Below are 138,729 nucleotides of genomic sequence, written 5' to 3'. Positions count from 1 at the left end.
CAATTAATACCACGGGCTTGGTGTGTATGGTGTACTGTGGGTTTGTGTTTGGTTGTTGGTGGTGGTGTGGGTGTGTGATGTGTGTGTGTGTGTGTGTGTGGTATTCCTGTCCCAGTTACATGGGGCTGTCTGGGGAAATAGATGGCTGTGTGGGAGCTATAATTAAAGCATTTCCTTGCTGTTGACTTTTTCTTATTTTAGCTGATGGATGGAGTACATCCTTATATTTATCTTTCACCAGCAGGGGGAGACGTACTTCCTCTCCATAATACTGGTGGGGATTCAGGGGGAAAGATGTTCGATTAGCAAATAATGTCACATGTCACTTGTTTGACTTGACTTCGCTCTGTGTCTGAGGCCTGGCTTTAGAAAAGATGTCAACACACAGCTCAGTGTTATGAGAAGTTTACGAGGTGGATGATTTACACTCAGGTTGTTGATAGTCTATCACTTCCTCTCTCTTTCTGAAGTGTTCTCAAACCCAGGTTAATGAGTCTCCAGGAGTATCAACTATCCAACTATCCCCCCTCTCTCTCTCTCTCTCATCTCTCGGCTCTTCTCTCTTTCTCTCTTTCTCTCTCTCTTTCTCTCTTTCTCTTTCTCCCTTTCTCTCTCTCCCTCTTCCTTCTCCCTTTCTCCTCTCTCTCTCCCCTTTCTCTCTCTCCCTCTTCTCCCTTCTCTCTCATCCCTTCTCTCTTTATGTCTCCTTTCTCTCCCCTTTCCCTCTCTACAGTATACCACTGAGCTGCTCGAGCACCACAACAAGTCGGAAGCTTCTTTCAATCCTGACCTGAGGCGGCCGTTACCGTGTGTGAGCCGCCGGCTGTGCCATGTGTGTTGTGGCGTGTTAACGCGTGTGATCTGTCTATCTGCCAGTCAGTACGTGGAGCATGCGGGCGTGTGTGTGTCCATCCTGTTTGTGTTCTGTGATCCTCCGCAGTGCTATTTCACCAGCCACCTACAGAAAGTGACACCTAACGTAAGTGTTTGAAAATAGAAAATATGGCGTGTATCATAAAACTTCTTCGGCCCGCAAACCAGACTTCTCTTCCTCCACCACCTACCTACTCTACTCAACCTGTCCTCTCTCCCTACATCCATATATCTTACACCTTGGTTTGCGTTCTCCCCTCCCCCTCTCACTTCCCTGATCCCTTACCAGACTCTCGGGTCTCAAATAGGACTCTGGACCACAACTTATGGTTTGGATGTTCTCTGTTGCACGTACCAGTTGGCTAATTCCTTCTGGCCACCTCTCTCTGCTTTCGATTTGACCAAATCAGTTTGCCGTTTGCCACTCTGGATCCCTTGGTCTTTGACTATGCGACCGCACTGCGCACCATGAGAAGCGCTGGATCTTGATTCGATAAATGTAGGAAGCAAGCATCCTCCTCCAGATTGGTAATAGACATCTGGGAGTAATAGGAGTTGAGGGAGGTAAGGGAGTAGTATGACAGAAGTATAGGAAACTTCCTGCTTCCCTTCTTCATGTAACTGTTTGAATTGAATGGCTCCTGAAGACATGGTGTGCGAACACAGTGACTATACCAGAAAGGAGAATCGATAACTATGTGATTCATCAAATCTCCTGCCTCGAGCCTCTTGCAATAAACTCCTTCATATCAAGAGTACCCCATTCGGACATGGTGCCTCATGAACAGGCCTATGATAATTTCTAAAGCTGCATTATCTGTAGGAATGCACAGATGGGTATCAATGGGACTCCCAGACTCAGCACTGCAAAGGTAGAGGATCTCGCTTATCCTCATGTCCCCATGTCCGTGTCCTGAGTGAGAGCATTACAACTTGAAACCACTCCTGTCTTTCAGTCCTTTTCCTTCAGCCTCTCGCTGTCTCTCCCTCTCTCCCGTCAGACATAAATGAGTGTGAGACCATTCCGGAGGCCTGTAAGGGTGAGATGAAGTGCTTCAACCACTACGGGGGCTACCTGTGCCTCCCCCGCTCTGCCTCAGTCATCCCAGCCCAGGACCCCCCCAGCCAGCCTGGGACCAACCTGGAGAGCACTGCCAGAGAGCCCTTCAACCCCTGTCCTCTGGGCTACGAACCCCAGGGAGACAGCTGTGTGGGTGAGTACCGGCTGGAGGGTGAGACAGGGGAGGGATAATGTGCGTGTGTGTGTACGTGGATAGCTGGTACTGGAATGTGGAGATTTCACGAGGACAGCTGCTCTTAGTTTTATGGGACGGAGAGTGGTGAAAGAGCTGCTTTTCCTGTTGTCCTTGGGGTCGGGGTGGTAGGTGTTGTTGTTGATGGGGAATGCATGAGACAGGAATAACGATTCAGCAATGTGGGGAATTCTCAGCTGTTGGTGCATCAAATGTATTAACTTACCATGTTACTTAAAACAGTGTGTTTCATTGCCATATCACACACACACAGACGTGAATGAGTGTGAGAGAGATGAACACGACTGCCAGCCCAGCCAGCAGTGCATCAACACACCTGGAGCCTTTACCTGCCAGTGTCCTGATGGTTACCGCAAGGTTGGCACCGAGTGCATTGGTAAGTCACACTATACTCTTAAAAAGGGTTCTAAAAGGGTTTTTCGGCTGTCCCCGTAGGAACTCTTTTGGGTTCCGTGTAGAACTCTCTGAGGAAATGGTTCTACCTGGAACCAGAAAGGGTTCTTCAAAGGGTTCTCCTATGGGGACAGCCGAATAACCCTTTTAGGTTCTAGATAGCACCATTCTTTCTAAGAATGTATAGTACTCTCCATAGGACTCTCTCTAACCAGCCTACCCCCTGGCCTGAGTCACACCCAACTCACTGTTTGTGGTCTCACTGCATTGTTGTGGTTCAGCTTAGTCATTGTAGCATGTTATTTGACCTCTATTTAACCAGGCAAGTCCTTGGATCAAATTCTCCTTTAACATAACAACCTGGTTGGTCAAAGCAATCTCCTCTTTCTCTCTGGAACTGTTTCTGAATGCTCTCCTTCCATCTGTGTTGTTAGATATTGATGAGTGCAGGTACAGGTACTGTCAGCATCGCTGTGTCAACGTCCCCGGCTCCTTCTCCTGTCAGTGTGAACCAGGCTTCCAGCTGGCCGGCAACAACCGCTCCTGTATTGGAAGCATGGGTCAGACACACACACGCAATACCGCATACTGTATACACACAGTCATGGCAAAACTAATAGCCACAACCAGCCAAAGTACACACAGGGTCCCACGCTATCCCGACTGATGTTAGAACATATATATACTGATAGACTTCTCCCTTTCCTCCTCCTTCCAGATGTGAAGTGAGTGTGACATGGGCGCCCCTGTCAGCAGAGGTGTTATAACACCTACGGTACCTTCCTCTGCCGCTGTGACCAGGGCTACGAGTTGGGGCCTGACGGCTTCGCCTGCAATGGTGAGCGGATCTGTCTGTCTGTCTGTCTCTATAGTGCCATTAAAATCGCAGTGCTACGATCTGAAAATAAAAACCATCTCTTTCTTTCTTGCATTATTTAAAAGCTCTCTGTCTGTTTTCTTGGTTAAAACAGCTGCGCTATGATCTGAAACGCTGTTCCCCTCTCTCTCCCTCCTTGGTTTCTGCAGACATAGACGAGTGCAGCTACTCCAGTTACCTGTGTCAGTTCCAATGTGTCAATGAACCCGGGAAGTTCTCCTGTCAGTGCCCGAAAGGCTACCAGCTGCTGGGCACCCGACTTGCCAGGGTAAGCACTCTCTCCACCTGTTCTCCTTTTGCCCGTCTTTCACTTCAACGTCAGCTAATTGTACCTGTGTTCTTTCGTTGTCCTCGTTAGTGGACAACTTCCTTCTATTTCTATTCATTTCGATTCTGTCCTATTGTATTCGAATTTTCCCTTTCCCCAACCTTTTCTCTATCCCTCTCCTCCCCAGATATAAATGAGTGTGAGACCGGAGAGCACCAGTGTACTAAAGAACAGACCTTGTGTGAATATCCACGGTGCCTATCAGTGTGTGGACACCAACCTCTGTCAGGACCCTTACATCCAAATAACTGACAAGTGAGTGAACATTTATTAAAACACACGCCCACACACACTCTCACACACACACACCACACACACACACACACCACACACACACACACACCACACACCACACTCACACTCACACTCACACTCACACTCACACACACACACTCAAACAAACATCTTTTCCCCCATGATCAACCTCTGTCCATATCATCAGCCTCACTCTGTATGGAGCACAGCTCACATTATTTCTAAGATTGCTCCAATTACTTTTTCCATATTTCTGTCCAATTCTGTTCCCTTTTCAGTTGAACGTGTTCCAGTACAATTAGAACGCTGTTAGAAGAGGGAAACAAGTGTTAAATTGATAACAGGTGTGGACAGTGGTTTATTTCCCTCAACTTGTTTTGGCTGTATGAAAAGGTTTCAGAAAATTACTTGGGGAAATGGCCACTGTTCAAATACAGTTGTATGTAATCCGTCTTGGTTTGAGGATAGTTCGCCAGTGCTCCTTTGTATTGCAATATACCCCTCTATTGGTTGAGTTATGAACTACTCTTTTGAACATTTTATCTAGAGGCATGAGCATTTCAGAGGACATATTCATCACTAAATATACAATATTGATGAACAAATATTCTGTTTTAGTTTAAATGAAACAGAATCAAAAGTGAATCATTAAGCCATCTAGTTCATGAGGTCAAATTTCAGGAAGTGACTTCCACTACGACACAACTCATATACAGTCTCTCTCCAGAGGACTAAAACCTACTTTTCTCTCCTGTGTGTCTAGTCGTTGTGTTTGTCCTGTGACCAAGCCAGCCTGTCGAGACCTACCCTTCTCTATCGTCCACCGCTACATGAGCATCACGTCGGAACGCTCCGTCCCCTCAGACATCTTTCAGATCCAGGCTACCAGCGTCTACCCCGGGGCCTACAACACCTTCCGTATCCGCTCTGGAGACGACAACGGAGACTTCTACATCAGAGTGAGCACAGCTATAGTGTAACAACCCTTGTATAGCACCAGCCTGAGTCACCCTCCCATCCACTTTGTGAATATATGATGATAGACTAGTGAGTTTATGACGACAGTGGAGGTCTAGAAACGTATTGTATTGCAGTTTTGAGACCTTGCATCGTAACAACACTTAGATAAGTTTCTTGACTTCTTAGACGAGGAGAAATTAGTCAAACAAACCCCCACTTTTTCTGCCTAATGTGACTGACTCTTACTAACCTCACTATCATCTCTGTGTCTCCCTCAGCAAATAAACAACATCAGCGCCATGTTGGTTTTAGCCCGGGCCGTGACGGGACCCCTGGAGTACACACTGGACCTGGAGATGGTGTCAGTCAACCCCCTCCTGAGCTACCAGACCAGTTCGGCCCTGCGACTGTCCATCTACGTAGGGCCTTATGCCTTCTAGAGGGAGGAGAGAGAGACAGAAGGGGGGGGGGAGACACACAGTATAGACACGAGAGGAAAAATAGGAAACACAGAACAATCTAGAATTGAAAGGGGTCAGAAACAGAACAGTCAGATAATGTAACATGATGTCAAAGGTGACACACAACTCTGTCAAATCCCAATCATTTGGGAAAGCTAAGATAGAGTGAGATAAAAATACATTTATAAAAAAGGAATACTGCATCAATAACGTATGACTGATAAATATGAATACCTCGAAGTAGTATTGATATACTGTACATGTTTGCTCCCAGCCTCCTAGAGTATCATTCTCAACCGCTCCGCGTTGCCCATTACCCTAGTAGCCTTTGGTACCAACCAAACACCCTCCAATTGAAGATCTAGAGAGAACCAAAGAACGTATTACGTTATCATTGTATCATAATCATTCTCATCCCGACTCTGTCGTTCCCTTGCTTTGAACAGACTCATTCTCACTCCTATGTTTTCGTGCTATTCCCATTCCTTTATGACAGTTTTCCTTATCATCCATGGACACGACTCAATAACCGCTCAGATCAAACCTCTTCATCCGCCCTGTCGCTCCCGCATCCACCCCTCTCCTGAATCATACCTGGTCCTGGTGCTGAAGCTCTGACTCACTCGCACACCGTTTGTAGTTTTGTAACATTACAGAAAGGTGTATCAGAAAGCTGATACAAAATAAAACGATATACATTTAAATCACGTGTTAACCATAGCTTTTTGTGCATATTATTTCACCATGTCACCCTTCTTAATATAGTCCCATTTCTCTCCTACTTCTTCAACTCCTGTTTCTCCTTTTCCTTCAACCGGTATGTCCTAATTTCCCCCACAGTGTGCTATGGTCGTAGCCAGTTGACCTTTCTGAATGTATCCCCCCAGGTCCACTGTGCTCCAGTGCCAGTGGCACTCTGTCTTTCCACAGCTGCAGAACATGCCTGGGCTTCTTGTGTGACAACCACTGAGAGAATGGAAAAGATCTCTTGAACAATGAGAGAAGGCAGAAGGTCTCGCTAGAGAAATCAGCTGTAGTATATGGGTCAATATTCACTTAAGACTCATTAGCCTTAATATGTGGGGCATAACAAGGCGACCTGCTCTGCAGTGGCATACTTATGGAACAGCCACACCCTCTCCCCTGGGTGACTAAAGCCTTATTGCTTGGGTAGTGATTCTTCTCCAGTCCACAAAAAAAAACAGGGGAAAGCCCTAATGCCATCGTCCATCGCCTCCGCTGCTGCTCACTCTGCCCAGCCAGCCTCCACCTTGACACACACACACACACACACACACACACACACACACACACACACACACACACACACACACACACACACACACACACCCCTACACCCCTACCCCTCCCCTCTATCCTCGCTCAATGGTTATGACTCATACGCCACGCAGTCTTACGCAATCAGGCCCAGAGTGAAGTCTGTAGCCAGTACAGCCACAAGGAGCCGAGGGTGAAGTATGTAGCCAGTACAGCCACAAGGGGGCAGTGTGACACACAGCTCTCTCTCCCAGGCTGAGACAGGAATAGTAACAACCCGAGGTGATGGAATCTGCTGGTTTTGTAACCTGACTACTGAACCTGCCTTCCCTCTCCCTATCAGTGAACTCCTATGCTTGAGAGATTCAGAGGCACTATGGATACACACACTAACATGTACAACAAATAATAACCACGTGTAGTGTACACAAGTATGTGGACACCCCTTCAAATGAGCCGATTCAGATTTTTCAGCCACACCCGTTGCTGACAGGTGTATAAAATCGAGCACACCGCCATGCAATCTCCATAGACAAACATTGGCAGTAGAATTGCCCGTGCTGAAGAGCTCAGTGATGTAGGATGCCACCTTTCCAACAAGTCAGTTTGTCAAATTTCTGCCCTGCTAGAGCTGCCCTGGTCAACTGTAAGTGCTGTTATTGTGAAGTGGAAACGTCTAGGAGCAACAACGGCTCAGCCGCAAAGTGGTATGCCACATAAGCTCACAGAACAGGACTGCCGAGTGCTGAAGCGCGAAGCCCATAAAAATTGTCTGTCCTCGGTTGCAACACTCACTACAGAGTTCCAAACTGCCTCTGGAAGCAACATCAGCACAAGAACTGTTCATCGGGAGCTTCATGAAATGGGTTTCCATGGCCGAGCAGCTGCTCACAAGCCTAAGATCACCATGCGTAATGCCAAGCGTCGGCTGGAGTGGTGTAAAGCTCGCCGCCATTGGACTCTGGACCAGTGGAAACGTGTTCTCTGGAGTGATGAATCATGCTTCACCATCTGGCAGTCCAACAGATGAATCTGGGTTTAGTAGATGCCAGGGGAACGCTACCTACCCCAATGCATAGTGCCAACTGTAAAGTTTGGTGGAGTAGGTATAACGGTCTGGGACTGGGAGCCAGGCCTAATCGCCCAACGTCAGTACCCGACCTCACTAATATTCTTGTGTCTGAATGGAAGCAAGTCCCCGCAGCAATGTTCCATCATCTAGTGGAAAGCCTTCCCAGAAGAGTGGAGGCTGTTATAGCAGCAAAGGGAAGACCAACTCCATATTAATGCCCATGATTTTGGAATGAGATGTTCGACGAGCCGGTGTCCACATACTTTTGTGGACACCGTGTACATTAACACACACCAAACATATGGCATCAGTATGTTAGCCTTAGCTGAGGGCTTAGTGGTTAGATCAGAGTTAACAACGTGATGGTGTTGCGGGATATGGAGGAGGGGGGAGTGGTGTATGTGGGAGGAGTGTGTGGGTTACAGGGGAGGAACAGAGTGGTACAAGTCCCATGGCATTTCCTGTTGGCACTGAGACACAGAAATGACCTGAGTGAAATGGGATCAGACTGTACTGTGCCCGCACAGTGGGCACGGGGAAGGATGGCACTATGTTGTGTGTTGGTGGGCGTGTACGGACATTTGTATGTGTGAGGGTGTTTGTTTGTGTATGAGTAATAAGACTGTGAGTGTGTGTGTGTGAGTGTGTATGCAGACGTGGGGAGGTGTGTTTTGGGTGACAGTAGGGAGCGGAACAGTGGGCCTCTCTTTGCCACTTCCACCCAGGTATGAGCTTATTTCCCTGGGCAAGCCTTCCACCGTGGGCGGGCCGGGTGTGGGGGTGGGAGTCAATGGGACGGTAATGGGTTGTTCCACGGAATGTGTCCCTTTCACGTCCCTTTTAAATTCTAAGTAGAAACTGTGCACCAATATTGGTATTTTGTTGCTTTGACAAAGTCATTTCTGAAGATGTGACTAAAGACACTATGGACACACACAAATATGTACAAAGATTTTATTAAGGTCAACCCTGTTACGTGAACTGAACTCTCATTTTAATAGGATGAAACTATTCCTTTTTAAATAATTTTTCTAAACAAACATTGAACATCTAATAGTCAAATCATAGTGTAAAAGCAGGTGAGCTGGTTCTACTCTTTTAGGCCATTTTCTGGGTGTTTTGTGGTGGAAAACTGAACGTGTCGAGGATAACACGTCAACCGTGTTAACCATAGATAGACAGGCTATACATGTTTTCACTATTTAAATGTTTTTGTGAATCTTGCATTCAACTGCCCCTCTCTGTTGCACACAACAAGCTTCCATCCCCCCTCTCATGAGGGGATTCAATTGTCACCCCTGTTATGGTCAATTCTGTTACTGTTTTTGGCACTATAGTCATTTTCTTTAACCTCTTGAAATAGGTAAACTTGTTTTTTATTAAGTTGAACATGGGCTCTTTATTAAAATTAGGTGAAATAAATGTTCATTTAAAAAAAAATCTTAGTTCATTTTGTGAAATAACCGTTATACAACCACTAGCGCAGAGAAAACATCTAATGGAAGATATAGGGCACTCAATCTAAGGTCATCTCCAACATGACCTGCTTCTCCTAGAACTCACATAACCTGCTCTGTACCCAGGCTAAAGACAGAACCTGCTCTGTACCCAGGCTAAAGASAGAACCTGCTCTGTACCCAGGCTAAAGACATAACCTGCTCTGTACCCAGGCTAAAGACATAACCTGCTCTGTACCCAGGCTAAAGACATAACCCTGCTCTGTACCCAGGCTAAAGACATAACCTGCTCTGTACCCAGGCTAAAGACATAACCTGCTCTGTACCCAGGCTAAAGACATAAACTCCAACTAAGCATAATTGATAAGATACCGTCTTCTGTGCACAAACCCTCAAAAGCAAAATAGAACAAAGCCTTTCAGTTTCATTGGATAACGCAACTTATTTCACTCTCTTACTCTCTTTAACCACTATGGTTGTGGATATTTTTATCAATAGGCGAGGAAGGGAAGGTAATGTCATTGCCCTCAGCCCCCGCCCTGTCGTCGAAATGAGTCCATTAATAAAAATCAGGAGAGTGCTATGGAATCTGCGAGTGTCATCAATAATAGTTGCTACATATGACAACACAAACAAACAACTCTGAATGAGTAGGGGAGTGGGACAGGAAAGGATCATTCTATTTTGGGGTCTCTATGGCCTTGTATATATAGAGAGAGTACTCCTATATAGAGATACCCAAAATGATAACAATGCACAAATAGCCAACAACAATCACGAACAGTTATCTAAAAATAGTAACCAGGTAAGTAAATGTTACCAAATCAAAAGATGCTTAATGAATTTGAATCCGGATTAATTGAATGGTCATCAACTTCTTAAGTAGACGTGCCTTCATCTGTAGCCAAACCTCATTAAGGCAGGCAGCCATGAATGGATCTGTGAGGTCAAATAGAGAAACCTGCTCTAAGATAGACCGGTCGGTGAGAGGTAATTGCACTATTCGTTCGTAGAGAATTGAATTGACCTCTAGATACCACATAGCCTAGGGCTTACAAATGACATTAACAACAAGTCATCTCCCTAATTTGTAACCCATTAGCTCATCACCTTTATCCAATTAGTGATTTAATTGCTGTATATGTTAATTACACAAGGTCAGTGTAATATCCTGAACACATGTTGAATATCTCAATGAAGTTAATGGATCAATGCATTAAGAGGTCATGTGCACAGCTGTCCAGTGTAAGGGATTGGAACCAGCTCGATGGAGTAAAATACCATGGAATTACATACAGAATCTCTAAAGTTCTACAGTACACCAGTGAATTTGAGATTCATACAGTTATGTAACTAGGGACCTGTGAGTGGATGTCAGGATTTATTCCTGCACCTTTCTGCATCTCTCATGTTTTCTCGCTGGTTTGAGAAAAGTTTTTCAGAACTTTTCTCCCTTTCCCTCACAAGGTCAGACATTACATGTTGCAAATACTTCCAACCTTCATAGTGGTCTCTGAATAATAACCCATTCCATATCTACCCCACCTTCCATTTCTTTACTCCGTGCGTAAACGTGGTTACTAAGATACGACAACGTGTTGCTATGGACACGTGGGCGTATGGAGGCAAAAGGGCTCGAGCTGAAAGAATATCCCGCTATACAGGAATACATAACAGAAAACAAAAACGGTTATGAAAGCTATGTAATTGAAAGGAAGCTAAAGTGTATTTTGACGGAGTGCAAACGTACAGTTGATACCTTAACAAATCGCTGGCTTGGATATCCATATAGTCCCCCTGGCTATTTCACCATGGATTTGGAGACCCTGTTAAAAATGTCACTTAAAGGAGAATGCAGCTTTTTTTTGTCATTTGCACTTTGCCTACACAAATCAGTAGTCTATCAATAGGGATGAGAGGCGCACCTCTCCAGAATGAACGAATGCCAGTCTCCCACGCACCAGCTGGACACCCCTTAGTTCTGCCAAACCATTCTGATACCCTTTGACAGTGTTGTAAATGTCCATATTGGCTGTTGTACAAACACAACACAAACATCCTTACCGTGATCAATGGGCAATTTAGTATCCACCTCTAAAGTGGTTCTTTCTCAGGTTTTATCACTTCCACCATAATATCAGTTTTAAACATAATGGCAATGATAAGCAGGTTATAGAGCGAGAAGGGTGCTGGTGGATAGAATGAGTTAAAGGGTAAGTCATCATTATAAGATGCCTATATGCAACGTTAAGCTTATAGGAGAGTATGTGGGCACTGTGTTTTTGTCAACAGGGAGGAGAGCGGGGGTGAAGAGGAGGGGGATGACAAGTAATTGACTCAGTCCATTCATGCATCTGGTCAGGGCAACTTCAATGAACCAGGGAGAAAGAGAAAGAGAGAGAGAGAGGGGAATAAGCGTCAACCTGCTAAAAATACAGAATGTTATGTGTGAATGAATAAGTGTCTGATTGAACTGGACAAATAGAAAGGTGGTAATCACTGCACCTCAAGTAAAATTATGACAAATTCAAAAAGAATCTGGTCAATGAACCAAAAGGAGGAGATGTGCTTGGAGAGAGGCTCAGTGGAAGAAATCGAACCTAAATAAATAAAGGTATAGATGGGATCTTCATTCTAAAGCCAAAATGAAGGGCACTTTAGTATCTCTCTTCCTTCCTCACTCTCTCTTTCCCCCTGTCTGTACTGTGCCTCTCTGACTACACACTCTCACTCTTCCATTAACAATTCTGCAACATTTCGACAACACCAACACCATTTTCGCTGATTCTCATTGTTGATTATATGTCTTTGCCTGGCTTGTTTATATTTACAGGAAATGGAAGACAAAACATTCAGGAATTGTTCATTGGTTTCCCCTTTTTGTCCCTCTCCTCCCAACTCTCTCACTATTTAGTGAACATCAGATTTCTTGTCAATAAGCAAATACACAATCATCTCTGGTCCACTGCATGTCTGCCCATTCCTAACCTTTTGTCCAAAATAAGTGCAAGATAGAGAGAAAGACTGACAGAGGGTGAATGAAAAAAACAACTGCTGCTAGGAGGTCTCTGATGATGTCACACATCTACATCACATCACCATAGCAACCCAGCATCAGCACCAACTTACTAAAAAAGGAGAGACAGAGAGGATGAGAATGTCTGTGGCATAGAAATATAATTATTTTATTTCTATGGACTTTGGTGGTATGTAACAGTGTGATGGTTTTACATAATATATACACTTCATATTACATATTATAATACAATGTGGATTGCACAAATTCAATTAAATCACAACGCAGGTGAACATTTTCGCTCATTTATGTCAGTGCTCATCCCAATGCTAACAATCATATTGATGGTCTTTATAGAATATAATAATGTTGACGAATCATTCTGATACCCATTTTTACCATGAAATGTATCCAGAAAGTCTTATTTATAAGACACTTTGTGATGGTGGAAGAAGAAAGAATGGAAAATAACTCTCTATCTTTTCATTCAAACTATATCATCGGAACTATTGTCCTCATTATTCCCTGTGGGTTCAGATAGCTTAAAGACCATGAGGGGAGGGTGTAGAGAGAATGAGCTTGACACCCCCAGCACTAGGAGACTGCTCCCGCTCTTCTGAGACCAAACTTCTAAAAATAAACTGAGTACTAGAAAAAATAAAAAAGTACAAGGCTACAGGCTCTGGAAGCATCATCATCAACAGAGGAAGAGAGGGGGGCTGAGGGAGGATGGGGGATTGGAAGCAGAGAGTGGGTGTGCGTGGGCGTTTGTTCGCTTCATTTCTACTGGTTGGTACTGTTTATGGCTGCATTTACACCAGACAAACATGCAGAAGTTGTGTGAAACAACTATACATGCATGCTATACATGTGAAAGCATGCACTGCACTATAAAAGCTTATGGTGTCACACATCCTATTAACCACACCACACACACTCTGGCTACCATGCATGTCTCAGACTGTCCAGCCATCTCGCTGTCTTCTGTCCTATTAGACTACGTCAATATTCCAACTCATCATACCTGATTTTAACTGCTGTAGCACTAAACCTCTCTGTACGTCCCACAGTCTCTTTAATCCACACTCCTTCCTTCCCTCTCTCCCTGTCTTCTCTCGCTCGCGCTTCGACGCAGGAGTGGGAGGTGTTGCTAGGCGACAGATTAGCTCCTTTCTTTCAAGAAGCGGAGCGCAGAACTTGATTCTCTGGGTGTAAAAATAAACACCAGTGAAAAGAAAGAGTCTTAAGGAAAAGGACAAGTAGCCTTCACCTCTGCTATTAGAGGCGCACATTGTCTTTCCCCATACAGTTATTTGCTGTGATCCTCTGGAGCTCAGTTGGTAGAGCATGGCTATTGAAATGCCAGAGTAGTGGGTTCGCATCCCGGGACAACTCATACGTAAAATGTGTACACGCATGACTGTAAGTGGCCTTGGATATAAGCGTCTGGTAAATTACTTTCCTCAAAACTCACCTTTCCCAGAGAAGGTGAGACATAATGCACTTACAGTCATGGAATAAAAATAACTCTCTATAGATATCGCAATTTCAGTAACAATAATCTATGCCAGTAAGAGTAATTTGTTATCTAACAGTTCTTACCAAAACACAACATTTCTCATTCATGGTAAGATTTTTTGTTTTTAAATACTTGGTTAAACAATAATTCTGAGAAGACAGGTGAACTACAAATGATTTCCTTAGGTCAGATGACCAGAGAGATTGTAGTACATAAGGTTTGCTTTCTATCCCATAATCAACACATTCTCCCTATTATATTTACACTGTGGAAACTGCATGGGTGATGGGTGATGCCGAACCATTTGGCCCTTTATGGACATTAAACATGTCAGTGTATGACTGCAGTTCATGTAACCAACATGTAGGCTACAACTTGTTCTTTATCTACAAGTTATGTGTTTGTTATGCAGCTGTGCATTATGTATGTGTTAGTTTATCAATGTGGAGGCATCACTGTCTATCATTGAGCCATGATACGGCCGAATGGAAGTAATCTCAAAGAGACAGGCCAGTCATCCCTGTGACCCTCTTTCCCTCTCACAACCGCCTGGCCACAGCCATGTTCCCATCAAAAATGGTAAAGATGTCCCACTCAGGCTGTTTACCAATGAAAAAAATTGTCATAGTTCCGGTCTGCTTAAGGGGTGGCTCTCCCATGGGCACCAATGCGTTAGCAGCTGGGTCTGGTCTGCGTAGTTGATTGACTGTTTGAACCAGAAGAAAGAAGCAAGTGAGATGTCTCGCTTCCTCTTCCATCTCTGGTTCACGTCTCCCACCCACCAGTGATACCTACACAGGCCCATCTCATAATGGKTTCCATTATCATGACAAGAACAGTAATGGAAATGATGGCCATTTGTCTGGGCCACTGCTGAGCTAACACAGTGTGTGGGACACTTTAAGTGCTTCTGAGACTGCCTGGCAGAAAAAACAACTTTGAGTGTAGACCTATGTGTAATTTTACACTGAGAGTACATGCATAGAGATGCCTACTATTTTGGGTGAAATATGGGATAGAAATAGCTATTAAATGTATTTTGAATAATTGTGATTCAAAAAGGACTTCCTAAGATCTAACATTGGAGTAAAAATCCATAGAAACCTACCAACAACCAACAGACCAGAGCATAGATTCCTCAAACATTTCTGGATGCGAGCCACCTACCAGCCTAGTAACTTACATGGGAGAAAAATACCTTTTCACTCTACCCAGTGCTGAACGTAGTGGTTGTAGTTATCTTCATTCAGAGAACTGTCTGTGATTTTATCCACAATACAACATCACAGGTCAACAGTCTGATAGGGGAAAGCAAGGTATGAATAGAGAGGAAGGTATGAATAAAGAGGACCAATAATGTAATGCAGATCCATTGGATCGTACATATGCCTTGCAGAAAGCAACATCTGATGAACTTCATCGCTCTATCTGAACATTGCTGTTTAGGAATACATAAATGATCGTGTTTTTATGTTTAGGCACAATAAACGCTCATAGAGAGCGGTGAATCTCTACGGAGGGCTGAAAAAGCTATGTCGCTGTCCATGGTGCTGAAATCTATTGCGGTCGCTCTAAAGTATTTGCAGGGAGAGGTAAGGATGTAATGGCATATTTTAGCCACAGACAAACGTATATATGTCAATCCAATTGTGGGAAGCTGTTTATACTATTTTGTCACAACATGTTATGCATTGTTACTGCACCTTTCCAAATGGACCACATTAATGGTCCGTGAAATCGTGAAAGTTTGTGGACATGCAACATGTTAGACGCGTGACACCTATGACTCGTAAATATATGTCTATTTTGAGCCTCAAACAAAAACATCTGTCTAAAAATAGGGAGAAATGTTATAAAAATAGGGACGATTGGAGATGTAAGCGGGGGTGCGCCACTGGGTGCATATGTCAGTCACCGGTGAGAGCTATTTATAGAAACGACGAGATTCATCTCTGCACTCAAGCACTGTTTGCAACAGGTGTGCTTGTGTATGTGTGTGTGTGCGTATGTGCGTGTCTACTCTTCGAGCATCCTATAAAATATATTTAAGACTACAAAACAGATTGTATGCTTCAAGTGTTACATAGACTATTTGCTCAACTTTAACACGTGGTAAGAACACCATGGCAAAAAAATTTACAACATACCTTCATACAGTTCCTTTCAAATAATTTCAGAAAACATCACATTTCATCTCAAATTGAGATTTCACAATTTACTGGATCTGACTGTCGTCTGTCACAGATTTTTACACGTAGATAAGAATACCTGCTGCACATCCCCAAGCCTTCCAAGACTATGATTTAGGCGACGTTTTGTATGATAGTTTCATTGCAGAGGATGTATTTTGGGCAATATCAAACTCTGGTCTTATCTGTTCAAACTAAAATGCCCATAGAGAACGGGTTAGGTTCTGATCACCTTGTTGCGATATGCATCTTATCAAAGCCAATAAACTCTGCAAAATACAAAACATGGTACTTATAAATAAGATAAAACTGTAACCTGTGAAAATGTTTATTTCACAAATAAATCCCCGCTTGGATGCAATTCACCCATAGCCTAAGGTTTTCAACAAGAAGACCCACAACCAGACATGTTTCGATGCATAGACTAGACATAGCTCAGCATCACCCTTAGCTACACATTCCGCTCAAATTGCCTTATAAGGAAGGATGTTGCAGTTTATGTAAGATATAGACTATACAGCGCGATTCGCCTATGTCTCTCCTACAGTATGCTCTTTAGGATTACCGCCCCTCCTCTGTCTTTGCGCGTTAGCCCTGGAGGCACTGCGCTGCCTGACAACTGAATTACAGTCAGAATGGTGGATTCCATTCATAAAAAGCGATTGAATTTGGTGCTGTAACTCTGCCCCGCATTTCTCCCTCAAGCAGACTTCCACCCATGCCAGACTATCTTTTCGCTGGAGCATATTTAATGGATAACGTTGGCATGCATCTGTGTTACCCTAGAGATCGACGGTGGAAGGTTTTACGAAATGCATCGCATCTTTCATAATCTCATAATTACATAAACATATTATGAGCAAGTTTGGCTAGGCACAGATGCATTTGCATCATGTAGGCTACTGATAACCAAACCTACACTATATTAGGAATTATTAATTTTCAGAGAGGATAAATTGTTCCTCGGGTGCCAGACATAGAAACACACAGTCTCTTTCGTATGCATCTCGGTTTCACCCCCCTCCCCCTCCAGTACACGGTGGTCCGGTGACTCCGTCTACGATTTACGCTTGTCTCCGCCCATCCCTCGGTTTTGTCCAAATCGGGCTTTTTGCGTCGCCGGAGCTCCCGAAATCAAACCAACGTCATCACTTGGTAGAGGGAAGGGCTGACGTCAGAAAATAGTTACCAAAAGGAGAGGGCATGAGCGGGAGGGGGAGCGGCAGAAGTAGAGAATTTCACCATTGCTAACATTGAATCCCCCTCGTCCACCCTTCCCTCTAGCCCCCCTTCTCCCTACTACGTCGGTGTTGGCGCGTTGGGAGCCCCCCTTCATCACCGGAATCCCGGCCTATATAACTTACTCGAGAGCAGAGTCCCTCCACCAGATTTACGGGATCCGGACATCTGGGCGAGAGACGGCTACTACAGCCGCCGAATCACTCACACTCTGAACGGGGGGAGATACATTCAACGGCTAGCCAGCAACCTTGCTGGACGCTGTGGCGGAACCGAAGAGGAAAAAATAGCTGATAGGAGAAGGTCTGAAGCCTTACTCTGGAACGAGCTGAGATGAAAGTCCAATAGTACTACGACAAGTTTATTACTACTAGCCTATCTCTGACACCTCATCTTGAGGGAAAGATACCCAGACCTCATCTGACGCCACGGTCAATACTATTCCGTTGAATTACAATTTCAACTGCAGGGAACTTAGACAATCACTATAACAGGCTACAATGTATCGATCAACGAAAGGAGCGTCAAAGGCTCGGAGGGACCAAATCAACGCGGAGATTCGGAACCTGAAGGACTTGCTTCCTATCTCCGATGCGGACAAGGCACGACTCTCATACCTACATATCATGTCCCTTGCCAGCATGTACACCAGGAAATCGGTCTTCTTCTCTCAAGGTAAGCCCCGATTTAGTTTATAATCGACAAGTTCAAACTCAGTGTATAATCCATAGCCTACCTATACATAGCAACAAACATTTGTGAATGAAACATCTACTGACAGACTGTTGCTTCAATCTGTCTGAGCTAGTGGCATGCTACCGTGAGCTTTATGTGTTGAATCAACAGGTGCCATATGTCTTGTCGAAAGAAACAGTTGATGAACTTTATGTCTACATGTGAATTATGTTATTTAGGAATATATATAATGGAACATTATTGTGTTTGGTTTGAAGTTCTGGGGTGAAAAACGCTTTTGGAGTCGTGTGTCTCTATCCAGTTCTGAAACGCTTCTATCGCTATCCATGGTACTGAAATCTAATGCGGTTGTTCTATAGCTATTGCAGGGAGCAGAACCGTTGCACTGGTGCTATGATGACACCCATTAGCTAGACAGAAACACTAATACATTTTTTTTTTTTATAATCTTTTGTTTTTAGAATCGGGATCTGCTGGCAGTCTCGAGGAAAGCGCGAGGTTCATGTCTTTCGACGAGCTGTCAGAGCTGGTGCAGGAGCTACCTGGGTTTCTGCTCCTGTTGACTGGGGAAGGCAAGCTGCTCTACCTGTCAGACAGCGTCTCCGAGCACCTCGGCCACTCCATGGTGGGTCCACGGGAGACCATATCATGTCTAAATATTAAGCTCATAAGTTAATAAAAATGTAATGACAATATGCTTAATATGAACTCCTTTTCCAGGTGGATTTGGTTGCCCAGGGTGACAGTGTGTATGATATCATTGACCCTACTGACCACTTCATCATGAGGACCAACCTGGCCCCTCCTACGTCACCTGACACAGGTAAGACACGCCTCCATATTTCCAGTGGTGCAGAACAGCGTTACCAATGGCTTGCATTTATTTCCCTCAGATCATTGTCGATATTCACAATCCCTCCTTGCCTCTTCTTTCCCTCAGATCGTCTATTCCGTTGTCGTTTCAACACTTCCAAGTCGGTGCGCAGGCAGAGTGCTGGGAACAAGCTGGTTCTGATCCGGGCGCGCTGCCTGTCCCCTCCCTCCTCCTCTACCACCCCTAGCTCCTACTGGACATCCAACACCGTCTGGATGTGCTTCTGTTCCCCTCTGGAGGCCGTCCCCACCCGCTCTGGCCCTGGGGGGGACCAAGTTCCTGCTCTTATCCCTCCTGCTGCTGAGAACAACTTCTTCCTAGCCTCGTTCCAGTCTCAACACAGCCGAGACATGAGGCTCCAGAATGCACAGGACAGGTGAGGTCACACCCACTAACAAGGCAGCGCCAACTGTTCCATTAGATATTCTGAGTAATAATATAGTTCTGAAATAGCATCAACTTACCATGTCTTCTCTCCATCTTCCCTGCAGTGTCAGTGTTTACCTAGGCCTTGATGTGTCAGCCCTGAGGTCTCGCTCCTGGTACAGCCTCCTCCACCCACAGGACCTGTCACACGCCTCTGCTCAGCACTGCAGCCTGTGTAAGTACCAATTCAGTGATACCACACAACCACCACACAATTACACTGTATCCACTTACACCCGATGTCTGATGTTGTTGTTCCCTCTTTGTTCCCCCACAGTGAGAGAAGGAGGAGAAGGTAGATCTGAGATGGTGGTACGGGTGGAGTCTGCAGACCAGTCCTGGGTCTGGCTTTACATGGTACTGCAGCTGGAGGCAGGAGACAGCCCCATCAGCAGCAACAACTACATACTTAGGTACTAGCTCTACCCTATGACAGATCATCATAACACATCGCCAACAGATATAAAGGAGATGACTGATTGCAATAAGAAGAGAATCTTACTAACCATTTCCGTCTCTCACTTTCTGTTTCTCTCTCAGTGAGGCGGAGGCGTGGTCAGTGAGACAGCAGCTGAGCACAGAGCAGACCCAGCTGACCCTGGTACTGAGTACCAGTACCTCCCGCCAGGACAGCTTGAGCCTGTCCAGCCCAGACCAAGTCTTCACCCCCAGCAGCAGTGGCCTCTCAGCCCAGTCCTTTGACTTCAGCATGACTGTGTCGAGTGTGGGCTCCTCCGATGAGACAGGGGGCGCCACCACTGAACCCATGCAAGTGGAGGGCGACCCTCGCTCCAGTATTTCCTCTATTGAGGAGGAGAGCTTCTTCCAGCAGCAGCAGATGCCTGCCCCTGTCCAAAGCCCATCCGCTGCCTCCTCCCCCACCCCGGTTACCGTTGCCACGGTAGCAGACCTGGACTTCCTCACTCAGAACATTCTCCTGCCCCCCTCCTTCCAGCTCGAACCTCCACTGCCTGCCCTTCCCCTGCCCCTCCCCCCAACGCCCACCTCCCAGGAGCAGCAGACCAAAGAGTTTGTGTGCACGCCCCCCTACACACCCCAGCTGGGTGGTGGTAGCTTCCTGTTCGGCGAGCCCCTCTTTAGCTTCGACCCCACAGGCACCACCACACCCCCTCCCTCCACCACCACAGCTACAGCCACCACCTCCATCGCTCCCTCGCTCTCCCCCTCCGCCCCACCCACCACAGCCTCCAGCCCTGCTCCCCCCTCCTCCCTGTGCCTCACTGGCCCCTCCACCGACCTGTTCTTCCCTGCCGATCCCTGCAGTGGCTCTATTTATGAGAAGCTACCCCCCACCCCTGACAGCCCTCGGGATGGGGACTGCACAGTGATGACCTTGCCTGAGGTTCGGGGACCCCTGTATGTAGATGTCCCTTTAGGGCCCCTTCACTACCCCCTTGAGGGCCTCCTCACCCCAGAGGCATCCCCCGGTAAACAGCCCTGTCTCTCTTTCTTCTCCCTGGAGAGAGAGAGGGAGAAGGAGAGAGCAGAGATCTCCCTCTTAGCTCAGCATATCAGCTCCTTAGCAGAGGGTTTCTACCTGGATCCTCTCTTATCTAAGCTATCCCCTCCTTCCATGTCCCCCTCCTCCTCCCCTCCCTCCCCCTCCCTCTCCCCATCCCTAGACACCGCTGGTGTTGACTCTAGCCACATGCTGGGAGAGTTTTACCCTGTTAAAGCGTGGAGAGGCCTGGACTTCCCCATATTCCATGATGATGAATCTCTGTTTGAAGAGAGCATCTTAGAAGCCCTTCTCCAGGACTTCTCCACCCCTCCCCCACTCTCCCCATCCCTTCCCCCGCCCTCTCCCCCCAACCCAGTGTGCTGGCACTCACCCTCCCACTTTGAGGGGGTCAGCCACTTCTGTAGCGTCCAATCGGCGCACTGTAACCCCACGGCCGGGTCCGGGGCGACGTTGGCCGGCGAGTCCGGGGCGATGGCAGAAGTGGAGGGGCTGGCGGAGGAGCCTATGGAGATTGAGGTGGCGTCATCACCTCTGTCCTCCTGCTCCTCCATCCCAGCATCCCCTCCCCTGCGACTCACTGCCTCCCCCACCTCCGCCCCCTTCACGCCCGTCGACCCCTCTACACCCGCCGTGCCTTGCGCTCAGTCCCTCCTGGAGGAGCTGGCCGCCCTGGAACCCATGTTTGGGGCAGGTGCCTCGATCGCCCCCGGCTTGGGTCAACAACCTGAGTTGTATCAACTCCAGTGTCACCAGCCGCCACAGTGCTTCCACAAAGGTGAGAATCATCCAGTTCACTTGTTCTACCGTCTTTCTCTGTTTGAGAAATGAATTAAGATGTTTTAAACCTGAACATACCAGACTAATGTCCCCTTCCTCTTTGTCTCTTGTGTTTTTCAGATGGGAGTGGAAGTGTTCCCCCGTTCTAAATAAGTCTGTGACTTACTTCATTAAGTATGGCATATTGTCATATTTCGTGGAGCTATTTTACTTGAAAAGTAAAAATGATTTAAGTGTATAAATATATACATAATGTATACTACTAAAGGACTTGAACTCCTACATGTCTACTAAGAACAAAGATTGACTTCATATTTTTGTTCATTTATTCATTCCTGTATTTCTATTTCAACAAATGGTGCAACATTTACATAATGGTGCAACATTTACATAATGGTGCAATACATACATAATGGTGCAACATTTACCAACCGAATGGACCCACAACTGACTGAGTTTTGGGTCCATTTGGTGCCTCTCAGCTTTTCTGTAACATGAGCTTCAGATTTGATCAGACAGAGACGTAAACAAAACCTCTGACCTTGTAAAGCGCCGTTTAACTTCCAGACGCGCATTTGTATTCACTCGTAGTGAAAAACCTGTTGTGAACAAAAAAAAGAACACATTCCTTGACATTTCAATAGGGAAATGACTTAACAGCATTATTGCTTGTAATGCAGCAACGCAAACCCAAATCACAAATGTGGTGGAAGTCTGTTTACAAAATCTCTACTGACCTGGTATAACCGCTGACAGTAGCTGACAAAAGGGGATCCGATTTCCTCTCTCACATCTTCAATATTTCGTTTCCACAGAGAGACACATAGTTCTACTCTGACCTTCTGGTACTCCTCTCTTGTCATAGCCTCGAAGGCCATGTCAAAATGTACAAATACCGTAGTCAAACTAAGCTAATACTTCTGGCACTTTGAGCTTTGAGTTTGCGGCTGCACATTTTAAAACATTTGACTTCATGTTATTTCTCCATTACAAACTTGTGTATCAATGTGATGTGCAAAGAAAATACAATACAAAACATATGAAGATCTTGGAATGTCCACAAGCAGGAACGCATGACGAAGGTTTCCGGTATTTACTAGGTGTTGCCAAATGGAAATCGTCTGGAAGTTACTCAACAACTGTGTGTGGTTCTGTTGTGTACAGGACCAGCACATTATACAATAGACTCTGAATGTGGGTTCTTTAGGTCACCGTTCTCTTGGGCTTGAAGGGTAGCTATGCTGGATTTCCTTGCGGCATTAATATGTGCAATGCTGGCAGTTTATAGCGGCTCCTGTGTGCCTGGCACGGCCATGGCCTGCTGAACTCTGAACTCTTAACGGAACTCCTTCTTCATGTCCATTAACCAATGGACAGTCACATCATAGCTCGAATGGAGTTACGGTGTAGTGAGACACAACACGACTACGTGAATGACAATGTGATTCTTCTTTTTTGAGAGGGGTTGGAAGAAAAAAAAAATGGAAGTTTTGTTTTAAAAAATGACCTGAAAATAGTGTGATGGGGTGCTTTTTCTATTCAGTTCCTCCTAAGCGACACGGGTTGAGAATGGTACTATTCCCATGGTGTCGACATGCTAACGTAGAGTTGTCTACGGTCAAGTAAAGGATTGATTCCTACGTTCTAGCTATTAAATGCTAAGTTGAACATATGTGTAGGTATATTATTGTGTGTGTTATATTGAAAACAATTACTGATGTTCAATGCATAAAGCATTATGTCTGTGGATATATGCACATGCCGTTTTTTTGAAGGGTTGTACACATTTGTACATTTGTATGAATACATCAGTCTGTACATAGACATTTCTATTGTTTAAGAGGTTCTATATACACATGATGATATATTGAAGAATGGACATTGTGGATCAGTGTTCTTTTGTGTTGCTGATAAGTGTATTTGGTTGTCAAACAAATGCATTTATATTAAAGTGCACTTAAAGCGGTTGGATCTCTGTCGTCACTGTCAGTCCTCCTCATCCTCCTACCTACAATCATCATCCCTCCTTCCTCTCTCCTCGTTTCTTCCCCTGGAGCGAGCTCCGCTCAGCAACAGCACTGACGCACACACACGAGACAGTGTCTCATACCATCTGACTCAGACTGACGCACACGCTCCACACCGAGGCTCTCACTCACACATGGCCTCCCACTTAAGCAGGCGTGCTTGCGCTGACGTTGAGACACCCACACAATAGGACCTCCCCCCCTTTACAAATAGCAGCTGCCCACACTCACTCAATGTACCTGCTACACTGACAGCGCGCTGTGATGGTTTCAGACTCCATATATAGGCATTCCTGTCAGAGCTCTGATTCAAGCAGCCCCCCCTTTCCTCAGCCTCCAATTCAGATGGGAGCGAGCGAGCGAACGTGATGGACAGTTATGCAGAAATAATGCTTCAGAACCTAATTATACAGCAGGTGGATAAATCATGTACTATCAATCACTGACTAGTACCCAGTGCAAGTTCTGTGCTCTTCACATCATGGAGGGTACATTTGGGTAAAAATCATTAGATGACTGATGGGCTTTGCAATGTTACAGTGTAAATGAATCCTGCCACCTCTCTCGTCTCCTTTGACATTTATTACAGTCACCCCCCCAGGTCCCTGAAACCTAATCTCAGCAGCAGCGCTGCAGGAACAGGGTACAAATATGAGACCCTTCAACACCTTAAAAACTAAACCTGGAGACACAAAGCCTTGCCATACCATGCTGGTTCCTGCAACCGAACATTTTGTTCCAGCACCATACCAGTCACTGCAGTGAGCCTCCTGGATGTGAGCYCTGCAGAGACAATGGAGCAGTTCAGCTATCGCCTGTCATCTTGTGGCCAAGAAAATTAGTACACTTTTAAATACCTTGCAGCATTTGGTGAAGCCACATCAATAAGGGATCCTAGCTTTCACCTGGATTCACCTGGTCAGTCAGTCAGTCAGTCATGGAAAGAGCAGGTGTTCTTAATGTTTGGTCAAGTACAGTAGTTCCCAGATCCATCCGTGTTCAAGGTGTCCTCTTCCTTCCTTGATACCCTCATCAAACGTGTTATGAGTACAACGCTGTGGTGGGAATGCAAATACATGGTTCCAGAAGCACAGCCAGAATGCCATTAGCCACACACACTCAGTTTTGACAGATGGCAAGCAAAAGAAGACGCAGCAATTTGTATAACAAATTCCTTTAATAAAACGGGTTGGGCTTGGTTTAATCAAGAGAGGAGATGCATTCCTTAAATCAAATATTTTAACTCTGGAGGCAAAACATGAATCTTGCTGAGAAAACTGGCATAAATACACTCATACACTTAAAATCATTCATAATAACAAACGTTTATTTCGCATAGCAATACAGAGCAAAATGACAGTTATGACAGAATGTGTGTGTATGTGAGTGGTATGTGTAGGTTACAGGGTCAGTATAAATACATCGGTAGGATAGAGGGCGGCTCTCATTTCTTCTTCACTGACACTGCCTCGTCTGCAGCTGCTGCCTCCGCTCTCAACCTCTCCTCCTTCTCCTCCAGGAAAGTATTGTACTCCTCGGCCGATAAACTGAAGGTGGGATGAGAGGGAGGGAAGGAGAGAGGGATCAAAAGAGGGGAGGAAAAATAAAGTAGTCCTAACTGAATAACGGTGCGTCACAACAGAACCATAACAATTCCAATGATGACAATGACACTTATTTCCAGTTTATCAATGCATATGAGAGTACAATAGAGTACCAAAGTGTGAGTCATAATACCCATAAAACCTAGCGGTCAAACAAGGAAATGGTTCCACATTTTTCCCCCCCACCATTCATTTCTCTCATAGGGGATTTTAGAAACATTTAAAAATAAGGGCTGTGTTTCATGTAGGCTTACCCTGGCGTGATGTTTTGATAACCTGTAAAGCTCTTGGACAAGGCAACCTTTACCAATATATTCGCCTGTATTTACCCCCCAAAAATGAAACACAAATTAGCTGCTAATGTGGCCATCATAAAGAACTACAAATGCCATGATTTGAATGAGACTGCAGAATCGAGGCAATGGTAAGAATCTCTGGATGAACTAATGTTATCTACATTAGGAATTCATAAATTGGCTACATTTCTTTAAATGGACAAATCTGAAAAACGGTCTTGTGCAAGTCTTAAATTGACACAATACCTGTTAGCTAAGATGTCAGCTAGAGATGACGTGCAGGAGCTTGCAGGGATTTGTCTTGCATGATGTCTACTTTGATGCTAATTAGCATTTTCAAAACAGAGTAAATAGAACCTTTATATTGTGATAAAAGTCACCTTGTCCGACAGAGATTTACACAGTTATCAACACGACATGCTAAGGTAAGTCTACACGAAACACAGCCCTTATTTGAAGTGTTTCTAAAATTCCCTATGGGGAAAATTAATGGTGGAAAAACGATTGGAACCATTTCCCTGTTTGACCACAAGGTTTTATGGGTATTATGACAACTCCACTGTGGGGCTCTATAGAGTATGACCCTATAGTTTATCATTACTATGTATTGTACCAATATTATTAATGTGTGTGCGTCACAGTGCTTTAGTGCTGAATCCCATTTATGACATTAATGACACTGGACACTTTGAGAGAGGAGGGTCTTACTCGTTGACGATCTCAATGCCCAACGAGCGAGCCGAGCCGATGATGCTCTTGACAACAGTCTCTATGGAAGCGTTCTGCATCTTGAAGGCCTCGTCCTGGGCCTTGACCTGAGCAATCTCATACACCGCCCTTACAGACACCTTCCCTGCTATCTCATGGCCTAGAGATGGAGAAAGAGATGGAGTCCAGAATGGGAATAAGATGAAGAAACTGAGGGGCAACGATAGACAAGAAACCAAGGGGAGCAGAGGGTGGAAGAAAGAAAAGTTGGGGACCAAAGGAGAGCCGAGTGTGGGAGGAAACGAAGGAGCGATCGGAGAGAGGGAGTAGCCGGTGCAGACGGGGGAAATCCATAATTCTCTTTCTTCAGCCCACCACCTCTCCCACTACCTTCCTGCCTGTAATTGCCTGGCTTAAAGTTCCCCCGTCGATCATAAATATATCATCAATCAAAGACATTCAATCTCAGCCCTAACGTCCTGTGGGAGACGTCATCTGTCTGTCCGTCCCTCCGGTACAGGGCTAGTCTGGCCTCAGACAGACAGACATTTACAGCAATAGAGTAAATGGAAGAACAGAGTGGCACCAGTCAACAAGGTCCAAACCTTACCTGTTTTGCTGGCTCCTTTCTCGATGCCAGCCGCCTGCTTGAGGAAGTAGGACACTGTGGGTTGGCCAATCGTCAGGTCATACGTCCTGTCAGGCTGCAGGGAGGGGGAGCGGTGGTGAGGGACAGAGTTTTAGATGCCTTTTAATCCATCAATCAAGGTGTGCTCAAATAGGAATGGACGCTTTATGAAGTGGAAAGTTGCTCTCACAACCTCGGTTCTGCATTACCTTGTCAATGGAATGATCTATCATTAGTGACTTCACATTGAAATGACACCATTTGTTCCCATCTATGAAATAGCCATTAGTTGGGACGGCCCAATGATCCAGGCATGGATCTGGTAGACATCCAAGAATTACTCTCGATTTAGCGATGGTGACTTTGTAAAATAAGATTTGCTACTTCTTTCTTTTTGTTGAACAGGATGAGTCAGACGGGGAGAGAGAAATGAACACAAGACAGATCAAGGCTGCAAAGGATCCAACCGCACTGTGGCACGCCAGGGAGAGACACATCCACTACACTAAACCAGGTCTGTCTGGGAGATCGCATTAGAGGGTGAAGCTCATCAATACATACATACATACATACATACATACATACATACATACATACATACATACATACATACATACATACATACATACATACATATATATATATATATATACACACACACACTACATATCCAAAGGTATGTGGACACGTGCTCGTAGAACAAGAACATCTCATTCCAAAATCATGGGCATTAATATGGAGTTGGTCCCCCCTTTACTGCTATAACAGCCTCCACTCTTCTGGGAAGGCTTTCCACTAGATGTTGGAACAGTGCTGCTGGGACTTGCTTCCATTCAGCCACAAGAACATTAGTGAGGTCGGGCACTGATGTTGGGCTATTAGGCCAGGCTTGCAGTCGGCGTTCCAATTCATCCCAAAGGTGTTCGATGGGGTTGAAGTCAGGGCTTTGTGCAGGCCAGTCAAGTTCTTCCACACCAATCTCGACAAACCACTTCTGTATGGACCTCGCTTTGTGCACGGTGGCATTGTCATGCTGAAATGGGAAAGGGCCTTCCCCAAACTGTTGCCACAAATGTATATGCTCTGCTGTAACGTAAAGATTTCCCTTCACTGGAACTAAGGGGCCTAGCCCGAACCATGAAAAACAGCCCCAGACCATTATTCCTCCTCCACCAAACTTTACAGTTGGCACTATGCATTGTGGGGCAGGTAGCGTTCTCCTGGCAACTGCCAAACCCAGATTTGTCAGTCGGACCGCCAGATGGTGAAGCGTGATTCATCCCTCCAGAGAACACGTTTCCACTGCTCCAAAGTCGCTTGGCATTGCGCATGGTGATCTTAGGCTTGTGTGCTGCTCGCCATGGAAACCCATTTCATGAAGCTCCCGATGAGCAGTTCTTGTGCTGACGTTGCTTCCAGGGGCAGTTTGGAACTTGGTAGTGAGTGTTGCAACCGAGGACAGACGGCCCCGTTCTGTGAGCTTGTGTGGCTACCACTTCGCGGCTGAGCCGTTGTTGCTTCTAGATGTTTTCACAATAACAGCACTTACAGTTGACCGGGGCAGCACTAGCAGGGCAGAAATTTGACTGACTGACTTGTTTGAAAGGTGGCATCCTATGACGGTGCCACGTTGAAAGTCACTGAGCTCTTCAGTAAGGACATTATACTGCCAATGTTTGTCTATGGCGTTTGCATGGCTGTGTGCTTGATTTTATACACCTGTCAACAACGAGTGTGGCTGAAATAGCCAAATCCATTATTTTGAAGGGGTGTCCACATGATTTTGTATTTATATTGTATTATATGAATCCACACAAAGTGCATGAATGATAAATACTCTGTGGAGATCGACATGGCAAGGGAAATTCTACTGTACACAAAAGAACATTTGTGTATTGAGATGCTCGTAGTGACCAGCAGATGGAGCCCATGAGTAACAAAAATGATTCTATCCTTTTATATGCTCTAAATTCTGTGCAACTTTTACATCCCCCTGGATACTGCTTAATGAATGCAAATGGGAAAGCATTCTTCAGTGTAACAGTATGAATAATGGAGGTTCTTGGGTAATGTATGCAGCCAGTGAAATCAGGCAGGATCTCTGAAAGGGCCAGCTGTAGGGGGCAGGGGCGGGTACACTGAGTAGGTTGCATACCCTAAGTCTGTTTTTTTTTAAAAACTTTTAAAAAAAACACACCTTAACGTGGATCTTGATGGGCAGAGGGATTCCTTCCTTGAGCTCTTTGGTCTTGTCGTTGAAGTCCTTGCAGAACTGGCCGATGGGGATGCCCTTCTGATGGAGACAGCAGGAGAGAATACAGTGAAGACAGACCGAGACGGGCAAACATTTTTTTTTAAATGGATGAGGTGTCTGGAGCTGCAAACATCCATCAGAGTGTCACTTACGGTAGATGCAGTGCGCTGCTGGAATACCAATGACTAGCCTGGGTCTGTCAATCAATCACAGGGCTTCTCAGAGCGGGCTGATTGTATGAGAACGCATGGCCACCCCGGGGAGTGAGAGCATCTGCAAGTGTGGTTGAGTCATTGTTTCTGTAGTTTTTGTGGGGGTGGTTGTTTTTGTGTTGGTTGTGTACTCAACTGTGTGTGTGTGTATGTCAGGGTATGACAGAATGCATGTGCTTGGCCGGTGCCTGGGAGACCATGTGATAAATGAGTCTCCTGTTTCCAGTGCCTGCCAGGCAAACAGAGAAAGCGAAATGGATGGGTGACATTAAGTCGACGTGCACCCCCACTCCCTCTCCTAAGCCTACCTCCACACTCTCCTAAGCCTACCTCCACACTCTCCTAAGCCTACCTCCACACTCTCCTAAGCCTACCTCCACACTCTCCTAAGCCTACCTCCACACTCTCCTAAGCCTACCTCCACACTCTCCTAAGCCTACCTCCACACTCTCCTAAGCCTACCTCCACAGCACAATAAGCCATTCCTCAGAGTTGCATTGGGAGGGAATGACTATAAAGCAATCTAATTACCGCTGCTGAAATGTAAACTGACCACCGCCATCCTTGTCCTAGGGCAACACACAAGCTCTGATTGAAATGTTCATTTCAGAGTATGCGAGGAACGAGAAAAACAGATTTTTACAGTTGAATGGAGCTTATGTGCTGCCGTGATGGACCGTGTTGAACACTGCCTGCAGATCTTAATAAATGTCTCGAATGAAAAGCCATTCATCCCAGCAGACATTCGTCAATGACAGGAGGAGTATGACCTTTATTTGGGACTAAAGGAGCGGAAAAACTATTTTTAGCTTCACTCCGTATCTTTTGATATTTTTTTTAACATTCATTCAAAAACTCCTAATGAGTGTAAATCGATCGGTCAATCCATCCACTCAATCTTACTGCCTCTATGCATCTTCTCTCAGCCTTTAAAAAACCCCAACCTGAATGAAGTTACAACTTTGTCACAGCTGATATTGTTATAGAGCAGATGAGGCCCATTTGAATTATAATATCTCACTCATGAAATGAAACCATAAAGTCCCTGGAGCCTCTCCCTCTGATTTGATTAACAGGAATCCCATGTCAACCTCACTGCCGTCTATTGCCTTGCCTTCCCTCCCCTCCTGCTTCCCTCCCGCTTCCGCCTCCCCTCCTCCTATAAAAAACAAAGCTAAACAAACAAATGGGGAGGAAGGATGGAGAGAAAATGTCTAATTAAATATGGATTACTATAAAAGGTTAGGATGTTGGGGAGCAAGTCGAAGCAAGGCGCTGCCTCACACAGATCCGGGCTCCCCTTTCTTCTGTTCCCGGCAGATAATGATCCGTCAGAGACTCTACGGCCAAGGAACAATGACATGAAAATCCACACAGACTAGCAGAGAGGAGATGGGTCTAATGTGGTTATAAAGTGCTTAAGCACAGACAGAGGGACATGGACCGAGTCAGACAGACAGATAAGCATTTCTGCTTAAGATCGACACAGAGGATGACATGAAAGGGTCACAGACCGGCAGAGATGCTGTCCCATGGTGTTAGAAACATATTAAGGGGAGAGAGAGAGAGAGTGATATAGAGAGACAGAAAACCTGAGTCTTTGCCTTCACTATGGTGAATCACTAAAACAATACAGAAATACACCACAGAAGAAAAAAAAACAGCACGTCAGAAATCAGCTCAATGTAATTGAAGAATCCATAGACTAACCACTTTTGGGAAAATTAGAAAACACTAAAACAACAAAGAGTTATCTATACAAAACAGAGATGTATGGGTAAACCACTTCTCCAATCTTTTTGGCCTTATAACAAAGAGCAAAAACATATGACTAAATACAAATCTTAGAATCAACTATTAAATACTACCAGAACCCACCTGATTCTCCAACTACATTTAATGAACTACAGGACAAAATACAAACCCTCCAACCCAAAAAGGCCTGTGGTGTTGATGGTATCCTCAATGAAATGATAGACAACAAATTTCAATTGGCTATACTTAAACTCTTTAACATCATCCTTAGCTCTGGCATCTTCCCCAATATTTGGAACCAAGGACTGATCACCCCAATCCACAAAAGTGGAGATATATTTGACCCCAATAACTAACGTGGGATATGCGTCAACTGCAACCTTGGGAAAATTCTGTGCATGATCAACTAACAGCAGACTCGTACATTTCTTCAGTGAAAACAATGTACTGAGCAAATGTCAAATGGGCTTTTAACCAAATTACTATACGACAGACTACGTATTCACCCTGCACACCCTAATTGACAAACAATCAAACCAAAACAACGGCAAAATCTTCTCATGCTTTGTTGATTCCAAAAAAGCCTTTGACTCAATTTGGCATGAGGGTCTGCTATACAAATTGATGGAAAGTGGTGTTGGAGGAAAAACATACTACATTATAAAATCCATGTACACAAACAAGTGTGCGCTTAAAATTGGCAAAAAACACATTACTTTCCACAGGTTCGTGGGGTGAGACAGGGTTGCAGCTTAAGCCCCACCCACTTCAACATATATATCAACGAACGAGAACAGTCTGCAGCACCCGGCCTCACCCTACTAGAATCTGAAGTCAACTGTCTACTGCTTGATCTGGTGCTTCTGTCCCCAACCAAGGAGGGTCTAAAGCAGCACCTAGATCTTCTGCACAGATTCTGTCAGACCTGGGCCCTAACAGTAAATCTCAGCAAGACAAAAATACACACCGCCCCAGACCATGATGGACCCTCCACCTCCAAATCGATCCCGCTCCAGAGTACATGCCTCGGTGTAACGCTCATTTCTTCGACGATACACGCGAATCTGACCATCCCCCCTGGTGAGACAAAACCGTGCCTCGTCAGTGAAGAGCACTTTTTGCCAGTCCTGTCTGGTCCATCGACGGTGGGTTTGTGCCCATAGGCGACGTTGTTGCCGGTGATGTCTGGTGAGGACCTGCCTTACAACAGGCCTACATGCCCTCAGTCCAGCCTCTCTCAGCCTATTGTGGACAGTCTGAGCACAGATGGAGGGATTGTGCGTTCCTGGTGTAACTCGGGCAGTTGTTGCCATCCTGTACCTGTCCCGCAGGTGTGATGTTCGGATGTACCGATCCTGTACAGGTGTTGTTACACGTGGTCTTGCCACTGCGAGGACGATCAGCTGTCCGTCCTGTCTTGCTGTAGTGCTGTCTTAGGCGTCAACATAGTACGGACATTGCAATTTATTGCCCTGGCCACATCTGTAGTACCTCATGCCTCATTGCAGCATGCCTAAGGCACGTTCACACAGATGAGCAGGGACCCTGGGCATCTTTCTTTTGGTGTTTTTCCAGAGTCAGCAGAAAGGCCTCTTTAGTGTCCTAAGTTTTCATAACTGTTACCTTAATTGCCTACTATCTAAGATGTTAGTGTCTTAACGACATGTTAATTGTTTATGGTTCATTGAACAAGCATGAGAAACAGTGTTTAAACCCTTTACAATGAAGATCTGTTAAGTTATTTGGATTTTTACAAATTATCTGTGAAAGACAGGGTCATGAAAAAGGGACATTTATTTTTTTGCTGAGTTTACAAATTCCATCCAGACACCGTTGCCCTAGAGCACACAAAAAAACGACACATACCTTGGCCTAAACATCAACGCCACAGATAACTTCCACAAAGCTGTGAATGATCTGAGAGACAAGGCAAGAAGGGCATTCTATGCCATCAAAAGGAACATAAAATTCAACATTCCAGGATTAGGATCTGGCTAAAAATACTTGAATCAGTTATATAACTCATATTGTTGTGCCCTTTATTGTTGTGAGGTCTGGGGTCCGCTCACCAACCAAGAATTCCCAAAATGGGTTAAACACCAAATTGAGACTCTGCATGCAGAATTCCGCAAAAATATCTATGTACAATGTAAAACACCAAATAATGCATGCAGAGCAGATTTAGGTCGATACCCACTAATTATCAAAATCCAGAAAAGAGACGTTAAATTCTACAATCACCGAAAAGGAAGCGATTCCCAAATCTTCTCTTACAAAGCCATCACCTACAGAGATGAACCTGAAGAAGAGTCCCCTAAGCAAGCTGGCTCTGGTGCTCTGTTCACAAACTCGAACAGACCCCACAGAGCCCCAAGGACAGCAACACAATTAGACCCAACCAAATCATGAGAAAACAAAAAGATAATTACTTGACACACTGGAAAGAATAAACAAAACTGAGCAAACTAGAATGCTATTTGGCCCTAAACAAAGAGTACACAGCGGCAGAATAACTGACCACTGACTGACCCAAACCTAAGGAAAGCTTTGACTATGTACCAACTCAGAGAGCATAGCCTTGCTATTGAGAAAGATTTTTGTAGGCAGACCTGGCTCTCAAGAGAAGACAGGCTATGTGCACAATGCCCACAAAATGAGGTGGAACCTGAGCTGCACTTCCTAACCTCCTGCCAAATGTATGACAATTTTAGAGACATATTTCGCTCAGATTATACAGATCCACAAAGAATTCGAAAAGAAAACCAATTTTGATTAACTTCCATATCTACTGGGTGAAATACCACAGTGTGCCATCACAGCTGCAAGATTTGTGACCTGTTGCCACAAGAAAAGGGCAACCAGGGAAGAACAAACACCATTGTAAATACAATCCACATGTTTATTTTCCCTTTTGTACTTGTAACAATCTGCAAATAGTTCAACACTGTAGATAGACAGAATGACATTTGAAATGTCTATTCTTTTGGAACGTCTGGGCGTGTAATGTTTACTGTTCATTTTTATTGTTTATTTCACTTTTATTTATTAACTACACTTGCTTTGGCATTGTTAACATACGTTTCCCCATGCCAATAAAGCCCTTAAATTGAAATGGAGAGAAAGATAGTTGTCGGAAGTTTACATACACCTTAGCCAAATACATTTAAACTCAGTTTCACAACTCCTGACATTTAATCCTAGTAAAAATTCCATCTTAGGTCAGTTAGGATCACCACTTGATTTTAACAATTTGAAATGTCAGAATAATAGTAGAGAGAATGGTTTATTTCAGCTTTTATTTCTTTCATCACATTCCCTATGGGTCAGAAGTTTACATATACTCAATTAGTATTTGGCAGCATTGCCTTTAAATTGTTTAACTTGGGTCAAACGTTTCAGGTAGCCTTCCACAAGCTTCCCACAATAAGTTGGGTGAATTTTGGCCCATTCCTCCTGACAGAGCTGGTGTAACCAAGTCAGGTTTGTAGACCTCCTTGCTCGCACACACTTTTTCAGTTCTGCCCACAAATTTTCTATAGGATTGAGGTCAGGGCGTTGTGATGGCTATTCCAATACCGTGACTTTGTTGTCCTTAAGCCATTTTGCCACAACTTTGGAAGTATGCTTGGGGTCATTGTCCATTTGGAAGACCCATTTGCGACCAAGCTTTAACTTCCTGACTGATGTCTTGAGATGTTGCTTCAATATATCCACAACATTTTCCTCCCTCATGATGCCATCTATTTTGTGAAGGGCACCAGTCCCATCTTCAACAAAGCACCCCAACAACATGATGCTGCCACCCCCATGCTTCACGGTGGGGATGGTGTTCTTCGGCTTGCAAGCCTCCCCCTTTTTGCCCCAAACATAACGATGGTTATTAAGGCCAAAAGGTTATATTTTTGTTTCATCAGACCAGAGGACATTTCTCCAAAAAGTATGATCTTTGTCCCCATGTGCAGTTGCAACCGTAGTCTGGATTTTTTATGGCGGTTTTGGAGCAGTGGCTTCTTCCTTGCTGAGTGGCCTTTCAGGTTATGTCGATATAGAACTTGTTTTACTGTGGATATAGATACTTTTGTACCTGTTTCTCCAGCATCTTCACAAGGTCCTTTGCTGTTGTTATGGGATTGATTTGTACTTTTCGCACCAAAGTACGTTCATCTCTAGGAGACAGAACACGTCTCCTTCCTGAGCGGTATGACGGCTGCGTGGTCCCATGGTGCTTATACTTGCGTACTATTGTTTGTACAGATGAACGTGGTACATTCAGGTGTTTGGAAATTGCTCCCAAGGATGAACCAGACTTGTGGAGGTCTTGGCTGATTTCTTTTGATTTTCCCATGATGTCAAGCAGACGCCCCAAGTTTGAAGGTAGGCCTTGAAATACATCCACAGGTACAACTCAAATTATGTCGAATAGCCTATCAGAAGCTTCTAAAGCCATGACATAATTTAATGGAATTTTCCGAGCTGTTTAAATGCACAGTCAACTTAGTGTATGTAAACTTCTGATCCACTAGAATTGTGATACAGTGAATTATAAGTGAAATAATCTGTCTGTAAACAATTGTTGGAAGAATTACTTGTGTCATGTACAAAGTAGATGTCCTAACCGACTTGTCAAAACTATAGTTTGCTAACAAGAAATGTGTGGAGTGGTTGAAAAATTTGTTTTAATGACTCCAACCGAAGTGTATGTAAACTTCCGACTTCAACGGTATATATAGAAAGAGAGAGGGAGCATATGCAGAGCATGTGAGCAGAGTTAAGCGGTTGGAAATACCGCTCATGGAGTGGTGCTTGCACGGCGCTCCATGTGCTTTCCTATGCTCCGCTAAAAACCACTCCGCACTCACAAAAAAAAAAAAAAAACAGGCACTCCAAATTCGCTCCATTCATTAAAAAATCACAATTTAACCAACACCCATCTATTTTTGTGACTACCTGGACCTACCAATTGGTATTTAAGTATCGAAACCAAACCATATGGATTTGAATGTAAAGTATTTGAATTAACATGAGAAGGCTACAATAGGCTACATGTCATATTAAACAGCATGTAAACACTCCAAATAGGTCAGGAGCCAGACAGGGAGCCTAGAAGGAATGAAAATGAATTATTTAGGCTATATTATTTCAAGGCTATAGCCTACAAAAAAATACACTGAAGGATTTGGTTTGGCTATTTGTTTCAAGTGTATGTGGCGGTTCTAGCTTGTAAGGCGTCCTGGGTGAACCCCCCCTTTAGTGTCCGCGCCCGCCTGCACCAGGGGGCGCCTCGTGCCCGTACCTAAATCTGCTACTGAATTTTGTACTAGTCTATTAATACATCTCTGTCAAAATTCGTCACCTCTCCCATGTCTTATTCGACTAGTAGTTTTGAAAGTGTAAGGATACTAATTCAGCCATAGTTGTTCTGAAATGTTTATTGCTTGCCAACATTTTACTCCCTCCTCTGCTTAATATAACACACATACATTAATTATTAATTCCGGTTGCCTATCCTGACGAAGTTTGCTCTCTAGAAAGTATTTGACTCTGATGTGTGCCACAGAGAGTAATTGACTCTACACAAAATTAAGACAATTAGGGGGGGGGCGGGGGGGACTTCTGGCAGGGGGGAGATTTTCGTCACAACAGGTGAGCAGTGGAGAATATCCTCTCCACACTTGCAGAGCCACTGGGGATGCTAAACACCCTTTTGTCCACACTTACCAGGCTGGGCAGGGATGTGGAGTTGTTTTAAAATGTTTCTATAGGTAGGCCTAAAGGTTTAGGCAAAATAACCCAATCAAAACGGAAAGCTCCTTGAACGTGGGAATATGCCAGGCCTATTGGGCCAAAATCAATTATGGCCTATTGTATAGATAATAGAACAAAAATGAATGAAACATTTGGTTTAAACTAAAAATAAAGATGTTTAGTTTATAAATACTTTGCTACGATGACACACTTATCTACCCACCTTATTCCTTTCTTTTAGCATGTGCATGTAGTAAGTACACCATCATGCTTTTGGGATGTCTTTTCAGACAATGATTCTTTAGTTGTGGACACTACATCACCCTAGTCCCTCTCTTGCTTCTCATCTTGATTTAGCACCTGTGCGTTTTATCAGTTTCTTTATGAAAATATTTAGCGACCTCCATGGCAGTAGCTAAAGCAAGCAGCACACAAGCAGACTACAAATGCATGCTGGCCGGGCGTGCCCTGAGCTCCTAAAGTGAGCGCTACTGGAGTGGGCAAGAAGGTCGATGCTCCAGCCTATGGGAATCTCGCTCCAAATTGGACAAGTTCTAACCACTAGGCAGGTAGCCTAGTGTTTAGAGCGTTGTGCCAGTAACCGAAAGGTTGCTAGATCGAATCCCCGAGCTGACATGGTAAAAATCTGTCGTTCTGCCCCTGAACAAATCTGTTGTTCTGTTCCTAGGCCGTCAGTGTAAATAAGAATTTGTTCTTAAATGACTTGCCTAGTTAAATAAAAATATATATAATACTCTGGAGCAGACAGATTTCTGGAAAGTTAAAGGCAAATTGACTGACCAGACAATGAAATGGCAGACAGTGAAAGTGGGCACAAGGTAAACTATAATTTTAATTAATACATTACATGAGGGGCCAGTCAGTGGGGCGTTTGACGATGACAGGGTGAGCTAGTATCCTTCTCGCCCCCGCACTTTCTAATAGCCTAATTGAAGTCATTATTGGGATTGAGCCGTGTTGGTAATTGTAATGAGGCTCTTTAAACTGGCAGTGGAGTCTGGCATGCCATGAAAGCAAGGTTCACTTGGCTCCCTGACTTCCCATGACATTTATAGCAGAGAGAGGGAGAGCGACTGACGGCCGCGGAAGAGACACTGAGCATTTGCACCCTGGTCAAATAGCCAACCCTGGCCCTGCTCCACTCCATCTGAACATCTAATCATCCCACAGTAAGAGACGAGCAGCCGGCTAAATCCTCTCCTCCTGCACCATGACTGATTAGGCTCCAGAGTGCAAAATGGCAGCAGCCCATCACCCAAGGCGGGCCGACACATTATCTAGTGGAAGGAGTATTTAACTCCCGCACCTTCAAAGAGTTTCTCTGAGATCCTGTCTGTGCATCAGGATTAACTGCTAATCTACGGCGGTATTTCAGCCGTCTAACTCCACAGCGACAGCAGTGAGTAATTGCTCCAATTTATTTCCAGATCAGAGGGTTATGATAAACAATTAAGAGAGCAATTAGGCATATGCGATTAAAATCTGATTTGATTTGACACCCTATTCTCCACTCTTTCTGTCACACCTCATGTTAAAATGTGATTGGCCTTTCAGCTTCATTAACTATTTTTAACAAGATATAGCGAGCACCGACATGAGCGAGCCAGGGTGGATGTGAGTGTATATGGACAGAATGAAAAGAGAGAAAGCGGAGGAAGAGATGGCTGGGAGGTAGGTTTGAGTGTTCGGTGTGAACAGTGTTCATCGTCAATATTTGAACAATGAAAAAGGTTCATTTGACCAAGGGGAGAAGACAGACGTGCCACAGGAGATACTCATATATATGGGTGTGTCTCCTCTACCCTCATTTGAGCCTGACAAGATTATCAGAGGGAGAGCGAATGTCCTAATACGTCATATTAATGTGTATCTTTCAGAAACAAATCGTTGATGGGTAAATCCATTTGAATTCAAATCACTTGACAGCATCCCTTTTGCAACAAAAATTGATCCTAAAAAACAAATTCCATACGTGTTTGCCAATGGTAGAAGTGGCAAGAAAGTAACTTTTTAGACCTGAACGGCAAAACATTTAGATAGAGGTGCTCAAAGTTGACCCATTTTGCAGATCGCACCCTACTAAGAGACATCCATGTCTTCAACATTGGAAAAGATAAACGGTTGAGTTTGATATTACTTAAAAGCGTTGTTTAAAATAAATTTWAAAAAAAAAGTTAATGTTCATTTTTATATTCACATGTTGTAGCTTAGACCATTTCACATCTCAGGTTTTTATGTTGTGCTTGCCCTCGGTTGAGACACGTTCTTGAATGTCATTTCAATCATAGAAACAGAATTTTTAGAATGGCCCAATCCCTTCAGAGTCAGACCACTGCAATTTAGCTGGTAAAACCGTTGAAATTTAAAACGTTTACTTTAATTACTAACAAATATTTCCATTCAAGTCAACATTCTCTGATGTGTGGACCATCAACCATCTTTGTGGTACAACTTTAAAGTTAACATTTTAATTCTATTACATCCATCAAACAACCTTGTTTTTAAACAACCCTGTTTGTAAGCTTTTAAATGATATCAAACTCAACAGTTTATCTTTTCCAGTGATGAAGACATGGATGTCTCATGGTACGCAAAATAGGACAACAATAGCATGTCAGCACAGGTCCTTCTGAGTCACAGCTAACTCTTGACACAATATCGTACTGAACTAGAAATGGCTACTTCAAGCACATTTTCCAAATGACAAGGAAGATGACAACGGACAGTGCTGGCCAAACTCCCAAAGAGCTCATCTCCATAACAAGTGAAATGGGTCAGCATCATCCAGCAACACCACTCTGCTCTAAGGGTGTATATATTGGCCTGGTCTAGGACAGTTTATACACTACAGAGAACCTGCTGAATCAGATGAGCAGCAGGGCAGGGGGAAAAAAAAGGTGATTACATCATAGCAAAGAAAACATGGTATTTCTCAACTCCATTAAGTTCTCCTCACACGCGAGGCAGTGTTGTGCCTCATGATTAATCATGTGTAGCGGCAGCAGCAGGCTGAATGGTCTACTGGAGGCATCAACAAGACGCATCAGGAACTCTGGAGGAGCGAGTGGGAGAGCCAGGAACTGTATTACAGGGCTATTGACTTGATAGTGTTTCATTGGAGTGTAGTGGCAGTAATAGCAGCAGCAGCAGTACAGTAGAAGGAGTTTAAATCTTTGTTTCCATTGAACATGCCATACAAATAAAGGCATTTGTATTAATTATATTTAGAATGCCTTGGTCATTTTTTATTTTTGACAACATGTGAAGTGTTGGTCCCGTGTTTCATGATCTGAAATAAAAGATTCCAAAAATGTTCCGTACGCACAAAAAGCTTCTCTCTCAAATGATGTGCACAAATTTGTTTACATCCCTGTTAGTGAGCATTTCTCCTTTGCCAAGATAATCCACCCAGCTGACAGGTGTGGCATATCAAGAAGCTGATATAACAGCATGATCATTACACAGGTGCACCTTGTCCTGGGGACAATAAAAGGCCACTCTAAAATGTGCAGTTTTGTCACAACACAATGCCACAGATGGCAAGTTTTGTGGGAGCGTGCAATTGGCATGCTGACTGCAGGAATGTCCACCAGATCTAGTGCCAGAGAATTGAATGTTAATTTCTCTACCATAAGTCGCCTCCAAGATAATTGTAGAGAATTTAGCAGTACGTCCAACTGGCCTCACAACCGCAGACCACATTTAACCAGGCCAGCCCAGTACCTCCACATCCGGCTTATTCACCTGCGGGATCGTCGGAGACCAGCCACCTGTACAGCTGATGAAACTGAGGAGTATTTCTGTCTGTAATAAAGTCCTTTTGTGGGGAAAAACTCTTTCTGATTGGCTGGGCATGGCTCCCAAGTGGGTGGGCCTATGCCCTCCCAGGCCCACCCATGGCTGCGCCCCTGCCCAGTCATGTGAAATCCATAGATTAGGGCCTAATGAATTTATTTCAAATAACTGATTTAGAAAGCACTCCAATTGCCACATTAAACTCAATTATGCAGTAGTTAGAGCAGTGGCGGAAAGGAAACGTGAAAGCAGAGAGAGAGAGAGAGAGAGACACAGCATTCTATTCTGGCCTGGTGGTGGTTGGCCTCTGCCACTGGTGGACATCAGCTTGGTACCAATCAGTCCTTAGGATTCTTGGACAGTCTCTTACCCCACATCCTTCCCCACTCATGTCTAGGGGAAGTGATGACTGCGCAGTGCTGTGGACAGGCTGCCTTCCCTCTCCCTCTCTCTGTCTGTCCCCACCTCCCACCCTGCTCAGCCTCTCCACGCTGAAAGAGCCAATGCCGAGTGACCTTCAACCACACCCACAGGGAACCAAAGGAAAAAGGGAGAGAGTGAGGGAGGAGTGATAGAGAGGAGAGGTAGAGTGAATGGAACTGGGGGGCATAAGGAGAGAGAACGGGAGAGTAGAAGGATAGAGAAAAACCTCAAATTGAACCCAGGCAATGGAAAATCTCTGTGGAAGCCAGTGGAGCGCATAGCTGATTGTGACAAGAAATATGACTCTCCTTCCCCTTTCTCACTGGTCTGATTAAAGCTCTCACTTGGAGATGACCCACACACACGGAGAACAGAGAGAATAAAAGGTAGAGGGGAAAAATGAGAGTCTTTGAATTTAGATGTGACGCTGAGAAGGTGGAGATTGATTTGCCTATGCACTTAACGGAACACAATGACAAGGTGACGCAAACGTACTCTCCTTGACCATCAAAACAATCTCTCCAACACTAAAACCCTTCCATTCGGAAACCCTTAGGCTATACTGCAGCCGAGTGGGACCGGTTTAACATTTACAGTACAACAAAAAGACAGGATGGTTTTGAAATGTGTCCACAGGCATCTCTTGCTCTACTTGCTTCCATATATCTGAGTGACATTTCAGTAAGGGTCCATTCTGTATATCTGATATTTTACTGGCAGGGCAAATCAAAGCCATAATCTACTTCCATGTAATACAAAGCCATTATGCTAGTTATAATTTCAGCAAAGTGGCATCATGATAATTACCATAACCGATTGACATAACCGTGGTCTCCTAAATATTCATGCATTCCACTCTGGATCTTAAAGTTATACAGCTGAGCTGATGGTAAAAAGGAGGAGGTGGCAGAGGAGAGCTGAGCAGGGAGAACGAGCGAGGAAGAGAGGGGGAGCTGAGAGCACGTAACCTGCCTACAAATGAACACCACTATCAAAGTCTAGTGGCTCGGTGAGTTTATTCATGGCTCTCGTGTCCTCAAGGTTTGCTTTACAGCCGATACTTCTTATGTGGATGTTTTGGGGGGGGGGTCGTGTATTCCTGATAATGATTCCGCGTCAAGCAGTATTCCACTTCTGAGCGACTTCGACAGCTCAGAGCACGGCCAATAAGCCCGCACAGCTCCTTCGTGACTCACTGGATCTTCGGCTGCCAGACCCGAGGTGTCAAATTCAAGACGGACATACCGAGAGATGGAGAATCCTGCAGCCGCGGTGACCGTGGAATAATTCAGCAAAATGACAAGCTTATTTGACCGACTCAGAAGAAAGAAAAGAGTCTTGACTGTTTAAATGTGAACTTAATTTGGACAAACTCGAAGATCGACAGAGGGCAATTACTTTTCCCTATTTAACAGGATCAGACCATCATAGCAGAGAGGGAGCCTATTCAAATATTTTTGGACATAGCACAAACAAAGCAAATCGATGTAAGGAATCCGTTTGGACCTTCATGTTCATCCAGGGACCATTCCACTTCTACTAATAGGCGAAGTGGATCTCAATCAAGCCAGGTGGAGCGGCAAAGCAAGAACGCATGCTTTGGGTAACTATCCCCCACTTTCAAAGAGTTGAATTATGTACGCATCGACTAATAAAAAAGGTAATTATGTAACAGGTGGTGCATCACATTTTTGCATAAGACTAGATGACTAGGTTACATTTTGGGGGCTGCATCAACATAATGGAAGACAAAGTCCCCCGTAGAGGGGGTTTAAAACAGATCTGTTGAAATGATCATGGAAAATAAATATTACATTTGGAGGACATGCACCAATACATATTCATCCCCTACACATGTAAAATCATATAATAGCCGTTCCCACAGGTTTACAAACGCTTCATGAGACATCAGATGTTACTGCTCAAGGGCAACTCAGTCACCAGAATTAGACAGGACATGAATGGGGGTGAATGGGGGTAATTTCCCATTACTATTCCATTAGACTTATACAGATTTCACCCCCATTCATTCATCCAGTATAATTGCAGACACCTAATCACCTCTTTCTCTCTAACAAGCAGTCCTCTCAGTCTCACTCACATATCCCTTGCTTGTACAAGTAAGCATTTGATTTAGTTTGTAGTAAGACAAACATTCCAGGCAGAATGTTTTTATAGATGAATTACAGGTCTAGAGCAATTCATGTTCCTTTTACCTTCAGCCCAGCACACCTGGCAGACCTCCAATATAAAGAGAAAAACAGAAGTGACAAAAAAGGAGGCGAGCCTGATTTCAAAATGCTACCCGGCTGTTTGTGTGTGTGTGTGTGTGTGTGTGTGTGTGTGTAAGGGAGGCAATTCGAAAGCCATAACAGATTACCCTGGGTAATTGGTGAAAACACTCCTTTCTCCACCACACAATACACACAACAAAGTCGTCTTTATTTTTGCCCTATTACACACCTTGGGCTGAGAAATCCCAAGCAAATCATTTACCTGTCCACCTTTACAGGCCCTTTCCTTATAGTTGCAGTGGAAAAGCCTGAATCAGCCTGTCAGCTACAGTATCCATTTCTAATCATAGTGATGATGAATTTGGCCATTATTGATGAGCAGAGTGGGGACACACAGCCGTCATCGGGGACGCTCACTCAGAACAGAATCAATTGTGTGTGTTGACAAGCCGTAACAACACAAACACAGGCTGACAGAGGAACGCCGGGGTTCCAGGGTACTATTTTAGACGCATATGGAATCGCCAAGTGGTGTGTTGGGAATGAGAAAGGCAAAAAGAAAAACACCATCTGGGGTGGCAGATTACCTTTCTCCCGCCACTGACGGCAGTTTGGGGGGGGGGGGGGGGGGTTTGTTCAGCTAAAGCACCATTTTCAATTCCAATATTCTCGAAGTCAGCGAATTGATACACTAGAATCCATTCACTTCCAGCTATGATAAATCAGGTTGTGGGTTGCAGTGAAACACAAAAACCCGTCGTCTGATAATCATATATTAGTGATTCTGACGTCTGGGCTCCTCCTCTTCCTCACCATGTCCCTCGGAGGATCAGTCAGTCTAGGTCGTTTCCTCAGTCATTCATTTTTCACTCATCTGTTCCACAAGAAGTAGTAATGCATTTAATTTCTTCTGATCTCAGCGTTAGCATAAGAAACCATGTATTTTTCCCCCACCAAATTCTGTCTGCAGCTTCGTCTTCCTCACTTTACCTTCCATCCTGCGCTCATCTCCCCTCCTTGTCAGGCTGAGTTAATTTATGAACTGTTACCTTGTAGTAATACTTTATTAGGAATGTAGACAGCCAAGAGCATCAATCTCTTACTTTCAATTCCCTCTCTRCCACAAGTCTCTCCTGCAGACACTGACAGTCTCTCTCGCGCCGTGGATGACAGGGCTCAGATGAGTGCTGCATTGAAAAGATTGATGCCTGTCGTCAATCAGAAGCACACGTTAGCACACGTTATTAAGAGGTAGATCTGTTCATCTGTTCCTCGCTGGCCGCAGAGCCCGCAATCGTTTCGCTCGATCAGACTCAAGTGTTGCCATTATGGCAGATCTGGAGGTGGTAAGGATTTCATATTAAAATGCCATCGATCCCGTGAAGTGGTTGACACCCTTGGTGGTGCTGTAGGCAGATGGCTAACACTTCTCTTCAGTGCTCCTGGCTGGGTCTGCTCTGAGAACCATACGCTACAGTCTCTTAGCCTCAATACGTCAAGGAGGGGCATTTCACCGTACAAAATCGGTGATCATTTCTCACTCCCAAATCAATACAGGGGTTTTATACAGTCCACTTAAAAAATGGCTTGGCGCAAAAAATGTACACTTTGGTATTCCATAAATGGGCAAATTAGCCCATTAGAATGGCTTGCACGCAGGGACACACGCACAGTGACAAACACGTGTTCATGAACACACAAGCAAGCAATTACCGTCAAAAAACATCCTCAGAACAAATCTTAAAAGAGAAGCGTTATTAATATTCCGCCCAAATGAGAAGGCAATTTTCCGCTGACTTAAGATTGCAGCACGCAGCAACAATGAGGCCGACTAAACAGCAAGGAAAACAAGTAGACAAGCTGCCTGCCTGGCTGCACTTCAACACAATTCATTAATAATGAATAAGGTAAGGGCACACAAGCAAAACGCCACAGCAGAAAACCTGGGTAATTCTGAGTTTTAGACAAGGTGCCGATCAGGGTTAAAACTTACATAGCTGAAGAGCCCCATTGAAATAACATATCTACAGAGGAGTGAGGAAATGTACACAGTTCCTCAGCATTGCATGGTCAGGGAAGAACAGCCTCTGACCGAAAGATGGAAAAGGCTCACCGCTGAATTGGCATCAAAATATTTATCCATTGCAACAAGCAAAAAAGTATGACTGGCATCACTGTTAGGTAAGCAAGCATCTTGAAGAACGATTGTCTATCATGCACGTGAAATTCTCATTGGTGAATGAGGACAAAGTCTAAAACCGTTCTTCTGAATATAGTTTTTTCTTGACTTGTCATCTTTCTGTTTCCTCTCCCAGGCATGGTGCCTACGCCCCAGGTGTGCGTATCAACCCTGGTCACAGTGAGCACAATGGCAGTGGTCGACCTCTACCTGCTGGAGCAGAGCATGCTGGGAGCCCGGGGCAAGGCAGGGCCCGGCGTGTGGCCGTGCGCCGCCGTGCTGCTAGGTGACCTGGGCTTCCTGCTGGCTCTGAGATTCGTGTCGGCGGGCGTGGTGTCGGAGGCGCTCTCCCCCCGCCGCGGCTTCGCCAACGCCCTCTGGTTCCTCTTCCTGTCCCTGCTCCAGCTCAAACTCTTCTTTGTCTGCCAGAACTACCGGACGGAACGTCGGCCACCCGACCCCCTGGCCAGGAAGACACTCACCCTGCTGCTGTCTATCTGCCTTCCCTCCCTGTTCCTCATCCTGACTGGGGCTGACAACATGACGCCAATGCGGAGGAAGCAGGAGGTGCGGGGGAGGCTGCTCTGGGTGGTGGTGGACCTGCTGGATGTTCTGGACCTGCAGGCCGGGCTGTGGGAAGCCCACGCAGGGGCCACTGATCTGAGGGTGCCCCTGTGGGCCGAAGGCCTGGTGTTCTTCTACTGCTACGCCCTGCTGCTGCTGCTGCCCTGCGTGGCCCTCACAGAGCTGGGAGCCGCCGCCATGCCGGGACAGAGGGGGGCCCGTAAGGAGCCCCTGTACCCCTGGCTCAGCCTGGTCACCATCAACGTGTTCACACTGGCCCTCAGGGGAACGGGCATGCTATGGTACAGGGACCCCCGGGTCTCGACAGTGTTCCTGGGGAAGAACCTGCTGGCCCTGGCTGTGAAGCTGAGCTCAGCCTGGGAGAGGCACAAGCAGGGTGGGGACAGAGGGATGGGGGCTGGGGACGGAGCAGAGGCAGGGGGGGAATCCACCCTGGCAACGCAGAGCTCAGAGCAGACGGAGGACCAAGCCACAGGCAAAACCACCCCTGGGCCGCCCTCCCGCTACCACACACCGTCCCGCTCCCACAGCCACGGCTACTCCCTGTCCCATGTCAGTCTGGATCCCACAGAAACCTCCATGGGCCCCTCCATCTCCCATGAACTCTAGAAACTGTCCAGAGAGAAAGACAGCACGGCATCAGCCGTCAAGCTCATCAGAGCTCCCAGGTCAGGGAAGCATTTAGCACTGAAGAGAAGACGGTTGGCCTCACACTGAGACAGAAACTAAAAACCACAGGACACCAACCCAGGCAATCACAGCAGTAACTCATCCAATTAGCTAACTTTGGTTAAAGGGATGATTTTTCCATCCCCTGGGTCCCGGTCACTTGTAGTATTTGAGAGAGGGCTGGGGCGGCGTGAGAAATGTAAAGCGAAGAACTGCATTTTTTTCCAAGGAGCTACAATCAGTACTGGTTCCATAGACATCGGTGTCATATGGGACATAATCACGTCGTGTTTGTCAGTGTGTTTCCTGTGAAAGCTCTTCCACAGCTGTTGTCGGCGACACCTCCAGGACAGCTTACAAACTGAAATAAAGTTTTTCATTCTCCCAGGCTCCGACACTTTATTGGCCATGTGTGGGAGGGTATTGGCAGCCTGTCGCCACAAATGGAGAAAACAGGATCAGAGGTCGATCATTCACAGCTAGGGGACATACTAGCTGTCCAACTCTCCACACATCCGGGGCAGGCAGTGCAGCGTGATGTGCTATGTGGACAGAGTGACAGAGAGGAAAAGCTATCATATAATCACAATTTAACCAGCAGCACCAGCCCTGGTAGGCACGCAGTGATCCTTCAGCCAGCCATTTGTCTGCAGGTCTGGCTTGAATGTTTCAACAGGGGAGCCTGCAGATGTGCTAGGGTGTGTGTGAGAGGAAGTGCTGTTTTGAGGATAGGCAAGGGTCTATTCAATCTCCATCAGCGGTTCCTAATGCACTCCGCACCCAGTCTGCCTCCGCTCTAACCATTAATGCTACTATTAATTGAAATTGGGACCCATTCGTCTAAATGCTAATAGCTTAGATAGCTTTATACTTGGTTTACAGGGCATATTTACAGGGCATATTTACAGAACTGAATTGAGAATGCCTCAAATTCCAATTAAATTCTTGAATTAGAGTTAAAGTAGTTAGCAGGATACAGATTTGCAATTTGAATGAAAGAAAATAGAATTGAACAAACTCAAAGTGAATCAATAAGGAAAACAAAACATGTTAATATTCTAAAGGCATGTTTAAATTTTGTTCAATATGGAGGGAAGAGTATGACATTTCCCAGAATGCATTAGCTTAACCCTCAAGTTCACCAGAGGCCTTCAAAAAGAAGCCAAACAAATTAAATTGGTTGGTGGAAACATAAATTGGCTAATCTAAGCACTAAAGTAAAAAAAAAAAAAACTGTACATGAACATTGTTTTCAGAGAAAAGTGATATTCTTTACTATCTGAAAGTGTGACCCGTCAGATTAAATTAAACTCATGTTCTATGACTGAGATTCATTTCTTTGAATTGCACTGAATTTAATTTTACTTCATGTCACTCAAACTGAAATGTTGCATCCTGCGGGGTCGCCAATTCTAATTAGAATTTTAACTTGAGTTGAATGGGAGTGTTACGAAACCGATTAGACAGGCAACTGTGAACACGGTGCTCGCTAAGTCTAAGGGGTTCTAGGCTTGCCTAACGGTTCTGTAATCTGACTCGACGTGTCCATTAATGTGACAAGTAAGCGTACGCGACCAGGTGTTGAATGCATGTACCCAGGAGACACCAGCTCGTCTCTCTTGACCTCTTGGTCGGCCAGTCCAAGCAGATTATTATTTGTTCAGATGGTGGATCAAACTGTTACAAAAAGGAACAAATATCAAAGGCATGCCCAAACTAAAAGACCAAAAAACAAACGATAGGCCTCGTGGCCACCAAAGAAAACCATCAACCTCACAGATTTCCCAGCTGGGACATTGACAGTCAATCACCTTAATTGGCAGCACCTAACGTGCTCATCAAGGCTTCCTAGCAGAGCACAGCCCTTGACCCGGTTGGTTGCTGCTGCCCCCTGGGGATGAGGTGTGGAAGTGTAGGATGTTGTTTTTGTAGTACGCTGCYTCTACTTATACTCCTAAAACCTATACTACCTAACCTATTCCATAACAMAAGTCAATTCKAAAATTCTGAATTGAGCCCAACCCTGACACACACACACAGCAAGGACATTCCTCCAGGGAGTTTCTCTGTAGTTCTGAGAGAATCGGCAGGGATGTGAACTAGAGTAGGCTGGGAGTCCGCTTCTCCGTCTCGCGCGCTTTCATCCCTCACTCACTCTCCATTTCAAACACTACACATTGTGGATGCACTCCCCGTTGGGCAACTTGTCTCATATTTCAAATATAACGGCAGTAACTACATCAGCAGCCGCTTCAGCAAATGACTACTTCCTTGGATTTGTTACACCTGTTAAGCCCCATGTACAACCCTCAGCATTTTCCTGAGGTCCCGAAGATATAGTGGCGCCGCTCTTCTTTCCTCCTCCTCTCCCTCTTTACTCGCCTRCATTGGGGTGTGCTAATTTCACTCTGGACTGTAATTACTTCTCCCCCACCAAAGCCGTCAGGTCCTCCCTTTTGTCTCCCGTTCACCCTTTTATTGCTCTCGTTTGTTTAAATATGCCCTGCGGCCGACAGGCAACCTATCTCTTTGCGCTCCCTCTGTCAGGGGTGGTTAGTCAGAGGAGAGGGAGGGGAAAAAAACAAGGAGAGAGGGAAGATTAGGGCCAAAGGCCGGTGCCTAAAGCAGAGCGGCTGCCGACTGGCATTTATTTACAATTTAGCCTACCACATACACACTCAGCGCTTGATGGAGCAAGGCAGCAAAGAAACACACACTCGCACGGTGCGCCYCAACAATGGCATACGAAACCACTCTAAAAAGAGGGTCGCTTCTGACAAACCTACAGCTCGGCTTTGCCTGGACGCAACCCGTCTCACCTCATTACTACGCTCTTTATCTTTTCCTCAGCTCTTCAACCCACTGTGTGGGAGAGGGAGACACTTAACAGAAGGGAWTCTAAATCATTCAACATGGCTCAGCTCTCAAAAGGCACCAACACCACTTATTTTTGTCTGGAACTTCCAAGTATATTTTAAGCGCAACTGCCAACCGATGACGCACAAGAGCCTGACACTCGAAGACATTCAAGAGGAGACGTGTAAAGAACTTGACACTATGTTTCTCTTTTCGTTTTGAAGAAAATAGAATAGGAGAGACAGGAAGGGAAGTCTGAACAGTGAGTTTACCTGTCCCAGGACAGGACCAAGAGGTGGTCCGGGGGCAGCCTGCCCTGACCTCACGATGGCCCGGATCACACCCCCCATGTCCACCTTCTTCACGGCCTTAGCGGCCTTGGAYATCTTGGACATCGTGGTCTGTCTCYAACGCTCTCTATCCGCCCGTCTGTAAGGAGAAACAGAGACTACGGAGTTAGAAACCTGAGCAGAAAAGGCTATCAACTTCACCCACCAAAGACACTTTTAAACAACTCATTTACAAACATGCTGGGTTCATTAAAATATCCCACACAGTCTAAATCGATAGGATATACCCRTGGGCTAAACCCTGGTTTTCTATTTCGTAGCAGTCGAGTAATTAAACAAATCTTTGCATTCGATCTCCCTGTGAGAGTCACCTGGTCTCCTGAAGGGCGTTTGTGATGTGGATCAGTAAGTGTCTGAATGAAAATATAGGCCTTGGGATGAGGACTGTCTCCACTGCATCTAATCTGATACCACTACCAGAGCAGTGTATAGTATAGAACCATAGTAGCCTGTATGACTTATAGCCACCATGTCTTTCTATACTGATTTCTGCATAGCCCCCACCAGCAGAGGTCAGGGGTCATTTGGAACCCAGCCAAGAAACGGTCAGGCGGATAAGTGACAGAATTAATAAAAAGGAGTTGGAGGCATCATCACTCCACAGTGAGGGGTCTTTTTCATTCCACCTTCAAARGCATTTACCAAATTACCAGTCGTTAGTGGAGTGAGGAGAGTGGGCTGAACTCTTGGCCCTGCTCCACGGAAGGAGGCAGAACACATAAATAGCAAGCCTGTAGACTGTAATCCCCACTTGGAAAAGACCACAGCTGTAAAACCCAGAGATCAATGGGAGTAGACAAGAGACAAGTAGGGAATTTTAAGGTTTAGCCAGGTGATATTGGGTGAGACCCGCATTCAATAGAAGTTACAGCTTCAAAGGAGTGGAGAGGAGACCTAAAAACAATTCAGTTTGGGCAACAGAGGGTAACCAATTAGATTAAGAAGAGATGAAGAGCAGAAACAATCGAAAAGATACAGCTGAGCGCTTTGGTGTTTCAAAGTAGCAGAAACTTTTCCAATAAGAAGTTGTGGTTCTATGTATTGTAGCTGCAGTTGTTTAAGTGAAAAGTAATTGTGGGGTTTTGTAAAAATGTTAAATGGCATTAAGCTGGTTGGCTAACTTTGGGGCAACAAATACCCTTTTGGTTTTAAGAATGAAACTCTACCCCTTGCCTTTAAAATGTCACTCACGTCCGCCAACACATTTCAGCAGTCAATTTTGTGCTACTCATCTAACTTGCAACTCCACTGTTGAAGAATCATGTAGCAGTTTAAATCGATTTGTGAACAAGTCAGAAATCGAGAGGATTCCAGCATGCATCAACGAGCAGGGTAATCTCCCCAATTTCAGGTTGGGAAAAAAGCAATGTGCAAAGACCAAAGAAATAGCACGAGTGCTGAAACTGACAAACTGCCTTAGAATGGTATTCAACCTGAGATACACAAACGCCAACACACATTGACCAGCCGGTGAAATGCAAGGCAAGATGTGGAATTATGTTACCACATACTAGGAAATAAATTAGGAATGCCAGTGAATGTGAGGTTAGAACTCTAATTTGGGAATTATACTTAACAAAAATAATAAAAAGCAACATGCAACAATTTCAACGATATGACTGAGTTACAGTTCATAAGGAAATCAATCAATTTAAATAAATGAAATTGGGTCAAAATCTATGGATTTCACATGACTGGGCAGGGGGCCAMGCCCAGGCCCAGCCAATCAGAATGAGTTTTTCCCCACAAAAGGMCTTTATTACAGACAGAAATAGTCCTCAGTTTCATCAGCTGTCSWGGTGGCTGGTCTCCGACGATCCCGCAGGTGAATAAGCTGGATGTGAAGGTCCTGGGCTGGCCTGGTTAAATGTGGTCAGCTGTTTGAAGGTCAGTTTGACGTACTGCCATTTTCTCTAAAACGACATTGGAGGAGATTTATGGTAGAGAAATGAACATTCAATTCTCTGTCAACAGCTCTGGTGGACATTCCTGCAGTCAGCATGCCAATTGCATGCTCTCTCAACTTGAGACATCTGTGGCATTGTGTTTGACAAAACGGCACATTTTAGAGTGGCCTTTTATTGTCCCCAGCACAATGTGCACCTGTATAATGATCATGCTGTTTAATCAGCTTCTTGATATGCCAGACCTGTCAGGTGGATGGATTATCTTGGCAAAGAAGAAATTATCACTAACAGGGATGTAAACACATGTGCACAAAATTTGATCGACATAAGCTTTTTGTGCATATGGTAAGTGTCTAGAATCTTTTATTTCAGCTCATGAAACATGGGACCAACACTTTACATGTTGCGTTTTTATTTTAGTTCAGTGTACATTTGTAGTATGCGGACAWTAGGTGTCATGCTTTAACGCAGTGGTTCACAACCTTTTTCGGTTACTGTACCACCAACTGAATTTAAATTGCTCTGCTCGGAGTACCCCTGAAGTATCCCCTCATGTGCATTTGACCAGTAAGCCTATGGTCTCATGGAGTCTTCTCAAGTACCCCTGTGGATACACCACAACTCRAGAGTATGAATAATGAAAACTGCAGTTCCCTCTCAAAATGAAATTGTTTATCAGAAGGCCAAGCGCAGAGGGCTCTTGAAGCACTGACCTAGATAACAGCAACAACTGACAACACATTTCACAGAACTGCATTGTGCATTCCGAAATCATACCTCTGACTCAATATTCTCTATTTTAGAGCTAGGCAGCTGAAACACTATTTGAAGGTGATACGTATTGCCATTTCTGCAACTACTACTAGTCAACCTACCATTGATGAGCATGCTAAAATACTTGAGGCTGGATAATCCTTACCAAATTAGGAATTAAATGTGTTTTCTCTGGCCAAACACTGATTAAAGAGGGGAGCAATAACCTCTTTGGAACAGCCAAATTGGCACATCATTTGAAGATACAGTGCCTTCAGAAAGTATTCAGACCCCTGGACTTTTTCCACATTTTGTTAAATTATAGCCTTAACCTAAAATCGATTCAAAAAAATCCTCAGCCATCTACACACAATACACCATAATGACAAAGCGAAGGAAGTTTATCGAAGTTTTTACAAATGAATTAAAAATAAAAACAGAAATACCTTATATATGTATTCACACCCTGCTATGAGACTAGAAATTGAGCTCAGGTGCATCCTGTGTTTCCATTGATCATCATTGAGATGTTTAAATTCAATTTAAAATAGACATGATTTGGAAAGGCACACACCTGTCTATATAAAAGGTCCCACAGTTATTAACAGCGCATGTCAGAGCAAGAACCAAGCAATGAGGTCGAAGGAATTGTCCGTAGAGCTCTGAGACAGGATTGTGTCGAGGCACAGATCTGGGGAAGGGAACCAAAACATTTCTGCAGCATTGAAGATCCCCAAGAACACAGTGGCCTCCATCATTCTTAAATGGAAGAAGTTTGGAACKACCAAGACTCTTCTTAGAGCCGCCCGCCTGGCCAAACTGAGKAATCAGGGGAGAAGGGCCATGGTCAGGGAGGTTACCAAGAACCCAATGGTCACTCTGACAGAGATCTGGAGTTCCTCTGTGGAGATGGGAGAACCTTCCAGAAGGACAACCATCTCTGCAGCCTTTATGGTAGAGTGGCCAGACAGAAGCCACTTCTCAATAAAAGGCACAACAGCCCGCTTGGAGTTTGCCAAAACGCAAATAAAGACTCTCAGACCATGAGAAACAAGATGCTCTGGGCTGATGAAACCAAGATGAAACTCTTTGGCCTGAATGCCAAGCGTCACATCTGGAGGAAACCTGGCACCATCCCTATGGTGAAGCATGGTGGTGGCAGCATCATGCTGTGGGGATGATTTTCAGCGGAAGGGACTGGGAGACAAATCAGGATCGAGGCAAAGATGAACAGAGCAAAGTACAGAGAGATCCTTGATGAAAACCTGCTCCAGAGCGCTCAGGACTTCAGACGGGGGTGAAYGCTCACCTTCCAACAGGACAACAACRCTAAGCACAGAGCCAAGACAACGCAGGATTGGCTTCAGGACACGTCTCAATGTCCTTGAGTGGCCCGGTCAGGGCCCGGACTTGAACCCGATCMAACATCTCTGGAGAGACCTGAAAATAGCTGTGCTGCAATGCTCCCCATCCAACCTGACAGAGTTTGAGAGGATCTGCAGAGAAGAATGAGAGAAACTKCCGAAATACAGGTGTGCAAAGCTTGTAGCGTCATACCCAAGAAGACTCGAGGCTGTAATCGCTGCCAAAGGTGCTTCAATAAAGGACTGATTAAAAGGGTCTGAATTAGAGGTCGACCGATTAATCGGCATGGCTGATTCATAACAATCGGTAATTGGCATTTTTGGAAGCCGGTTATGGCCGATTACATTGCATTCCACGAGGAAACTGCGTGGCAGGCTGACCACCTGTTACGCGAGTGCAACAAGGAGCCAAGGAAAGTTGCTAGCTAGCATTAAAAAACAATCTTCACATAATCACTAGTTAACTACACATGGTTGATGATATTACTAGTTTAACTAGCTTGTCCTGCGTTGCATGTAATCAATGTGGTSCCTGTTAATTTATCATCGAATCACAGCCTACTTCGCCAAACAGGGGATGATTTAACAAAAGTGCATTAGCGAAAAAAGCACAATCGTTGCACGAATGTACCTAACCATAAACATCAAAGCCTTTCTTAAAATCAATACACAGAAGTATATATTTTTTCAAACCTGCATATTTAGTTAAAAGAAATTAATGTTAGCAAGCAATATTAACTAGGGAAATTGTGTCACTTGCGTTCATTGCACACAGAGTCAGGGTATATGCAACAGTTTGGGCCGGCTGGCTAGTTGCAAACTAATTTGCCCGAATTTTACATAATTATGACAAAACATTGAAGGTTGTGCAATGTAACAGCAATATTTAGACTTATGGATGCCACCCGTTCAATTAAATACGGAAAGGTTCCGTATCTCACTGAAAAAATAAACGTTTTCTAAATGATAGTTTCCGAATTTGACCATATTAATGACCAAAGGCTAGTATTTCTGTGTTAATTATATTAAAATTAAGCCTATGATTTGATATTTGATGCAGCAGTCTGACTGAGCGGTGGTAGGTGGCAGCAGGCTCGTAAGCACTCATTCAAACTTTACTGAGTTTGCCAGCAGCTCTTAGCAATGCCAACAGCTCTGTTTATGACTTCAAGTCTATCAACTCCTGAGATTAGGCTGGCAATACTAAAGTGCCTATTAGAACATCTAATAGTCAAAGATATATGAAATACAAATGGTATAGAGAAATAGTCCACGCGTCATAATTCATATATGACAACCTAAAACTTCTTAACTGGGAATATTGAACCACCAGCTTTCATATGTTCTGAGCYAGGAACTTAAACGTTAGCTTTTTACATGGCACATATTGCACTTTTACTTTCTTCTCCAACACTGTGTTTTTGCATTATTTAAACCTAATTGAGCATGTTTCATTATTTATTTGAGACTAAATAGATTTTATTTAAGCATTATATTAATTTAAAAAGAAAAGTGTTCATTGTTCACTCAGTATTGTTGTAATTGTCATTATTACATACAAGTCGGAAGTTTACATACACTAAGCTTAGTGTGCAATAAAATGCAAAGGAATTACTAAAAATCATACAATGTGATTTTCTGGATTTTTGTTTTAGATTCCGTCTCTCACAGTTGAAGTGTACCTATGATAAAAATTACAGACCTCTACATGCTTTGTAAGTAGGAAAACCTGCAAAATCGGCAGTGTATCAAATACTTGTTCTCCCCACTGTATATATAAATATAAATAAATAAAAACGCAGCTAAATTGGTATTTTTGGTCCTCCAATAATCGGTATTGTCGTTGAAAAATCATAGTCGGTCGACCTCTAGTCTGAAAATGTATGTAAATGTGATCAGCTTAAAAAATATATAAATTAGCAAACATTAATAAAAAACTGTTTTTGCTCTGTCATTATGGTGTATTGTGTGTAGATTGTTGAGGGGGGAAAAAACGATTTATTCAATTCTAGAGTAAAAATGTGGAAAAATTCAAGGGGTCTGAATATTCTAATTTCTGTATATAACACACAAAAGGAATGTGAACTTGGCCTGTACCCTCTTAGCCTAGTAATCAGTCAAAGGCAGAGAGACGGACACCAGTTTCATATGTCCTCAGAGCAAAAAAGCTTTGCAAGTCAAACACTGTGATGTTATGCAGAGCCGTGAAAGTCAATAGAACCCCAATGAGTCACACAATAGGTCTAGATGAGAATAAGATTGGACTAAACAAAGGCAAAAGGAGATCTTGTGATAAATACAGATACGAACATAGACAAAATGCAGAAGAGAATAATCATGATTAAAAGCTGATAATAGCGCACAGAAGAAAAATAGCGACAAACCACCAATTACAAAGTAATCCCGCTGGTAAATTCCCCTTGAACGCTGTAGTTTGTAGATTGCAGGCTAGGCTAGATTTCCACAAACGAGCACATCAAATGCAAGGGCACCAACCCCCAGCTGCTTACAAGTTTGTTCCAAGTGCAAKCCATTTTTCAGGCAATAGCCTATTTGAAGGCAGAAATAGCATAAGCAGCACATTTCAAACCGAAATCCATCAAAGCCGGATTTAGCCGAGTACTTTTTAGGGGTAAGGTGAAAACAGAGATAAGCGACAACAATATTGTGAAGAGATTAGTCTTTTACATGGTCTCTCCCACCTCAACATGCCTGAAACTTATTTTGACAGCCTGCCATTTTAGTCTCTGAATTTGGCAGACTACCAGGATGAGAACTTCAGGAAACTGAGGCAACTAGTCTAGGTGTCAGTGGCAATATCTGTTTTGTTAAAGCCATATTGCAACTGATTTGGAAGTGGGAYCTGACAAACAAGTTGGGACATCATTGAGTACATTACAATTCACTGCAGTCCATGCCATGTTATCCCCAGACATACGGCTTGCATCGAAGTMTAAACAGTGATGACCAGAGCGGTCACGATCTACACACTTAAWCTCAAAATCAGTGGTTTTCAAAGTCAACAAAGAAATCTGGATTTTGACACAGATGGCATGGTCTTTCTAAACAACAAACTGGCCATTTCAAAACACATGAGAAAACACCTAGCATATGCTGTACCTATTTGATATTGTGATACTATCCTGATATGACTGTGTTAAGATGTCAAGTTAAAAGATAACTATTCGGTTTGCCTTGTCACACATTAGCATTCAGACCAAGTTCAAACGCTCCAGCACCAAAGATGAATATCGATTGCAGTTAAGTCAAAGTGTCAGGCAGTCTGGATGCAAGACAAAGCACCCCAGAAGTAAKGTTTTGAAGAAATCCTCCAAAATGTTAACTGACAAGGCTATAGATCACTCTACCAAGCCCAAGCTTAAAATATTGACTTCGTTTTTGTAATCTAGCATACACTCTTAATCAGAGCGACAAATCTTAAAATAACTAGGTGAAACAACCTCATGGGGCGGGGGTGGGATGTCTCCTCCAGGGGCTGCTCCAGCAGTTTAAATTTCCATCTGCAATGCTGTGCATGTTTCTATTACCTGAACAAGCCCAAAGGGTCCTGATCAGATATTATAACTACYGGTGGACATCAGGCTTCCTCCTAGTCTCCTTTCCCTCATCTACARGGATGAGAATGAGCTGAGAAGCAGGAAAAAGCTCTTTTCCAATAGGCAGCCACCATATTGCTTTCTGTGTTATCATTGACGCTATCGCAATTTTAAAGTAGTCATCCCCACCCAGTTGGCTACTTTAAAACTGTTGGAAGCCGTCAATGGCAATGCTAAAAAGGGTTARATCCATGATGAGTCCATCTACATGACAACAGGCACAACTCCGAATAAAGTATTTTTTCAAAGTAGTCGAAATGCCATGTGCGCTGAGTCACTCGCTTGGTAGTGCTCTCCCATGCCATCCCTGGGGGGTGCATCATGACTTGCCAGGCTTTTTTCTCTATACTCTACTTGAGTGGGTTGTGTCACTGATATTWTCTTCCTGTCCGGTCTTGCGCCGCCTCAGGTTCGTGTGGTGGTGGAGATCTCATCTGGTGCATTTCCCTTGTCTTATCTGGTGTCCTGTGTGATCTTAAGTATGCTCCTTCTAATGCTCCCATCTCTCTCTCGCTCCCCTCCTGGAGGACCTGAGCCCTAGGACCATGCTTCAGGACTACCTGGCCTGACGACTCCTGGGTGTCTTGTTCCCAGTCCACCTGGTCGAGCTGCTGATCGAGTTTCTGCTGTTTTGCCTACGACTATGGAATCCTGACCTGTTCAGCGGACCTGCTACCTTATCCTGGTCCTTTTTTCAACCATCTCTCCTGCACCTGCTGTACCGACCTCAATGTTCGGCTATGAAAAGCCAAATTACATTTACTCCTGAGGTGCTGACCTGTTAACCACTGTGATTATTATTTGACTCTGCTGGTCATCTATGAACATCTTGATGAAGGATCTCAATTTAATGGCCATGTACTCTTATAATCTCCACCGGCACAGCCAGAAGAGGACTGGACACCCCTCAGAGCCTGGTCCTTCTAGGTTTCTTCCTAGGTTCCCGCCTTTCTAGGGAGTTTTTCTTAGCCACCGTACTTCTACATCTGCATTGCTTACTCGTTGGGGGTTTAGGCTGGGTTTCTGTATAAGCACTTTGTGACATCGYCTAATGTAAAAAAGGCTTTATAAAACACACTGATCAAAAATATAAAACGCAACATGTAAAGTGCTGGTCCCATGTTTGAGCTGAAAAAGATCCCAGAAATGTTCCATACTGACAAAAAGCTTTTTGTGAACAAATTTGTTTACATCCCTGTTAGTGAGCATTTTATCCTTTGCCAAAATAATCCATCCACCTGACAGGTGTGGCATATGAAGAAGCTGAGTAAACCACATGATCATTACACAGGTGCACCTTGTGCTGGGGACAATAAAAGGCTACTCTAAAATGTGACGTGTTGTCACACAATGCCAGAGATCTCAAGTTGAGGGAGCGTGCAATTGGCATGCTGACTGCAGGAATGTCGACCAGCGCTGTTGCCATATAATTTAATGTTCATTTCTCTACCATAAGCCGCCTGCAACGTCATTTTGGAGAATTTAGCAGTACGTCCAACCGGCCTCACAACATGTAACCACGCCAGCCTAGGACCTCCACATACGGCTTCTTCACCTGCAGGCTCCCCAGTGGGTGGGCCTATGCCCTCACAGGCCCACCCTTGGCTGCGCCATCTACTGTATATCCGGGTTGCATACGGTTTATAAGGACCAACATCACATGCACACTAGCACTTAGTGAGCACAGAGAGCAGTGTGAGCAGTGATGACGTCATCCAAAAATATGGCAGACATTGTATTCATGTAAAATGTTAGTGATGTCTGCCTCTGCGACAATTTGACTAATTCAAAGGATGTTTTGTGCACAAGGGTTATGACTATTGTTTTATAGGAATTTTTAAATATGACTTCCCTATGTGGCGGGCTATGGAAATTGTCTTTCGAGGCCGGGCGTCAGTTAAACTGCAGTACCGAAGCGGAACAGTAGGAGCAATCGAAAACGTGCTTCTAGACCGGAACCCTGGCCCCTTGGGTGGGATCTCGTATTATGCAAAACTGTTTGAAAAACCACGTGATCAAAACGAAGCTTCGGACGTCATTGATAACGTTACTTTGAAACGAGCATCCGTACATTGTGTTSGATCAGTAGTGCTTTGAAAACTGCATCGTAGCTCCAGCAATCGTTCCAACACTAGTATGTAATAATTTAACCTTTTAATTATTTTTCTCGCTGATACGAAAGATAAGTTCCTTATGTTTCCAACACATACTGCAAGCGATGCATGTCAACTTAAGTCCCCCAGTAAATAGATACTTTCATCAGTAGGCGCCAACATGCTGACCAAACCGGCTCTGCGCATGCGTCTACGGATGTTAATTGTCTATCCCACGAGACGAGTTCATGACACGCAGGTTAAAATACCAAAACTAACTGTGAACTAACTATAATACACTGAACAAAAATATGAAAGCAGCATGTAGTGTTGGTCCCATGTTTCATGAGCTGAAATAAAAAGACCCTAGAAATGTTCCATACGCACAAAAAGCTTATTTCTCAAACATGTTCTGCAGAAATGTGTTTACATCCTCATTAGCAGTGGTGGAAAAAGTACCCAATTGTCATACTTGAGAACAAGTAAAGATACCTTAATAGAAAATGACTCAAGTAGAAGTAAGTCACCCAGTAAAATACTACTTGAGTAAAAGTCTAAAAGTATTTGGTTTTAAATGTACTTAAGTATCAAAAGTAAATGGAACTGCTCAAATGTACTTAAGTATCAAAAGTAAATGGAACTGCTCAAATGTACTTAAGTATCAAAAGTACAAGTATAAATCATTTCGAATTCATTATACTAAGCAGACAGCCACATTTTCTGTTTCTATTTATTTACGGATAGCCAGGGGCAGGCACGCTCCAACTCTGACATAATAAAAAAATTAAGCAAGTGCTTAGTGAATTCGCCAGATCAGAGGCAGTAGTGATGACCAGGGATGTTCTCTTGATAAGTGTGAATTAAACCATTTTCCTGTCCTGCTAAGCATTCAAAATGTACGAGTACTTTTGGGTGTCAGGGAAAATGTATGGAGTAAAAAGTACATCATTTTCTTTAGGAATGTAGTAAAAGTTGTCAAAAATATGAATAGTAAAGTAAAGTACAGATACCCCAAAAAACYACTTAAGTAGTACTTTWAAGTATTTTTACTGCTTGTTAGTGAGCATTTCTCCTAGCCAAGATAATCCATCCACCTGACAAGTGTGGCATAACAAGAAGTTGATCAAACAGCACGATCCTTACATAGGTGTACGTTGAGTGGTTTGAATCTACTGATGTGAGTGATAATGACCAGCTTCTGGTGTATGTTAGATTTTACCACACAGAGGAGGAATTCTGTGAAGACCTGTTAGGCYTAACACCACTCGAGACACATACAAGAGGAAAGACATAGACATGGTCATAAAGGAGATGCTGAGAAAGAGGGGGGATAGAWCTAAAACAAGTGATCTCTACCATGACAGGAAGAGAAAGAGGAGCTGTGGCACYGCTGAAAGAGGACAACACTGATCTCACAGCTTACCACTGCATCATTCATCAGTCTGTATGCTGAGATGAGTATGCTGAAGTGATGAATACAATGATGAAACTCATCAACTTCCTCAGAGCATCCTCATCTCATCAACATCGCCTGCTGAGAGAATTCCTGAAAGAAGTTGAGGCAAATGAAGTACTGCTGCACAACAATGTAAGATGGCTCAGTAAAMGCAGGGTGTTGGAACGCTTGTGGTTCATTCGAAAAGAAATAACAGCTTTRCTAGTACAGCTCAAGAGTCAGAAGACAACACAGTTTCAACTTCTTTTTCAAGACGAGAGCAAAATTGATGTTGCTTTTTTGGTAGACACCTTAATGAGCTCAACGTGAAACTACAGTGCAAGAACYATTCAGTTTGTGATTTGATGACATCTGTCAGCTCCTTCCAGAGAAAACAAGGAGACTGTGCACACTTCCCAAAAGTGCAGGAACAGATTCAGGGTGAGAGAGATGTTTCTCCTCATGTTGACTTCATAGATAAGCTGATTGGAAACTTCAGAAAATTGCTTTGACAGCTTCAGCCTTAGACAACAGCTCCTTCTTCTATTTGAGAATCCATTCCTCATCACAGATGTCAGGGGATTTTCAAAAGGAGGTGACACAGACCTTCAAGTGGGCACATGCTGGATCTCTACAGATGGAACTAATTGATCTGCAAGCAAATGTTGCACAGAGAGCACTTTCAACTAACTGATCATGACCCTTTCTGGCTGCAGGCTGTGTCAGACTGTTTAGACCAGGGAAAACAAAGTAGCACTGCGAACCTTGACCATGTTTGGCTCCACATACACGGCATAGGCAAGATGCAGTAGATGGTATCGAGTATAGTATATACATATGAGATGAGTAATGTAGGGTATGTAAACATATAAAAGTGGCATTGTTTAAAGTGGCTAGTGATACATGTATTACATAAAGATGGCAAGATGCAGTAGATGGTATAGAGTACAGTATATACATATGAGATGCGTAATGTAGGGTATGTAAACATTATACACTGCTCAAAAAAATAAAGGGAACACTTAAACAACACAAATTAACTCCAAGTCAATCACACTTCTGTGAAATCAAACTGTCCACTTAGGAAGCAACACTGTTGACAATAAATTTCAACTTTGCTGTTGTGCAAATGGAATAGACAACAGGTGGAAATTATAGGCAAATTAGCAAAACACCCCCAATAAAGGAGTGGTTCTGCAGGTGGTGACCACAGACCACTTCTCAGTTCCTATGCTTCCTGGCTGATGTTTTGGTCACTTTTGAATGCTGGGGTTCTTTCACTCTAGTGGTAGCATGAGACGAGTCTACAACCCACACAAGTGGCTCAGGTAGTGCAGCTCATCCAGATGGCACATCAATGCGAGCTGTGGCAAGAAGGTTTGCTGTGTTCTGTCAGCGTAGTGTCCAGAGCATGGAGGCGCTACCAAGAGACAGGCCAGTACATCAGGAGACGTGGAGGAGGCCGTAGGAGGGCAACAACCCAGCAGCAGGACCGCTACCTCCGCCTTTGTGCAAGGAGGAGCACTGCCAGAGCTCTGCAAAATGACCTCCAGCAGGCCACAAATGTGTATGTCTGCTCAAACGGTCAGAAACAGACTCCATGGGGTGGTATGAGGGCCCGACGTCCACAGGTGGGGGTTGTGCTTACAGCCCAACACCGCTCAGGACGTTTGGCATTTGCCAGAGACACCAAGATTGGCAAATTCGCCACTGGCGCCCTGTGCTCTTCACAGATGAAAGCAGGTTCACACTGAGCACATGTGACAGAGTCTGGAGACGCCGTGGAGAACGTTCTGCTGCCTGCAACATCCTCCAGCATGACCGGTTTGGCGGTGGTCAGTCATGGGTGGGGTGGCATTTCTTTGGGGGCCGCACAGCCTCCATGTGCTCGCCAGAGGTAGCCTGACTGCCATTAGGTACCGAGATGAGATCCTCAGACCCCTTGTGAGACCATATGCTGGTGCGGTTGGCCGGGTTCCTCCTAATGCAAGACAATGCTAGACCTCATGTGGCTGGAGTGTGTCAGCAGTTCCTGCAAGAGGAAGGCATTGATGCTATGGACTGGCCCGCCCGTTCCCCAGACCTGAATCCAATTGAGCACATCTGGGACATCATGTCTCGCTCCATCCACCAACGCCACGTTGCACCACAGACTGTCCAGGAGTTGGCGGATGCTTTAGTCCAGGTCTGGAGGAGATCCCTCAGGAGACCATCCGCCACCTCATCAGGAGCATGCCCAGGCGTTGTAGGGAGGTCATACAGGCACGTGGAGGCCACACACACCACTGAGCCTCATTTTGACTTGTTTTAAGGACATTACATCAAAGTTGGATCAGCCTGTGTGTGGTTTTCCACTTTAATTTTGAGTGTGACTCCAAATCCAGACCTCCATGGGTTGATAAATTTGATTTCCATTGATAATTTGTGTGATTTGGTTGTCAGCACATTCAACTATGTAAAAGAAAAGGTATTTAATAAGAATATTTCATTCATTCAGATCTAGGATGTGTTATTTTAGTGTTCCCTTTATTTTTTTGAGCAGTGTATTAGTGGCATTGTTTAAAAGTGGCTAGTGATACATTTTTACATGTATGGCAGAGCCACTCAATGTTAGTGGTGGCTGTTTAACAGTCTGATGGCCTTGAGATAGAAGCTGTTTTTCAGTCTCTCGGCCCCTGCTTTGATGCACCTGTACTGACCTCGCCTTTGGTGATAGCGGGGTGAACAGGCAGTGGCTCGGGTGTGTTGTTGTCCTTGATGATCTTTATGGCCTTCCTGTGACATCGGGTGATGTAGGTGCCCTGGAGGGCAGGTAGTTTGCCCCCGGCGATGCGTTTTGCAGACCTCACTACCCTCTGGAGAGCCTTACGGTTGTGGGCGGAGCGGTTGCCGTACCAGGCGGTGATACAGCCCGACAGGATGCTCTCGATTGTGCATCTGTAAAATTTTGTGAGTGCTTTTGGTGACAAGCCGAATTTCTTCAGCCTCCTGAAGTTGAAGAGGCACTGGCTGCGTCTTCTTCACCACGCTGTCTGTGTGGGTGGACCAATTCAGTTTGTCCGTGATGTGTACGCCGAGGAACTTAAAACTTACTACCCTCTCCACTACTGTCCCGTCGATGTGGATAGGGGGGTGCCCCTCTGCTGTTTCCTGAAGTCCACGATCATCTCCTTTGTTTTTGTTGACGTTGAGTGTGAGGTATTTTCCTGACACTACACTCCGAGGGCCCTCACCTCCTCCCTGTAGGCCGTCTCGTCGTTGTTGGTAATCAAGCCTACCACTGTAGTGTCGTCTGCAAACTTGATGATTGAGTTGGAGGCGTGCATGGCCACGCAGTCGTGGGTGAACAGGGAGTACAGGAGAGGGCTCAGACACGCACCCTTGTGGGGCCCCAGTGTTGAGGATCAGCGGGGTGGAGATGTTGTTACCTACCCTCACCACCTGGGGGCGGTCCGTCAGGAAGTCCAGTACCCAGTTGCACAGGGCGTGGTCGAGACCCAGGGTCTCAAGCTTGATGACGAGTTTGGAGGGTACCATGGTGTTAAATGCTGAGCTGTAGTCGATGAACAGCATTCTCACATAGGTATTCCTCTTGTTCGAGATGGGTTAGGGCAGTGTGCAGTGTGGTTGCGATTGCGTCGTCTGTGGACCTATTGGGGCGGTAAGCAAATTGGAGTGGGTCTAGGGTGTCAGGTAGGGTGGAGGTGATATGGTCCTTGACTAGTCTCTCAAAGCACTTCAAGAAGCAGCCACTGCTCCAAAACCCCATAAAAAAGCCAGACTACGGTTTGCAACTGCACATGGGGACATAGATGGTACTTTTTGGAGAAATGTCCTCTGGTCTGATGAAACAAAAATAGAACTGTTTGGCCATCGTAATGTTTAGAGGAAAGAGGGGAGGCTTGCAAGCCAAAGAACACCATCCCAACCGTGAACCACGGGGGTGGCAGCATCATGTTGGTGGGGTGCTTTGCTGCAGGAGGGACTGGTGCACTTCACAAAATAGATGGCATCTGAGGGAGGAAATGTTGTGGATATATTGAAGCAACATCTCAAATTGTGGGCAGAACTGAAAAAGCATGTGCCAGCAAGGAGGCCTACAAACCTGACTCAGTTACACCAGCTCTCAGGAGGAATGGACGCAAATTACACCAACTTATTGTGGGAAGCTTGTGTAAGGCTACCCAAAACGTTTGACACAAGTTAAAAACAATTTAAAGGCAATGCTACCAAATACTAATTGAGTGTATGTAAACTTCTGACCCACTGGGAATGCGATGAAAAAAAAAATATATATATATATATACAGTGGGAGAAAACAAGTATTTGATACACTGCCGATTTTGAAGGTTTTCCTACTTACAAAGCATGTAGAGGTCTGTAATTTTTATCATAGGTACACTTAAACTGTGAGAGACGGAACTAAAACAAAAATCCAGAAAATCACATTGTATGATTTTTAAAATAATTAATTTGCATTTTATTGCATGACATAAGTATTTGATCACCTACCAACCAGTAAGAATTCCGGCTCTCACAGACCTGTTAGTTTTTCTTTAAGAAGCCCCTGTTCTCCACTCATTACCTGTATTAACTGCACCTGTTTGAACTTGTTACCTGTATAAAAAGACACCTGTACCCACCACTCAATCAAACAGACTCCAATCTCTCCACAATGGCCAAGACCAGAGAGCTGTGTAAGGACATCAGGGATAAAATTGTAGACCTGCACAAGGCTGGGATGGGCTACAGGACATAGGCAAGCAGCTTGGTGGTCTTGGCCATTGTGGAGAGGTTGGAGTCTGTTTGATTGAGTGTGTGGACAGGTGTCTTTTATACAGGTAACGAGTTCAAACAGGTGCAGTTAATACAGGTAATGAGTGAAGAACAGGAGGGCTTCTTAAAGAAAAACTAACAGGTCTGTGAGAGCTGGAATTCTTACTGGTTGGTAGGTGATCAAATACTTTGTCATGCAATAAAATGCAAATGAATTACTTAAAATCATACAATGTGATTTTCTGGATTTTTGTTTTAGATTCCGTCTCTCACAGTTAAGTGTACCTATGATAAAAATTACAGACCTCTACATGCTTTGTAAGTAGGAAAACCTGCAAAATCGGCAGTGTATCAAATACTTGTTCTCCCCACTGTATATATATTTTTTTTTTTATCCCTTTTTCTCCCCAATTTTCGTGGTATCCAATCGCTAGTAATTACTATCTTGTCTCATCGCTACAACTCCCGTACGGGCTCGGGAGACGAAGGTCGAAAGTCATGCGTCCTCCGAAGCACACACCCAACCAAGCCGCACTGCTTCTTAACACAGCGCGCCTCCAACCCGGAAGCCAGCCGCACCAATGTGTCGGAGGAAACACCGTGCCACCCCCCTCGGTTAGCGCGCACTGCGCCCGGCCCGCCACAGGAGTCGCTGGAGCGCGATGAGACAAGGATATCCCTACCGGCCAAACCCTCCCTACCCGGATGACGCTAAGCCAATTGTGCGTGCCCCACGGACCTCCCGGTCGCGGCCGGCTGCGACAGAGCCTGGGGCGAACCCAGACTCTGGTGGCGCAGCATAGCATAGTTGTAGAGAGAATTAAAAAAATATATTTTTTGTGCCTCCGGGTGGTTAGCACTGGGCGATGCAGTGCTCTAGACCACTGCGCCACCCGGGAGGCCCAAAAATATATATTCTTTAATTCTCTCTACAACTATTCTGACATTTCACATTCTTAAAACAAAGTGGTGATCCTGACTGACCTAAGACAGGGAATTTTTACTAGGATTAAATGTCAGGAATTGTGAAAAACTGAGTGTAAATGTATTTGGCTAAGGTGTATGTAAACGTCCGACTTTTCTCCAAAACGTATGCCCCCAAATCATAGCGCACGTTAGACATTTTAATGATTTMAACCTTTGGTCGGGGGAAAATGTTAGTCACCGGACCTCTTTGAATTGTAATTGTGCACCCCTGTCCTAGGAGATACATGTCGGGTTGTTATTTTACCTGAAATGCATGTTCCTTTTTTTTTTGCTGGATTTTTACACATTGAGTCACAAAATCGTTTGTTCTCTYCTCCGACAACTAATCCACCGATAAAAAGGGAAAACCTCGATAGTTTTTAGTTAGTTCATTGATTAATTTATCCTCGTTAATCTCTCTTTTTCTTCTGTGGATTTTATATGGCAGTTGGCTACCAACTTTAATATGCATTACCGCCACCAACTGAACTGGAGGAGCAATTAACCTAAACACCAGAAACGGCAAGGTCCCTTGAGCGGGCAAGAGCGAGATCTATGTTTGGAGAAGTGCAATATTATCATAAGGAGATGTATACATGGAATACAGAGGAGGAATAGAGAGACGGAGAAGGTCGAAGAGAGTGATGGAGGGTGAGCGTAAAATRGGTTGAAGATGGCGAAAAAAAAGGGAGATGGTTTGTTGAAGAAGAACGGTAGAAAGTGTAAGCAGTGAGCCGCATGCCGGATCGAGGTCTGGAGGTGAAATGGAAATGAATGAGGGTGAACTAACAGCGGTGGTAGGTGTGGTGAAGTTCTCGTAGTCTGTGACGGTAGGATTGACATTTTTCAAGAAAACGGACCCCTGCCTTTGCTGATCCATAATGGTGTTTCGGGGTGGGTGAAAACAGAGTTGGGTGCTGTGGAATCAGTGGAGGTAACCGAAAGTGGTCTTGTGATAATTGTGTTTCTGCCGGTCAAAGGGAGCAGGCGCTCCGCACCAAACGAATGGGGACTAGAGCTGTAACAGGTTTTGCTCTCAAAAGGGTGCCATTGAAAAGGTGTGATAACTGGGGTAGCAGTAAATGTGAAAGTAGACCAACAGAAACTAAAGATTCCCAGTGTTTGTGATGCTTGTCTTTTGGTGCGACGCAGAAAGGGTGGCGTGAGTTGTGAAACAGAAGAGCCATTGTCTGTTCTTTTGAGTTTTGATGTTGAGTCTTTGCCCGACAAAGTGATGTTAGGATATTTCAGTTATCCCGTACAAGCTTTTGTCCCAAAACCATTACATTGTTACAGGTGTCAAGCTTATGGCATGTGGCTGCAGAGTGTAGGAGGGAGGTTCCTAGGTGTGAGAAGTGTGCAGAAGGGCATGAGACAAAGGAATGTGTAGTATTGGGGGAAAGAAGCAGTATGTGTGGCTAGGGATCAGAAATGTCCGGTGCGAGAGGTTTAACAGGGTCAGTAGTGCAGAGGGTGTCGTATACTGAGGCAATGAAGAAAGTATAGGAAGTTGGGTCAAGGGGAGGGATCCTGAGAGGATTCGTGTGAGTAATAGATCTGTGCCAGTACAGAGGGATATGGCAATGAGTGAGTGATATATGCTTGCGTGAGATTGGCTTTTAGCGTTCACAGCAACGGTTCTCAACTTTACCGCAGGGATGGAACATAAGTCGCAGAAAATAGTGGTTGTGGTGGCAGCTGCATAGAAGTATTTGGGTGTACAAGATTTGACACCAGAAGAGTTACAGGGTGTGTTGAGTGGTGGTGTCCCGTCCTTCCAGGCCGTTGGCCTGAGGTAAGATTAAATAGATTTAAATAGTGGAGTAGTGTGGAATAGGGTGGTGGGTATTTGTTTAATTTTCCCCCTCCCTTTTTCCATGCAAAGTGTAAGATATTTATACCTCTGTCTAGTTGAAGGTAATGCAACATTTATTGGACACCAACTGACATTAATCCTCATTGAAGAAGAACTGGATTGAGTTTGGACCTCGTTCATCTTTCAATCGCGTCAAGCGATTGGAGCGTGGCTAAGCAGACGCCCGTTGACGCACAAGCAGTTTGGATGAAATGACAGAACAACAAGTGTACATTTATTTTGCAACGCTCGCCCACGCAACCCTGGCAGCCTGGTCAGCATATTAGGTAGTTAGCGTCTATGAATGGGATAGCTAGCTACTCACCAATGCATTTGTGGACCACTGTCAACTGAAACACTGTGGTCCTGCAATTCCATGGACTGCACAAGACACCAACCARAGTGTTACGTTCCCCAGTAAGAAAAACAAATAATGTCGCTCAAACAGAAGGGGGGTACTAATCAAGAGTCACTGACAACAACCAAAATGAAATAGGTAGGGTTTAGGAGAGGATCTGAAAAGACACTCACGGGGGTGTCCACTGAAAGTTTACTAGCAACAACAACAACAAAATGGAACCTAAAAGACACCCACCATGAGTGCCCACTACATTTCCCCAAGAACAGGCAAACAAAATTAAAACCCACACCAAACTTAAAGACAGGAAGCAAACCAAAATGTGTAGCAAAACCCCCAAAAAAGGGAAGATCAGACAAAGGAATGTTTTTCTAGAAAATCAAATAGGGAGCGCCAACTAAAGGTGTTGATCTTCCACATCTCTCAAGACCACTGGAGCACGGGGCCAGCCACTCTTAATAGCACCTGGGTCAGCACAGGTGAAACACCTTCCCACTAACGAGATGGCAACCAGCACACACTGACCAAAGAGGTGACATGAATCGGTGCGCAGTATGTGCTCAAGTTCAACCTCAAAACATAAATGGAAAACCCAAAGCCTGTAACACACAAGTTCTCACCACCAACAGAAAACAACTTCCATTGCACAACATAACCAACTTAAATGCGTCGCTACTTAAACACGTTGCCTTCTCCAATTTAATATCCGCAGTAACTTTGGATATTCCTCAGTAGAATAGCTTCAGGGAAATGAGTGATACCGCACATGATAGTCCAAAGCAACTAGTAACCACTCCTTGCTTTGGGCAAAGGACCAACACAAGGCAACAGAAACCTGCTGAAAGGTTCGTCAAAAGCAGGAATAGGCTGCAAAGGTGCAACCAGTACAGCTTGGTTCGCAAACAAAATTTACAGTAAGCCACAACATCCTATTTCAGACCAGAAGAAGTTATGCAAGATCCGGTCATACATCTTGTTGACCCCAAGATGGCCTGCCATACTACCATCATGACCCAACCTCAGTATCTCTTGTCGAAGCGTAACTATAACAACAATTTGAGATGCACTGGGCCAATCGTCTTGCCCAGAAGTGGCAAGAGAACATAATTTCCTCATTAGAACACCATCTCTGTCAAAGTAACCCACATGAACTTCATCAAACACCTCCTCTGGACGTATGTCAGCAAAGAGGGGAGAGGGAAACATCTTTGTTCTGCATTCAGCTGCTTCCTAGACATCTAAGTATCAACTGTAAGGACCCTCTTCCTTCAGCGGTCCTACAAACTCGCTCACATTTGGGTTTTTCAAAGGAGAGGTTAACTCAGGAGGTTTAGCAAAATCAGGATCACCTATAAACGCCTCGGACAGATCGACCATGGTGGGATCGCTAACATCCTCAAAACTAGACTTGCTCTCGGGGACTTTCTTAGCATATTTTTTAGTGACGTAKCGATATGACATTTTTGGCAGATACCGATATTTTCCTTGCCAAAAAAACCCCGATACCGATAAACAATAAAAAAAYAAATTGCGGCCTTTTAAGCATTCTAGTACAGTTACTAGGCGTCACTACAGTCCCTGGTTCGAATCCAGGCAAAATCACATCCAGGAGTCCCATAGGGCYGCGCACAATTGGCCCAGAGTTTTTGGCATATTCAGGTTGTTCGACTGCAACTGCTGGTGTAGCTAGCTTTCCATTATCCTGGCTTTAATGGATTTTGCCTTTGAGTTGTCTCGCTGAAATGTTTTTTACTCTTTCAAATGACTGCTCGATCCACACAGCAGACATTGTGGGATAAGTTTGGAATGCTGTGTTGCATGTGTAGTGCAAAATTTTACGTGGTGTCATTACGTCATGTACCTACGTTATATAGGTATGCACGTCAGCTTTCACTCGGTTTTACACATCGGCTTTAAACTGGACATCAGCCGATAGCGATGTTGGCATTTTTAGCTAATATCATCCGATTTCGATATGTTCACTGATATATCGTGCATGATCCACCTCTACGCAGACGACACCATTCTGTATACTTCTGGCCCTTCCTTGGACACTGTGCTATCTAACCTCCAAACGAGCTTCAATGCCATACAACACTCCTTCCGTGGCCTCCAACTGCTCCTAAACGCTAGTAAAACCAAATGCATGCTTTTCAACCGTTCGCTGCCTGCACCCGCACGCCCGACTAGCATCACCACCCTGGACGGTTCCGACCTAGAATATGTGGACATCTATAAGTACCTAGGTGTCTGGCTAGACTGCAAACTCTCCTTCCAGACTCATATCAAACATCTCCAATCCAAAATAAAATCTAGAGTCGGCTTTCTATTTCGCAACAAAGCCTCCTTCACTCACGCCGCCAAACTTACCCTAGTAAAACTGACTATCCTACCGATCCTCGACTTCGGCGATGTCATCTACAAAATAGCTTCCAATACTCTACTCAGCAAACTGGATGCAGTTTATCACAGTGCCATCCGTTTTGTTACTAAAGCACCTTATACGACCCACCACTGCGACCTGTATGCCCTAGTCGGCTGGCCCTCGCTACATGTTCGTCGTCAGACCCACTGGCTCCAGGTCATCTACAAGGCTATGCTAGGTAAAGTGCCGCCTTATCTCAGTTCACGATGGCTACACCCACCCGCAGCACGCGCTCCAGCAGGTGTATCGCACTGATCATCCCTAAAGTCAAAACCTCATTTGGACGCCTTTCCTTCCAGTTCTCTGCTGCCTGCGACTGGAACGAATTGCAAAAATCTCTGAAGTTGGAGACTTTTATCTCCCTCAACAACTTTAAAAATCTGCTATCCGAGCAGCTAACCGATCGCTGCAGCTGTACATAGTCCATCTGTAAACTACCCACCCAATTTACCTACCTCACCCCCCATACTGCTTTTATTTATTTACTTTTCTGCTCTTTTGCACACCAGTATCTCTACTTGCACATGATCATCTGATGATTTATCACTCCAGTGTTAATCTGCTAAATTGTAATTATTCGATTTATTGCCTACCTCCTCATGCCTTTTGCAGACATTGTATATAGATTCTCTTTTTTTCTACCATGTTATTGACTTGTTTATTGTTTACTCCATGTGTAACTCTGTGTTGTTGTCTGTTCACACTGCTATGCTTTATCTTGGCCAGGTCGCAGTTGCAAATGAGAACTTGTTCTCAACTAGCCTACCTGGTTAAATAAAGGTGAAAAAAAAAAGATTTAAAAAAAATCCCTATTATTTTTCTAATAACCCATCAGGTACCTCTAATCTGGCTTCCTTACAAAACGACAGGATTTGACACGACCTTCCCTCCAGCCAAATCTTTTCCCAAAATGAATGAGACCCCCTCACCGGTAGTCTAGTCACTCCAACGACAACAGAACCGGAAATAAAATCAGTCTTCAACATTATACAAAGGAACTTCCATGCAACCCATCTCCACACCTTGTACTTACACACTGTAACCAGTTGCTGCAGTGTCAGACTAAGGCAAAACACCCTCCAAAATGAAGGACTGGGCTGCCCCAGTGTCTCTTGGTATCTTCACTGGCTGCTTAACAGCATCATCACTCTACAAACACACAAAACCATCTGAAACAAAGGGTTCATACACATCTTTATTTAACTAGGCAAATCAGTTAAGAACAAATACTTATTTACAATGACGGCATACAAAAAGGCCTCCTGCGGGGACGGGGGCCTGGGATTAAAATAAATAAATACAATATAAATATAGGACAAAAGACACATCACAACAAGAGAGACAACACTAAATAACATTGATCCAAAATATTGTTTAGGAGACATCCCAACCAGAGACTTAATAATGGGCTGGAGTGCTCCCCAAAAAATAAACAGCTTTTTCCCCTTCTAATTTTTCTGTTTCAACTTAGGACACAGACAGTGTGCTCTTTCTCACGGCAGTAATGACAAATAAGTTTTCTGCCGATCTTTATCTTTGGGCACTGTAGAAATGGACTGAATCTCTGGATTGCTTTTTGTGTAGGGATAACTACTGGGTGCTATGTTTGTGGTAGTTTTATGTGTCAACACAAACTCATCTGCAAGAACTGCAGCTTTCTCAAGAGATCCTTGTGCTCAAAAATGTAGGTCGCAACCCTTTAACGAAGGCAATTCGTGAACTGCTTGAGAAGTATGAGTGCCTTTATATCCRCAAGGCCCTTGATCTCTTGAGAACCACATTGCCGATCAAAAGCACATTCTTGTTCCCTTGCGAACTCAACATGGCATTGTGATTCTGTCTTTCGTAATTTACGGAACTGTTTTCTGTATGCCTCTGGGACCAACTCGTAAGCCCGAAGGACAGCAGCTTTAACAGTGTCATACTCTGGTCAAGCGATAAAGCGGCGTACACTGAGCTTTTCCCACAAGAACACTGGAGGAGCAGTGACCAAATATCTTGTGGCCATTTTAGGGATGTGTCAAGCCAGCTGTTCCGACCAAGATCAAACTCGATTGAGGGTGCAAGATGGCCTAACTGGATTCGGAGCGCTTCCAGATCCATCCCTCTTATTCGAATGGCATGCACACGTTCTTCTTGTTCTAGTCTGCACGCTCATCTTGTCCTCCCCTGTAATCCAAATCTAATTTCTGTTCCTCCAATCTCTCCTCACGTTCTCTTTCCTTTTGCTCAAGCTCTAATTCCAGTTCTTCCCATCTTGCCTTTAGTTCTACCTCTCGCAGTTGCATGTCTACGGGGTGTGCTCTACCACCTGTAGGACCCTTTTCATCATCCTKCCTCTCTGGAAGGATTTCCTCCTCCACCAAAGCAGTACCGATCAACTCGGACTACTGCTTTTAGATCGCCAGATGCCGCCTTAATGTCATAATGCTTTGAAATTATGAGCAGATTCACCTTTGTACATTTCTAGCATCTCCCATGTTGGGTTTTCCACAAATGCTTCTAAATTAAGTCCATGGTTATTATTTTAGAAACCTGTGTGTTTCTGCAACTTTCCAAATTATTCCACCAATCTTATAACCCCTCAAGTTGGATGTCAGTGACAGGAATTCTAACACAAAAGTGTCGTAGAATACTCAAATATCTGGAGCTTCAGAATAGGCGATTAGAGCGACTACCATACTCATAGGAATCAACATCCCAGACGAACACTCATTCTGTTATGTTCCACAGCAAGAAAACAGATGTCGCTCAAATAGAAGGAGGAACTAACAAAGAGTCCCTGACAACCACCAAAACGAAACAGATGGTGTTAAAGGAGTGATTCTGAAAGACACACATGGGGGTGTCCACTGAAAGTTGACTAGCAACAACAACACCGAGGTAAAGACAATTTCAAGTTAGATATTCGCGCTTTCAAACCACTTGAGCCACAGACTCCAAATAAGTGTTATTATGTTGGAAAGATTGCGCACAACTTTGCACAGGTATTATTTTCACGATTTGGACATTAACTCGCTTTCCAAAGCTAATAAACATGTGGAAATGTGAGCAGCATTTTGTATTCCTAGTTGAATTAGTTAGGGAGCATAAACAAAGTACAAACTTTTTTTACATTCGAATTTCAATAGCTCATTGGTCACGTGACCTACTTGACTCAAACAAGGTCCAAAATGTCCACTGACTTCTATATTGCACACCCTTTAGTTAGTCCATTTTCATCTCACACGTCTTTACATACATTTTTCCAAATGTAAAATTTCAATAGCTCGTTGGTCATGTGACCTAGTGACTTCCATCAAGGTTCAGAATGTCCACTGACGACCCTTCTATATTGCACACCTTTTAGTTTGTCCATTTTCATCTCACATGATTTTACATTAATTAAATTTTWAAAAATCAATAGCTCCTTGGTCATGTGACCTACTGACCTCAAACAAGGCTCAGAATGTCCACTGACTATACCTTTATATTGCTCACTCTGATGTTTGTCTACTTTCATATCATGCTATTAGACTTAAATCTGTACACTTTGCAGGCCTTCATTTCACATGGGTGTTCAACTTTTTTGGGGAAGTTAACAAATGTTCCATCCTCGCAATAACTATCTTTTACATGGACACTGAAAAGATCCGCAAATGTCTGTATGTGGAATGGATCAAGGACAGAAGAGGTGTTCAAACAGAGGTGCTTAAAGGAAGGCAGGTAGGCCTCATGAAAAACACTGTTTCATATGCTCTTTTTAATCACAGTAATAGGCAGTGATTTGTCAGTCACAGTGAGCTTGACAACGTGAAAGAATCCTTTTCATAGCATCACTTTCATATACTGTACATTAAGACAAATCCTTCTACGTTGAGTATTAGAACGCAGTTTACATAACCTGTTATGGCTGAAAGAGCAGCATTGAGTAACCTGGAAAGAGGTGGCCATTTCAAACGGCCTCGTTCTCAATTCTTGCTCGTACAATATGCATATTAMTATTAGTATTGGATAGAAAACACTCTCTAGTTTCTAAAAACGTTTGAATTATGTCTCTAAGTGAAACAGAACTATTTTTACAGCTCATTTCCTATCCGGAAGTGAGATTTCCAAAAAGCGAAGTGTCTCTTCAAGAGCTTGTCTATAAAAGGTCATGTCACTTAGGACTGTAGAAACACGTCATACACCTTCCTCTGGGTGTCATGCGGAAGTGAGAGCAGAAATCAGTTGATTTCTTCAGAGAATGCATACACCCTCTTGGAATGAGAGGACCGTCATATTTTTTTTTTTCTGAGGCGCGAATTTGGACCACGACTCTCCACCTGGAAAACGGTCGTTATAGATGAATATGACCCCTGGCTTCGATTTTTTTTGATACATGTCACAATATCATCCTAAAGTTAGTTTTTTCAATATAGTTTAATTATATTATTGAAATTTATTCGTGACTTTATACGTGATGCGTTTGAAGACGAACGAGAGGTTAGCGCAGTAAGGCCAGTGTGTTTGCTAATTGAAGAGGGAAATAGTTCTTCTGGATCCAAATAAAGACGGTTCTGAACAAAAGACCCCTTGTACAACATTCTGAATGAGATCAACAAAGATAAGACCCAATTTGGGATGCTATTTCATATATATCTGTCGAACTGTGCTATGCTACCGTTTGCTTTGTTGTGATGTTAGCTATTTTAGTAAGCTAATATGACGATATATTGTGTTTTCGCTGTAAAACACTTCAAAAATCGGAAATATTGTCTCTATTTAGAAGATCTTTTCTTTTCATTAGCTATCCACCATATATTTCTCTGAAATGTTTATGATGTGTAATTAGTAGTTGACGTTGGTGTCTGTATTTTCTCTGGCTACTGCCGTGCGATTTCTGACTGTAGCTGTGATGGTGGCTATGATGGTAGCAGTAATGTAAAACTGATTTTATAGCTAAAATATGCAAATTTTTCGAACAAAACATAGATTTATTGTGTAACATGATAGGACTGTCATCTGAGGGAGTTTTTCTAGGTTATTTAGGTTGGTTCTAGGTTGGTTCTAGGTTAGTTAGGTTAGCTTTGTGCATGCTACTTGCATGCTACCGTTGCTGTGAAAAATGTCTGTGTCTTTGTATTTGGTGGTGAACTAACATAAATATATGTGGTGTTTTCGCTGTAAAACACTTCAAAAATCGGAAATTTGTCTCTATTTAGAAGATCTTTCTCTTTCATTAGCTATCCACCATATATTTCTCTGAAATGTTTTATGATGTGTAATTAGTAGTTGACGTTGGTGTCTGTATTTTCTCTGGCTACTGCCGTGCGATTTCTGACTGTAGCTGTGATGGTGCTATGATGGTAGCAGTAATGTAAAACTGATTTATAGCTAAAATATGCAAATTTTCGAACAAAACATAGATTTATTGTGTAACATGTTATAGGACTGCATCTGAGGAGTTTTCTTAGGTTATTTAGGTTGGTTCTTAGGTTGGTTCTAGGTTAGTTAGGTTAGCTTTGTGCATGCTACTTGCATGTACCGTTGCTGTGAAAAATGTCTGTTGTCTTTTGTATTTGGTGGTGAACTAACATAAATATATGTGGTGTTTTCGCTGTAAAACACTTCAAAAATCGGAAATATTGGTATATTTCACAAGATATTGTATCTTTCATTAGCTATCCACCATATATTTGTCTGAAATGTTTTATGATGTGTAATTAGGTAGTTGACGTTGGTGTCTGTATTTTCTCTGGCTACTCCCGTGCGATTTCTGACTGTAGCTATGATGGTAGCAGTAATGTAAAACTGATTTATAGCTAAAATATGCAATTTTTTTGAACAAAACATAGATTTATTGTGTAACATGTTATAGGACTGTCATCTGAGGTAGTTTTTTCTAGGTTATTTAGGTTGGTTCTAGGTTAGTTAGGTTGGCTTGTGCATGCTACTTGCATCCTACTTGTGCTGTGAAAAATGTCTGTCCTCTTTATTTGGTGGTGAGCTAACATAAATATATGTGGTGTTTTCTCTGTAAAACATTTAAAAAATCGGACATGTTGGCTGGATTGACAAGATGTTTATCTTTCAAATGCTGTATTGGACTTGTTAATGTGTGAAAGTTAAATATTTAAAAAAAATAGATTTTGAATTTCGCGCCCTGCACTTGAGCTGGATGTTGTCATAGGTGTACCGGTGTCGGGCTTGCAGCCTTAACAGGTTCTGATAATGACTTGATATTTGAGTGGATTCACAACAAGCCACCTGCAGACAACTTACAAAATGCAATAGTGCATTTGAGGGTTCGTTTTTCTGATAAATAATTATTTGATGCATGGCCTACTATTTCTAACTGGAAAAATAAATTCCTACATCTTTTGTGAGTAAAATCCTTTTTCCAAAATTGATTTAGGTACATTTTTGTGAAGAGGTATGAGGGTTGTGAAATGGGTCATTTAATAGTAAAATCATTTAAGGGATCAATACATTTCTATATTGCTTATTAGCATTTTACATACATTCATAAGTGTAATATTTTTTATGACATTCTGTGAAAAACTCTTGGCTGCTGGCTCTGTCACTTTCAGACATGTGCAGAGCAGACTGAAAGGGGAAGGGTAGCTCTTGACTTGAACCACAGGGGCTCTCTGTAAAGAGAGAGTAATCCAAAAGGCASAGACACACCCCATGACTTTCAATTGGAACCGTTGACCTGTATGTATTCTCTCCTGATTGGCTCTGTGGTGCACAGTCTGGTAGTCTGACTAAAGTACCAGAGGTATGAGGAGAGACATCCTCCTTTGTATTTATGGGAACAAATATTTCCTAACACTTTGGATCCTATTCTTGGACAGTTAGAAGACACAATGCATCAACAACAAAAAAATACTTACTGTCCATGAGTAACCTCAACCTTGTGGGTCTGTGGGTGTTTTGGCCAATAAAATGCCAACTCAATTCTACCACTGACTAGTCTCTCATGCCCCTATGAACGGGGACACAGGCCAATAGTTTTTCATCTAAACCAGCCCTTTTTTACTGGAGTACACTAACCCCTAATTGGGGCTCTTGACACATAGTAGCAGTTTACCAGATAAGAAGTCAAGAAGATCAAAAAGTAGATTGTTGTAAGGGTGTATTACGTCCTGTGCTGGCAACATTGTCATATCCATTCTGGATTCTTAGTGGTAAAATCATAGCTGAAAAATGCCTCTATGTATGTGTATACATTTTCTCCCAAGACAGAACTGCCAAAGGGGGTGGACTTGCAATCTAATGCAGAGACAGCCTGCAGAGATCTGTCATGCTATCCAGGTCTGGGCCCAAACAGTTCGAACTTCTACTTTTAAAAATCCACCTTTCCAGAAATAAGTCTCTCACTGTTGCCGCTTGTTACAGACCCCCCTCAGCCCCCAGCTGCGCCCTGGACACCATATGTGAATTAATTGCCCCCCATTTATCTTCAGAGTTTGTKCTGTTAGGTGACCTAAACTGGGATATGCTTAACATCCCGGCCATCCTACAATCTAAGCTAGATCCCCTCAATCTCATCCAAATTACCATGGAACCTACCAGGTACAACCCCAAATCTGTAAACTCGGGCACCTCATTGATATCATCCTGACCAACCTGTTCTCTAAATACACCTCTGCTGTATCCAAACCAGGATCTCAGCGATCACTGCCTCAATTCCTGCGTCCTTAATGGGTCCGCAGTCAAACGACCATCCCTCATCATAGTCAAACGCTCCCTAAAACACTTCAGCGAGCAGGCCTTTCTAATCGACCTGGCCCGGGTATCCTGGAAGGATATTGACCTCATTCCGTCAGTAGAGGATGCCTGGTTATTCTTTAAAAGTGCTTTCCTCACCATCTTAAATAAGCATGCCCCGTTCAAAAAACCCAAAAAGAAACAGGAACAGATATAGCCCTTGGTTCACTCCAGACCTGACGGCCCTTGACCAGCACAAAAACATCCTGTGGCGTACTGCATTAGCATCGAATATCCCCCGTGATAGGCAACTTTTCAGGGAAGTTAGGAACTTATTGGCAGACTCAACAGCCTTGGTTTCTCAAATGACTGCCTCGCCTGGTTCACCAACTACTTCTCAGATAGAGTTCAGTGTGTCAAATTGGAGGGCCTGTTGTCCGGACCTCTGGCAGTCTATGGGGGTGCCACAGGGTTCAATTCTTGGGTTGACTCTTTTCTCCGTATACATCAATGATGTCGCTCTTGCGGCTGGTGATTCTCTGATCCACTTCTACAAACGCTCTACATTTATTCACTCTGTGATAGGGTTGGATCCTATATACTACTTTTATTATTGTCCTGTAAATGGTTCAGTGCCTATAATTTAGGCTGTGTGTGTGTGTAAAACAGGGCATAAATGAAATGACCTCTACTACTAAATTACTACTAGATTATAGTGATAAGGGAAACAGCATACAAATTTGGCTTGTGTATTCATTTGCCTATAACTAAATCCTGTCTCTTATACACATCTAGATGTGTATAAGAGACAGGTTAGGAACTTATTGGCAGACTCAACAGCCTTGGTTTCTCAAATGACTGCCTCGCCTGGTTCACCAACTACTTCTCAGATAGAGTTCAGTGTGTCAAATTGGAGGGCCTGTTGTCCGGACCTCTGGCAGTCTATGGGGGTGCCACAGGGTTCAATTCTTGGGTTGACTCTTTTCTCCGTATACATCAATGATGTCGCTCTTGCGGCTGGTGATTCTCTGATCCACTTCTACAAACGCTCTACATTTATTCACTCTGTGATAGGGTTGGATCCTATATACTACTTTTATTATTGTCCTGTAAATGGTTCAGTGCCTATAATTTAGGCTGTGTGTGTGTGTAAAACAGGGCATAAATGAAATGACCTCTACTACTAAATTACTACTAGATTATAGTGATAAGGGAAACAGCATACAAGTTTGGCTTGTGTATTCATTTGCCTATAACTAAATCAGAATTCCATTATGTTTACATAAAAAAGAATACTTCAAAATGTGAAGATCATGCCATGGAAAAGACAACTGGGTGTACATAAAGTGGAAAGGAGGGGAAATAACTCACACCATGCAGCAGGACACCTTCAGCTGCGGGGTCTTTGTAATGCAGGTTTGATAGTTACATTTTCAATAATGAATGGTTAGCTGTTATGTGACAATTAGGTCAAAAACTATATTTTATTTTTTGGTGTAGATGGCCAAGGAAGTTGCACAGAACTTCCCCAACATCCCCTCCCAAATTGATATGGAACCTTCAAAAACACATGGAGCAACTGCGAAAAGAAATGGCTGAAGATATACAAAAAATGTCTGGTATGTAATGACATTTAATTCAAATGTAAATTATTTATTTTTATGTAGTTGTGTCAGACAGCCATATGTTCAGTTCATGCCTATGATTTCAGAGTTCAACAAAGCCAACAACTGCTTCATGTGTGCCACTGATAAAGAACCTGGATGTGGCCCAAAGACTGACTGGGTTAGTAACTTTATTTAACATGTTTATAATATTTTGACGGCATGTAAGACAATTTATGATATAACACAATGGATGGCTAATTCGTCATTCTACATTGATATTTATAACGTGTTACGCTTTGTTTTGTTTTAGATTGAATGTTTTGCATGCCAACGGTGGTTCCATGTGCTGTAACTAGGAATGAAGACAAAAGAGTTCAACAGAGTGAAGAACACAAACTGGAAGGGCAGTCTTTGTTGTTGAAAATGTATGCTCTACCCCATCCACACTGAAGAGGCTCTGAAATGTACATCAACCAGGGATAAAGAGAACGTTAACACTGAAATGTTTCATACTTATTTGAAGTTAAGTGTCTGGTGACATGTTGGAAAAGATTAAAGGTCTACAATCTGTTTAAATTTGTCAATATTCCATTTTTATTCATTGATTTACTGGCCACCATTACTGTGGTTACATGTTCAGTATATGTATTGACCAGCAAACCCACTGCAGCCTACCTCACTCTCCATCCCTGCTTTGGACAATTAATAGCATGACTCTCGTACTTTGCCCTTTATGGTTGATATTAACGACGAAGGGAGATATTATCTGTCTCTCTCCTATTGTGTACCGCTGTTAAATACCGTGGYAAAATAATAAACAGGGAAAATAAGTACTTAGAACTACCAATTATTATAGATAAATATTAAAGAAAAGGGTAAACAACACTGGACTGAACCCCCTAATTGTCAAACTAATATTAATGTACAACATAGAAGAGACATGACTAGAGGTAATGCATTATGGGTGTAWATCCACTGAACGCTTCTTAGGTGTGTAATTGACATGGCCAAGGAGCTATTGAAATTTTACATTTGGAAAGATTCATGTAAAAATGTGTGAGATGAAAATTGCCTAACTAAAGGATGTGCAATGTGTTGGCCCACAGTTGACATTCTGAACCTTGTTTGAAGTCTTTAGGTCACATGACGAAGGAGCTATTGAAATTTTACATTTAAAAAAATGAATGTAAAAACGTGAGATGAAAATGGACAAACTAAAGGGTGTGCAATATAGAAGGGTAGTCAGTGGACATTCTGAACTTTGTTTGATTCCAGTAGGTCATATGACCAACGAGCTATTGAAATTAAAAAATGTAAATACATTTAAAAWAGTGCGAGATGCAAATCGACAAAAAATAAATGTGTGCAATTTGTGTCTATTCCATCGGGTTAGCTAGAACCAGTTGTGAAAGTTTTAGGAGTATTGGTTAAGTAACTATTGAAATTTGAAAAATTTGATTTGTCACAGTGTTGACGGTCCCTAGCTGATGTTGGTGGACGTAAGGAAAACTACAGGCGAATATTCAACCTGAAACTTTTTACCTCGGTAACAACAACGGGAACATAATAAGATACCCGCCATGAGCGCCCACTAAATGTGCCTACTAACAGACAAACAAAATTAAAGCCCACACCAAACTTAAAGACAGGAAGCAAACCAAAAAGTGGAGCAAAACGAAAAACAGGGAAGACAAATTCATGTTTTTCTAGAAATCAAATAGGGAGAGAAAGACCTTCCCACTAACGAGATGGCAACGAGGTGACACGGATCAGTGGGCCCTATGTGCTAAAGTTCAACATCAAAACATAAATGGAAAAACCAAAGCCTGCAACAATAGGAAGATGCATAACGTGGGAAATACTAATTTGAGCATTATTGCAGACACTCATACAACATTTAGTTAATAACGTTACCCTTCGCAAGTTAGTGTCAGCTCGTGCTAGCTACTTTGCAGAATAGGAAATGACGTTAGCTAGCAATCGCACGATTGAAACAAACTAGCTAAATAAATATACACATTAGAGATGACGAAATAGGAAAAGCGTAGCTAGCAGACACTTCAATGTAAGTAACAAATTTTAATTTGTACCATACCTATCCGTTATTCAATGTCCAAAGCAGAAGCACCTTCACGTTGTAACTAATTCTCAGGGCGCAGCCATCTTGGATTAACCAGACACGCTGGTGAGCACGCCACCTACTGTGTTGGAGGGAAACAGGAATCGCGTTCATCTTCTTCTTCGATGAGGTTTAAGGGCGGTTGGCATCCATATGCATTACCACCACCTACTAGACTGAAGTACAAGCCCCTTATACTTTGCTTGAAAAAAAATCAATAAAAACAAATACCCTACCATCTAACACTACACTCACAAAAATAAAATAAAAAATGTAAATCACACCACCCTACTCCACTACTTAAATCTATTTAGTCCTACCTCAGGCCAACAACCTGAAGGGATGGAACACCACCACTTAACACACCCTGTAACTCTTCTGATGTCAAGTCTCACACACCCAAATAACTCTCTGCAGCTGCCACCACAACCTACATTTTCTGTGACTTATGTTCCATCCCTGCAGTACAGTTGATAACCATTAATTAATGCTAAAAATCCAATCTTACTGACACATATCACTTATTGGCCTATCCCTCCGTACTGATACAGATCTACTACTCACACCACTCCTCTCAGGATCCCTTCCCTTTACCCATCTTCCTCTACTTTCTTCACTGCCTCAGCATATGAAAACGTATGCACTACTCTAACCCTGGAAACCTCAACCTGCCTCTCTCCCACAGGACATTTCTGATCCCCAGCCCCATGGGCACCCCTACAATTAACACATACCACTACTTTCCCTAATGTTACACATTCCTTTGTCTCATGCCCTTCTGCACATTCAGCAGAGTAAAGGAGCACTAAACACAACGATACTCTAAGGCCTACAGTACATGCTTTCAAATAAAGAAGCTGTTTAAGACAGAAGTATTTTTAATATTTTCAGATACTTTCTTCTCATTCAAAAAAAGAGATTCAAAACAACACTGACTGGCTTGAATAGAGTAGCTAGATCAATATTACTGTTTTGATGATACCCAAATATTACTTTGGTATCATCATTAGGCATAGCATTAAAGGTGCAGTGCAGTTAACAATGTGATTTCCCTTTTTAAAAATTAAATTTCCACACTATGAGGTCAAAATAACACTCTGGAATCTTTAACATGTGTAAGAGCTTTTTGAGGAATTTTTTTATAATTCAGCCGGTTCAGGTGAGATGGAGTTTTTGGTCCACAGCATGACATCACAATATGATCTGATAATTCAGACCAATCATCTTTTATTTGCATATGCATCCTCCTTCTTTGATGGGGTAAGCAGGGTAGGTTTTATAGCAGTGGTTCCCAACCTGGGGTACTTGTGCTATCCACAGGAAGTACTCGGGAAAACTCATGAGTGACCATAGGCCTACTGGTAACATGCACATGAGGGGGTACTTTGTGGGTTCTCCAGACAGATAAAATGTAATGTAATTTGGGGTACAGTAACCAAAAAAGGTTGGGAATCACTTCTCTAGAGCAGGGTTTCCCAAACTTGGTCCTGTGGCCCCTCCTGGGTGCACATTTTGGTTTTTGCCCTAGCACTACACAGCTGATTCAAATAATTAAAGCTTGATGAGTTGGTTATTTGAATCAGCTGTGTAGTGCTAGGGCAAAAAACAAAACTTGCACTCAGGTGGGGGACCAGAACAGAGTTTGGAAAACCCTGGTCTAGACAATTATATCCGCCAATCAGGGCTGTGTATGTAAATATATTTAAAGTTAATAAGAAAGTTATTTTCATGGACATACAGTGATGATTTAAAAAATACTTTAAAAAAGACTGCATGTGGGCTTTAAAGAAACTGTCCAGTGAAATCTGACTTTTATAAGTTTATATTCTGTTTACTCATACCCAAATAAAGTTGTTGACTTATCCTATACTCATGTGGCCAAAGCACTTGGAACCCACATCTCAGACAGTTTTAAAAAATGCTGGCCATTTACTCATAGAGGATGATGTCATCCCCCTGAGGAGGATGAACTGGCCAATCAGCCGTCTACATGGGTTAATATTTCTATCAACCGGTATACGCCCACACTATTCTGTTGTTGGGGTACGCACACAGTATTCCAAGAAAGAAAATCTGCCTTTTAATATTCTTAAATTTTTGGGAAGGAAAACAGTTTCACTCATATTCTAAGGTTCTATTTCATAGACATCTGGAAAATCTAAACAGTTACTTTAATTATAATTTTTTTTTGTGACCATAAAAATGCTCAACAGAGAAACTCATTAAAACTCATTAATCCCATATGGCAAGACTGGAAGAATCAACAGTCAGAATATACCTACCACACAATCTAATGCATACCAGGCATATGTCTGAGGCTGTGTTAACACAGGCAGCCCAATTCTGATTTTTTCTCTCCATGATTTGGTCTTACGACCAATCATATCACATCAGCTCTTTTTCAGAGCTGATCTGATTGGTCAAAAGGAAAATTGGACAACAAAAAATTACAGAATTGGGCTGCCTGTGTAAACGCAGCCAAAGCAAGTAAAATCTAATATATAACACAAAGCTTTATTAACAAGGCACTTCATTTTTAAATTGTGTCTTTGCAAGCTTTCTTTTAGAAGGCATGTGCATGTGTAATTACTGGAAATTCTCAAAACCCAATAACAAAATATGAACAACTTTCCTCAAATGCTTCTTATTTAACACATCTCCCCATCAACTATGAAAGTGCTCAAAGTGCTCAAAGTGCTCAAAAACCTTTAGGTCAAAACTTCAACATTTTATTCAAAGTGCTCCATGTGTCCCTACCAGTGAAATCAAAGTACATTTATGCCCCCTCTGAGATTGACAATGGAGTACATCGTTAACATCTTGATAGCAAATGTTTCTATTTTCTACACTGGTAGAGGATATTTTAACTTGAATAACCTCACATTAGTGTGCTGATATTGCCAAATACATAACACGTCAACTTATTTCATAGTCAACATATGATACATTTAAAATAATAGGCATGATTCACAGCATGTTTAATGTATGAGGTAAAATATACTTTTCTGGAAATGTATCATAAGATTTCTTTATTATAATACTCCAACCAAGTGTAGACTTTAAATGGGACTGTTAAGGCATGACAACCAATCAAATAAATTGTTTAATTTTCTAAAACAAAACTACAGTTCACTGAACTAAAGTTAATTTAAAAGCATGACCTGTGAACATCTTAAAATGAGTTAGTTGGCGTTCACTTTCTGCAGGGTTATGGCACTCACATTAAGGGCATCCTCACCCGGCAGAAGCTCTCTCAAAAGGAATGAAAGCAGCATCTATTGAAAATAAAGAGAAGCAAAAGTTGAGTCAATGTTTCTACCAAACTGTACAAGAAAGTCTAGACATATTTTTATGACATTTGACAAACATCAAATATAGAGAGCGAGCGCTGCAACATTAATGAGGACATTGACATCTCTTCCAGTGCTCGCCACAGAAACTCAAGAGGCTAAACACTCACATAGACCAGCTTCTTGTTTTCTTCACAGTCCTGGAAGAGCTTAAACACTGTCTCCATATCGGTCTTCTTCAAGATCAAATAGTTTGAATCTATAATGGAGAACATGATGTTAGTGAACTGGGACAATTCCCACATCTCCGTCTTAGAATGAAAATCATAACTCTAGCAGCTGTGTTGATGAGAGTGAAAAACAGTGTGTATATCCTGTACATCTGGCATTGATGAGGTGCTGAGCTCGGTCTTTGGTCTCGTTCTTCTCCTCACTGTTGCGGTGGGGTTTAGGGCTGGTCATCTCTGGCGAGCCCTCAGGCCACTGTTTCTCACATAGGTTGTCGATATAGGAGGCCATCTGGGCATCCGTTGGGTTCATCTTATTTAAGAAGCTGTTCACTTTCCTAGAGGAGATTATAAAAAGTAATGCTGGAATTCTCAAAAGGCCAAATGTAGATCATCTTATTACTCTGTCACTATGACGAACCAGGACTGCAGTGGAAAATGGGAGAATATTTCACCTCTTACTTTTTCAATATCGGCATGACGGGTTTCAGAATCGCATCAAATATGTTCAGGAGGATGGAATTACCTGGAGGGAAAAGTAGGGCACACTACTATTATTACACACTACTACAGGTGACTGATTCAAATATAAAAACATTCAAAATTACAATTTCAAACAAATTAGGAAGTGAAAACTAACCAGATATTGCTTTCAACAAATCAAAAATGGCTTTGGTTGCTTCCATTTGCTCCCAGCTGGATTGGTTCTTTTTCAAACACTGCGAGTCTTCTAATTTTGACTGACTCCCCATGTCCTTTCCTTTACTCCTGTGGATCCCTCCTGACATTTTGAAAGTGAGTTTCTCCTTTTTATTTGACTTTCCAACTAAATAACACCATGACGGACTGTCAGCGAGGTCATATTGCGAGCCTCCATTTTGACTGAAATGTCGCGGCCTACAGACAGAGTTGGTCTGGTCTTCAGGGTTGTCTGATTTTGTTTGGGCCAGACACTCCTCTGATCTGGATAGCTCTTTGTTGATCATCTTTAGGTGAGAAGTTACAGGGTTCTCCGATTCCTCTATTTTGTCCTCTGTTTTACCTGCATTAACCAAACAGTCTGATTTCTCTACTGGTACCATTGCTTTACCTCTGCAGCACTCAATGGAATTTGGTTCTGAAGGAGAACCATCCCTTGTATCGCCAATGTTTTCATCCAGCTTCTCAGTTGCAGTTGGGTCTGCATTCTCAGTTGTGTTGGAATCATCTGATTTGGTCCCTCTTTGAAGAGTGTTGTGCTTGTCCTGAAAAATGCAATGTGCATTGCAATACCTTTACAAATACGGACTGACTGCTTAAGATTCACAGATGCTGTGATTTCTTAATGCACCAGCAGAGGGCATTATTTGCCATTTGTGGTGACCCATTGTGATACAAGATGATCTTGAAGGCCATGCTCAACATGTAATTAAAATGCCTACCTCATCTTCCTCTTGCCCTGGGGTCAGGAAGTAGGCCAGGCCACTGAGGAGACCCCACACTCCTCCCACATGCTCCTCTTCACTCAGCAGCTTGTCCAGAGGACACAGAAACTGAAACACTGGCTGAGTGTGGCCCATCAGAGCATCAGACACCAGCTCCTGGAGAGGGCATGGAGATTAAGACATGCATTTTTTATTATGCCATGTGCATTTCTGCTCGTGTCTGAAGTCYSCCAGTGTACCTGTAAGAAGAGCTTGAGGGACGTTCTGGCTTCTCTAAAATCCTCGCTGTTACCCTCAGTGCTTGCCTCTAACACGGATAGGGAGGGTAAATTAGCAGAGTCCTACAAAACAAAAAACACACAAACCATGAAAGATATTTAAGAATGATGATGTGACATAATTATATGATATGGCTCCATAGAGGATGCAAAAGAGACTACTGTCAAAAGAGGGTGCACTCAGACTATTAGAACCTGCAATGCAATCTAATTGTACAACATCCATAAGATGTCAGAGATGAAATTAAACAGTGCAGTATCTGATGCATTCCAAACTCCTACAGCAGTCTGTTCTGACAACAGCACTGTGTTTTTCTGTAGGGGGGGTTACACTTCTATAAATATGTAACTGGATGCATTGGTCCCATTTCTCAAAAACCTTTTACACTGATTCAATACCAAACTGCATAGTGGCTTTACCTCATTTCAATGGCCATGAGGTTACATAGTAAAATGGTACCTAGTGGAACACAATTGCAACAATACAATCTCCCTCTTCATCCATCTCTAACCTGCCATAGGTTGCAGAAATGGATGATGTCCGTCTGGGTCTTCCTTACGTCCCAGTGAAGGTTCTCAGGGTTGTCCCTCTCCTCTAGGTGAACTGTAAAACACAGCCCCTCGTTTTCCCTCTCCATCTGCAGACAGTAACATCTTACTTTACACACCATTCTGGCGCAAACGTTAATAGATAACAGAACGACCAAGGACATGTATTCACAAAACTCACTTTCATATTGAGCAGTAGTTGCATTCCACAGTGACTTGTGTGTGATTTGTGACTCACATGAGGGACGCTGACAGCCCAGTGGCCAACCCGCCACATCTCATATGACAGCTTGAATTCCATCATTTCTTCTTGCACGCTGATCAAGTAGCTCTCCAGATCACCATCCTCCTGGTGAACCAAACCAATTACAAAATCTAACGTCAGCCGTGTTACGTTTCAACCTCAGAGGGCATCCAGAAATAAGGCTTTCATGTTTATCTTCTATTGGATAGATGGCAAAACATGTACTGTCTGTAATATATCAAATAAAATTGATAAAAATCTATAACATTTCCTATGAAAAAGATTAGAGCAGAGTGAATAGTGCAGTGCTGACTGCAGACCTGCTCTATCTGGTGCAGTGTCCTTACGCTGTCGGGGTCCTGCTGGCTCTGGATGGAGCACTCCCGGCTACTACCTTCACTTTCCTTTGATGGACAATCCTGGATAGACTTGGCTCTGACCACCAGCACCTGCTCCTTTTTCTTCATCTTCTTCCTTTTATCTTTCTTCGATTTCATCTTGTCAAGGATTTTAGACCAGCCTTCCTTCAATTTGTTGGCTGGAAAAACAACACGTATCCAATTAGCTAAGTTTGCACATTTCCGTGGCCTTTACTGTGTCACAAGTTGACTGCAAACTGCAATAACCTTAAGGCACAGGGGAAACAAAACAAACATTAAAAAAATCTAAATAAAACATCATGGCACAAACAGAAACAACTGGACACAAACTAAATTAACTTTATTTTGGTCCATTGAATGCTGTTTGTGCCAAACAAAGTGTTTCAATTTAGTTATTGTTCCAAATAAACACACCCACACCTTTCTTTTTGGACTTGCCGTCACCGGTTTGAGCATTCTCGGTTTCTTCCAGTGTTCTAAAATGGCAACCAAACAAAATCAAAGCACAATTTATTTATTGGTGTTCTCGACACATCACCCTAACAACACTGAAGCGTGTCTACCAAAGACAAAAAAAGAGAAGCAGCCTGGTAAGAAAAGGGTCACTCACGCTTCACTAGCCTGGCTCTCCAGGGCAGCTGGAGAGGCCCTGTCAGAGTTAGACTCACACAGATCTTCCACAGAGCTCTTGGGGGTCACTCCAACCAGCTGACTCACCACCAGCTGGTTGAGGTTGTCAGGGTCTGATAGCCACCGCACCAGCAGGTCCAGCACTGAGGGCATGGATGACAAAGTCAATGTGAAGGGCTATACAGAATAAAGTCTTATGGTAGGACAAAGCCATGTTCAATATACATAGGAAAAACACACACACAGTCTCAGAAATACTGTGACACTTTCCACTGGTTTCACTTTTATACTAATGGACACCTCCAGTATCCCCCACTGTCCATGTCTCCCGGGCAAAAAAAAATGGTGATACATTTCAAGGCTCATTTAATCCAATAAAAGTTACAGATGCAGAATATAGAAGTTAATATTTTATCTACAACAGTAAAATCCCTTACCATTACTAAGCCACAAATGTAATTGTTCAACTCATTTCACCGACTCCCGTGATCAGAGCCACTGAAGGCCACTAACCATTATCAGTAGGTTTCGATGATAACACACTGTTTTAGCTTCCCTCTAAGGAGAACCCTTATTTTAGTTGTAGCACAGTATGTGCAGTATCTCTATCCATGATGGAATGATCATGTTTGATGCTCATTTATTCTCCTTTTCAAAAGTTGAGCAATGAGAGAGAACTGAGGCACTGATAGGCTTATGTTGTGGGGTTTACCTTTTAAGGCAACAATCTCATTTAAGGCACAGTGGCTGACTGCCAGTCCCCATAGAGACTGAGGGAAAAGGTTTCGCACCAGTGCTTCAGAGAACACTCTTAGAACTTCAACCTCCTCTCCCCTAGAGCTGAACAATGGTTCTCTGAGACAGAGAGAGCCAAACAGACAGAGACAAAGTCAATTTAAAAAAGCCTTTTTGGACTAATGACAAACAGAGTATTACTATGTAGATAAATTACATTAGGACAGAGCATTACAAACGTATTAGCGATAAATTCTATCACCTCAATACAGGTCATTCTTCCAACATGTGAAAACATACATAGATTGTGACCTAGCTAGGGAACTATCAAAAACATGCATTACACCCAATAAAAAAGTTTGAATTTCAGAACTTTGATTGATAATGATTTATCCTAAACATTAAAATATACATGAACCAATTCAACAGTATAGGCAAGTGATATAGCTGGAGAACGGCAACTTAATACCTATTCTACAAGTGACTTCAGGAGAGCCGCATTACCTATCAGACTGTTTGGCACTATGGAGGTGCTGGGTCAGGATGCGAATGCAGCCCACACTTGCTGCGCAGACATCAAAGTCTTTGCCTCTGCTGATGACTTGATCAATGACTTGGTCAAACTCCCTCCACAGCACCTCGTGCAGGAGCTGACTGTCACAGGGCTCAGGGACGCAGTACCAGGGGAGGACTAGCTGGGCGTAGGCACACTCAAACACTGAGAACACACATTCAAAATCAACCCAAAAGCAAAACAGCTGCCATGGACAAAAAAAACATAAATTTAAAAGAGCCCTGAGTATTGTAAGCAATAAGCTAGGCTACATATTGTACTTACATATTGTGCAGTTTGAAGTGAACTGTGTTCATTTTAGCAGGATTGTCAAAACAACTTCCTGACAGAAAACAGTCCAAACCTGTCTGAGTATGCCCTATACAAAATATCCAAACAAAGTTSTTCCATTTCCTCTTTCATACACAACCACAACTTGGTAAAACCTCCACTTTCCATATTCCAAAGCATAGCACATTGAAAAGGGTGTGGAATGTCTATTCCCCCAACATCTTTGATACCCAAGCCCCTCCCAGATCATGTAGCATCAGATATGTATGCAGCCACATTTGCTGTCCTATTCAATTGTCGCAGAATAGAGACCTACATTTGGCTGACCATATATCACTAAAACAAAAGGCAGAATCTCGTCACAAAATGTTTCCGTTATTTGTCCTTGTCACTAACTGATCTTAAGAACAGACACTTCTTTACAAATCTTTCCTCCTGGAAGAAAGCCTGACAGGATGATTTACAAAAACGTTCTACGTTAGAATGGCAAATTCTGTAAGGCCCTCAGCTCATGCTGAGCACAACTACACACCTTGCTGAAGAGACCTCCGCACATGGGGAAACTGTGTCTCCTGTGATGTTTTAGCTTTAGTGCTTCTTGTATCAGTCACACCACAACCTAAATGTTCATCCTTTAGCGTTTCCTGAAAAACAAATCAGAAAGGATTATAGTGTTTGTACATCATTCATTCCTTACCATGTAGTTTAAACCAAGTAGAAAGATGGCACAAGTCCAGTCCCTATAGCATGTGTACACAGCAAGAAACCAGCTAAACTACAAKGAGTAATGTGCATGTTAGGTAGAGCTTCACCTTTGTGTATGGCTACACCATGAGGGACACCATTATTTCTCGGTTGTTGTCATAGCACCCCTTTCATTGCCAGTGTGTATATTCAACTCTCACCTTATTTCCCGTCCACTAGCAAAAATACGGACAATTTTCCACCAGCTTTATAGGGCATGAGGAGGTCCGTGTCAAGAACATGTCATTAAAATTGTCATAAGTTTAGTGTCACTTGACACCACAACTAAGTTACCAGACAACAGTAATCGTTCATGGTCTAACGATATGTAATAGATCACAGACTGACAATCCGTTAAAATATTAAAATGTTTGCTGGTATTAATGACATGATCCATAAGCTTGTTTCATTGTGTCATTTTATCAACAGAAGTAACGTGCATGGCTCACGCCATGTTACATTGTTGCGATGATGATTTCTAAGACAGACGAAAAAATAACAACTGTAATTGATTAGTCAATCGTATTAAATGTATATAACGATTTAAATTACCTGAAATGAGTTGTCTTCAGCCACATCGTATGTTTGAGTGCCGCTTTCCCGTCCGGTCTTTATGAAGAAATTAGGGGTTGATGGCCAAAATAGTAAACACAAAACTATTTGAGCCACAACCTGTCCGCAGTCCGAGAAATACCAAACAAGCCCAAGAATCATGGCGATAGAGAAGCGCCAAATGTACATTTTCTATCTTTACAAGACACCAGTAACATTCCTTCCACTACGAAGTTTCCATTCGTGTAGCTTTTCAGACTTAAAATATAGATCTTTATCAACAAAAACATTAATTCATGGAGATATGGCAAAAGCCATTTTCAACTTGCTTGTCCTTTGTCTTAAAAAAAAAGAAAAAATTAAGAAGAAAAAAAAAAACTGTGCACCCAGAGGAGGGCACTGATTGGTCAGAGTGATGCTTTTTACTCTTTGGGTATCTGCAACTGATTATGGCATGGCATGCTATTTATTGGCCATAGTTGGATCAACTGAGCTTGCCAAGATTTGTTAAAATTCTAAAATCATTTAAAACGACTGACAAAGGTAAGTCTGATGTAGCATGCGCCACCTTTTTTCAGAGGCGAATGGAAAACAACAAAACTAAAACATTTAAGATCACATTTTTCCCGGCTCAATTTCTTTCACTTCTTTTTAACCACGAGMTTTTTTTTGCCTACCACAAATTTGGAGCAGATGGACTGGGGCTTAATCCAGTGATCCCCTGGGTGAGTGCTTAAATTCTGGACCTCTAGGTCAGAGACCTAGGTAAAATGTGTTTTATATTGGATATTCCGGTTTCTCTCGTCAATAGCTATTGAACCAAGCATGCCATGACTATGAAGATGGTATATTCTATATGACGTGTGGACCTTTTTGGTTTGTGTAAAAAAAATATCTATCTCTCTCTATCATATATATATATATATCTCAGGGGAGGATGGACAAATATCCACATTTTTATATATAGAATATATTTTTTGTTATGTTACATTAAATCGTTTTTTCCCGCATCAATCCAATGACCAAAATGACAAAGCAAAAACTGTTTTTTTTTACATTTTTGCAAATTTATGAAAAATAAACACAACAAACTGAAATGTATCATTTACATAAGTATTCAGACCCTTTACCCAGTACTTTTGTTGAAGCACTTTTGGTACTGATTACAACCTCAAGTCTTCTTGGGTATGATGCTACAAGCTTGGCACACCTGTATTTGGGGACTTTCTCCCATTCTTGTAAGGGGAGTGTCGCTGCACAGCTATTTTCAGATCTCTCCAGAGATGTTTGATCGAGTTCAAGTCCGGGCACTGGCTGGGCCACTCAAGGACATTCAAAGACTTGTCCCAAAGCCACTCCTGCATTGTCTTGGCCGTGTACTTATGGTTGTTGTCCTGTTGGAAGGTGAACCTTCTCCCCAGTCTGAGGTTGAGTGCTCTGTAGCAGGTTTTCATTAAGGATCTCTCTGTACTTTGCTCCGTTCATCTTTCCTTCGATCCTGACTAGTCTCSCAGTCCCTGCCACTGAAAAACATCCCCACAGCATGATGTTTCCTCCAGACGCTTGGCATTCAGGCCAAATAGTTCAATCTTGGTTTCATCAGACCAGAGAATCTTGTTTCTCATGGTCTGAGAGTCCTTTAGGTTCCTTTTGGCAAACTCCAAGCGGGCTGTCATGTGCCTTTTAATGAGTGGCTTCCGTCTGGCCACTACCATAAAGGCCTGATTGGTGGTTCTGCAGAGATGGTTGTCCTTCTGGAATATTCTCCCATCTCCACAGAAGAACTCTGGAGCTCTGTCAGAGTGACCATTGGGTTCTTGATCACCTCCATGACCAATGTCCTTCTCCCCCGATTGCTCAGTTTGGCCGAGCGGCCAGCTCTAGGAAGAGTCTTGGTGGTTCCAAACTTCTTCCATTTTAAGAATGATGGAGGTCACTGTGTTCTTGGGGACCTTCAATGCTGCAGAAATGTTTTGGTACCCTTCCCCAGATATGTGGGGAATTTCTATTAAATTTGCAAACAATTCCAAAAACCTGTTGTCACTTTGTCATTATGGAGTATTGTGTGTAGATTGATAAGGAAAAAAACAATGTAATAWTTTTTAGAATAAGGCTGTAACGTAACAATGTGGAAAAGTAAAGGGGTCTGAATACTTTCCGAATTTGCTGTATATACACTACATGACCAAAAGTATGTGGACACCTGCTTATCGAACTTCTCATTCCAAAATCATGGTAATTAATATGGAGTTGATTCTCCCTTTGCTGCTATAACAGCCTCCACTCTTCTGGTAAGGCTTTCCACTAGATGTTGGAACATTTCTGCAGGGACTTGCTTCCATTCAGCTACAAGATCATTAGTGAGGTCYGGCACTGATGTTGGGTGATTAGGCCCGGCTCAAATCAAATCAAATGTTAGTCACATGCGCCGAATACAACAGGTGTAGACCATACAGTGAAATGCTTACTTACGAGCCCCTAACCAACAAAGCAGTTTAAAAAAATACAGATAAGAATAAGAAATAAAAGTAACAGTCTATGACTAGAGTGGCTGGAGTCTTTGACAATTTTTAGGGCCTTCCTCTGACACCGCCTGGTATAGAGGTCCTGGATAGCAGGAAGCTTGGCCCCAGTGATGTACTGGGCCGTTCGCACTACCCTCTGTAGTGCCTTGTGGTCGGAGGCCGAGCAGTTGCCATACCAGGCAGTGATGCAACCAGTCAGGATGCTCTCGATGGTGCAGCTGTAGAACCTTTTGAGGATCTGAGGACCCAAGCCAAGTCTTTCAGTCTCCTGAGGGGGAATAGGTCTTGTCATGCCCTATTCACTACTGTCTTGGTGTGCTTGGACCATGTTAGTTTGCTGGTGATGTGGACACCAAGGAACTTGAAGCTCTCAACCTGCTCCACTGCAGCCCCGTCGATGAGAATGGGGGTGTGCTCTGTCATCTTTTTCCTGTAGCTCACAATCAACTCCTTTGTCTTGATCACATTGAGGGAGAGGTTGTTGTCCTGGCACCACACGGCCAGGTCTCTGACCTCCTCCTTAAAGGCTGTCTTGTCGGTGATCAGGCCTACCACTGTTGTGTCATCGGCAAACTTAATGATGGTGTTGGAGTCATACCTGGCCGTGCAGTCATGAGTGAACAGGGAGTACATGAGGGGACTGAGCACGCACCCCTGAGGGGCCCCTGTGTTGAGGATCAGCATGGGGGATGTGTTGTTACCTACCCTTACCACCTGGGGGCGGCCTGTCAGGAAGTCCAGGATCCAGTTGCAGAGGGAGGTGTTTAGACCCATGGTCCTTAGCTTATTGATGAGATTTGAGCGGTGTTGAATGCTAAGCTGTAGTCAATGAATATCATTCTCARGGAGGTGTTCCTTTTGTCCAGGTTGGAAAGGGCCGTGTGGAGTGCAATAGAGATTGCATCATCTCTGGATCTGTTGGGGCAGTATGCAAATTGGTGTGGGTCTAGGATTTCTGGGATAATGGTGTTGATGGGGTTGAGGTCAGGGGCTATGTGCAGGCCAGTAAAGTTCTTCTACACCAATCTCAACAAACCACTTCTGTATGGACCTCGCTTTGTGCATGGGGTCATTGTCATGAAACAGGAAAGGGATTTCCCAAAACTGTTGCCACAAAGTTGGAAGAACAGAATCTTCTAAAATGTACTTGTATGCTGTAGGGTTAAGCTCTCCCGTCACTGGAACTAAGGGGCCTAGCCCGAACCATGAAAAACACCCCCAGACCATTAGTCCTCCTCCACCAAAATTACAGTTGGCACTATGCATTGGGGCAGGTAGTGTTCTCCTGGTATCCACCAAAACCAGATTCATCCATCGGACTGCCAGATGGTGAAGCGTGATTCATTACTTGAGAGAACGCGTTTCCACTGCTCCAGAGTCCAATGGCGGCGATATTTACACCATTCCAGCCGCGCATGGTGATCTTAGGCTTGTGTGTGGCTGGTCGGCCAGGGAACCCCATTATATGAAGCTCTCAGTTATTGTGCTGACGTTCATGCCAAAGGCAGTTTGGAACTCGGTAGTGAGTGTGGCAACCGAGGACAGACGATTTATACTCGCTACGCACTTCAGCACTCGGTGACCCTGTTCTGTGAGCTTGTGTGGCCTACCACTTTGTGGCTGAGCCGTTGTTGCTCCTACACTTTCCACTTCAAAATAACAGCACTTACAGTTGACCGGGGGCAGCACTAGCAGGGCAGATTTGACTAACTGACTTGTTGGAAAGGTGGCATGCTATGACAGTGCTACGTTGAAAGTCACTGAGCTCTTCAGTAAGGCCATTCTACTGCCAATGTTTGTCTATGGAGATTGCATGGCTGTGTGCTCGATTTTATACACCTGTCAGCAATGAATCCACTAATTTTAAGAGGTGTCTACATACTTTTGTATATTATTTTTTATTTAGGGAGGGGGTCACAAAGAATGCCATGACTTTGAAAAGGATATTCTCAGTCAGTGTGGAATGGAAAACATTTTTTTTTTTTTAATCTTCCCCTGATTCAGAATATATTTTTATAGTAATGGCACGCTTTGTGTAAGAGGTGTTGAAGATTAAATATTTTATTTCAAAGTGGATTGTTCTCCATCCACCCGATTCAGAATATACCATCTTCATAGTCATGGCATGCTTGGTTCAATAGCTATTGAGAGAACCAAATAAATCTGATTTGACCTCAGTTAGGCTGTAATACCATGTAAGTCCATGTCTAGTAGTACATTCACATACAGGGGGGATAACATCTCTTTGTTTCCCCCCCCKAAAAAATCCTTATGTTTTCCCATCAATGTTTTAAAGTTAATTGGATATTACGACCATAATGACACTTTTTCCCCCCTTGGTGGATCCAAGCCTGTGCTGTATTTTTGTTTAATTAACCACAAATTGCAAGTGTAGTGCCAAACAGAGATCTGAGACTGTTCAGGATGTGCGGCCTGAACTGGGCACTGATCTGACCTATGAAAACAATTACGTGTTATGGCTACATGAACAGTTGTACAAGTGCAGCTTCGAAACATGAAGGAGGCCACTGATCACCAGGCCAACCAAAGTTGCTATGGTTTTTTAAATTTGGTATGCTTAATGGCCGCAATATATTTTTGTGAGCAAGTTAAAATCCTGGGAATCTGTTACACACTAACTATACCTTTCTCAATAAGATACCTCATTAGCACAACTCTTACTTTATCATAACCCWAAAACTAAGGACCATTGTTTTGTTGTCATGAGACTTTGTAAACAAATTATATAAATTTGTAAACAAAAGAATTGCTCAAGGAATTTCATTTGAGCACTATAGATTTATCATAGAAATAAAATGCAAAATGTCAAGGAATGCTTTTGCTCCACTTACGATTTTGTTGTTGGTGACCCACTCTACCAACAGTGTGTAGAAGGGAATAGATCAAATGCAAATAACAGATTCACCACATGATGTCACTCTCTGCATTTCTATGAGCTGGCAGGTAACCATGAACCATACTGGCGATGGTAAAACGGTGCATAAAAAGACGTTCAGATCCTACATGTTTACTTAACTCTAAGGTGCTGTAGTGAAGCAGCTAATTGGCTATATATATWTTTTTATTTWTTTATTTAAGTCACCGATCTGATTTGAAACCAATGCTGCGGTTCCATAATCACATTCCTTTCATTTCAGTGACGAGCAGAGACGTGTAAATGACGTCATTCAGCAGGACAGAATTATGAAACCGCAGCAGAGCATATGCCCCCAGTGGTGATGAGTAATCTGCTAAAACCATGTGATCCATCAGCAGGATCTGTTCTTTGACATTAGGTTGACACCCGTTAAGGGCAGATCAAACCAGTTTCACCTGTAAATAACCTTACTGCAATAATCTGCCTCTTACATAACAGCCCATACTGTGAGTAATTGTAATATTGGTTTTAGTGTGGTTCTTTCAATCTGCAATAGACCATAAGACACTAAAGTTTAGAAGTCCAAAGGTGTGGTACTACTGAAAACATGCTTATCTGAGCTCTCACCAATGACCTCAAATGGGTGTTACCTAAACAACTCACATATGCCTCCTATTTCAGCTGTAATGATGCAGAAGTGGAAAGGGCATGCTGAAACATTTGAAGTTACTTACCAACGATTTGGGTAAATCACCAGTCAGGACCATATTTGGTGTGTCACTAAAGCAATGCTGATGCCAAGGATGACTTCCTAACTCCCAGCAGCCCAAGGAAAATTAGATACTCCATACCCTGCTGGGTAAATCATGTGTAATCTGAGAGGCATTGAGAGCTAAATTAAGAGTGTCCTCCATTGAAGAACATTGTAGACAATACCATGTCTACAAAGAGCATGACATTGGCCTGCCTACTCCGGTAGTTTACATTAGCTGGTGAAAGTAACCCAAGGACAGGATTACAACCGGATATTGCAGCCAGCACTGATTACCCGAAGTCTTAACGGTGTAGTTGTGAAAAGTTAAGGCGCTTTCTGACTTCTTGATGACATGAGTTTGGATAGGCTCCCATTTAACAGCTGCCGCTATCTGGAGGAATTTCTCAGCAATGTCCCTAGTGCAGGATCGAGTCTCAGACTTAACATGTCAGCACCCACTATTTCCTAGTACTTTATTCCAAAGTTCACCCAACATTTTCCAGCTAATTTCTCTAAAAAGGGAGGGTTGAGTTTGCTACTCTGCAGTCTACTTGCTGGAGCAGTGTAGATTGGCACCCAGTCAAACTCACGTTCAACATCAATCTTTGAGCAGGATTGTCATTTTATAAACAGTTGGCTCCACATACAGGTAACGGTCCAGCATCCAGCTTGAGAGAACGAAGAGTATATTTCGAAGCCTGAAGTAATCCACTTCGCAACAGATAATCCTAGCATTCCTCTCAGAAGTGGATGTCAGTTACTTCGTTTGAGTAAATTCTGCTCAAATATGCTTTTTGAGCCAGGTAAAAACAAGCCACAGACTTCATGCCACAAGACTCTGTAGCAGTTTCTCACCGTCCATGTTTAGAACCTTATCACCAGTTTATAGATTACACCCACCCAGTCCAAGCGCCAGTCAGCTGACTTTGGCTGGAGCCCAACCATAACTGTCAAGGACAACCCAGCTCTTAAGATTACACCTCAACGAATAAGACACCAGCTGGCTCTCAAGAGAAACCACACCAGGGAGAAGCCAGGAGTAACACTACATGCCATTCAGTGATGCTACTGCCAAAGAAACACAAACTAAGTGGAAAGCTCATTGTAGGTTCATTCAGTAGGTTGCCTTTATTTTTACAGTATTGACTAGAAACAGGCCATCTGGACAAAACAGGATGACATTTGAAGACCTGGCATAGTAACTTTTTTTTTTTTTAATGGGAATGACATTCTGGAGGGGAAAACAGAAATAAACATTGGGCAAATTAAAAGCGCAAAACCGATTTCTCCAGTACAACTAGCACAAACATACTAGTTGGTCCCTATAAATAAGGTGGAATTTGACAGTCCTTCCAAATGTACAAGTTATGTTACAGTTTAAACATTTATGGGGAGACATCTAAAAACAGTTTAGAGGACCTTCTTCAACTCATCGTACAAGACCAGCACGAAGGCACCACCCATGCCTCGGAGAACATTGGACCAGGCTCCTTTGAAGAAGGCCTTGCCGCCCTCATCCTTCGCAATCTTCTTCCAACAGTCAATGGTGCCAGTGTACATAATGTCACCTGCAAAACAAAAGCAACACAGGTCATACCTCTGCCTTGGCTGAATGTTACTCAAGCAGTTGCCCACCGTTGGTGGATAGCATGACAGTGAATACATAACTTMAAACTAAAATACAGACAAGTGTTCAAAAGTTGATAATTACCTCCTTTACGTCCAGACTGCATCATCATACGACGACGGACAGTATCGAAGGGGTAGGATGTAAGACCAGCGACTGCAGTCACAGACTGAGCAATGGCCCAGCTGACCAAGATGCTTGCGTTCTTGGGATCTGGCAGCATGCCTACAGAGAAACCAAGCAGATTAAAACAGACTTTAGATTTGTGAAACAAACACACACTTGCAGTTCTTCTCAGACATGAGGATTGAGGCCTGTACTCAGAGCAGTCCATGGACTCACCCTTGGCTGTGTCATAGACGCCGAAGTAAGATGCTCTGTAGATGATGATGCCCTGGACCGACACGGAGAATCCCTGGTACAGGCCCTTCAGACCGTCAGCCTTGTAGATCTTCTTCAAGCAGTCGCCCAGGCCGTTGAACTCACGCCCAGCACCGGCCTTGCCGACATCAGCAGCCAGTCGGGTTCTGGCAAAGTCGAGGGGGTACACAAAACACAGGGAGGTAGCGCCAGCAGCACCGCCAGAGGCCAGGTTACCAGCGAAGTACCTCCAGAACTGTTTCTTGTCCACGCCATCCAGGAAGATTTGCTTGTATTTGTCCTTGAATGCAAAGTTGAGGGCCTGGGTGGGGAAGTATCTGATGACGTTGGCCAAGTTYCCTCTCCAGAACGACAGGAAGCCCTGCTCCTTGGGGATACGGACGACGCAATCCATGATACCCTTGTACTGCTTGTCAACGGTGATCTGTTTGCTAGCATGTTGCACCTGTATTCACAAACACATCAAAAGCCAACGCTCAGTCTTCATACAATATTTTTGAAGAGAAAAGGCAACAGCGGTTTAATGACAAAGATACAGAGGACAAGGCCTACCTTTATCAATAAAAGTGTAACAGGTATGCTTCAAGCATTCAATGTCCTTAGCCAACTAGGTCAACTAAGCCAACACCCCTAACAATACCAGTCATAGTAATTAAATGTTGGCAACATTGTGGATACACGGCTAATAGTAGCTAAAATCATATAGACAAGAAGCAAGCTAGGTAATGTTGTCCATCAGCACCAAGCACTTTGCCTTTCCACATTCCATCCACCATAAGGACGCGCCTCCTCAGCACTAGATTGGTTCTCGCTAGGCCTCAGCTAAACACAGGATGAAGCCTCCCCTTACTACGACCTTGGCAACTTCTCGGGCCTAGTAACTGCTAGTTACGTAATTTGATGACGGAGGACACAACGACGTTCAATGTCCAAACTAGCTCGTGAACAAATAACTAGTAAGTAGGAATGCCAATGAGCATAACACATATACGGAGTCTTTAAAAACTCAACGTTACGTGGTTGCATAATGACGTTTGTCATTTGCTGCAAGCAAAGTAGTTAACGTTAGCCAAATATCCAGACAAGACACAGACACCGGTTTGCTGCTGAACTGACAGTCCCAAGATAAACCAAAATGGACGAGTCACTCGCATCTTTTCAACCTTGCAAGGCACCAATGACATTACGTTAGCTAAGTTACAGAAGCTAGTTAGSTAGGTAACCCTAGTAATTAAAAAAWATATAAACTAAATGGCAAGTACGAGAGTTACGTTAGTAACTTAGCCAGCTAGTACCAAACGAATCCCTTTCATAGCTAAAGTTCATTTCTGAAAAGCCAGTCAAACTTACCTGAAGCAGAAGCTTGATTCTTTCAATAGGAGCTACAGCTGTTTTGGAGATGGCAGCGGAAATACCACCAGCCAGGAAGTCCTTACCGAACGAGACGACGGTCTCATTCATTTTTTTGTTGTTATCGGGGACGTTGATACACGGAAACCTTCCCGCTCAACCAAAGACTGCTGAGATATGCCGGCTCAGTCGAAATGGCCGATACGTTTAGTTGAGAGCGGATTTAATACCACTGTGTTCGCGAGACAAAGCGGGAGCTGAAAGGCGGCATGCCATTGGTGCGCTGGTGGATTTACTGGGCGGAGACGATGTTTTTATGAACGTCCCCTGGCCTGAGAAATTTGTCCTGCCTTCATGAATTCAGCTGTGTTGTTGGCCTGTGTCCAAGAGTATTTCTTTCTTTCAAAATAAACATTTAATTAATATCATACATTAAATACTGGCCTATAATATTAAATGTGATAACATTAAAGTTATCCAAGGTTTAAAATGGCTAATTTTGAGTTGATGTCATTCAATAGMTTGCTGGCTAAGTAGGCCTACATGGTTGTGAATGACACTTGACACACCTTGATTATGCTTTACCAACCAAGCTTTTGGTTGGTGAGTTCTGGACCCAAGGTCATGTGAAAAGCATGGAAGCTTGGAGTAGCTGAAACAGACAGAGGAAGGCTGCGTTTACACAGGCAGCCCAATTCTGATATTTTTTCCCACTAATTGGTCCTTTGAACAATCAGATCAGCTCTGATTGGTTAAAAGTCAAATTAGTGGAAAAAATATCAGAATTGGGCTGCGTGTATAAACGCAGCCTGAGTATACTAGACCCAGCTGCAATGGCATTGGTGCCTATGGGAGAGCCACCCCCCTTAAGTAAACATAAATATATATTTTTTCTCAATGGTATAGGCCTGAGTGATCCATCATCTTTGGCTGAAACTCCTGTGTACTTTGAGTTAATGATCAGATGTGAGAGGGTGCTTATATAGGGGGGAAAAGGTCATCCCATTCACTACCAGTTTAAAATGTCCTTGACTGCATTTCCTCACAATATCTATTTATATATTTCTTAATTCCATTCTTTTACTTTTAGATATGTGAATTGTTAGATAATACTGCACTGTTGGAGCTAGGAACACAAGCATTTCGCTACACCCACAATCATAGGCGGAAATCCCAGGGGGGACGGGGGGGACACGACCCCCCCATCCTGGGAAAAATATGATTTGTCCCCCACAATATATCATTGTAAACATAACTATGTAATTTCAATAATATTAATAATACGCAATGAAAGCACTTGTGCTGATTATAGACACTTAATAGCGCGTTTTTAAGTTTCACAAGATTGCGACCCCCCCGCCCTTTGCCCCACAATGATTTGATCCACTGCCAGTTCTTTAGCTTGCAAGGTAATAGAGGGTTCGTATCTACTGTCCGAAAGGCACTCAGTGTACGTAACTGACGTGAGGTAATCCAGTCAATCGCGCCATAGCAATGTATATATTTTTTTAATGTTGCAGGGTTCACACGCTAGCTGAATTTGCAGAGCTAGCGCGCAAACTAAAGCAAACATTAACTATCAAGCTAGCTAGTACCTATTCCATTTATGTGGCGTCGTCAAAGATGGAATATTTGCTATCGTCAGTTTATTCCAAGATTAGCATSCAGCTGTAGTGCTTCAAAGTCCCTGTGATAAGGTTAGCGATAAACTGAAGTCCAAACTGAACAGAACTACACTCTCTTATACCATTSTCTTAAATATATTTAATGGTCTCGTTGCAAAAGCAAAATTGTCGCTAGTGAATTTTGTTTTTTTTCACCTTTAACCAGGTAGCAAAGATTATAGCAAACACCACAGAAACGGAATTGGTGCTCGCTAGCTTTGCAAATTCAGCTATTGTTGGAAGCCTGCCAATATGAAACAAACTAGGTTAAAATTTCAAAACGTTGCAGCATGTGTTGTGTAAATGTGTGTGTGTGCAGCTAGACCGGTCAGCCAGCCAGCCAGCCAGGTAGAAAAATGTCAGAAAAAAGTAAAAAAAGACGGACATCAGAGTATTTTTCAGTACACCAAAACGCAAAGTAAGAACTCTAGTAGCCTAATATCTCAAAGACCAGTTGATAAAATGTTCATAAGAAAGAAGTGAAATGCTAATGGAAATGTTTCACAATGATGTCATTAGGCAGAGCAGGCAACAGATGGCACACAGACAGCAGAGCTGGGGACAGATAMGCAGGGACAGACTGGCAGAGACAGGGAGTCTCAGGTAAGTTTGTTGAGTCTTTGTTTGGCAACATTATGAAAGGTTCTCAATTTTTTTGATTTGTAAAATAGGGACATAATTGGAAAATGCCATGGATACCCCCACTCTCAACTTAAACTGGTGACTGAACCAAGATTTGTTTAAGGCAATGGTATTGCTGTTGTGATTAATTGTGTAGTTTTGGGTACCGGTAGTTAGGAGTACAGCAAACACCTTATTTCTTTTCTAGGAGACAGACTGTGAGTCAGTGAGGGTGGTGAAAGGGAAAGAGCCAAGGAGAGAGACTTCAGAGGGCAGTGTCACAGCCACGGCAGGACCAGGTGTCACCCTTGTTGCCAGCAGCACTAGTATAGGGGACAGTGGCACAGCATCGTCCAGTTACCTCAGTGATGACACAGAACCATATCAGCCACACCCACAATTTATAGAACCGCAAACTCTTGCAAACAGAGTGTTGACGTTTCAAGAGAGAGGAACACTGCACTGATAAGGAACACTGCTATAACTATTAATATTAGTAGTATTATAATGATTTAAACAAGTTGGGACAAACCTTCAGTTAACTACTGTACCTAACAATTATCCAGTAGTAGTGATTATGGTCCCTCAATATACATTTAACATATTACAACATAGTCTATGTGTTACAGCACTACTTTTGGTGTCCCCCTCAGGAATTGCTCCTGAGAAAATGTCATGTAATTGTCCCCTCCAAGGTTGATATCAGATTTTCGCCCCTGCCCACAATAGCATCTGCTAAATATGTGTATGTGACCAATAAAATTTGATTTGAGATAGATTATATACCACGGTCAAGCAATCTAATGATATTATAATTGATATAATTGGCATAATGATGTTATATTATTATGACATTGACAACTCATCTTAGTCTTACAATTAAGTGACAATAACGATAATGATAGTCAGTCCTGTGATCAAACTTCCTTAGGGAAAAAAAAAGAATGCATCTGCTCCTCAAATATCCATTCAACAACCTACATCTTTTGGGAAAATAAAATGTTGCTGTCTTTCTTGTATGACATTGGCCTACTGTAGTAAGGTGGTAGTGGTGAGGTCAGCTGGGACTAGGGGAACTAGCAGATCAGGTTACAGTCACCAGACTAGGGGTTTCTCAGGGTGTGCTGCTCAGAGCCTTTGAGATAGAACTCATGAAAGAACTACATGTGAACAATAAATCTGTTACCTGTATTCAACATTTCCATCAGAGACATTCTTCTGAATGTCCTGCCAAATATGATGAGGGAGCAATTGCTCCATTCATATCCTTTGTATAAGTACGAACAGTTGTGTTGTCATTCATACATACATAGTCAACTCATATTCAGGAAAGCCACACCTTGTTTAGCAAAGTAATTTAATTCAAATACAATTTTATTTGTCACATTCTTCGTAAACAACAGGCGTAGACTTACAAACGTATTTAACCATGGCAAGGCGACTGGGAATATGGCAGAATACAAACAGAGTAATCATTCCCTCCGCAAGGCAATCAAACAAGCAAAATGTCAATATAGAAACAAAGTGGAGTTGCAATTCAACGGCTCAGACACAAGAAGTATGTAGCAGGGCCTAAAGACAATCACGGACTACAAAAGGAAAACCAGCCACGTCGCGGACACCGACGTCTTGCTTCTAGACAAACTAAACACCTTCTTTGCCCGCTTTGAGGATAATACAGTGCCACCGACACGGCCTTCTACCAAGGACTGAGGGCTCTCCTATTCCGTGGCCGACGTGAGTAAGACATTTAAACGTGTTAACCCTCGCAAGGCTGCCCGCCCAGAAGGCATCCCTATCCGCATCCTCAGAGCATGCGCAGACCAATGACTATCACCCCGTAGCACTCACTTCTGTCATCATGAAGTGCTTTGAGAGACTAGTCAAGGATCATGTCACCTCCACCTTACCTGTCACCCTAGACCCACTTCAATTTGCTTACCGCCCCAATAGGTCCAATCACCATCACACTGCCCTATCCCATCTGGACAAGAGTAATACCTATGTAAGAATGCTGTTCATTGACTATAGCTCAGCATTCAACACCATAGTACCCTCCAAGCTCATCATTAAGCTTGAGGCCCTGGGTCTCAACCCCACCCTGTGCAATTGGGTACTGGACTTCCTGATGGGCCACCCCCAGGTGGTGAATGTTGGAAACATCTCCACTTCGCTGATCCTCAACACTGGGGCCCCACAAGGGTACGTGCTCAGCCCTCTCCTGTACTCCCTGTTCACCCATGACTGCGTGGCCATGCAAGCCTCCAACTTAATCATTAAGTTTGCAGACGACAACAACAGTAGTAGGCTTGATTACCAACAATGATGAGACAGCCTACAGGGTGAAGGTGAGGGCTCTCGGAGTGTGGTGTCAGGAAAATAACCTCTCACTCAACGTCAACAAAACAAAGGAAATGATCGTGGACTTCAGGAAACAGCAGAGGGAGCACCCCCCTATCCACATCGAAGGGACAGCAGTGGAGAAGGTAGAACGTTTTAAGTTCCTCGGCGTACACATCAGACAAACAAATGGTCCAGACAGTGTGGTGAAGAAGGCGCAACAGCCTCAGGAGGCTGAAGAAATTTGGCTTGTCACCTAAAACCCAGACAAACTTTTACAGATGCACAACTGAGAGCCTCCTGTCGGCTGCATCACCGTCTGGTACGGCAACTGCACCACCCACAACCGCAGGGCTCTCCAGAGGGTGGTGCGGTCTGCACAACGCATCACCGGGGGCAAACTACCTGCCCTCCAGCACCCGATGTCACAGGAAGGCCAAAAAGATCATCAAGGACAACAACCACCCGAGCCACTGCCTGTTCACCCTGCTACCATCCAGAAGGCGAGGTCAGTACAGGTGCATCAAAGCTGGGACCGAGAAACTGAAAAACAGCTTCTATCTCAAGGCCATCAGACTGTTAAACAGCCATCACTAGCACAGTGAGGCTGCTGTCTACATACAGACTTGTAATCACTGGCCACTTTAATAAATGGAACACTAGTCACTTTAATAATGTCACTAATAATTTGACGTATTTTCGCTACACTCGCAATAACATCTGCTAACAATATGTATGTGACCAATAAAATTTGAACAGTGAAATACATCCTTACCGGCTCTTCCCAACAATGCAGAGAAATAAGAGATAATAGAAAAGTAATAACACAATAATAAAAGTAATAATAAATACACAATGAGTAACGATAACTTGGCTATATACACAGGGTACCAATACCGAGTTGATGTGCAGGGGTACGAGGTAATTGAGGTAGATATGTACATATCTAGGAATAAAGTGACTAAGCAACAGGATAGTTAATAAAACAGTAACAGCAGCATATGCGTTTATACATTTMAAAAAAAAGTTKGTCCAAAAAGGGTCAACGCAGATAGATAAAGCTGCACTATGCAGAAATCGCTCCGCAATTACCTGGTTGCTAATATTCTAAAAGTTTGCCTAATTTCAGTTTGTGACAAAACAAGCATTCATTGTGTTGAGAATCATTTTACCATTTTTTAACTAGGCAAGTCAGTTAAGAACAAATTCTTATTTACAATGACAGCCTAGGAACAGTGGGTTAACTGCCTTGTTCAGGGGCAGAATGACAGATTTTCACCTCGTAAGCTCAGAGATTCAATCTAGAAACCTTTCYGTTACTGGCCCAATGCTCTAACCACTAGGCTACCTGCCGCCCCATCTGAAATATCTTTTCCATAACCAAAAAGATTGTATTTTCAGATGATTGAAACTGGTGTACAAAACCAAAAGATACAAAAACAAAACTTAACGGGAAGCATAGAAATATCTCACATAGAACAGGTCTACTGCTTCTTAGACTTGCTTTCAATGAGTATGACAGATCTATAACTCACATTTCTATGTGAATTTTGTGGGGTTTCCCAAAGTTTTATATTGTAGCTTTAACCAAATACCTACCCGAACTGACTATTTAGCAGTCATATGGCTTGGGGGTAGAAGCTGTTCAGGGTCCTGTTGGTTCCAGACTTGGTGCATTGGTACAGCTTGCCGTGCAGTAGCAGAGACAACAGTCTATGACTTGGGTGGCTTTGACAATTTCTAGGGCCTTCCTCTGACACCACCTGGTATAGAGGTCCTGGATGGCAGGGAGCTCGGCCCCAGTGAACGCACTACCCTCTGCAGCGACTTGCGGTCCGACGCCAAGCATTTACCATACCAAGCGGTGATGCAGCCAGTCAAGATGCTCTCAATGGTGCAGCTGTAMAACGTTTTGAGGATCTGAGGGCCCATGCCAAATCGTTTCCACCTCCTGAGGGGGGAAGAGGTGTTGTCAAGTGTGTGTGTGTGGACCATGATAGATCCTTAGTGATGTGGACACTGAGGAACTTGAAGCTCTTCTTTGTCTTGCTGATGTTGAAGGAGAGATGTTGTCCTGGCACCACACTGCCAGTTCTCTGACCTCTTCCCTATAGGTTGTCTCATTGTGGTCGGTGATCAGGTCTATCACCGTCGTGTCATCAGCAAACTTAATGATGGTGTTGGATTTGTGCGCAGCCAAGCAGTCATTGGGTGAACAGGGAGTACAAGAGGGGACTAAGCACGCACTCCTGAGGGGCCCCCGTGTTGAGGGTCAGCATGGTGGATGTGTTGTTGCCTACCCTCAACCACCTGGGGGTGGCCCGTCAGGAAGTCCAGGATCCAGTTTCAGATGGAGGTGTTCAGTCCCAGGGTCCTTAGCTTAGTGATGAGCTATTGTGATTAACGCTGAGCTATAGTCAATTAACAGCATTCTCACATAGGTGTTCCTCTTGTCGAGGTGGGAGGGCAGTGTGGGGTGCAATATAGATTGCGTCATCGGTGGATCTGTTGGAAGTATGCGAATTGTAGTGGGTCCAGGGTGTCTGGGTTGAGAGTGTTGATGTGAGTCATGACCAGCCTTTAAAAGCATTTAATGTCTACAGATGTGAGTGCTATGTGGCAATAGTCATTTAGACAGGTTACCTTGGCGCTCTTTGGCACAGGGACTATGGTGGTCTACTTGAAACATGTAGGTATTACAGACTGGACCAAGGAGAAGTTGAAACTTTCAGTGAAGACACTTGCCACCTGGTCAGTGCATGCTCTGAGTATGTGTCCTGGTAAGCTGTCTGGCCCTGTGGCCTTGTGAATGRTAACCTGTTTAAAAGTCTTACCTCAACTACGGAGAATGTGATCACACAGTCATCCGAAACAGCTGGTGCGCTCATGCACGGTTCAGTGTTGCTTGCGAGCATAGAAGGCATTTAGCTCGTCTGGTAAACTCACCTCACTGGGCAGCTCGTGGCTGGGTTTCCCTTTGTAATCTGTGATACTTTGTAGTGTATGTGGACACCTGCTAGTCAAACATCTCATTCCAAAATCATGGGCACTAATATGGAGTTGGTACCCCCTTRGCTACTATAATAGCCTCTACTCTTCTGCGAAGGCTTTCCACTAGATGTTGGAACATTGATGCATGGTCTTGCTTCCATTCAGCCACAAGAGCTGAATGGCCTAGCTCGCAGTCGGCATTTCAATTCACCCCAAAGGTGTTCGATAGGGTTAAGGTCAGGGCTCTGTGCAGGCCAGTCAAGTTCTTCCACACAGATCTCGACAAATCACTTCTGTATGGAGCTTGCTTTGTGCACAGGGGCATTGTCATGCTGAAACAGGAAAGGGCCTTCCCCAAACTGTAGCCACAAAGTTAGAAGCACAGAATCGACTATAATGTCATTGTATGCAGTAGAGTTAAGATTTCCCTTCACTGGAGCGTTCTCCTGGCATCTGCCAAACCCAAATTCGTCTGTCTGAGTGCCAGATGGTGAAGCGTGATTCATCACTCCAGAGAACACATTTCCACTGTTCCAGAGTGCAACGGCGGCGAGCTTTACACCACTCCAGCTGACGCTTGGCATTGTGCATGGTGATCTTAGGCTTGTGTGTTGCTGCTCGGCCYTGGAAACCAATTTCATGAATCTCCCAACGAACTGGTTGCTTCCAGAGGCAGTTTGGAACTCGGTAGTGAGTGTTGCAACTGAGGACAGACATTTTTTTTTTTTTACACGCTTCAGCACTCGGCGGTCCCATTCTGCGGCTTACCACTTCACAGCTAAGCCGTTGTTGCTCCTAGTCATTTCCACTTCACAATAACAGCACTTACAGTTGACCAGGGCAGAAATTTGATGAACTGACTTGTTGGAAAGCTCTTCAGTAAGGCCATTCTACTGCCAATGTTTGTCTATGGAGATTGTATGGATGTGTGCTCAATTTTATACCTCTGTCAGGTGTGGCTGAAACAGCCGAATCCACTAATTTGAAGGAGTGTTCACATACTTTTGTATATATAGTGTAGTTTTGTCAGGATGCCCACACATCAGCCTCTCTTGCGCCACCTCTTTCACTTCTCTAATTGTGCGTTGATGTACAGTACAAATATCAGCCATTACAATGACTGTTCAAGTACATTTCACTTCAATGATTCTGAATCATCTCAATCTAAAACAGAGATTTTCATTGTTTCATCAATCCAATGTATTACATACCATATACAGTACATGTAAACTTAATTCTCAGTGACATTGGTGTGCTTCAGTTACAATCTTATTGCTAGATTCACAACACAATGATACATACAGTACGTGCTATGAAAGTTAGTGACTGATTAGTGGCTAGGACACAATCAGATCCTTTGGGTGAATAACTACCACGCATAATTAAAACAGTCAGTGAAATAAGCCTTATAATAAATAAGGAAACTAAGGCATATAAATATGATATACCCAAGTCTGTTAAAATAGTCATGACAACCTAATGTACATAATGAAAAGTGTTGATTGGCATTAGTAAGCTAATTCCATCTTATAAACAGGTTTGTGCTTTGTGTTCCTCTTCATGACCTTTACGTAAGGCCGACCATATTACACAGGAGGTTGGTGGCACCTTAATTGGGGAAGACGAGCTCCTGGTAATGGCTGGAGTGGAATGAGTGGAATAGTATCAAATACTGTCAAACTGTATGACAACGATAGAAAATACCATAACCTTGCTCTGAACAAAACAGTAAAAAACAAAATCCATGTGTCAAGTATAAAAGTGCAATTCCTATGATTGCATTGCAACTTTAAAAAAACAATACAGCATAATTTGTCTATCAATGGATCTACCTCTGATTCTGAAATGGTTGCTAATTCACAAACAAAAAGCAGTAAAAGACCTGACATCAACCAAATTGTCATCTTCAATGTATTGCATTCCAACAAATATTCCTGACTCTTTTTGATAGTTCAGACACGTTCCTATACCAATGGTCATCATCCCCTTCTGCAGGATTTGTTACACCAGTTTCACCAGCGACTTCCTTGCTGTGACTGAAACTTCCTATTCTTCAGGTACCGTTTCACTTCTTCCACCTCAGTAGGGCCCATGCTCTGGTCCACGCCCGGTGCCAACTTATAGCTCAATGGAGACACAATGTACCCGTTGCGGTACAGACAGACCTGCTTGCACATCTCAAAGCAGCTGAAGAGAAGGCCAAAGTAGGGGACAATCTGAGGAGGACAAACAGATCAATTGCTTTTGAAGGGTCTCTATAAACTGTGAAGAGCTAGGTTAAAATCTGCCCTAGTAGTAGGACCTGGTTATGATCTTCTTGTCCACAAAGTACACAATTTAAGTAAATTGTAGACTGATCATGAGGGGAGATTTTAGATCAGTAAAAAAACAACTCCACTGCCATCGTGAAAAGCCATTTGGGGATGAAAGATGAGCACTGTATGCGGTTCTATGATCCACATCTGCCAGCTTGTTATAAATTACCCACAAAGCACATCTCTCTCAAGGTCCATCTCCCAAGTTCTGGGCCATTCTACTGTTTCACTCTGATATAAAAATGGCATTGTTTGATAAATGTGCATTGGCTGTATATTCCTATATCTATTACTGCACTATATCTACAGCAGACAAGACTGAGGAGGACTGGTAGAGGGTTGGGGGTAGAGCGCAATAAATCATTACAGTAATAGGCTAATGTATTAAAAAAATGGGAACATGACTTATGTGGTCCTACCTTGACCATGTTGGCTGTGATGCCACTCCACAGTGTCAGGATGCCCTTGTTTCTGATCACCTGCCTGAAGCAGTCTAACATTCCAGTGAAGTGGATATCAGCGCCACCATAATGGGGAAGCCGAGGGTTCTGGGCCTGGCGAGAGAAAGAGAGGAGGACAAAGATTCCTGATTAGATGAGTTATGACACTCCATTATGTAATGAGAGATTTCCAGTTACTAGGAAAGTGACCCTAGAGAGCATAAAATATAAAATACATGCATTTAGGATAAATGAATGACAGATATTTGGGACAAACTCATAAGCGTGTGATCAAAGTAGTGACCCACATGAAAAGAATACTATGGTCTAAATGCTGTAGTATTACTATATTTTTATACTATATTATTTACTGTAGTGTTTTTGCGGACATGACTGTAGTATACTGTATTATTTACTGTAGTGTTTTTGCGGACATGACTGCAGTACAACGAATGGCGCTGAGATGTATAGCTAAGACTGCACTCAACAAACTACAGTTGAAGTCAGAAGTTTACATAAACTAAGTTGACTGTGCCTTAGAGGCTTCTGATAGGCTAATTAACATCATTTGGATCAATTGGAGGTGTACCTGTGGATATATTCCAAGGCCTACCTTCAAACTCAGTGCCTCTTTGCTTGACAACATGGGAAAATTTGGTCCCAAATTTCCAAATGCATGAAGGTACCACATTCTACTGTACAAACAATAGTATGCAAGTATAAACACCATGGGACCACGCAGCTGTCATACCACTCAGGAAGGAGACACGTTCTGTCTCCTAGAGATGAACGTACTGTGGTGCGAAAAGTGCAAATCAATCCCAGAACAACAGCAAAGAACCTTGTGAAGATGCTGGAGGGAACAGGTACAAAAGTATCTATATCCACAGTAAAACGAGTCCTATATCGACATAACTTGAAAGGCCGCTCAGCAAGGAAGAAGCCACTGCTCCAAAACCGCCATAAAAAAAGCCAGATTACGGTTTGCAACTGCACATGGGAACAAAGATTGTACTTTATGGAGAAATGTCCTCTAGTCTGATGAAATAAAAATAGAACTGTTTGGCCATAATGACCATCGTTATGTTTGGAGGAAAAAGGGAAGCTTGTGGAAGGCTACCCGAAACATTTGACCCAAGTTAAACAATTTAAAGGCAATGCTACCAAATACTAATTGAGTGTATGTAAACTTCTGACCCACTGGGAATGTGATGAAAGAAATTAAAGCTGAAATAAATCATTCTCTCTACTATTATTCTGACTTCACATTCTTAAAATCAAGTGGTGATCCTAACTGGCCTAAAACATGGAATTTTTACTAGGATTATATGTCAGGAATTGTGAAAAACTGAGTTTAAATGTATTTGGCTAAGGTGTATGTAAACTTCTGACTTCAACTGTATACAGGGCTGTAAATCAACAAGAAAAAGCTCATCCAAAGGCAGCACTCCTAGTGGCCTGTGATTTTAATGCAGGAAAACTCAAATCCGTTTTGATCTAATTTCTGCATCGACAAAGCTATCTAGCAGTCCAATCGATCTAAAAATTCTAAAGAAAGCACTAAATGATGAGGGATACAAGTGTGTAGTATACTGGCGCAGCGGTCTAAGGCACTGCATCTCAGTGCAAGAGGCGTCACTACAGTCCCTGGTTCGATTCCAGGTTGTATCACACCCGACCGTGATTGGGAGTCCCATAGGGTGCCGTACAATTGGCCCAGCGTCGTCCGGGTTTGGCCGTCATTGTAAATAAGAATGTTCTTAACTGACTAGCCTAGTTAAATAAAATTWAAAAAATTACTATAGAATTCCATAGTAAGTAATATAGTGTTCTATAGTAAACTGTAGTATTTTTTTATGTGGGGAGAGAGACTATGGAATGAATGGAATGATTTTTATGAATGGAAATTCCTGACATTTACAATAATTGCTCAAACCAGGGATCTGTGCTATGGGACATTTGTAACTTGGATGTCACATGACTAGCTATATCCTAACTGCAGCACTGAAGTAATTCATTACAATGACTCTTCACTCAAAAATGTTATATATGTGAAACCAAATTAACTGAGCAAATGTGGGTGTGGTCCCAGTACTCTCACAGACAGGACATTGGTATCTTACAAGTTCCAAAAACAAACTGTCATTTCCTTTTGTCAAGCATGAACACTCCACCTTGGAGGGCACTTTAATCCATGACAATAACCATCTCCCAAAGACAACACACTTCCAGTCACGACAGGCTGAGTTTGTTAAGGAAATGGTATGTTACTGGCTGGCTGAAGAAACAAGAACTGCACCCATGCTTTAAGCTTCCTTAAAAATATTTGCTTGTGGGTTGTGTCATCCGTTTCTAATTGAACTTCTTGTTTTGGCCCAAATAAAATCTGATATACTTTTATACAAAACATGAACAAAATATATTTATTAATTCTGTGTGTCTGAAACTAGACAGAGGGAATTAAAGAGAGGTGCAGTTTGTCTTATGGGCTTCTCAATTGGAGTGACTGTGCTTGTCCACTGTGTGATAGCTGTCAGCTATATTTAGAGAACTTCTCTATAGCCAGGCAGACCCTGAACAGCATTCACATTCTCAGCTGCCGCAGCACCTTGTGGTCACTAATAATAAATTGATAAAAACGGATGTAGTATTCTGTCCTTCATAGAAGTCCTATTGAACGCTGTGTGTCCTCTCATACATACAGAGAAGGACATGTGAGGGGAGACATGAACTCATACATCAGCCCAATGTATGGTATGTGCCAATAACTATGGTCAGTTATTGTAGTTAAAGTCTATGAAGATGTATTATTACTTAGTTTAAAACTTTCAAAGCGTGACTATCTTTTTTGGCTATTTTTTGTATGTTTGTATGTTGCATTTTGTTTAGAAAGTAGAAAAAAAATGCATCCACTCGTAGGCTACTTTATCAAGGGCAATTGTTTTGCTGTGTAAGGACAAGTTTTTTACTACCGGTATGTACTTGTCAGAGGTACCGGTAAAAATGTGTACAAATGCACCACCATATGGACGGATGTTGTATTACCAAACTGGTTGTGCCTCATAAAATGGTCCAATGAGTTGGGCGCACTTACCTGCATTTTCCTTTTCACAGTTTCAAAGGGGTAGGAGAGGGTTTGGGCCACTCCTGCGGCTATGCAGCCATTGATGAAGTTCTGTAGGGCAGTGAACCGGAATTGGGGCTCCCGCCACATCTTGTCCAAGTTTATGTAGACTGCATAGCAACCAATAGAGAAGGGAAATGCACCTGTAGCAGAATAGATCCACAGTTACTAGCTATGTCAACACTGCCCCATAGAAAAACTTATCATCATGATATAAATATTCTCTGTTTGGCTGTTCCAAATTTCAAACAATGAAAGCTCTATAAGCTGTAAGAAATGTGTTTCACAAGTAAGCAGACTAGACAAACTTTATGTAGAGTGATACAATAAGGTATAACTAAACCATTGTGTGGCTTTTCTTAGGAATGTCTTTCTCCACATTTCTGTAGTATACAGACATAAGTGCGTACCTAGGATTGTGAGAGAGAAGCCCCTGTAGAGTGCTTGAAGGCCTTCGGTCTGGTATATCTTGGAAAGCGTGTGGACCACCCCCCTGTAGGTAGGCTCTCTGCAGTTCTGAGCTATGAGGCGAGTCTCTGCCACCTCCAGAGGGTACGTGGCCAGCGCTGCACTTATACCAGCTAGCCCACCAGCAAAAATGGCCCTCCACTGAGAGACGTAGCCCAATTCATCCATATGGAGGTGGACGATCCTGGAAAGTCAAGAACAGAGGTCAATGTTTTGGTTCTTAATTATCTTTATAAAGGAGCCTATCTGAAAATATACACTGCTCAAAAAAATAAAGGGAACACTAAAATAACACATCCTAGATCTGAATGAAATATTCTTATTAAATACTTTTTTCTTTACATAGTTGAATGTGCTGACAACAAAATCACACAAAAATGATCAATGGAAATCAAATTTATCAACCCATGGAGGTCTGGATTTGGAGTCACACAAAATTAAAGTGGAAAACCACACTACAGGCTGATCCAACTTTGATGTAATGTCCTTAAAACAAGTCAAAATGAGGCTCAGTAGTGTGTGTGGCCTCCACGTGCCTGTATGACCTCCCTACAACGCCTGGGCATGCTCCAGATGAGGTGGCGGATGGTCTCCTGAGCGATCTCCTCCCAGACCTGGACTAAAGCATCCGCCAACTCCTGGACAGTCTGTGGTGCAACGTGGCGTTGGTGGATGGAGCGAGACATGATGTCCCAGATGTGCTCAATTGGATTCAGGTCTGGGGAACGGGCGGGCCAGTCCATAGCATCAATGTCTTCCTCTTGCAGGAACTGCTGACACACTCCAGCCACATGAGGTCTAGCATTGTCTTGCATTAGGAGGAACCCAGGGCCAACCGCACCAGCATATGGTCTCACAAGYGGTCTGAGGATCTCATCTCGGTACCTAATGGCAGTCAGGCTACCTCTGGCGAGCACATGGAGGGCTGTGCGGCCCCCCAAAGAAATGCCACCCCACACCATGACTGACCCACCGCCAAACCGGTCATGCTGGAGGATGTTGCAGGCAGCAGAACGTTCTCCACGGCGTCTCCAGACTCTGTCACGTCTGTCACATGTGCTCAGTGTGAACCTGCTTTCATCTGTGAAGAGCACAGGGCGCCAGTGGCGAATTTGCCAATCTTGGTGTTCTCTGGCAAATGCCAAATGTCCTGCACGGTGTTGGGCTGTAAGCACAACCCCCACCTGTGGACGTCGGGCCCTCATACCACCCTCATGGAGTCTGTTTCTGACCGTTTGAGCAGACACATGCACATTTGTGGCCTGCTGGAGGTCATTTTGCAGGGCTCTGGCAGTGCTCCTCCTTGATGTGCCATCCTGGATGAGCTGCATTACCTGAGCCACTTGTGTGGGTTGTAGACTCCGTCTCATGCTACCACTAGTGAAAGCACCGCCAGCATTCAAAAGTGACCAAAACATCTGCCAGGAAGCATAGTAACTGAGAAGTGGTCTGTGGTCACCACCTGCAGAACCACTCCTTTATTGGGGGTGTCTTGCTAATTGCCTATAATTTCCACCTGTTGTCTATTCCATTTGCACAACAGCATGTGACATTTTTGTCAATCAGTGTTGCTTCCTAAGTGGACAGTTTGATTTCACAGAAGTGTGATTGACTTGGAGTTACATTGTGTTGTTTAAGTGTTCCCTTTATTTTTTTGAGCAGTGTATTTACTTTCATCTTTGCATACATTATTCATGAGGCAGGTACAGCCAGTGAATATATGTATTATTATGGCTTCAGGTTTTTCAAGATACTGCCAGAAATTCTAGTAGTAAGTAACTGTATGTTACATAACTGTAACAGACTGAGCATCTAATTCAAGAACAGTTCAAATGCACGTTTCATAGAGTAAACATACCGAGGAAAGTAAACATGATGTTCTCCATTGAGAATCCACTACCATACGTCCGAAAATTAAGATGGGTGTCGAAGTAGATCTGCAGTTAATCTCATCTGATATTTAATAAACAGCCATAAAGTATGGTAAACTTGACTAAATAAATATGCACTTTGAAGAAAGGAGAGGAGCTTCCCTCTTCTTGGAACCCCTGCGTGGAACACGATGTACATAACATTTCCCTGGCGCGCGGGGCAGAGTTCGAGTTTACATGTGCCCATGCACTGACGCGTGAGGTCTTACTGTCAGCGTTAGAATTAGAAAACACCATGTACCATATCTTCTCAGTTACCATGGCATGGTCGAATGGGAGTACAACAACCATAAACGTCGAGAAGTTAGACATGACTACTTCTGAGTTTGTTTGGATATGAAGTGACACCATACTCGGATGAGATTTAAGAGCAGTCTGATTGGACAATGAAAGAAGGCGTGTCTCACAATAATCTTAAAAACAACGGAAGTGAATTGGATGGAAATGTGTGGGACTAACGTTAGCTATACCAGTTCTGCAGACGACGTCTAAGTAATCATAATATGTATTTGCAAATATGTCAACCCAGTATAAAGACGTAGGGCATGTTTGGGACAAAAGGCAGTATCAGCCTGGTTGAATATAGCTAACTAGCATGGTAATTAAATTAACTATACGGCTAGCTAGCTGTAACGTTATAGTTAGTTATAGCTAGTAGCAACCTAGCTACTTGTCTAAGATTAACGTTTTCATAACTCAGAAACAACACACCAAATTGCTTATTCACTCACTGTTTGTATGTTGCCAAATGGACGGCGCTGTAAGGAAACAGGCGGAGACAGGAGACGAGGTTCCCCTTCCAAAATCCTCGTATGCCTTCTTTCTGGTAGACAACAAGAAAGCTGTGGAGAAAGCCTTTTTTACAGTGAAATGTGCCCACTTGACTCTTGATTTTCACCACCTCCAGGGGCGACGTGACAGTTTTACTGAAAACTCCCGCAAAACCAACGCACATGAAGCCCTGAGAACTTGTCAGTCTGTCATCTTTTTTAACTGTTGCCATTATTACTCTGAATATGTAAACAATTTTCCTAAGCCGATGCTGCTACCTCATCGGTACGTGTATATTGTCTGTAGGACCAGCAGCACATATTGTTTATCATCCGGTGTCCTGATTCCTGTCACGTTGCTCTGAGGGGAGGAGGTACTGAGTGCACTGGGCATGGGGACGTCTAAGGTTCTCTTTCCAGGAAAATGTTTGGCACCTGGTGGCTATTAATGTATATATGTAGGCTAACGTTACTAGTGGTGCGCGGGTCAGCTGTTTGTTCACCCACAATTGCTAACCAATCCGCAACCGCCTGACTGATAAAGTGAAAATTTGAGGCCCTCACCCGACCCTAACCCTATAATTTATTAAATGCTCTGTAGGTTACAGTCAGAGACGGCGGAACAATTTGACAGTGGTGCGTTTTTATTTTGTTGCCTGATTTACTGTAGATATGTTTACGCATATAATCTCCGAGATTGTTGTACCCTATTTGTTAGTCAACTTGTCTATATCCTAGTTACATGCAGCGTATCTTCTGTCATTATATCTTGCCCTATAATACTACATAAACCCTTGCTCACCAGAATAATGTCATAAATCGATAGAATGACCAACCGCCCTTCACCCACACAATATTTAATGACCCTAAACCCGCCAGCCCCGCGGCTATGCGCGTTATGAGTCAACCCGCATCAGTAACATGTCGCCTACTGTAGGCTACTTTACTATCTTGTATGATTTAAAAATTTATGAAAACATGAGCACGTGGTAGTAGGTCAAAGTTAGCTGCCTGTAGTATGGCCATAAGATCTGGCAAGCCAAGAGTTTCATATATTTAATTTCTTAATAATAATTTAAGGATGATTTAACCCTAAAAGCACATAATTTCAAAACCGTTTTTTTATCCTTCTGAAGTTTTAGGACTTTGTCAAGCAACTAGTTACCAACCCCAAAAACATGTATCATGATTTCAGTGTTAATATGGAGGAATTAAATATAATATCTAGTTGTGTGTGCTAGTATGAAAATGTGCTAAAAATGTAGAGTCAATAGTCAACTTTGTGATAAAAGCACCAACTTTGACACAGAGATAGATGTATGTATCCTGGAAAGGTATACAGTGAGCTACAAAAGTATTGGGACAGGGTCACATTTTTTGTTGTTTTGGCTCTGCACTGCAGCACTTTGGAAATGACACAATGACTATGAGGTTAAAGTGCAGACTGTTAGCTTTAATTTTAGGGTATTTAATTCCATATCGGATGAACCGTTTAGAAACCACAGCACTTTTTGTAAATAGATAGTCCCCCCAATTTAGGAGACCTAAAGTATTGAGACAAATTTAAAAATTGTTGGATGCTTTGCTGTTTGTTTTGGTTGTGTTTCAGATTATTTTGTTCCCAATAGAAATGAATGGTAATTATGTATTGTGTCATTTTTGGAGTCACTTTTACTGTAAATAAGAATAGAATATGTTTCAAAACACTTCTGTATTAATGTGGATGCTATCATGATTACAGAAAGTCCTGATTGAATTGTGAATAATGATGAGTGAGAAAGTTAGAGGCATGAATATCATACCCCCCAACCTCCCCTATTGTTGTAATGGTGAGAGGTTAGCATGTCTTGGGGGTATGATATTTGTGCGTCTGTAACTTTTACACCAAGTTGAGAGTCTAATCTTTTATACTTAACAAAAATATAAACGTAACATGCAACAATTTCAAATATTTTACTGAGTTACAGTTGATATAAGGAAATCAGTCAATTAAAAAATCATTAGGCCCTAATCTATGGATTTCACATGACTGGGCAGGGGCCTTGGAGGGCATAGGCCCACCCACATGGCAGCCAGGCCCAGCCCATTAGAATGAGTTTTTTCACACAAAAGGGCTTTATTATAGACAGAAATACCCCCACCCCGCTCAGACGATCCCACAGGTAAAGAAGCCGGATGTGAGCGTCCTGGGCTGGCGTGGTTACACATGGTCTGCGGTTGTAAGACTGGTTGGGAGTACTCCAAAATCTCTAAAACGACGTTGGAGGCAGTTTATGGTAGAGAAATTAACATTAAATTCTCTGGCAACCACTCTGGTGGACATTCCTGCTGTCAGCATGTCAATTGCACACTCCCTCAAAACTTGGCATTGTGTTGTGTGACAAAACTGCACGTTTTAAAGTGGCCTTTTATTGTCCCCAGCACAAGGTGCACCTGTGTAATGATCATGCTGTTTAATCAGCTTCTTGATATGCCACACCTGTCAGGTGGGTGGATTATCTTGGCTAAGGAGAAACGCTCACTAACAGGGATGTTAACACATTTGTGCATGACATTTGAGAGAAATAAGCTTTTTTGTGCGTAGTGAACATTTCTGGGATTTTTTATTTCAGATGAGACATGGGACCAACACTTTACATATTTTTGTTTAGTGTAGATGCAACTGGAACTGAGTTGATAGCCCATAGCATTCCATAGTTAGAGCATAAAGTCTGATGTCACCGGCATCCATATTGCTTAAATTGACCATATCGTGGGCCATTTTAGGTCGTACCTGGATTAGCTCAATAGCCAATTTCACAGCCTCTGAGTGTCAAGACAACACAACACTTTGAAGGAATGACAGACACATTTTCATTACAAAGGGAAAGTGGGATACCTAGTCAGTTGTACAACTGAATGCCTTCAACTGAAATGTAAGTGGTGATGGATATAATTGATCAAACTACAGTATCTGTTAAAAACATGAAAAACATACAAAAAAGTAAATTTTGAAACATACATTTTTATATAAATCTGTGAAGATTTGAAAATATATGCATATTTTGGGTAATTGAAACCATTTACTAGTGTTACAAAAGGTTAATTAATAAAATAACATCTGTTACTGTTCTGTTTGACAGAAAGTGTATTTTTTCCATCATTTCCAACTTGAGGTCAGAAATGTCCCCTGTTGTTGCTTTTAGGGGTCGAAATATGTGCTTTTAGGGTTAAATGATCCACAAACTCTATTGTTCACAGGATACACATACGATTCATGAAGGGGTTCAGTTTGCCAGTGACTAGTTATTACAGCCACAAAGTCATAAACCCCTCCTATTTCTACAATGTATCTTCTTAATATGTGATTTTAAACCTAACCCTAACCTTTACCACACTGCTAATCGTATTCCTAACCATAACCTTAAATTAAGACCAAAAAGCACATTTTTGTTTTCAATCATTTTTAAGATATAGCCCATTTCGGTGGCTGTGGTAACTAGTGGAAAGAGTTCAGCTTCCACTTATGATCAATTGATATACTTATTTAAAAGACCACTAGGGGGTGGTCTAAACCCAGTAACCTTATGCAGTGGAACTCTATGCAGTCGGTCACTTGCATCAGATTACAGGTTGCATGGTTCTATCCCCTGTCCCAAAAGCACAGTACCCTGTTCTTTGTTTTTGTCACAAGATGGCGCACTCAGAGCACAGAATCCTATATAATAAGTGCTTTTTCTGGTGCCGGAGGCCATTCCCAAAACTCCAGAAAATCCATGAGGTTATTAACAGTCTACTCTCATATATTCTGAGTATGGTATGCATTAATACAATCTCGTACAGTATAGTTGACTGGTAACAATTTTGCTGTGGTGGTAGTTTTATGAATAATCCTTCCCTTGTGTATTGATCATGCATGTCATAGAAATATCATATGATTACTTTCTACATTAATTATTATTTGGGTTTAGGTATGAAAGCTTTGAATTAAAGGTGAAAAGTTCATGATTGTCCAAGACATTCCCATTTTCATATTTAGTTGGAACCCTCTATACATTGGCCATACATATACCCTCATCTCTCTCTCTCCTATTTACCAACAGGGTCTTGTAGTTCCTTTCCTGTTAAGGCCCATGTTTGTTTTCTGCCTGTGTCTGCCTGTGTCCCCTGCTGGGCTGACAACCTCAGCTGCCTGTGAAGAGCCCACCTCCTGTCGGTGGCTGGGCCACTTGGCTCATTCACAAAGGCTACTGGAATAACAGAACCCTCCAGAGGAAATGACAGCCTGTTCAAAAGAGGTTTCTCCCCCTCTTGCTCCTCCTCGCTCTGGGTCTTCACTGGGGGTGGGGCAGGATGTGGTTGGGTGGGTGAGGGGGAATACTGTTTACCACTAAATGCTTAGCTACTGTTGTTGATGAAAATGGGGGCAAAGAGGATAAACCTAGATTATGGATGATCAATTAAAGTAAAATGGTTCACTCGTTCATATTGATATGGAAATGTTGTAGATAGACAAATACACTATTTATACAAAAGTGTGGACACCCCTTCAAATGAGTGGATTCGGCTATTTCAGCCACACCCGTTGCTGACAGGTGTTTAAAATTGAGCAGACAGCCATGCAATCTCCATAGAGAAACATTGACTGTAGAATTGTGGTTAGAGCGTTGGGCCAGTAACCGAAAGGTTCCTAGATCAAATCCCCGAGCTGACAAGGTAAAAATCTGTCATTCTGCCCCTGAACAAGGCAGTTAACCCACTGTTCCTAGGCCGTCATTGTAAATAAGAATTTGTTCTTAACTGACTTGTTAAAAAAAGGTAAAATAAATACTGAAGAGCTCAGTGATTTTCAACATGGCACTGTCATAGAATGCTACCTTTCCAACAAGTCAGTTTGTAAAATTTCTGCCCTGCTAGAGCTGCCCTGGTCATCTGTAAGTGCTGTTATTGTGAAGTGGAAACGTCTAGGCGCAACAACGGCTCAGCAGCGAAGTGGTAGACCACACAAGCTCATAGAGCGGGACCGCTGAAGCTTGTAGCATGTCTTCGGTTGCAACACTCACTACCGAGTTTCAAACTGCCTCTGGAAGCAATGTCAGCACAATAACTGTTCGTCGGGAGCTTCATGAAATGGGTTCCATGGCCAAGCAGCCACACACAAGCCTAAGATCGCCATACGCAAAAGTCAAGCATCGGCTGGAGTTGTATAAAGCTCGCCAATATTGGACTTTGGAGCAATGGAAACGCGTTCTCTGGAGTGATGAATCACGCTTCACCATCTGGCAGTCCGACAGTTGAATCTAGGTTTTGGCAGACCAGGAGAACGCTACCTTCCCCAATGCATAGTGCCAACTGTAAAATTTGATGGAGGAGGAATAATGGTCTGGGGCTGTTTTTCATGGTTCCGGCTAGGCCCTTAGTTCCAGTGAAGGGAAATATTAACGCTACAGCATACAATGACATTCTAGATGATTCTGTGCTTCCAACTTTGTGGCAACAGTTTGGGGAAGGCCCTTTCCTGTTTCAGCATGACAATGCACCCGTGCACAAAGCGAGGTCCATACAGAAGTGGTTAGTCGAGATCGGTGTGGAAGAACTTGACTGGCCTGCACGGAGCCCTGACTTCAACCCCATCGAACACCTTTGGGATGAATTGGAACACCGACTGCGTGCCTGGCCTAATAGCCCAACATCAGTCCCGACCTCACTAGTGGTCTTGTGTCTGAATGGAACTAAGTCCCAGCAGCCATGTTCTAACATCTAGTGGAAAGCCTTCTCAGAAGAGGGGAGGCAGTTACAGCAGCAAAGGGGGGACCAATTCCATATTAATGCCAATGATTTTGGAATGAGATGTTCGACGAGCAGGTGTCCACAGACTTTTGGTCATGTAGTGTATAATTGGTTCATATCATTAAGTAGGGAACCGATAGTAAGTCACCAAAGGCCTTTTCGAAGTCAACATAAACTAATCTAATTTCTACAGGCAGTAAGTGCCTTTGTTGGAGATCGACAGGAGTCATGCTTGAAATAGTTTCGCACTCAAATGACGTCTCAGCCAGGGAAGGCGCTCGGTTTCAGAGGTTCTCCTCTTGACTGTGTCACCTCGCTCCAACTGAAGAATGTCAGAGTGGGAATGAGAATTTTCCCTGGTCCCAAGAGCAATAAAAGACCCAGTGCTTCCTTTGAAAGTGCTAGGAAAGACCCCTTTGATCTCACTGTCATATGCATGTGGTTCCTAATACAAGATAATGGGCTGGCTTTCTTGAAAGATAAGTGGTGTGAAGTGTGTGTGCTGCATCTTATCAATTAGTGCCTGAGCGATTTCACAGGACACCCAGGGTATGTGTTGCCACACGGTCTCCACTGCCTGTACAGCAGTTTTATCTGGTGTTCATTTTTTCCGCCTCACTCACAATGTCATCTCCCACAGTCCTTTTTATGGGATAGGGATAGAGAACTGGCTCTATCCTGTATGTCTACACCTAGTGCCCTCCTGCTTGCCCAGCCCTCTCCCTGAATAAGTATTTCCTCCACTCTTAGGCGCGGGAGCCATCAGCCTCTTTTTGTCCATCGTCTCCACGTCCCAGGGCCTGGCATATAGCAGCAGGAGAAGGCTGGGTGGGGCATTGTCATGCCCTGGCATGTCATGCGCAAATCTACCCCTGATCTCCCACTTTGAAGTGGGAGTGCTGGAGGAACTGTAACTGGGATTTGGGATGTTGCTGGGGATTTGCACCGGGCAGACTGGGGTTCCCCCCTCCTCCTCACAGACTGGTGCCAGGCCCAGAGACTACTGCAATACAATCGCACCTCATTATCTGGGACAGCCACATCACAGACCTGTGTTGGGAAGGGAGGGGAGTATGGAGGAGGAGGGGAAAGAGAGGGTGGGGTGGGGATGGAGGGGTGTGGTTGGGTGAGGGGTGAAATGATGGGAGAGATGAGGGATAAGCAGAAACCAGGCAATGTGTCAACACCTCCGGCCTACAGTAGAGAGACTCAGGACACACTCTCTGACCCACTTCACAGGGAGGATAGAGTTGTTATGCACAGAAGCCTGCTTTTAAATGAATGGTTTCAGTAATGGGTTAACTGTGAAAGCTTACCACTGCCTGTTAGCAATGACCCACACAGCACAGCAATTCAGTAGTGATGAACAAAGTGTACTTTATATTTATTACTGCATACTGCACTTTCAGATATATGACATTTTACATAAACCACACCAGCACAGTCTAATAGCTTTTCAAAATCAAATAAAACCTTGACTGACTTTACAGAATTTTCTTTTGTTTAGGTAATATTCAGGGAGAAATTACATGCCCAACATTTATCTATGCTTTGAAAAATGCTAGATATTATGTATTACTGTGTAACTCAGTACACTCTGAGACTTGGCTTTGTCTTCAAGGATGCAGATGAAGAGGCCCATTGTCTATCTGTGAGGAGGAGGCTGGGTTGGGGTAGAACTAAAAGCTCTGGGCTCCTCCTGGCAGCTGATCAAATCAAATTTTATTTGTCACATACGCCGAATACCATGAAATGCTTACTTACAGGCCCTTAACCAACAATGCAGTTCAAGAAATAGAGTTCATCAAATATTTTTCTAAATAAACTAAAGTTAAAAAAATCTATCAAAAAGTAAGACATTTACATAACAATAACAATGCTTAGGTACAATGTCAATGTGCGGGGGTACAGGTTTATCAAGGTAATTTGTAAAGTGACTATGCATAGATAATGAACAGCGAGTAGCAGCAGTGTAAAACAAAGGGGGTGGGGGTCAATGCAAATAGTCCGGGTGGCCATTTGATGTCCTCCTATCTTCACATGTACGATCATTAAATCAATATGAAATCTAAGGAACAGGAAGCCAGATGGCCTTCCCCCAGACCTCCTTGACCTAGCAGGTCAGAGCCCTCTCAGAGCCACCATGGCTAGTGTACAACCGGCCCATMGAAGAAAGCCCTTTGAAGGCATAGACATTCAACAAGAAGCCCATGAATGACTAAAGGGGACAAATAAGCTGTTACGACTCAGGTCAAATCAGTGTTTGTGTTTCCATCCACATCAAAGGCTCAGGCTTGTTTGATATTCATCCCCACACCTTGATCCATGCCGTGGACAGGTAGAGAGGGGAGGAGCAGTCCATTGAGAGGAAAGGGGGCTTGTGGTCTCTCCACAGCTCTGGGCAAAGGGCAGTTGACCCAGACGAGAGGTCTGGCGGTGCCTCATTCCCTAGCGTGCAATTGGCCACTTCACACTTACCTCAAGCAATGTAAGGCTGCCCTGTTGAGTACATACTGTACATGCCTCTGTAGATGCCATATTCAGATGAGCTATCCACAGCTCTCATTAAATACTCAGCAGCCAATACTTTTATACTCAATATGGTACATACATCACTCTTTGCCTGTCTTATACTCAGTCACCATGAAAACTGGCTTCTTTGAGTCCACCATTACACTTTTATAGGTGCACCACAGGGCACTGACAAGCGGTTCCAGGAAGTCAATTCTCAATTCAATCACCCGTTGTGATAATAAATATTAGCGATAGCGATATTACTGTGCAATGTAGACATTTTATTTTCTCCAGAGATTGCGAGACAATTCATATGTTGATGTAATGTTTTTACTCTCAGTTTTTGGTGAAAAAAACGACACTAACCATGAGCCTTGCGGTCTGTGTCGTCCAATCACATAGTAGATACAAGTCACGTGATCCGCGAGCGAACACGTGTGTGTGCCAACGGATCACGCCACTTGTATCTGCCCCGTGATTGGACGATACCACATCTATCAAACGGCATCATGTGCTCGCCAACAGATCATGTGACTTGCATCTGCTCTGTGTCTGGACAACAAAGACCTCAATGCTGTATGCGATGAGTAATTTGTTTGCCTCCTAACTCCGGTATTTACACTACACAGTCTTGTATCCTTAACTTTGATTTCATATATCAAGTTGGGATACGCAATAAAAAAAATCATTATACCCTTGTACAAGACTGAGTACAAGCACCCCCAAATGATTAATTATTATGGCTGCATCACCGCCTGGTATGGCAACTGCACCGTGATCAACCGCAAGGTTCTACAGAGGGTGATGCGGACGGCCCAATACATTCCTGGGAAAGAGCTCCCTGCCCTCCAGGACATTTACGCCAGCCGGTGTGTGAGGAATGCCCAGAAGATCGTCAAGGACTCCAGTCTTGAACATTGGGTGTCGGACCAATAGGCTCCGAGACAGCTTCTACCACCAGGCCAGCAGACTGTTGAACGGCTAAACCTTAGCTATCTACCCGCCTGCACCTTAAGAGACTATTTGCACTGACTCCTCTCTCTCTCTCTCTCTCACACACACACACACACACACACACACCATGGTCACCACTGCTGTTACCATTTATTATTGCTATTTATTTAAGCTGCTATACCAAGTCACTTCTCACTTTGCTACTTGTATATAACAGTCATCATAAGGTGACATAGAGTGTGTATAAATCAGAGTGTATATCCTGTTGTGCACATACTTTTCATAACTAGTTTTTCTTCCTTTATTTCCTTCTACTCTTTATTACGATTATCACATTTTAGGGAAGACCCAGATGCAGACAGTGTCGAAGTAACAGGGGGCAGGCAAAACGACAAGTCAAGGGCAGGCAGAGGTCGGTAATCCAGATCAGAGTCCAAAAGGTACAGAACGGCAGGCAGTCTCAGGGTCATTGCAGGCAGAGGTCAATAATCCAGTGTGAAGTGACAATGTACAGAACGGCAGGCAGGCTCAGGGTCAGGGCAGGCAGAATGGTCAAAACCGGGAAAACTAGAAACATACAGGAGCAAGGGGCTGTGAGAAATGGGTTTGATTCTAGACACATGAGATATATACGGAGGGCACGGGGCAACAGAAGACGAACAGCAGAGGGGCTAATGACCTTGGAGATGGGGAAAGGGACGATAAACCGGGGGGAAAGTTTGCGGGACTCCACCTGGAGGGGCAGATCTCAGATGGACAGCCATACCTTCTGCCCGAGACGATACCGGGGTCCGGTGGCGATCCACTTGTCGTCGATACCTGGAAGTGCTGGTGCGCGTAACGATGGTGACAGGTGTGCGTAAAGACGAGCAGCCTGGCGACCTCGAGCACCAGAGAGGGGAAGTGGGAACAGACGTGAGAACTATTTGTTATTCTTGGACTTTATTTGGCATTTAATCCTTGATTTATATTGATATTGTACCACATTGTTAAGAAGAGTTAGCAAGTAAGCATTTCACTGTACCATTTACACCAGTGTCCTGTGCACATGACCAATAAACTTTGACTTGATTTAGCGGCGATAGTGGAGAGGGTATAGGCTGCGGGGGTGGGAGGAGAAAGGGAAAGGTTAAGGCAGCCCTCCGCACCTCTCTGATTCAGAGGGGTTGGGTTAAATGCGGAAGACACATTTCAGTTGAATGCATTCAGTTGTACAAGTGACTAGGGGGGTCGTCGATGAGGTCACCTCCGAAATGCATCCCACCAGACTCATCTTGATTTCTGTGTAGGCCAGAGGTCAGGTTAAACAGTAGTTTGATTGAATGGCTGTTCACAGGCCAGTGTGAAATGACAGCTCTATTGCAATGTGTGAGCGGGGAGGAGGGGGCTACCCTGGCCTTTGTGTGGCCCACAGTCTGAGTGCACAGACCCCATTGTTAGAACTCGACCCCCCAGCCCCTCAGACTCTCTCCCCAACCTGCTTTGTCTTGAGCAATGGGACCATTTCCGTCATCCAGGGCAGGACTACGTTGTGACTTTGAACACAAGTCCTCCCTGTCTGACTTTGCGGTCTGCACACCCATTAATACACACAACGGTAGCCAGATGGACTGTTGTGACCTTACTGGGAAAAGGTAACTATTTAACCCCTTGTGTGCCTTGTAAGGCTGGAGAGAAGAGGATTGAAAACATGATGAAATGTCTTTTTCACATACAGGTACTGGTCAAGTAATATGGATAACCTGTATGTCTTTCTAAGAGCATTTAGGTAATCCACATACAACATGACCTAAATGGTTGAATAAACCTGTGGGTTATGACTTGGTTGAATAGTTGAATACTTCTTGGGTCAACCGTGTCACAGTTCAAGTTTCAAGTTTTAATGTCACGTGCACAAGGAAAGTGAAATGCCTTTCTGGCATGCTCTAAACCCAGCAATGCAGTAATTAATATCAATGTAGGACTAAAAATACACAAGGTAGAACAAAAACACACAATAAATAAAAATAAGAAATAAGAAGAACACAAGAAGTAAGTAAGCTATATACAGGGTCAGTCAGTTCCAATACCATACACCAATGTACAGGGATACTGTAGTGATAGAGGTAGATACAGTGCATTTGGAAAGTATTCAGACCCCTTGACTTTTTCCAAATTCTGTTACTTTACAACCTTGTTCTAAAATTGATTAAATCGTTTTTTCCCCCTCATCAATCTACACACAATTCCCCATAATGACAATGCAAAAACAGGTTTTTAGACATTTTTGCAAATGTATTAAAAGTAAAAAATGTAAATATCACATTTACATAAGTATTCAGACCCTTTACTCAGTACTTTATAGAAGCACTTTCGGCAGCGATTACAGCCTCGAGTCTTCTTGGGTATGACGCTACAAGCTTGGCACACCTATATTTGGGGAGCTTCTCCTATTCTTCTCTGCTGATCCTCTCAAGCTCTGTCAGGTTAGATGGGGAGCTGCACAGCTATTTTCAGGTCTCTCCTGAGATGTTCAACAGGGTTCAAGTCCGGGCTCTGGCTCTGCCGCTCAAGGACATTCAGAGACTTGTCCCGAAGCCACTTCTGCGTTGTCTTGGCTGTGTGCTTAGGGTCATTGTCCTGTTGGAAGGTGAACCTTCGCCCAAGTCTAAGGTCCTGAGTGCTCTGGAGCAGGTTTTTATCAAGGATCTCTCTCTCTGTGTACTTTGCTCCGATCATCTTTCCCTCAATCCTGACTAGTCTCCCAGTCCCTGCCGCTGAAAAACATCCCCACAGCATGATGCTGCCACCACCATGCTTCACTGTAGGGATGGTGCCAGGTTTTCTCCAGACGTGATGCTTGGCATTCAGGCCAAAGAGTTCAATCTTGCTTTCATCAGACCAGATAATCTTGCTTCTCATGGTCTGAGAGTCCTTTAAGTGCCCCTTGGCAAACTCCAAGTGGGCTGTCATGTGCCTTTTACTAAAGCATGGCTTCTCTCTGGCCACTCAACCATAAAGGCCTGATTGGTGGAGTGCTGCAGAGATGGTTGTCCGTCTGGAAGGTTCTCCCATCTCCACAGAGGAACTCTGGAGCTCTGTCAGAGTGACCATCGAGTTCTTGGTCACCTCCCTGACCATGGCCCTTCTCCCCCGATTGCTCAGTTTGGCCAGGCGGCCAGCTCTAGGAAGAGTCTTGTTGGTTCCAAACTTCTTCCATTTAAGAATGATGGAGGCCACTGTGTTCTTGGGGACCTTCAATGCTGCAGACATTTTTTGGTACCCTTCCCCAGATCTGTGCCTCGACACAATTCTGTCTCTGAGCTCTACAGACAATTCCTTCGACTTCATGGCTTGGTTTTTGCTCTGACATGCACTGTCAACTGTGCGACCTCATATAGACAGTTGTGTGCCTTTTCAAATCATGTCCAATCAATTGAATTTATCACAGGTGGACTCCAATCAAGTTGTAGAAACATCTCAAGGATGATCAATGGAAACAGGATGCACCTGAACTCAATTTCGAGTCTCATAGCAAAGGGTCTGAATACTTATGTAATTTAGATGTTTCTGTTTTTAACTTTTTATAAATATGCAAAAAAGTATAAATACCTATTTTCGCTTTGTCATTATGGGGTATTGTGTGTAGATTAATGAGGGGGGAAAAGTACTTTAATCCATTTTAGAGTAAGGCTGTAACATAACAAAATGTGGAAAAAGTCAAGGGGTCTGAATACTTTCCGAATGCACAGTATATATAGGGGTAAGGTGATTAGGCATCAGGATATATGATAAACAGAGTAACAGCAGCCTATATGATGATTGTATGTGAGTGTGTGTGCATGTGTGTAGAGTCAGTATAAATGTGTGTGCATGTTAGGTGTGTGTGAGCAAATGGAGTGTGTGTGTGTGTGTGTGTGTGTGTGTGTGTGTGTGTGTGTGTGTGTGTGTGTGTGTGTGTGTGTGTGTGTGTGTGTGTGTGTGTGTGTGTGTGTGTGTGTGTGTGTGTGTGTGTGTGTGTAGATATGTGTGTGTGTATATATACAGTGTGTAAAAAACAAATATATATATATATATATATATATATATATATATATATATACACACAAGGGTCATCTCATATAGTCCATGTAGCCATTTTGTTAGCTATTTAGCAGTCTTATGGCTTGGGGATAGAAGCTGTTCAGGAGCCTGTTAGTGTCAGACTTGATGCACTGGTACCGCTTGCCATGCGGAAGCAGAGAGAACAGTCTATGGCTTGGTTGGCTGGAGTCTAATGATTTTCCAGGCCTTCTTTTCACACCGCCTGATATAGAGCTCCTGGATAGCAGGGAGCCTGGCCCCAGTGATGTTCTGGGCTGTCCGCACCACACTCTGTAGCGCCATGCGATCGATGGCGGTGCTGTTGCCATACCAAGCAGTGATGCACCCAGTCAAGATGCTCTCAATGGTACAGCTGTAGAGCTTTTTGAGGATTTGAGGGCCCATTCCAAACCTTTTTAACCTCCTGAGGGGGAAGATGCGCTGTCATTCCTTCTTCACGACTGTGTGTATGTGGACCATTTTAAGTCCTTAGTGATTTGGACACCGAAGAACTTGAAACTCTCGACCCGCTCCACTGCAGCCCTGTCGATGTGGATGGGGGCGTGCTTGCTCTCCCCGTTTACTGTAGTCCACAATCAGCTCCTTGGACTTACTGACGTTGAGGGAGAGGTTGTTGCCACWGCACCACACTGCCAGGTCACTGACCTCCTCCCTGTAGGCTGTCTCATCGTCGCTGGTGATCAGTCCTACCACCGTCGTGTCTTCAGAAAACTTGATGATGGTGTTGGAGTCGTGCGTGGCCACGCAGTCGTGGGTGAACGGGGAGTACAGGAGGGGACTATGCACACACCTCTGTGGGGACCCCGTGTTGAGGGTCAGCGTGGCGGATGTGTTGTTGCCTACCCTCACCACCTGGGGGTGGCCCGTCAGGATGTCCAGGATCCAGTTGCAGAGGGAGGTGTTCAGTCCCAGGCTCCTAAGCTTGGTGACGAGCTTGGAGGGGACAATGGTGTTGAACGCTGAGCTGTACTCAAAGAACAGCTTTCTCACATTGGTATTCCTCTTATCTAGGTGGGGGAGTGCAACTGAGATTGCGTCGTCTATGGGTTTAGAGTGTCTGGGATGATGGAGTTGATGTGTGCCATAACCAGCCTTTCAAAGCACTTCATGATTACGGATGTGAGTACTACAGGGCGGTAGTCATTGTGGCATGAAGCCATACAGTTATTGTCGGGATTACAGACTGGGACAAGGCAAGGTTGAAAATGACTGTGAATATGCCTGACAGCTGTTCTGCTCATGCTCTGAGAACGCACCCTGGAATACCTCAGCCTTGTGAGTGTTGACCTGATTAAAGACCTTACTCACATCGTCCTTGGAGAGCAAGATCACACAGTCCTCTGGGTCAAATCAAATCAAATTTTATTTGTGACATGCAGATGTTAATGCGAGTGTAGCGAAATGCTTGTGCTTCTAGTTCCGACAATGCAGTAATAACCAACGAGTAATCTAACCTAACAATTTCACAACAACTACCTTATACACACAAGTGTATACAGGATGAAGAATATGTACATAAAAATATATGAATGAGTGATGGTACAGAACGGCATAGCCACGATGCAGTAGATGGTATAGAGTACAGTATATACATATGAGATGAGTAATGTAGGGTATGTAAACATATAAAAGTGGCATTGTTTAAAGTGGCTAGTGATACATGTATTACATAAAGATGGCAAGATGCAGTAGATGATATAGAGTACAGTATATACATATGAGATGAGTTAAGTGTAGGGTATGTAAACATTATATTAAGTGGCATTGTTTAAAGTGACTAGTGATACATTTTTTACATCAATTTTTCCATTATTAAAGTGGCTGGAGTTGAGTCAGCATGTTGGCAGCAGCCACTCAATGTTAGTGGTGGCTGTTTAACAGTCTGATGGCCTTGAGATAGAGCTGTTTTTTCAGTCTCTCGGTCCTGCTTTGATGCACCTGTACTGACCTCGCCTTCTGGATGATAGCGGGTGAACAGCGCAGTGGCTCGGGTGGTTGTTGTCCTTGATGATCTTTATGGCCTTCCTGTGACATCGGGTGGTGTAGGTGTCCTGGAGGGCAGGTAGTTTGCCCCCGGTAATGCGTTGTGCAGACCTCACTACCCTCTGGAGAGCCTTACGGTTGTGGGCGGAGCAGTTGCCGTACCAGCGGTGATACAGCCCGACAGGATGCGCTCGATTGTGCATCTGTAAAAGTTTGTGAGTGCTTTTGGTGACAAAGCCGAATTTCTTCCGCCTCCTGAGGTTGAAGAGGCGCTGCTGCGCCTTCTTCACCACGCTGTCTGTGTGGGTGGACCAATTCAGTTTGTCTGTGATGTGTACGCCGAGGAACTTAAAACTTACTACCCTCTCCACTACTGTCCATCGATGTGGATAGGGGGATGCTCCCTCTGCTGTGAAGTCCACGATCATCTCTTTGTTTTGTTGACGTTGAGTGTGAGGTTATTTTCCTGACACCACACTCCGAGGGCCTTCACCTCCTCCCTGTAGGACGTCTTGTCGTTGTTGGTAATCAAGCCTAATTGATGATATTGATGATTTGATGATTGAGTTGGAGCGTGCATGGCCACGCAGTCGTGGGTGAACAGGGAGTACAGAAAAGGGCTCAGAACACACCCTTGTGGGGCCCCAGTGTTGAGGATCAATGGGTGGGAGATGTTGTTACCTACCTCACACCTGGGGGCGGCCCGTCAGGAAGTCCAGTACCCAGTTGCACAGGGCAGGGTCGAGACCACTGTCTCGAGCTTGATGACGAGTTTTGGTGTTAAATGCTGAGCTGTAGTCGATGAACAGCATTCTCATGTAGGTATTCCTCTTGTCAAGATGGGTTAGGGCATGTGCAGTGTGTGGTTGCGATTGCGTCGTCTGTTGACCTATTGGGGCGGTAAGCAAATTGGAGTGGGTCTTAGGGTGTCAGGTAGGTGAAGGTGATATGTCCTTGACTAGTCTCTCAAAGCACTTAATGATGACAGAAGTGAGTGCTACTGGGCGGTAGTCGTTTAGCTCAGTTTCCTTAGCTTTCTTGGGTACAGAACAATGGTGGCCCTCTTGAAGCATGTGGGAACAGCAGACTGGGATAAGGATTGATTGAATATGTCCGAACACACCAGCCAGCTGGTCTGCGCATGCTCTGAGGACGCGGCTGGGGATGCCGTCTGGGCCTGCAGCCTTGCGAGGGTTAACACGTTTAAATGTTTTACTCACGTCGGCTGCAGTGAAGGAGAGTCCACAGGTTTTGGTAGCGGCCCGTGTCAGTGGCACAGTATTGTCCTCAAAGCGAGCAAAGAAGTTGTTTAATCTGTCTGGGAGCAAGACATCCTGGTCCGCGACGGGGCTGGTTTTCATTTTGTAATCCGTGATTGACTGTAGACCCTGCCACATACCTCTTGTGTCTGAGTCGTTGGATTGCGACTCTACTTTGTCTCTATACTGACACTTAGCTTGTTTGATTGCCTTGCGGAGGGAATAGCTACACTGTTTGTATTCGGTCATGTTTCCGGTCACCTTGCCCTGGTTAAAAGCAGTGGTTTTCGCTTTCAGTTTCCGCGAATGCTGCCATCAATCCACAGTTTCTGGTTTGAGAATGTTTTAATAGTTGCTGTGGGTACGACATCGCCGATGGACTTGCTAATAAACTCGCTCACCGAGTCGAGTCGGTGTGGGCCCTCGCGCACGGCAAGGTGTTGTTATTGTCAAAGTGTAAAATGCATTGAGTTCGCCTGGTAGAGAGGCATCATTGGGCAGATCACGTCTGGGTCTTCCTTGAGTCTGCATGGTCAAAGTGAGAGACATGTCACAAGCTCTAATTGTACTTATTGTAAATTATAAACTGGGTGGTTCGAGCCCTGAGTGCTGATTGGCTGAAAGCTGTGGTATAGCAGACCGTATACCATGGGTATGACAAAACATTTATTTTTACTGCTCTAATTACATTGGTTACCAGTTAATAATAGCAAGAAGGCACCTTGGAGGTTTGTGATACATGGCCAATATACCACAGCTAAGGGCTGTATCCAGGCACTCTGTGTTGCGTCGTGCATAAGAACAGCCCTTAGTCGTGGTATATTGGCCATATACCACACCCCCTCAGGCCTTATTACTTAAATATATAACCAGACTTACTGGTCTAAGATAGCCTCTCAGCTAACATGAATAATAGGCCCAGCTACTCTCCCCTCTGTATTTATTTGGCCTGGTGGTTAGATTGTCCGCCCTAAGGTTGGAAGGATAGGAGTTTGAATCCCGGCACGAGTCATATCAAAGACTAAAAATGGGACCAGATGCATCGTTATTAAAGAGATAGATTTGGGGTGAGGCCCTGCAATAGAATAGCATCCTGTCCAGCTTCCTCAAGCTAAAGAAACAGGAGATAGATTTGGGGTGAGGCCCTGCGATAGACTAGCATCCTGTCCAGGGGGTGTACTTGTACATCAAGCTGCCTCAAGTTAAAGAAACAGGAGATAGGCTCCTGCTCCTATGAGCCCMTCCGGCTTAAAGCTACTTACTTCATTTTGGATTTGAGATCAAACATTTTATATGTGGTGACCATACATAATGACATCTTTTATTTAAGGGTATTTTCATACATGTCTGTTTTACCGTTTAGAAATGAAAGCACTTTATGTATCTKGTCCTCCCATAAGTATTTGGACAAATTCACTTTGAATTGTATTAATGTATTAAAGTAGCCAAAAGTTTAGTATTTGGTCCCATATTCTAATCACGCAATGACTACATCAAGCTTGTGTCTCTGTGTTGGATGCATTAGCAGTTTGTTCTGGTTGTGTTTCGGATTGTGCTGTGTCCAATAAAAATGCATGGTAAATAATATATTGTGTCATTTTGGAGTCACTTTTATTGTAAATAAGAATATAATATATTTCTGAACACTACGGGATGCTACCATGATTACAGATAATCATGAATGATGAATGAATGAATGAGTGAGAAAGTTACAGAGGCACAAAGATCATGTACCCCCCCAGAAATGTTGGGGGTATGATATGTATGCCTCTAACTTTCTCACTTATGACATGATTTTCCATTCATTTCTATTAGGCACAACATAATCCGAAACACAACCAAAACAAACTGCAAATGGATCAACAACAACAACATATGACACCTTTGATCTTAAATCCAAAATGCTGGAGTATAGAGCCACATCAAAAGTTTTAGCTTCAATGTCCAATTAAATATGGAGAAGGAGCCTATTTGGCTGGGAGAGGGCAGGGAAAGAAAGCAGCACCCTCACTCTGTCCTTACGAGGGACTGCCTACCTTATCCAGGCAAGCCCTTCATATTGATAAGAGGAGGAAAAGGTCAAAGTGCCATCAGGAGCGGCGTGGGCAGTTAAGGTCAACACAGTGCTGTGAGGGAGTCTGCATTGAGCAGGGAGGAGGAGAGGAAAATTAACTGATAACAATCTCTGAGGGGTTACAGAATGACATGCTGGGCAGACGAGCAGAGCGACATGACAGGTACAAACAAGCACTCTAAGGGCCCCTCAGTGGGCTATGAGGACAGCAAATAATACATAGGGCATACTCCTGGGTCACTGGTCAAGTTAAGGAGGGTGAGGTTTTACACAACTCTCTCTCTCAATTCAATGCAAGGGGCTTTATTGGCATGGGAAACATATGTTTACATTGCCAAAGCAAGTGAAATGGATAAACAAAAGTGAAATAAACAAAAGTAAACAGTAAATATTACAATCACAKAAGTTCCAAAAGAATAAAGACATTTTAAATGTCATATCATGTCTATATACAGTTTTGTAGCGATGTGAAAATAGTTAAAGTAGAAAAGATAAAATAAATAAATATGGGTTGTATTTACAATGGTGTTTGTTCTTCACTGGTTGTCCTTTTCTTGTGGCAACAGGTCACAAATKTTGCTGCTGTGATTGCACACTGTGGTATTTCACCGAATAGATATGGGAGTTTATCAAAATTGGATTTGTTTTCAAATTCTTAGTGGGTCTGTGTAATCTCAGGGAAACGTGTCTCTAATATGGTCATACATTTGGCACGAAGTTAGGAAGTGCAGCTCAGTTTCCACCTCATTTTGTGGGCAGTGTGCACATAGCCTGTCTTCTCTTGAGAGCCAGGTCTGCCTACGGCCAACTTTCTCAATAGTAAGGCTATGCTCACTGAGTCGGTACATAGTCAAAGCTTTCCTTCATTTTGGGTCAGTCACAGTGGTCAGGTATTGTCCCACTGTGTACTCTGTTTAGTGCCAAATATAATTCTAGTTTTCTTTGTTTTTTTTGTAAATTAATTACAAAAAGTAAGTAATTATCTTTTTGTTTTCTCATGATTTGGTTGGGACTAATTGTGTTGCTGTCCTGGGGCTCTGTTCACAAACACAAACAGACCCCACAGGACCCCCCCCCCCTCTCTCTCTCGCATAACACACACACTTAACACACACTGTAATAGCAAATGATTTAGGGGCTCTGTGCACCAAAAGGACTATGCTTAACACGGTATGCACACAATTTTCCACAGTATAGCTAAACTTCTCTGTTGGAACACTGACTACATTTATTTTCTATAGGTCTTCATAAAGCTGGTGGAGAAACACACATACAGACAT

General features: G+C 43.5%; 6 protein-coding genes, 1 long non-coding RNA gene and 1 pseudogene across 11 annotated transcripts; 4 read left to right on the top strand and 4 right to left on the bottom strand.

Annotated features, from left to right (window-relative positions):
* Positions 1-6,136, top strand: part of LOC111965491 (EGF-containing fibulin-like extracellular matrix protein 2) — a 10,086-nt pseudogene extending 3,950 nt beyond the window's left edge.
* Positions 6,137-17,352: 11,216 nt separating this feature from the next.
* On the top strand, positions 17,353-23,413 carry LOC111965689 (neuronal PAS domain-containing protein 4A-like). The gene is made up of 8 exons (XM_023989909.2): positions 17,353-17,866; positions 18,349-18,512; positions 18,608-18,710; positions 18,828-19,137; positions 19,253-19,362; positions 19,465-19,600; positions 19,728-21,445; positions 21,568-23,413. The coding sequence occupies exons 1-8, from the start codon at positions 17,692-17,694 to the stop codon at positions 21,594-21,596; spliced, it is 2,745 nt and encodes a 914-aa protein (XP_023845677.1). The 5' UTR covers positions 17,353-17,691; the 3' UTR covers positions 21,597-23,413.
* A 1,367-nt stretch (positions 23,414-24,780) lies between these two features.
* Positions 24,781-82,823, bottom strand: mrpl11 (mitochondrial ribosomal protein L11). Of its 2 annotated transcripts, XM_023989907.2 has the most exons (6): positions 82,714-82,823; positions 49,711-49,867; positions 28,908-29,003; positions 26,693-26,786; positions 26,083-26,242; positions 24,781-25,021 (listed from the first exon to the last, which is right to left on the bottom strand). In XM_023989907.2, the coding sequence occupies exons 2-6, from the start codon at positions 49,831-49,833 to the stop codon at positions 24,919-24,921; spliced, it is 576 nt and encodes a 191-aa protein (XP_023845675.1). In that variant the 5' UTR covers positions 49,834-49,867; positions 82,714-82,823; the 3' UTR covers positions 24,781-24,918. The 2 variants fall into 2 exon arrangements, with proteins under 2 accessions (XP_023845675.1, XP_023845676.1); XM_023989908.2 differs by lacking the exon at positions 28,908-29,003.
* LOC111965687 (transmembrane protein 121-like) lies at positions 45,353-47,463 on the top strand. Its single transcript, XM_023989906.2, has one exon. It carries the CDS (start codon positions 45,467-45,469, stop codon positions 46,520-46,522), a length of 1,056 nt encoding a protein of 351 aa, XP_023845674.1. The 5' UTR covers positions 45,353-45,466; the 3' UTR covers positions 46,523-47,463.
* On the top strand, positions 80,339-81,342 carry LOC139027931 (uncharacterized). Its single transcript, XR_011480072.1, has 3 exons — positions 80,339-80,427; positions 80,512-80,796; positions 80,929-81,342. It is a non-coding gene; the product is annotated as an uncharacterized lncRNA (long non-coding RNA).
* A 2,621-nt stretch (positions 82,824-85,444) lies between the features above and the next one.
* LOC111965686 (uncharacterized) lies at positions 85,445-93,381 on the bottom strand. Of its 4 annotated transcripts, none has more exons than XM_023989902.2 (16): positions 92,635-93,381; positions 91,871-91,982; positions 90,999-91,212; positions 90,472-90,614; positions 89,740-89,902; positions 89,544-89,605; positions 89,070-89,287; positions 88,744-88,854; positions 88,469-88,594; positions 87,918-88,019; positions 87,676-87,834; positions 86,895-87,498; positions 86,717-86,780; positions 86,408-86,592; positions 86,198-86,286; positions 85,445-86,012 (listed from the first exon to the last, which is right to left on the bottom strand). In XM_023989902.2, the coding sequence occupies exons 1-16, from the start codon at positions 92,821-92,823 to the stop codon at positions 85,920-85,922; spliced, it is 2,634 nt and encodes an 877-aa protein (XP_023845670.1). In that variant the 5' UTR covers positions 92,824-93,381; the 3' UTR covers positions 85,445-85,919. The 4 variants fall into 4 exon arrangements, with proteins under 4 accessions (XP_023845670.1, XP_023845671.1, XP_023845672.1 ...); XM_023989903.2 differs by having other exon boundaries at positions 89,550-89,605; positions 92,635-93,380; XM_023989904.2 differs by having other exon boundaries at positions 89,097-89,287; positions 92,635-93,379.
* A 6,512-nt stretch (positions 93,382-99,893) lies between these two features.
* Positions 99,894-102,357, bottom strand: slc25a5 (solute carrier family 25 member 5). Its single transcript, XM_023989900.2, has 4 exons — positions 102,150-102,357; positions 100,761-101,244; positions 100,503-100,643; positions 99,894-100,359 (listed from the first exon to the last, which is right to left on the bottom strand). The coding sequence occupies exons 1-4, from the start codon at positions 102,258-102,260 to the stop codon at positions 100,202-100,204; spliced, it is 894 nt and encodes a 297-aa protein (XP_023845668.1). The 5' UTR covers positions 102,261-102,357; the 3' UTR covers positions 99,894-100,201.
* Positions 102,358-110,941: 8,584 nt separating this feature from the next.
* slc25a43 (solute carrier family 25 member 43) lies at positions 110,942-119,327 on the bottom strand. Its single transcript, XM_023989899.2, has 5 exons — positions 118,775-119,327; positions 116,055-116,296; positions 115,615-115,787; positions 112,500-112,634; positions 110,942-111,981 (listed from the first exon to the last, which is right to left on the bottom strand). The coding sequence occupies exons 1-5, from the start codon at positions 119,044-119,046 to the stop codon at positions 111,778-111,780; spliced, it is 1,026 nt and encodes a 341-aa protein (XP_023845667.1). The 5' UTR covers positions 119,047-119,327; the 3' UTR covers positions 110,942-111,777.
* Positions 119,328-138,729: the final 19,402 nt, after the last annotated feature.

Source organism: Salvelinus sp. IW2-2015, linkage group LG6.2, assembly GCF_002910315.2.
Source record: "Salvelinus sp. IW2-2015 linkage group LG6.2, ASM291031v2, whole genome shotgun sequence".
Taxonomy (NCBI): domain Eukaryota; kingdom Metazoa; phylum Chordata; class Actinopteri; order Salmoniformes; family Salmonidae; genus Salvelinus; species Salvelinus sp. IW2-2015.
The sequence above is the reverse complement of the archived record's forward strand: the minus strand, read 5'-3'. Positions and strand labels throughout refer to the sequence as shown.

What these genes read in the sequence shown, in the direction of transcription:
- LOC111965689 (XM_023989909.2), top strand. Translation starts at nt 17,692, where the DNA reads ATGTATCGATCAACGAAAGGAGCGTCAAAGGCTCGGAGGGACCAAATC. An exon ending in ATCGGTCTTCTTCTCTCAAG is followed by an intron (nt 17,867 to 18,348) that starts GTAAGCCCCGAT and finishes TTTTGTTTTTAG; the next exon opens with AATCGGGATCTGCTGGCAGT. An exon ending in AGCAACAACTACATACTTAG is followed by an intron (nt 19,601 to 19,727) that starts GTACTAGCTCTA and finishes TTTCTCTCTCAG; the next exon opens with TGAGGCGGAGGCGTGGTCAG.
- LOC111965687 (XM_023989906.2), top strand. Translation starts at nt 45,467, where the DNA reads ATGGTGCCTACGCCCCAGGTGTGCGTATCAACCCTGGTCACAGTGAGC.
- LOC111965686 (XM_023989902.2), bottom strand. Translation starts at nt 92,823, where the DNA reads ATGTACATTTGGCGCTTCTCTATCGCCATGATTCTTGGGCTTGTTTGG. An exon ending in GGGCTGTCAGCGTCCCTCAT is followed by an intron (nt 88,595 to 88,743) that starts GTGAGTCACAAA and finishes TACTGTCTGCAG; the next exon opens with ATGGAGAGGGAAAACGAGGG. An exon ending in AAAACAAGAAGCTGGTCTAT is followed by an intron (nt 86,013 to 86,197) that starts GTGAGTGTTTAG and finishes TATTTTCAATAG; the next exon opens with ATGCTGCTTTCATTCCTTTT.
- slc25a43 (XM_023989899.2), bottom strand. Translation starts at nt 119,046, where the DNA reads ATGGCAACAGTTAAAAAAGATGACAGACTGACAAGTTCTCAGGGCTTC. An exon ending in CATTTGGCAACATACAAACA is followed by an intron (nt 116,297 to 118,774) that starts GTGAGTGAATAA and finishes TTGACTTTCCAG; the next exon opens with GATCGTCCACCTCCATATGG. An exon ending in CTGTGAAAAGGAAAATGCAG is followed by an intron (nt 112,635 to 115,614) that starts GTAAGTGCGCCC and finishes TTCTCTCGCCAG; the next exon opens with GCCCAGAACCCTCGGCTTCC.